Below are 144,179 nucleotides of genomic sequence, written 5' to 3'. Positions count from 1 at the left end.
GGTCGCCCACTCAGCCCGAGTGTTTCCTTGATTTTTTCTTCTTTGGATTTGCCTTTTCTCCCTTATGATGATATTAAGGAGAATATGAGTAATTTTTTATTCTCCCTACAGGACACGCTTTGTTTTCAAGCGTCTCCTGAGAATTTTAGTGTCAAGGTTTATGTGTTACTTATATTCCTTTTCAAAATGTTTCAATGGCTGCTAATCTTTCTTGCCAGCTTTCTTCCTATCTTTTAGGAAATTGGACGAGAGAATTTGATATTTTACAGTCGGAGTTGAGAATTGCCATTGTCCAGATTAATTCTACACGGGTGGATCCTGTTGTTGCTGAAACCCTGGCCACTTGGATTTGGAACATCACTTCCCATATTAAGGAATGGGTGGGAGTGGTTGTGCTGATTCTGCTCTTATGTGCAGGCTGTGCCTTATGCCTTTTTTGCCTGTGTCGTCTGAGACACCGCGCTCAGCGAGATTGTGTGACAATACATCAAGCCCTACTAGCCATGCAGTATGGTGACTCCCCCATGGTATGGTTGAGCATGCTTCAACAGGCTTAGTTAAGAGCATGGACATCATGGCTCCTGCACCTCAGGTCATTATGGCATTGCACTGAGTTCGAGCATGATGCATAATGCACCTGACTAGCCCTTGCACCTCGCAGGACTTATCCATTGCACGCGAGAGGGTAGTCAATCTTATAACTAACTTGTCGAGACATTGCTCTTTACAACCACCGCGGTTGTAGCCCATGACGGGTAAGATAGACCCAGACAATTATCGGTCTAAGACAGGGACTACGTCAAGCCACGCAGCCTCCCTATGACGGATCGTGCACCTTGAGTCTACAACCTAAGACAGGCCCATACCAGCTTATTTTTCTATTGTATAAGAAAGAGGGAGATGTTGCCAGCCATATCTGTATGTACTGGCTACATGCCGTACCCAAAATGGCGCCGGCCAGAAAAGCCACATCTTGGTGTTTGGTGCAGAGTCACTTAGCATTCACTGTACTGCGCAGGCGCCTAGCGCATGTGCAGTGAGCTGCGGCGCGGCAGGCACGTAAACACTGGGACTGACGAATCCAGTCGCCCAGAACCCTGCGTAATCATGACGCCGACCTATCATCGGCGGAGGCGGGGCCAGACAGCACATAAGAGCAGAAAGCCTGCCGGGGTTCGGCGCGTCCCTCCTCTTCATGTTGGTGTGCACAATAAATTTTACCGCAGGAGGCTTCACTCGCGTCTGCGTCTTATTGCTGGGCGGTAAGACACGTGGGCGCGACACACACACACACGGTCTTCTATCAGTTGGTTCACGCTCTAACCCACAGCAACTGCTGGGGCTGGACCAGGCTGAAGCCAGAAACCAAGAATTCCCTTCTGGGTCTCCCATGAGTGTGACAGAGGCCTGCGTGATTTGGTCAGCTTCTGCTCCCTGCCCAGGTGCCTTAGCAGTGTGATGGATTAGACAGGAAGGGAATAAGGCGCTAGCCTTTTGGTATAACAGATTAACCTGCTGTGATGCTAGCATCCCATATAGGTGTCAATTCAAGACCTGACTGCTACTCTTCTAATCTAGCCCCCTGTCCACGGCTTAGGAAAGCTGCAGAAGATGGCCCTAGTGCTTGGGCTCTTGCTGTCCCTATGGGAGATGCAGAAGAAGCTCCAGGCTCCTCCCTTTTGTCTGGCACAGCCTTAGCTGGTGCAGCCATTTGGGGAGCGAACCAGCAGATGAAAGATCTCACTTTCTCTTTCTCTCTTTCTCTCTCTCTCTCCATCTCTTTTTCTGTAACTATGCCTTTCAAATAAATAAAACAAATAGAGAAAAAGATGTGAACGTGGCAAGATTGAAACTGGTATGAGTGACATCTTAGCCCATCACATCAGCTCCTGAATCGTTCATGTTTAAATGGCATGAAAGCAAAATTTAAAAAGGAGACCAGGTTAGAAAATTCCTAAGAAAGCAAAACCAAATAGACCTTGGAAAGAACCTTCACTTTGTTTAATGTGCAAACATAAGCAAAGCCTAAACCTCAGATATAAGCACAACTTAACTTGAGCCAATCTATTGCAAACAAACAAGGGGTCTTTGAAAAATTCATAGGAAATGTAGACTATGAGGAAAAGCCATGCATGGATCTCAAGTCTTTTTGCCCAGTTAAATTTATTTTTTAACAGATCAATTTATTTTAATTGGAAAGTCATATATACAGAGAGGAGGAGAAACAGAGAGGAAGATCTTCTGTCCAATGATTCACTCCCCAAGTGACTGCAGTGGCCACAGTTACACTGATTCAAAGCCAGGAGCCAGGAACTTCCTCCAGGTCTCCCACGCAGGTGCAGGGTCCCAAAGCTTTGGGCCGTCCTCGACTGCTTTCCTGGGTCACAAGCAGGGAGCTGGATGGGAAGTGGAGCTCCTGGGATTAGAACCAGTGCCCATATGGGATCCCGGCATGTCGAAAGCGAGGACTTTAGCCGCTAGGCCACCACGCCAGGCCCTAAATTTATTCTTAATTCCATTTTTTCCCATAAATTCTTTGAAGTGTCCTTGTGTGATTATGTGACTGAGGAATTTCAAACAAGGCATCTGAATAAAGAAAAAAATTTTAATTGATGACAAAGCTAAACAAACCTACAGTCCTTCCTATTGGTTTGCTGCATGCTTTGTAACCAGTGTCCGTAACCGACTGCCCTGGCCCCGGTGCTCTGTCTTGTCACGTGCCGTGGCGGAGCGCTTGCTGTGTGCGGTGCTGGCCAGCTGTGATCTAGTGAGTTCCCGACACCCCCTGCGTGCGAGCACTGGTGTGGATGGCATGTGTACACCTCTCCTGCGCAGGCATAGGCCAGAACAAAACCTGAAAGGGAAGAACGAGGTTTTCTCCCGCCCTCTTGGAACAGGCAACAGAAATAAGAAGCAAGCCAAAAAGTTAAAAGTCTTTTCCAGTGTGTCTCAAGGGTGCATTTTCAAAGCATTGGCTGTTTGACCCTTGGTGAGTTCTTTAAAGCTTGACTTTTCACTAATTCCTAGGAATTTGGATTCGTACTTATTTGTTTCCTATCTGCTTGTTGACATGCATTTTCTCCCTTAGCAATACATTTGTTTGATTCTTACTTATCTTTCAGTTTCCCTAAACTTTCTCTCCTTTCTAATTTCCTAGATTTTACTTGAAAGGTCAAATGTAAATCTGATTTTATTTGGGTTCAGTCATTAAATCAAACTTTGCAATAAAATCTTCAATCTTACCATCCATCTCTGTGTGTGTGATTCTACATACGCTAGATAAATAATTATTAAAATTTCCTGCAAATTTCCTGGTTTTACCAAATGCAGCATGTACTTGGCTCTCTCTAGGAATCATGACCATGTTTCATTTGATTAGGGCTTTTTTTTTTTCTGATTTAAAAAAGGCATTGGGAGTGAGTGCCCAGCAGAGCAGTTCAGACAGCACTTAGGATGCCCACAGCCATATCAGGATGTCTGACTTGGGTACCGGATCCTCTGTTTTGTAAGATAGCAGTGATTGGATCTCTGCCGCTCATGGGAGACTCGGAGCCCTGGCTCCTGGCTGGGGCCGAGGCCAACCATGGCTGTCGTGGGCATCCGAGCAGTGAATCCGTGCACAAAAGATATGTGTGTGACTGTGTATTCCTCTCTCTGCCTTTAAAATAAAAGGAAAGTAGTTTTGTTAAAGCTGGAGGCTATGTTTTCCAGCTTCCACTGTGTATTTCTACTAGGGCTTAAGACAGAGAATTAGGGACTCATGTGACTGTGAGAAAGTGGGAGAACAAAGGAGGGTGAGACACACGCTGACAAAACGTCCTAGGAAATTGCCAGACTCTCTTACGATTCTGCAACATTTTGGGGATCCTTTGGGGCTGCCTCCAACTTCCGCTCAGCAGAGGTAGGGCGGGTAGCCCGGGCGGCGTGTCTCCTTATCACTAACACCTCTGCATAATGGTCTCCCCTCTCCTGCTTTCTAATCTCTTACGACGGTCTTCCTGTCAGTCACTCTCTGGGACACCAAGCCAGCTGATTGTGGACACCGCCGCCACTGGCTTTTGAACCATGGATGGAAGTGTTGGTGCCGCCTACTGACAAGACTCAGTTCCTTCCAAATGTGCTGTCTTTGTTCACCTTGGTTCTTTTTTTCGCACGCTTGGTCAATGTTTCAGTGATGCAAGCAGGGCTTTGTGTGGTTCCTTTCCAGGCTTTCCATCAGCCTCTTGTCCTGAAGATAATATGGGGCAGCAGGTTAGCGTGACAGGAATCCACGTAGGTGTCAATGGAAAGTAGATGGCAGAAGGTCACATACCCTTACCCCTTGGTGTCCACAGGTGGTTGGTTGGTTCCAAGGTACACAGTGGTGTGGTGTTTGTGTGTAAGCCATTCACACATCCTCCCGTGTGTTTTAAATTGTCTCTGAAGTACATAGCATGCCTAAAACAATGGAGATAGTTGTTATGCTCTAGAGTTTAAGGAAGTCTATCTGTTCAGTTGAAAATTATTCCTTTTCCTTGAAAAATGTTTAGAGGGCCCAGCGCGGTGGCACAGTGGTTAAGGTCCTCGCCTTGCACGCCCGGGATCCCATACGGGCACCAGTTCTAATCCCGGCAGCCCCACTTCCCTTCCAGCTCCCTGCCTGTGGCCCGGGAAAGCAGTCGAGGATGGCCCAAGGCTTGGGACCCTGCACCCGTGTGGGAGACCCGGAAGAGGCTCCTGGCTTCAGATCGGCATAGTATCGGCCGTTGTGCTCACTTGGGGAGTAAATCATCGGACGAAAGATCTTCCTCTCTGTCTCTCCTCTCTGTATATCTGACTTTCCAATAAAAAAATAATAAAAATAAATCTTTAAAAAAAAGAAAGAAAAATGTTTAGAAACTTTTTACTCCTTAATTTTACTAATTTTTTAAAAAAAGGTATTTGAAAGGCAGAAAGAGAGAGAGATATACCCATTGGTTCACTTCCCAGATGCCTGCAACAGGCTGGGTCAGGCTGAAGCCAGGAGCCCAAACGTGGATGCCAGGCACCCCAACTTCTTGAGTTTTTACCTTCTGGCTCCCAGGGCACACATTAGTAGGAAGCTGGAGTTGGAAATAGAGCTGGGATTCAAACCCAGCACTCCAGCATGGGAGCTCGTGGCCCCTAAGTGGTGTATTAAAAATGTTGAGACAAATACCAACCCCTCCCTTGAATATTTTGAATGTGTGGTTGGTTGAATCCATAGACGTGGAACCCATGGATACTGAGGGTTATCCCGGCGGTGAGGTGTGATATCTTTTATCTTCCCATTTCCTGTTAGTTCAACATGACCTAATTGTCTTCCTGGCTTCTCCAAGATAAATGTACTGAGGGTGTCAGCTGAGTACTTTTTTAGAGATGATTTTAATGCTTCATTTTGAGACAAACACCTCGATGCTCAGCTACCACTTTGTACGAGATGAGGCAAAGCTTCTGATCTTCTAATTAGCCCTTTTGTCGCTTTCCACCAAACCATGGACTGGTCCCCATTCAGTGAGATTCGTGAGGGCAAGCAGAAGCCCAAACTTGGGGCACTGTCTAGAAAGGGGAGTGGTGATTAACTCTGTGTCCACTTGCTTTAGGCATGAGATTATCAAATGTTAGGCTGAATGCTGCTTCTCCCCATATCTGTAAGGATATTTACAGAAGACATTAGCACTCAGATTGATGGCCTTGGTCAAGTGGATGCTCCCTCTTAGTGTGGGTCCAGCTAGAACAACAATGTGGGGGGAAGGTTGAGTTCTGTCTCTGTTGGAGGCTGGTGTTCTTCGGACATGCACTGGAGCCCACACCATCCCCTCCCCAGGTCTCAGCTCCTGGGTTTTGAATGGCACCATTGGCCCTCCAGGCCTCCCAGACCGTGTGCCTGTGAATGGCAGACCATGGAGCTCTGTTGCTTTCATCAGCAATTGTTGCCAATACTTTTGCTTAAGTCTGTTTTGTAGTTCTTTTTGGTTGTGTCTCTGAACTAATAATACAAGGCCCTAAAGTACATTTACAAATGGGTGGATTTCTTTATTCTTTAGGTCCTTCTCCTGTTCAACATACTTAGCTGAAGAGGGGGGAATGTGAATTTGGAGAAAGGCCAGTTGGTTCAAGGCTAAACTTATTATTAAACTTTTCTCAAGAAAGAATAAGAAAAACTCTTGCTTTTCTCTTTTATTGTCTTATCTGGGGAACATCTGGAAAACATCATTGTTGCTAACTCACTCCATTTGTACTGTTTCCCTAAGAAATAAGAGAAACAGATATTAAAAGTAAAAAAGGAAATCTCAAATAATAATATTTTCTTTTGCAGGACCAAATACCTCTTTTTACTATAGACACATTTAATTATAGACATTAATATAACTCTTAACATTTGGTAAAGCAGGCTTATGGTAATGTACGTGATTGCAGGTTGTTGAATTGAATTCTAACATTTTTAAGATTTATTTTATAGATTTAAAAGGCCAGTGGCTGAGAGAGACAGAGAGAAGAGAAAGACAGAGAACGAGAGAGAACGCGATCTTCAATCTGCTGGTTCAGTCCTTAAATGACCGCAATGTTGCGCAAGGTTGCTCCACCTTGAAGTCCAGAACCAAGAATTCCATTTGGATATTGCATGTGGAAGTCATGGGCCCAGATACTCAAGCCATCTTCCATTGCTTTCTCAGATGCATTATCAGGGAGCTACACTGGAAGTGACAGAACCAGGACTCAAAACTGACACTCTGATATAGAATGTCAGCCTCACAAGTGGCTGTTTAACCTGCAGTGCCCTGATGCCAGCCGCTAATTACAACCACTACTGAAAAGAAGTGATCATGGCCAGCACTGTGATGTTTGTGAGTGAAGCCTCTCGCTGTGATGCCCATATCCTGTATGGGTGCTGGAGAGAGACCTGGTTGCTCCTCTTCCAATCCAGCTCCCTGCTTACAACCTAGGAAATCAGCAGAGAATGCCCAAGGCTCCTGCACCCACAGGGATACCAGGAAGAAGCTATTGACTTCTCCCATTGCCCTGATTTAGCCCTGCCCATTGTGACTGTTGGACAGTGAACCAATGGATGGAAGATCTCTCTCTTACTGTAACTGTGCCTTTCAAAAAAAAAAATCTTTTTTCTAAACTGACAAATGTTCACTGAGTATCTCCTATACATTCCATGCATCTGAGGTCAAGGTCTCTCTTGGGGCTACAAAGTGCAAGTCAGGGCCAAGGTCTCATTTGAAAGCAGATGTAAAGTCCTGTGTGTGGTTCTTCACAGGCGCCAGGTCCTTAATGTGGGTGGGCTAACAGCTCATTGGCTCCTGGGTAACTGTGACCCTCGGGACCTTGTCTCAGGACCTCTCCCACCTGGAAGTGTGCCTCCTGAAATTTCTCAAGGGGGGGCAGGCATTTGAGCCAATAGTTAAGACATTGGTTAGGATGCCTGCATCCCGTATGGGAGTGCCTGGGACCTGAGCATCTCAGGATTATGCTGCGTGTAGGAGTCCTGGGACTCAATTCCCCTCCAGATGCAGAGGCACAAGTGTGCTCTACTTTTTGGAATAGATGCTCAAGGATGAAGTGTCATGAAAGCTGGTTCAGAAAAATGTGGGCATAGTCATACAGGAATAAACAAACTGCAATCTGATTTGGGAATGTAAGAACACCCTTATATAGACTTTCTTAGGCATTCTGAAAAGCATCTCATTGGTCAATCTGGACACAGTGCTCGCTCAGAAAATCTCTGAAATTTCCTACTGAATTGTACGCAAAGACATCAGGCTTTCCCCTGCTGACAGTGGCTTACATAGGCAGGATTTATTTTCTTACCTAACAGGAAATTGGGAGGCAGTAGTTGCTAGCTTAGTTCAGCGGCTGGCTGACATCTTTTGAACTGGTCTCCCCAGCTCTCTATCCCAGATGTGGTGGCTTTCAGATTTGAACTCCTGCCTCTCGGTTGTAGGTAGCTGCAGCGCCCTCTAGTGGAAGGAAGGAAGCAGGGTGGCACAGTCACTGGTTTCTCCATCAAGGAGTTTCCCTAGGAAATTTCATGCCTCTTTGGCCATAATGAAACATAGGATGAACGAAGCTTCAGGGACAGAACTCGGGAAAACAAGGTTTCATTATTTGAACCGCCTTCAGGTACACGACAGAAAGTAGGGTTCTGGAAGAGCTGGCACATTCCTTAACCTTTCTTTAAGAAAAGAGATTTATTTATTTGAAAGAATTGCAGAGACAGAGAGAGACCGATCTTCCATCCACTGGTTCACTCCCCAGAGGGTTGTAATGGCAGACACCTTTTTGGAGGGTTTCTCTGTAAAGATTAAAGTAAAACCAAAAGTTGAAAAATGTTAAAATCCATCAAATTTGGTATAGATGGAGCGTTACTTCTTGTGAAAATATTTCGCAGCCTCCAATGACCCAAAGAGCATTGAGCTAAGACTCAGGACACAAGGACAAACACAGGGTGGTCCACGTCCTTGGAAGGTTTATAGTACCATCGTAAAATCAGGTCTGTAAATAGTTAGAATGTGAGGAAGATTCTGGGGGAAAAAAAAGTACAAAATCCACTCAACAGGCAATGCCAACCTTGCCCAGGAATGTGTTGCAGAAACACTGCCCTTCCCAGTTGGGAGAGAAGGAAGCAGCTCCAGCAACAGCCTGGTGACAAAGGCAGCTGACTCCGCGGGAGATCCGAGGGCTTTCATGCAACTGCTGATAGGCGGGGTTTTGCTCACGTTCCTAGAAGAATTTCCATTTTTCAACTTTGCAGGAAATGTGCAAAGCTCAGAGTCAGAAATCTCCCGGCTCTGCTGCTGATTAAGTGTGTGAGAGCCGCAGTTGGAAATCTAACTCGGGGAGCCCCTTTCTTTATCACTGCCATCTTACAATGTTTCTAGTCAAATAAGAATGGCACGTGCTCTCTGCCCCATTCCTCCCTTGCCTGGCTGGCGGGGCAGCCGCATTGCAGCCATCCGCTAGCACATGCTCCAATTTTCTTTCTTTCTTTCTTTCTTTCTTTTAATCTTTGCTGAACAAGCCAGACAGAACTTACTACAGCAAATTTGTACCTGGAAATCGCCAAGATGTGATGGCAGACAAGCCCTGTTCCCTGAGGGAAGGAAAGTCAAGCCACGCTCTGTGTGTGTGGATTGCTGAGGACTGCACCAGCTTCCCAATAACCAGAGGCATCAAAACAAACAATCCACAGAAGGAAAATATTTTCCATCAGGAATCACTGAGAGCCACGTGTGTCTGCCAGGGGGAAGGGAGCTCGCATTGCGTCCTCAGCACCTTCCTCCATTGCTTTTTTTTTTTTTTTTTTGTGCAAGAGAAAGCTTTCACCTCTCCTTTTTTGGTCACTGAAACTTTTTTTTTTCCCCTGCTAGTGTCTTTAAAAATGTCTTTTATTCCATGACATTATAGGAAAGGCACTTTTGGAGCTGTAGCTTAGTTATAAATGACTCCCCCACAACTGTTTTTTATTTCCATTTTGTTTCACTGACTGAGAATGTAAATTGAACTTTAGGGCTATTGTGCTTTGTTCTGCCTCTCTTTGTGGAAATGTGTTCCGAATTAAAGTCCGCGAATCAACCAGTGCTGTCGCACACGCTGCCCCTCAGCCTTTGAACAGCCTGCGCCGAGAAAAGACAGAATGTGATTTTATGAGCCCCAGATGGTGCGGTGGGTGTCACGGATGTCTTTACGTGCGGAGGTCACGGGTTCAGGTTCCATCTGGAACCGGCTCAGAGCCACTTCGCCGCTGAGATGGGGCCACTGGGGTTGTGGGCCCAGCTACCTGCAGGGTGGAGGAAGCCAGCCGCCTTCCTAGCCCACAGCTCCCACCTCGACCAGTGCCTGTTGTCTCGGAGGTGGCCTCTGACTCAGAACAAAGGACCGTCCTGGAGGTGGGCATTTGGTGGTGTAGTGCGTCCAGACACCATGCACCCTGTCTGCCTCCCTGGGTTCAAGTCCCGCTCCCGCTCCTGACTCCAGCTTCCTGTTTGCGCACGCCCCGGGAGGCAGCGGCTGATGGCTCAAGTACTTGGTCCCTGCCAACCGCACTGAGTCCCCGACTTCACCTCCAGGCTGCCTTCATTTCTTCAGCTGTTATGGGCATCTGGGGAGTGAACCAGCAAAGGGCAATGCCCTACCTGCCTTTCTCTTTGCCTCTCAAATAAACAGGCAAAAATGAAAGAAAAAAAAAAGAAAAAAAAACAAGTCACACGGGGTCATGAGTTAGTCCCCCACCATCCTGACTCTACCAGCTCCTGTGTGAAGGTCCTTGAATTACCTCCTCTTGTTTATTATTGGTGAATGCAGGTCTTTCTCTCACCGAGTCACTGCTGAAACAAGCAGGGCACTTTATAGGAGTATTTTCTGTTCCTTCCCATGCTGTTGCTCACCAGGGAAGACAGAGTCTGGACCCACTGATGCTTTTTGGTCTGGCTTCTGAAGAGTGCTGACATCGCAAAGCTATGGTTGATCTGTGACCGTGCTATTGATTCATGTGCTGTTGCTCATAGTTAAAAAAGACTTTCAGTTTCAGTGGAATCCACATCATAGCAAATGTATGTTTTAAACAGGTATTCACATATTCATATTGGTGTGCGAGCGTCGCCAGCTTCTATCTACAGAGCACTCTGAAACTGTCACCATCGAGCGCTAACCCTCCCTACACTGCCGCACCCAGCTCCCAGGCGGCAGCGTGTAATACATGTATTTTTGCTAGATTTTCAGTGGGAAACGTTTTTGCCTCTTTTCTCTCATCATGGGGAGCTTGGCCCACGCAGGGGAGGAATCTTTCTTTTTTTCTTCTTCCCTTCGTTTGCACCCCTGCAAATTGGAGGGACGAAAGAGAGATGAACAAGAAAAAATGAACTGGAGTTTATCGGTGTGTACCCTGCGCACGCACAGAAGCGTGCAAAGATTAGCAACTCAAGGCAATGGCTAGAGTTTGGTCTTGCACTCAATACCAACCAAGAAAAATAACTTTTGCAGAGAGGTGCTAAGACGAAGGGAAAGCAGGCTGTGGGGAAGGAGACAGGGAGAAGGGGACAGGATGAAGGTCAAGGCCAGCTGGGAAGGTTCGCCAGATGAATTGCTTTGCGGCTGTCCCCAGAGCTTCTCACCTTTGCCCTCTCTGGTCCAGGGGACACGGGGCCACTTCACCTGCTGATGTCCAGCTTTGAAGCACTGAGAGTTCTTCTTGTTTCTCTCTCTTCTCAGTTGCCTTCAGCTCAAAATCACCCAGGTGGCATGTCTTGGGTGGTGCGTTCTGTACACCTTCAGCTACCAACAAGGCCTCTCTGCTCCTTTTCCCTTCCTGTAAGATTGTGTAGCGGAAGAGGAAGAATTTTGAATGGGTGTTTGAGGAGCAGATATTGGGGCATCTGGCTTATATATAACTCCTGCAAGGAGCAGGCTTCCCAAGACATGATGCTCTATTCTCTGGGACTGTGCCTGCTCGGCCTCTGGCCGCGTGGTGCTAGGGGAAGAAGCTGAGAAAACAACCAATGAGGAAACACTCTTCTCCTGTCGTCTTGACATGAATGAACTTGGCATTTTGATCTCTGATTTTCTTTTTTTAAGATTTATTTATTTATTGGAAAGTCAGATATACAGAGAGGAGGAGAGACAGAGAGGAAGATCTTCCCTCTGTTGATTCAATCCCCAAGTGACCGCAACAGCTGGAGCTGAGCCGATCTGAAGCAAGGACCCTCTTCCGGGTCTCCCACGCGGGTGCAGGGTCCCAAAGCCTTGGGCCGTCCTCGACTGCTTTCCCGGGCCACAGGCAGGGAGCTGGATGGGAAGTGGAGCTGCCGGGATTAAAGCTGGCAACCTTATGGCATCCTGGCACTTTGAAGGCAAAGACTTTAACCGCTACGCTATCGTGCCGGGCCCGACCTGAGCTTGTTAACATTGCTTTTATCATTGTTATTGCTACCTCTCATAAATAATGATGATCTCGTCTTTATTGTACTTTGTTAGTGCCACATGGTCACATCTACTCCTACATGAAGATTCTTGACACTTTTCACCGCCCCATCTCACACTGATATCTCTGTTATATGTTTGTTAACTTCATGTGGATGAAAGTCCATTATTTTCCTCCCTGTGGTGGACTGTATACACTGGCTCTCTGACCCAGTGCAATAGCCTAGCAGCTAAGGTTCTTACCATGCACGCACCAGGATCCCATATGAGTACCTATTCTAATCCCGGTGGCCTCACTTCCCATCCAGCTCCCTGCTTGTGGCCTGGGAAAGCAGTTGAGGATGGCCCAAAGCCTTGGGACCCTGCACCCGTGTGGGAGACCGGGAAGAAGCTCCTGGCTCCTGGCTTTGGATCAGCTCAGCTCTGGCCATTGTAGCCACTTGGGTAGTGACTGAGCAGACCGAAGATCTTCATCTCCGTCTGTCCTCCTCTTTGTATATTTGACTCTCCAATAAAAATAAAGTAAAATCTTGGGGCTTCTCCCTTTGTTTCTCCCCTGGCCCCAGATACAGGGGGAAAAATGATGATATTAGAGTGGAAAACAATGGTCTTACCCACTTTCCTGTAGCCCTTGACCCTTTGTACCTAATCAACTAAGTGAATTATTAAAAGAGAGAGAGGGAGAGAGTCAAACAAGCCACAGCCTTACGTGTTGCACCTCTGTGCTGACCCTCTGATTTTATTCCAAGGATTTTTCTACTAGTATATTGCTTACTTTGCTATTCTGATTGGCATCCATTCTTTCTTTTTTTTTTTAAGATTTATTTTTATTATTTTTTTATTGGAAAGGCGGATATACAGAGAGGAGAGACAGAGAGGAAGATCTTCCGTCCAATGATTCACTCCCCAAGTGAGCCCAACGGCCGGTGCTATGCTGATCTGAAGCCAGGAGCCTCTTCCGGGTCTCCCATGCGGGTGCAGGGTCCCAAAGCTTTGGGCCGTCCTCGACTGCTTTTCCCAGGTCACAGGCAGGGAGCTGGAAGGGAAGCGGGGCTGCCAGGATTAGAACCAGCGCCCATATGGGATCCTGGGCGTGCAAGGCGAGGACCTTAACCACTGCGCCATTGCGCCAGGCCCCATTATTTCTTTTTTTTTTTTTTTTTAAGATTTACTTATTTTTATTACAAAGTCAGATATACAGAGAGGAGAAGAGACAGAGAGGAAGACCTTCCGTCCAATGATTCACTCCCCAAGTGACTGCAACGGCCGGTGCTGCGCCGATCCGAAGCCGGGTACCAGGAACTTCTTTCCAGGTCTCCCACGCGGGTGCAGGGTCCCAAGGCTTTGGGCCGTCCTCGGCTGCTTTTCCAAGCCACAAGTAGGGAGCTGGATGGGAAGTAGAGCTGCCGGGATCAGGACCAGCGCCCCTATGGGATCCTGGCGCGTTCAAGGCGAGGACTTTAGCCACTAGACCACGCCGCCGGGCCCCATTATTTCTTTTTTAACAATAATAATAAATTTATTTTATTTTATTTTTATTTTTTAATTTTTTTATTGGAAAGGCGGCTATACAGAGAGGAGAGACAGAGAGGAAGATCTTCCATCCGATGATTCACTCCCCAAGTGAGCACAATAGCCTCTTCCGGGTCTCCCACGCGGGTGCAGGGTCCCAAAGCTTTGGGCTGTCCTCGACTGCTTTCCCGGGCCACAGGCAGGGAACTGGAAGGGAAGCAGGGCTGCCAGGATAGAACCGGTGCCCATATGGGATCCCGGGCGTGCAAGGCGAGGACCTTAACCACTTGCGCCACCGCGCCGGGCCCAAAATTTATTTTATTTTTGATGATGTCTACATAGTTGAGAGGGTTGCATGCCCAAATGGATCACCGATTAGAATGAGGAAGGTCGAGGAATGGGGAAGTGGACGAGACAACTGTTTCCAATCTGCTTTTTTCTTCTGGGAAGCGTGGAGAGAGAAGAGGAGAGGGCCACTCTAAGCAACCGAACCACATCAGTACCCAGGAATGGGGGAAGGCCACCTGATGTCATCCCAGGGTTCCAGTTGTGGAGCGTGTTCTGAGGATACTGGTTCTGAAATTCTGAAATGCTAAGGATTTCATTGCTTCAAGGTTGAGGAAATCCTTCCAGGGTCTGCCGGCTGACACAGTCCATCACAGAGTTACTATTTGCTCAAATACTTGTCCTTGAGAGTTGCCCAACTTGCTCTGCCCTCCGTGATACTAGATGTCTTCTGTAGGCATCGATTAACTGGTTGTACTGTCTCCCATGTGACTCTGGGCACACTGTCTGCTGCACCATCTTAAGCAGCTGAGGAGGCCTGGTTCTGACACATACACTCCACGGGAAGACCACAGATCCTGTGAGTTTCCCCATGGTTGGAGTTCTGAGTCCAGTGATCCAGTTGTGAGTGGTTCCCAGAGAAAGCTCACCAGGTGACCCCACTCTGATCTTGCATGTGCCAGCTAGGACAGGGTCTAGCTCAGCCTATACGCACACTGGTGTTTGTAGCCGCCTGGCCAGTTCTGTCCTCAAATCCATCTCATGCATACCAATGGATGCCGTGGCCCAGCCAATCAGTGCCTACCACACACTAGGCCTGCATGCACATAAAACAGGAACTGAAGCCTAGTCAGAGCAAACCCCAATCACCCCCACCAGCCCTGGTTCCTGTGCATTCCGGTATTTGCAGTAGGCTAGGCTAGTTTGTCCTGTATCCCATTTGGTTCTTGTATACATCAATGGGCGTTGGATTTTAGCTCAGTCGAACCAACCCACTATCCAGCCCACACTCATGCTGGCAGTGCCACTGCTTGTCTAACCAAGCCATCTTCCAACCTTGGTTCTCATGCTCATTAGTGGGAGTTGCAGCCCATTAAACAGGTGCCCACGGTTTCCATACTGGGTCCAGTCCTAGTCCTGGATCTTGCACTTTCCAGGTGGTTCTGTAGTCTAGCTTGACAGGGCTTGTCCTTAGTCCCAACTCTTGCCAACTGATGTTGCAGTAAAGCCCAACCAGCCTGCATGTATGCTGGCCCATGCATGCACCAGCGGATATTGTTGCTTAGTCCAATTCAGCTTTCCTCCCAAGCCAGCTCAATGAAGACCAACAGCTACAACACCCTCTCCAGTGTGCTCTGCCCCTAGTTCCAGCTATCATGCTCATCTGCTGCAGCTGTGGCCCAGCAGGAGAGTCCCCAAAACTCTCCTGCTGGGCTAGCCCCCCATCCTGGGTCTTAATGTGTGCTGGTGGGAGCTGCAGTCCAGACTGGCAGAGCTTGCCTCACCTCAGCATCCATCAGTGGGTGCTGCACCCTGGTTTGTCCCAGCCATACCCCCATTCTAGCTCATGCTGCTAGGTGCTACAGCCTAGCCTAGCCTAGCCCAGCCAGCCCCAGCCCTGGCCCTAATGTGAGCTGGTTGATGTTATGGCCAAACCCAACCTGTGCTACACCCCATCCTGGTCCTCACATCTGCCAGTGGATGTTACAAACTGGTCCAGCCTGGCCCACCCCCAGACCTGATGTGTTCTGGGAGGTACATATATGCTGGGAGGTACTGTAATCCTGCTTGGTCTGGGCTGCCTTGGTTCTTGTGCTCATTTGCAGGTACTGTGACCTGACAGAGAGGTTCCCTCGGCTCCTTTATCAGGTCTCTTCCCAATGGCAAATCTTGTGTTCACTGTTGGATCCTTGGCCCAGCCTGACTTAACTCACCTCCTGTCCTTGCCCTTCTGGTCCACATCCATTCTGGCTCTCACCATTGGGTGCTACAGCCTAGCCATGCCTGGCCCACCACCAGATACAGCTTTCACATGGTTCAGCAGGTGCAGGGCTACAACACATGTGGGCCTCCTGTGAGCTGGATCAGGGAAGGGTCAGGTTGGGCTGACTGTTCCGACTGGTGCAAGCAAAAATTAGAGTGGATGAGGCTTGGTTGCTTTGTCACAGCATAGGATGGCAGAGGCTGGCACTGGGGCCAATTCTGTTAAGTTAAATGCCAGAGCCACCTGGAGAGTGCATAATACAGGAGTGGGGATGGCATAGTAGGGAGATAGTAAGCACCTCCCTCATGGGTTACCACTTCCATTGGAGAGCATGAAAACCAGGCAGACCTGGCTAGACAGAAAGGCACCTGAAAGGATGTGTGTGGGCTGGATAGTAGGTTGGTTGGGTTGAACTAAGCTTCAATGCCCATTGACAAGTATGAGAACTAAATGAGATGTGGGACAGACTGAACAGGCCTGTAGTACATGCATGGAACCAGGGTAGGGAGCAGGCCTGGTGGGGGTTATGAGCAGTTGCCCCCACTAGGCTGCAGCTCCGACTGGTTTGCGTAGGACCGAGTATGAAGTGGGTAGGATCGAGCTGGACAACAACACCCATTGGTTCATGTGGAAGACAGGGCTGGAAACAGAACTGACCCAGTAAGTGCAACGATCAGCATGTGCATAAGCTGATTGGGGCGATAGACGGTGCCAGACCCTGTACTGGCAAACTCACAGAATCAGGTCTGGGATCACCTCAGATGAAGTTTCTTTGGAAATCCCTCCAACTGAACTGCTGATCTCAGAACCCCAACCATGAAGAGACTATGTCAGCCAGTGGATTCTGAAGAGATTTCATTGTGATTGGAATGGTGAGATTGGCAGCAATCCAGAACTGTTGAACTATGAAAACTGCTTGAACAGGACCCTTGGAGCGCACCTCACATCAGGGACCTGGGATGGGTGGGAGGCTGGGTGGGGTTTTTCCCTTTGTTTCTCTGCTGACCCCAGATACAGAAAAAAAAATGATAATATCAGTGTGAAACGATGGTATTACCCACTTTCCTGTTGCCCTTGACTCTTTGTGCCCTAACCAACTAAGTAAGACTATTAAAAAAAAAAATTGCTTATTCATTTTCATTTTTATCTGAAAGAGTGACAGAGAGGGGGACAAGGAAAAGAGACAAAGATAGACTGATAGATGGAGATAGAATCTTCTATTTCCTGTTTTACTTTCCACTGCTCACAACAGCCAGAGCTGGACCACCTAGGAGTCAAAACCCAAAGCCCCTTCTGTGTCTCCCACATGGGTGGTAGGGACTCAAGGACTTGAGTCACCATCTGCTGCCTCCCAGAGCACGAACAAGAAGCTGGAGGTGACGGGAACAGGTGCTACAGTCCAGGATCCAGGTGCCCCCACTCACGGTTTCCCCGTTGCCCGTTCACCACAGTGCCTGCCCACATCACCTCCCTCCTGGTGCACACAATCCTGTGCAAAGCAGTTCTAAGATCAGGTGCAGACACTGCTTCATGCTCTTCGCCACTCCAGTGGGCATCCCACAGAAAAGTCATTGGATTTTTTCCAATATCTTAATATTATCTTCTACGTCCCATTCATGTCATGGCTATAGTCAGTAGACATTAAAAATCTGGTTTGCCTGGTCTTTGAGTTAAGCAGGTGTTGACAAATCCTAGAGGCTCATTAAACATTAATCACTATTGTTCATACTATCGTTAGTACTCATACAAACAGTAGATTATTAAACAATAATATCCATTCAGAAAAAATGCCTTATGTATGGAATGGAAATAATGCCTGTCCCACAGAGTTAAACACACACACACTACAAACATGCACAAAAGATAAATTCTGGTCCCAATGGCGTAGCCTAGTGGCTATATCCTCATATTGCATGAGCTGGAATCCTATATGGTTTGTGCCCTGGCTGCTCCACTTCCCATCCAGCTCTCTGCTTGTGGCCTGGTAAAGCAGCAGAGGACAGCCCAAAGCCTTGGGACCCTGTACCTGCATGGGAGATCCACAAGAAACTCCTGGCTCCTGGTTCCTGGTTTTGGGTTAACTCAGCTCCGGCCATTGCGGCCACCTGTGGAGTGAACCAGTGGACAAAAGATCTTTCTTTCTGTATCTCCTTTTCTCTGTAAATCAGTCTTTACAATAAAATATAAATAAATCTCTTTAAAAAGATTGATTTCTACTAATATAATTTTTCTGAATATACAGAACAAGATATACATATAGGTACTTCAAAAAGTTTGTGAGAAATGACAATTAAATGATAATGTGGGGCCCGGAGCAGTAGCCTAGCGGTTAAGGTCCTCGCCTTGAAAGCGCCAGGATCCCATATGGGCACCGGTTCTAATCCCGGCGGCCCCGCTTCCCATCCAGCTCCCTGCCTGTGGCCTGGGAAAGCAGTTAAGGATGGCCCAAGACTTTGGGACCCTGCACCCATGTGGGTGACCCAGAGGAGTCTCCTGGCTTATGATTGGCTTAGCTCCAGCGGTTTGGCCGCTTGGGGAGTGAACCATTGGACGGAAGATCTTCCTCTCTGTCTCTCCTCTCTGTATATCTGCCTTTCCAATAAAAAAATAAATAAATCTTAAAAAAAAAGATAATGTGTATTTTCCATGAACTTTTTAGCAATCTCATAAAAATAAATCTCTAGGCTATAAAATAGGTAATAATTATTATTTGTTAAATATTAAGTGTTTCTTTTTCAAACATATTTTTCTTCAAAGTTCTCTTCAAATCCATTGAACTCATTTTAATCCTGATTAGGTTATTTTTTTCCAAGTCTTCAAAGTAATGTTTTAGGTGCCTCAGTGATGTAGGACTAAAGGTGATTTTTGTGGACATAATGTTCTCCTGAATTTTTTTTTAAAGATTTATTTTATTTTTATTGGAAAGGCGGATATACACAGAGAGGAGGAGAGACAGAGAGGAAGATCTTCCGTCCGATAATTCACTCCCCAAGTGAGCGCAACAGCCGATGCTATGCCGATCCAAAGCCAGGAGCCTCTTCCGGGTCTCCCACGCGGGTGCAGGGTCCCAAAGCTTTGGGCCGTCCTCGACTGCTTTCCTGGGCCACAGGCAGGGAGCTGGAAGGGAAGCGGGGCTGCCAGGATTAGAACCGGTGCCCATATGGGATCCCGGGCATGCAAGATGAGGACCTTAACCACTGCGCCATCGCACTGGGCCCTCTCCTGAATTTTTAAAGCTTTAATGCAGGAACATGCATTTCTACAGCAAAATGTTATTTTAGATATTTTGTAGTGTAACCTTCCAACCTTGCTCAAAACGGAGTAGAAATCTCCTTTTGGGGGGGATAGATGTGGGGGTGCTTCGGCTGCAAGGCGGCATTTCCCCTGGGGCACACAGCCTGGTTTGTTTACACATTAGAATGGCGCTAGGTAGATGATTTTGTTAGTTTGTAACACATACACAATTTTATTCATGGTTCGCCTTTTGAAAACAGGACCACGAGAAAATTGCCCGCAGTTAAAATGTCCCCCATGTAGTAGAGAATTTTAATTTACTTACGTTTTGGCTTTGAGAAGCAGGATTGCTTAAACAAACTCCCTGAAGACCTTGGAGTGTCGTTGGCCAAATACTGGATTAAATGAAACAAGTCGTGTTTCCTTACCCAAGTGTAACTGTAGACGAGCATTCGCTCTGCATTCAGATGGAATTTGTTCACCAGCTTTTGTTAAAACCTTGAATGGCACTTGAGCCTAAATCAGTTTAATTCAGAAAATTCCTCCTACAGAAGTAAGCCTCGAATGCCTTGCTGTTCCAGAAAGTGTTTGGTATAAATCCACCCACCAGGTCTCTGATGGAGATGAGGTGAGCTGAGCACCTGCTGCTTCCCCAAGTTTCTTCAGAGATTGGGAACAGCTTAGGCAAAGCCCTCTTCCAGCAGGCGGACCAGGGCTGGCACTGTCAAGATGCCTACTGAGGGCCTGAAGTCCACGTCCTCACGGACCCTGGGATCACGAAGGGCGCCTGGGAAGCCCACAAAGCACTTGTTTGCACTGATTTCCCACGTGAGGGAGATCCTCAGAGTGTGTCTTTGTTTAATGGGGACTGAGGATCCTGGCCTGGAAGAAGCGCACTCTCGTCCAGCTATGCTCAGAAGGTGCATTAGCAGGAAGTTGGATCAGAGGCAGAGATGCTGGGAACTGAATCAGTACCCCGGAAGGGCATGCTTGTGTTGCAGGTTGTGGCTTAGTCCACGGTGCTACACAGCTGGCTCCTAAAATTGCCTTATTTCAACCATCAGGCGTCCCCTCAGTCTGGCCTGTGGAGAGGACCTCACAGCCAACGGTGTCTGAATGTGTGAGACAGCACACACACAGTGAGATTCAGAGGGGGGCTCGCTCTCTTTGTGATAGCTGACTCGCAACAGAAACGAATTCAGGGCACAACAAAGGCATGAATCCCCTCTGAGGTGGATGCTTCTGAGCGACAGCGAAAGAGATCTTCCATCTGCTGGTTCACTTCCCAAATGGCTGCAACAGCCAGAGCTGGGCCTGGCCGAAGTGAAGAGCATTGAACTCCGCCTGGGCCTCCAGTGTGAATGGCTCAGGTACTTGGGCCACCATCTTCCGATTTTCTAGTGCACTGGCAGGAAGCTGGATTGGGAATTGAGCAGCTCGAACTCTGACCAGAGTTCTGATATGGGATGCTGGTGTCGCAGGCAGCAGCTTAACCATAATGGTGACCCTAACCTCCATAATTTAGGTCATTTCTACGGGGCCCGCCTCTTTCGGGTCTCCCATGCAGGTGCAGGGTCCCAAAGCTTTGGGCTGTCCTCCACTGCTTTCCCGGGCCACAGGCGGGGAGCTAGATGGGAAGTGGGGCTGCCGGGATTAGAACCGGCGCCCATATGGGATCCCGGGCGTGCAAGGTGAGGACCTTAACCACTTGCGCCATTGCACCGGGCCCGAGAATGGCAGTGTTTTAAAACATTAAAGAGCGATCTTGCGAGAGATGTTGAGCTTTTTGTTGGAAAGGGAAGGAAGCATTCAGTGACCAGCCTGCTGAGGCCACGTTTGTTCTGCATGTCACCATCAGGCGGGAAGCTTCTGGTTAAGTCTTTTCCTTGGTCATCTTGATAGAGCTGCATTAGCGTTCCAAGGATGCCTTTCTTGTAATCTGGGGACTAATGCATGTTTGTCACAAAACAGCCCACGGTATAAAACTAGGCAAGTGTGGAGTGTATTTACTCATGGGAAATTTCTTTCTTTTTCTCTTAAGACTTTCCTTATTTATTTCTGAGAGTTGCAGAGAGAGAAAGAGCGAGAGGGAGGGACAGAGGGATGGAGAGAGACAGAACGAGATCTTCCACCTGCTGATTCAGTTCCCAGATGGTCACATGGCTGAGGTCGGGCCAGGTTGATGCCAGGAGCCAAGAGCTTCTTCTGGGTCTCTCATGTGGATTCATGGGTCTAAATACTCAGGGCCATCTTCTGCTTTTCCCAAGCCTTTGGCAGGGAGCTGGAACTGGTACTCATGAGGAACACTGGCATTGCAGGCAGCTGCTTTGCGTGCTGTGCCACGACACCGGCCCTTCAGATCATATTTCTTTTTTAAAGGACTTTGCTCACAAACTTCAATGACTCACAATAATTCACCTTGCTTTAATTAGCTTACTCTCCTCAAAATAACAGTGCACATTCTCCTAAAGTTATAAACATAGGTCAGGCATATAACCTTTAATGAATATATATTTGTAACTAGAGTAACAAGATGTTAACAGATTTAACTTCAATAATTCGGAAACTCGCTTTGCTATGATATCTGAATTTGATAACGAAGTGCTTTGGTGTGAGTCTGAGAAAGCAGTCTGCACTAGTCCAACAGGCCAGTACATAGCTAGTGTTCTGGGACATTTTCAGTCTATGTTTTTTTTTTTTTAAAGATTGATTCATTTTTATTGCAAAGTCAGATATACAGAGAGGAGGAGAGACAGAGAGGAAGATCCTCTGTCCGATGATTCACTCCCCAAGTGAGCGCAACGGCCGGTACTGTGCCGATCTGAACCTGGGAACCAGGAACTTCTTCCGGGTCTCCCACATGGGTGCAGGGTCCCAAAGCCTTGAGCCGTCCTCGACTGCCTTCCCAGGCCACAAGCAGGGAGCTGGATGGGAAGTGGAGCTGCCAGGACTAGAACTGGTGTCCCTATGGGATCCCGGCGCGTTCAAAGCGAGGACTTCAGCCACTAGGCCACGCCGCTGGGCCCAGTCTATGGTTTTTAAAATGTGTTTTATAATTTGAAAATCAGAGAGGAAAAGACACTGAGTTGGATCTCTCATTGCCTGGTCCACTGCTGAAATGCTCACAGCAGGCAGGGCTGGGTCGGGCCAGAGCTAGGACTCACCTGGGACCGCTCATGGGCGTGGCACGGGCGCAGCTACTTCCTTGCTGCCTGTGACACTGCATGTCTTCCTTGCTGCCTGTGACACTGCATGTCAGCTGGGACCTAGGAGGGGAGCGGGCATCTGCTCCCAGGCAGTACCAAGTGGGAAGCAGGCCTCCCCTAGTGACGCCTCACCTGCTACTTCAGGTCGTCGCCCCCCATATGTTAATTTCTGAGTCTCGTTTGTCCTTTAATCATAGGTCCAGATCAAACTAATATTTCTGCTAGCCAAGCTTTTAGATAGTTTAAACGATTTCCTCTTAACATCTCCAATTCATCAGATCTTGCTCTGCCAGAATGTTTCTCTAATTTTCTCTACTTCTTTCTCATTCTTCTAATTTTCTCTACTTTCCATTCTTTTTGGAAAAGAGATATGTTTATTTTTATTTGAAAGGTAGAATGGTTGGGGGGTGGGGGTTAGAAACAAAGAGAGAGGGAGAAAGGGAGAGCGAGAGAGAAAGAGAGAGAGAGATCCTGTTGATTCCCTCCCCAAATGACCGCCACAGCTGGGTCTGGACTGGGCCACAGGAGTCAGGCATTCCAGATGAGTCTCCCACAGGGATGGCAGAGTAGCTCAAGAGCTTGGCCCGCCCTCTGCTGCCTACCCGAGTGCAACGATCATGAGAAGGATCATAAGAAGGGCAGCCAAAGCCTGCCCAGCCCCGTGATACGGGAAACTGGCAGTGCAGGAGGTGGTTTAATTCACGGGGTGCAATGCCCTCTGCTTTCCGTTTCCTTATCCCTCTTACTCTGATATTTCCTTGACTTTTCACCCCCTTTTAACTGAATCGTGTCTGTCTGTTCATTCATTTTGGTCTGCCCTCTCCCAGGGAGATTGTTCTTGCATAACTGCTCCTATTTAACACAAAGGCACAGGTTGCCTGTTGACTCTGAGGCTCTGGGGGAGGATCTTCAGGTCTGCTAGCTCTCCACCCGAATATTCTGGATTCTTTCAGTCCACAGGTCAGCACCTGAAGGAATACTGTCCAAAGAAGGGTTCCCCCAGGAGGGAGGCAGCGAGCAGGGGAGGAGCTGCGGGCCAGGGTTCTGGAGTGCAGGCAGGGCAGGCGTGCTGCACAGCCTCCTTTCAGGCAGACCCTGTTGCCCCCCAGGGGCTCAGCTCTCAGTTCCTTCGGGTTCTGCCTCAGCTGCAGGATGCCCTCCCACAGTGTTTGGCAGACTCAGTCCCTACTGAGCTCTCCTTTGCCAAAACTGTGACCGGGGTGTGGCAGATACTGTGGGTTGCCTCATTCTCTCAGAGCTCGTCTTCTAAGTCCATGACTCCCAACTGCAGGCCACTCTGCCAGGAAGAGCAGGTTCTAGGCCAGTGAGTAGGACCTGGAATGAAGGAAACTGGAGCAAGTCATGACAGAATGGGGGCAGCCACTGGGATAGTGACCAACTTATGCAGCAGCCAGCGCAGAGGCTCCAGCATGGCTGCCTCCCGGGAGGATTCTTACTGCCTTGGCTCGCTGCAGTGCCTGCAGAAACTCCTGGGACTGACTCCCGCTTAAACTGCCTGCCCTTCAATCCTGGTCTCATCAGCTGCTTCTCAGAGTGCTCAGGCTAAGACAGGAATCACAGCAGAGATGCAACTGAACGCCCGACTTGCACTGTCATGGGCAATACTGCCTCCAACCAGCCAGGACGCGCATCCTCAATTTCCCCACAGGGAAGCGGGCACTATCAGTTCATTTCCCAGAAAGCTGCCCAGGGTCACACAGCTGCAAAACTCTGAGGCTGTCATTGAAATTCTGATCTTCCTAACTCTAAAGCCCACATAGGGCTCAGAGTGCCGTGCCTGGAGAGCAACCAGATGAAAAGGGATTCAAAACACAGCTTCAGGGATAGCCACCAAGAGTGCTAACTCCCTGAGACTATGTATACGTTTGCTAATGAACAAGTTGGTTTTGCTTACTCTCTTGTTTGTAAGAATCCTTTCTGATGCATACATACATCCCAGAATTTGAAAAGAGCAGAGCTTACACTAAATTATAGAAGGGGCATAGAAAATCTTTTAGCTCGGTGCAACTAAGAAATGTCATTCTGGATTAAGTGTGCAGGCTGTGGGTTGCAGCTGTCATGGAGAGAGCTGTGATGGACAGGTGCTCCTCAGCACACCAGCTTCCTCCGAATCCATGCGGGGCTCTGATGACTTCAAAGAACGTGTATGTGATGTAAAACCACGTAAGGGCTGCTTTTTTCCATGAGGTCTTTTTGTTGTTGTTGTTTTTGTTTTGTTTTGTTTTTGTATCCACCTTGCTTACCCAGACACGAGATTGCTGAATTCTACACAATGGTCATTCTCCCTAGAGTGAGGTGCTATCTCATTATGTATTTAATTTGCAATGGAATGTTGTTCAGTGATAGCAAAGGGTAAACCCATCATTTAGGACCACATGGATGAACCTGGAGGATGCTGTGGTCCAAGAAATAAGCCAGGCAAGAAAGACAAACACTGCAGAATGCCACATTTCACTTTGCACGTGGAATCCAGAAAAGCTGACAGATGGTGGATCCCAGAGTCTGAGGAGGGATGGTGAAATGTAGGTTAATGGACATGAAGTCACAGTTAGACAGGAAGGATGAGTTCTGGAGGACTGGAACAGGAAGTGGTGGTTATGCAACACTGTAGTGTGTATTTCCAACAGCTCCAAGAGAGGGTTTTCAGGGTCTACTCAGAAGAAAATGATAAATGCTGAGGATGATGGACAAGCTCGGGATTATGAATTGCTCACTACACCACATGTCCGTGGATGAAGCACCACATGATAACCATAAATATGTTCAGTTATCGTATCTTAATGAAAAGTAGTTTCTAGAAAGGCAAGAGAATTTCCCATGTAGGGAAATTCGAACAGATGATTGTTCCTCCAAGTTTTTTATCTTTTCGAGCCCCTTTCAGCCCCAAAGTAGACCACTGTATCCTGGAGAAATCAACAGCAGACAGAACCAATAGGAATCCAGAGTTAGGACTGGGCTTTTGGCCTGGCTTTGGTGCCAGAGGTAAGTTAATTACTGTTTCCTCATCTATGAGAGGAGTTCAAATGAGACACAACTCACTAAAGAGCTTTGAGACCAAAAAAAAAAAAGGCAGATACAAATTTCTGCATTCTTGGATACCTCAACATTTTTTTTTTTTAAATTTATTTCAGAAGCAAGCAGATTAAAATCTGTTGACTGGTTCACTCCCCAAATGCTCCCGACAGCCAAGCTGAGACAGGCTGAAAAGTCACGAGCCCAGAGCCCAGTCTCAGCTTCCCGCATGAGTGGCAGGGATCCACTTTCTTGAGTCGCCACCTGCTACATTTACCGGAACCTAGAATTGGAAGCAGAGCTGAAACTCACACCTCGACACTCTAGTATGAGATGTTGAGTGTTCCAAACAACACCTTAACTACGGCATCAAAGGCCTGCCCTTTGAGTGCTGGGCAAGAGACTGGTGTGGTTGTGAAAATGAGAATCAGCGTTCTGAGAGCTAGAAAGCTGACACCAAGCCCTTCTCAGAATCTCACCCCAAAGACCTGTCACAAAGTCCTTTGCTGATAGGAAAGTTCATCAAAATATCTCATCTCTGAAAAACAAATACACTTGGAACTTTTTTTTTAAAGAAAAATGCTGTGCTATTATTCCTGAAACAATTCAAAAGAAGTACAGACAGCTTGTAATGTTTTAGTTATGAAAGTATTTTGTCTGGTTTTTTTTTCTTTCTTTCCTTTTTTTATTTGCTTATTTTTATTTGAAAGGCAGATTTAGAAAGAGAAGGAGAGACTGACAGAAAGATCTTCCACCCACTGATTCACTCCCCAAGTGGCCAAAATGACTGGAAATGAGCCGATCCAAAACCAGGAGCCAAGAGTTGCTTCCGGGTCTCCCACATGGGTGCAGGGTCCCAAGGCATTTGACCGGAATCGACTGCTTTCCCAGGCCACAAACCGGGAGCTGGATGGGAAGTGGAGCAACCAAGAGGTGAACCAGTGCCTGTATGGGATCCCGATGCATGCGTGGCAAGAATTCAGCCCCTGAACCACTGTGCTAGGCCCAGTTTTTTAAAAAAATAATAAATTTATTTTATTTTTGATGATGTTTATACAGTTAAGAAGGATGCATGCTCATATGGACCACCAATTAGGGCGTGGAAGTTTGAGAAAAGGGGAAAAGAGGATAAGACAACTGCTTCCAATCTCCCTTTTTCTTTCTGTATCTGGCGAAAATGAAAAAGAAAGGGAAAGGGCCGCTCCCATCGGCCCCACTCCATCAGTACCAGGGGAATGAGGGAAGGCCGTCCGAAGTCATCCCAGGGTCCCAGATGTGGAGCATGTTCTGAGGGCACTGCTCAAGGGGGGTTGATAGTTTTTAAATGCTGTGATTTCATGGCTCTAAGGTTGAGGAAATCCTTCCAAGGTCCATCGGCTGACATGGTTCACCTTAGAGTCTCTACTCAGCCAGATACTCGTAGTCAAAGCTTGGCCAGGAGAGCTGTCCAATTTATTCAGCCCTTTGTTGTATTTGTCATCTTCTGCAGACCTCAATGAACTGGTTGTCATGTCTCCGTCTGCAACTGGGCATGCCTTCTGCTGCACAGGCTTCAACAGCTAAGGAGACCCAGTTCTGACACATGTACTCCACAGTCACATCACAGTTCCTGTGTTTTTCCTGTGGTTGTAGCTCTGAGTCCAGTGGCCCAATGGGGGTGGGAGGCTCCAAAGAAACCTCACCAAAGGTGACCCCAGACACGACTCCTATGTGTGCCAGGCAATGAGGGGTCCTGCTCAGCATGTTATCTGCATCAGCCTACATACACATTGGCGGTAGCAACTGCCTGATCAATTCTATCCTCAGCCTCATCTCATATGCAAACCAGTGGATGCTGTGGTCCAGCCTAACCTTGCCGACCACATACTTGGCTCTCATGCACACGAATGGGAACTGCAGCCTAGTTAGAGAGACCCCCAATAATCCCTCCCAGGCTCACTTCCAGTCCTGGTTCCTACACATGCCAGTGTGTACACTCAATGCTTGTAGGTACTACTGCCTACCCAGCTAGGCCTGTTCCAGCTCTGGTCCCCATGTTCACCAGTTGGAGCTGCAGCCCACAGGTGGGGTACCCACAATGTCCCTACTAGACCCACTCCCAGGCCTGGATCTTGTATTTTCCAGGTGGTTCTGTAGTCTATGCTGCAACAAAGCCCAACCAGCCTGCACTTACTCTGGTTATGCATACAATGGTGGATATGGCCGCTTAGTCCAGCAGGGGAGTCTCATAGCCCCTCTACCTGCCTCATCACCTGCCTGCCACTACTGGGTCTTGCATGTGCTGGTGGGAGCTGCAGCCCAGACTGGCATAGCTCACCTCACCTCAACATTTACCTGGTTTGGCCAGTTCTACCTCCAATTTCAGCTCATGCTAGTGAGTGCTACAGCCTATTCCAGTCCCAGACAGCTCCAAGTCCTTGCCCTAGTGTGAACCGGTTGGTGCTGTGGCCAAACCCAGCCTGTGCTGTACCCATCCTGGTCCTAACATCTGCCATTGGATGCTATAAACCGGCCCAGCCTGGCCCACCCTCAGACCTGAGCCACATGTATATCAGCGGGTACTGTAACCTGGCTTGTTCTGAGCTGCTCCTAGCCTTGGTTCTTGTGCTCACCTGCAGGGACTGTGCCCTGACAGAGGAGTTCCCTGAACTCCTCTATTAGGTCTCCTTCCAGTGGCAAACCTCACACACACTAGTGGGTTCTTGGCCTAGCCTAACTTGATCCACCCCGTGTCCTGGTAGGTACCGTACTCAACCAGCCCACACCCATTCTGGCTCTTACCATTGGATGTTACAGCTTAGCCATGCCTGGTCCACACCCAGGTTCAGCGGATGTACAGACCTAGCCCAGCCAATATTACACCCACCTTAGCTCTAGTGAGTGCCAGTGGATGCTGGAGCCTAGTCTAGTCTGGCACACCCCAGACCTACCCAGTCCACATCCATGCCAAGGGACACAGCACTCATATCCAGCACAGTTCTCTGCCTCCATTCCAGCTCTCATGCTCACTGGTGGGCATGTCCTTGGCCTCCCAGCCAGTCCTGAGCCCAGTCACAGATCTTGCATTTGTCAGTGGTTGTTCTGACCAAGCTTGGCATAACCCATCACCTAGCATGGCCGTTGCCTTCAGATGCTGCAGCCTGGCCTGGCCTGCCCCCAGTCCCAACTCTCACTGGTGGGCACTGTAGCCTAGTCCTATACAGCCTGCTCTCATCCCTAGCTTTCATGAATATCGATAGTTATGATAGTCTAGCTTACCTAGGCCCACACCCCATTCTGGCTCTTGCAAAGTGTGCTGTGGTCTGGCCTAGCCCTACCCTGTTTGCCCTCCAGAACCAATCTACAGCCCTTCCCAGCCTGATTAACACTCAACTAACTCACATGCCCACCAGAGGGAGGAACAGGCCTCCAGGGGAGTTCCCCATGTTCACCCACCAGGCCCACTCCCAGACCCGGATCCCATGTGTGCCAGCAGGTGTTAAGTCCTTAACTGGCACAGTCTGTTCCCTCAGTCTCAGCCTTTGTGTGTGCTGGTGGATGCTGCAGTACAACCTACCCCACAACCTGTTCTTGGGTGTGCCTGCAGGGGCTACAACCTGGACCAGCTCAGCCTGTTTTCAAACCCAGTGCACATGAGTATTGTTGAGTTCCATGGCCTTGCCTGGCTTGCACTGTCACCATCCTCAGTCCTCAAGCAAACCGGCTAGTATGGCAGTCCCACGAGAGTGAGCCCACATATCCCCCACAGAATCTGCTCCCAGATCCAAGTCTCTCATGTTCAAGTTAGTGTCATGGCCCAGTCCAACATGGTCCACCACCTGTCCTGATACTGGTGGACACTGTGGTCAAGCCCTGCCAGGCAGGCTCCTTAGTCCTGGCTTTCATGTATGCCAGTAGGTGGTGGTCGATATCAACCAGCCCAGCTCAGGTCTCCCACATGAGCAGGTGTATTGGTTTAACCCCATAAGGTCCTCTGGTATTCTTGCCTCAAACCACTCGACCTCAGCCTTCTGAGTTACCTGCAAGTGCAGTAGCCTGGCTGATGGAAGTCCCTCTTCACCTGTGACATTCTCTCTCAGCAGTCCTTCCTTTCACATATCCCCATAGACCCCATGCCCACAAGTGCATAGATCCCAAGTCCTCCAGTGGTGTGTCGTGCCACCCTGGGGCCTTGCCCACCCTCCCAGGGCCCATGTACACTCATGCATAATACACTCATCCCTAGATCACATCTACCGATGTGGTGATCTCCGCCTCCCTTCCCCTCCCCCCAATATCTTTTTTTAAAAACCAAACAAAAAGAGGCAACTACACTGGCACACTGGCATAGTTAACACAAATTTGTGATTAACTAGGCCCAAGATGCCCACCAGCTACTGGCTGCTTTTCTCCCAGCAGTATAACCTTTGCCTAGGTACAATGTAACTGAAGCAGCTGCCTACAGCTGGGGTTTGTCCTTTTTTAAAATGCCAAACTCTGTTCCTGAAGGCAACATGTGCCTGAAAGCAGAGAGAGCATTTAGGGATGATTTTCAAATAGTTCTCGCAAAACTCTCCATGTGAAAAAAACTATCTATGGGCTTCAAATATTTTTTGCACCAAGATAAACTTATGTTCCCCCTCCATTTCCCATGAACTTTTAGAAGGGCCTTTGTCTTACGCGCTAAAAGCTGGGGTGGAATCTGATTTCACACCCTCTTGCTTGTTTGATTTAGGGGTGGGATGAGGAGGACAGTGTTGTTTGAACCTTTGGCCACTGGAAATGCAGAGGTGTGATGTCCCCAAGCTGGGAGCCATGGAGTCTCTTCTCAGTTCCCAGAGCTTGTGCGTGCTTGTTTTTCACAGCAAATTATTTGGTAGTGGTTGTCCTTTCAATTAATATTCAGTCATCTGTTTAATTTCTACTTCTGAGGAAAAAAATGAAATCATCACAGATGCTATATGTTGGATTTATATGTGTTGTGAAGGCCACGCCCACAGGGGCAAGCTACGAGGCTATTTTCTAAAGCCTTAAAATCGGGAGGCAGAGAGAACCAAGTCGAGCATTGCCCTCAAGTCTGCTGCCAGCTATTCAGAGCCCATGTCCCCCTCCAAGACCATCTCGAGATGCACGGGCTGCCTGCAGTAGCAGCTCCACGGAGGAGTGGATGCTGGCACTCCACAGCCCGATTTAAAGTAATCAAGTCCAGATGCTGTTGCCAAAAAGGCGGGTCTGCACCATTCACCGCTGTGACCTGGATCGTATTTCAAAAGTGTCAAATCAAAGCTGCCCCACCAAAGGCTGATTTCTTAATGAATTCCGTATGCATTTCATCTCTTGGCTGAAAAAGTGGGGTATCCGCTGGGGAGTAAAACTCAGACTTAAAAAAAACAAAACTTAGCAGCGTAAGCCTTCATGAAAGCCACCCCCGTGCAGTTGGTCTCTCTCTGTTATTTACTGCTCCATTAAGATGTTTTCATTGAAAAAGCCACGTCTGAGAGTCATCATAATATTTACAGAGGAAGGGGAGTGTGAGCCCAAGGAAATTCAATGGATGTCTCAACATTGAAGTTTTGAGAAAATCCTGAAGTTCCGTCCTATTAATCCAGGGCTATTAAGAGTGAAATTTAAGTGTTTTGTCAGTTCTATATTTCAAATACTGGCATTGCTTATGGGAGTAGATTCTGGAAAAAGGGGTGTTTTCCTGGCCCAACTCAAATCTCAGTATGGAGACCAAGTTGCAACTGTCTTTTCTGGGGGGAAGAGAAAAGAATAGGGCAGCTGTTGTGGTGCCGTGAGTTAAGCAACTGCTTGGAACACCTTCTATGTGGGAGTGCTAGTCCCCAAGCCCCAGCTACCCTGCTCATCTCCCCCAACTTCCTGCTAATGCAGTGGCAGTAATGGGTCACAGCTCAACTCCTGGAGTTTCTATCACCTCTCTGTTAAGACCTGGATTTCCTGCGTCCTGGCTTTGGCTGTTGCAGGCAAGTGGGGGAGTGAACAGAATGATGGACAATTGATCTCTCTCTCCCTTTTGAATAAATAAAACTTATCTAACGAAAGAAATAAAGACTGATTGATCCCCAAGGTGACTGGATTAAGAGTTCTCTGAATATGAGGGACAGGCCGATGGAGAGATGCATGGCGGTAGACAGTAGTATCATCAGCTTTTGGAAAATAATCTCTCATGCTTAGATCACCAGTTCAAGTGGTTTTTTTTTTCCAGAAATATTCATTCCTAAAGGCCTAAGGAATACTTGCCCAAGAATTCATGGACAAACTTTAGAGATGTTGAAATTGAAGCATGAAAACACGGTTGGTTCATTCAACAAATAATTCTAGAATGTCCGTGGTGCAACAAGGCACAGCAGCAATTCCTGCTGCTGTGGAATTTGAGTGATTTATTCCCATTTACACCTGCAAACGCTTATATGGCACTTTTAGTTCCAGAACAAGGAAACCTAGACTCACTTTTATCTCCTCCTTTCCTCTTACAGTAATTAAGTACCTGGCAGGAATTCAGCAGACAATGATAAAATGATTCTGAGTGCTTGAAAGAAGGTAACAACCTCAGGACTTCAGGAAAGACCACCTGGGAACTTCCTTGAATTTTGTTTTTTAAAAATCTCTCCTGTGACCCTCGGCTGAGAGGCTTCCAGTAGGCACAGATAAACAAATAAACAGAGAAGGGAAGCCTGGTCAAATAACCAGAAAGGGAAGTCCAACAGATATGGGCAGTTGTCACCCCTACTTCACAACCCCAGAGCAAGTACGTGGCCTGATCTGCTTTTAAAATCCTAGTGGGCTGAGTAACTTCTGAGTGATGGGCAGGCGCCAGCAAAGCCTAGCATTTCCCTGCTCTACATCCAGAGACACAAGATGACGTGGGCCCAGTGTCTCCACAGCTTCCCAATTCCCATCGCAGACAGCGAGCTGACCACACCAGGTGGCCGGGGAAGCAACTCTCGCTCCTCTGGCAGCAATTCAGGGACTGAGAGAAAGTCCCCAAAATGCTAGAATAATGACGCAGCAAAAACAGAATTGCAAGCGCTCTAAAAAACAAATGTCATTGAAAGCACAACCTGTACAAGCAGACCGGAACCTGCAGTGTACACGTCTGCCGACAGACTAAAGTGACATTAGGGGCCTCTTAGGATGATAACCCAAGGGGTCGTGATACAACAAAAGTGCAGTCAGCACAGCGGCGACCAGGAAAATCACACTTTTTAAAAAAAATTTAAAATATTTTTAAAAGGACTCATTTATTTTTATTGGAAATCCAGATATACAGAGCAGAGGAGGAAGAGACAAAAGATCTTCCATCTGCTGATTCACTCCCCAAGTGGCCACTATTGCCAGAGCTGAAACAATCTGAAGCCAGGAGCCAGGAGCTTCTTCTGGGTCTCCCAGGCAGGTGCAGGATCCCAAGGCTTTGGGCCATCCTCGACTGCTTCCCAGGCCACAAGCAGGGAGCTGGATGGGAACTGGGGCCACTGGGATATGAACCAGCAGCCATATGGGATACAGGGTATGCAAGGCAAGGACTTTAGCCACTAGGTTACTGTGCCAGGCTTGAAAATAATTTTTAATGAAAAAAAAAAAAGCTGATTCCGATACTGTGATTATTTGCCAAGGATTTTGAAATGATCTCAAAAAGAAGGCTCCAAGGTATCTAGATGTTTAGCATCCACGCTATCAGAATCCCACCAGGAAAACAGAACAAGGAGAAGGTGGCAGTGTGACATGCTCAAGAACAGTGACTGACAAGTCCCCTAATTTGGTAAGAGACAAAGATGTGCAGAAAGAAAAAACCGAGTGAAATCTAAATAATATAAACTAAAAGAACCCACACAGAGATACTTCATAATCAAACGCTCTGAACAACTGAAGACACAAAACCCCAAGTTTCTAAATGGAGCCTGAGGGGCTGGTGTGGTAGCGCAGCTGCCTCAATGCTGTCGTTCACATCAGCGCTGGTGCACGTCCGGCTGCTTTACTGCTGATCCAGCTCCCTGCCGATGCTCCCCATGAGACAGTGGAACACGGCTCACACTCATGTGGAAGACCTGGAGTGAATTCTAAGCTTCTGGCTTCAGCCTGGACTGGGTTACTACCAGAACCATGGTGAATGCACCAGAAGATGGAAGATCTTTCTCTGTCCCTAGCACTCAGCCTATCACTCCTTATCACACAGCAAAAAAATGAACTGTTACCTACAGAGGAAGAAAAAAAATTTTTTTAAACTAATTGCATTGCATTATGTGACACAGTGTTATGGGCACTGGGATTCCCCCCACCCCTCCCCGAACCCTCTCCCCATGGTGGATTTCTCCACCTTGCTGCGTTACCACCGTTCAAATTCAGTTGAGGTTCTTTCATTGGAAGTATTTACCAAGCATAAAGTCCAGCATCTTATTATCCTAGTGAGTTCAACAATTTCTTGGTGAGACCATCTCTGGTCTGAAGGTAAAGCCAGCAAAGTATCATCCCAATCAATTAAAAGCCCGACATAACATCAACAACAATTTACAACATTATGGCATTAATTGACATGGTATTGATTAACCAGTATGTTAATAGAAAAATGCAGGTTCTTAACCACAACCTATGACTTCTTCATAGACACTTCAATTTTGGGTTATATTCAACTGGGTTCTATACACCTTAAAATGGCTATAGATTACTTTCAGCTGTCTCGTGTCTATTTTCATTTTAGTATTTAGCTGTTTATAGTGTTGAAGCATTATTTTGCTGAACTTGGTTATTTTTCAGATGGTCTGAGCTGGCTTATAACTCTAGCAAGACATGTGTCATCAGTTTAGGTACAAAACATTTTTTTTTTAGGAGGGGTGTGCAGAGAAATCCTCAATACACCAGAGAGGCGTAACTAATCTTTGTGTCCCTCCTAGTGAGGTATGAGTGAATCCATGCTGACCATTTCCTGATTCTAAGCTTTCCTTGTTGTTGTCTGTCTATTCTAGGTTTTTTGTTTCTATGTATGTTTGTTTGTTTGTTTTGAGGGGTTTCTGGAGTGATCCTAATGGTCATTGCGAGAAAGGGTGGCGACCCAGAGCCGGAGCTAGGCAAGGACCAGAGAAAGCTCCTCTCCCTAGTCCCGAAGCAAGTTTATTATTCTTCTGTTTCTGCAGATCGCTCAGGGGTCCTGGTTGTCGTTCCAACGATGCTGGTTTCTGCACAGCAGAGTTTGGACTTCTTCCACCCCCTGTGGAAGCTCCAGATGGGGTTCTCAGAGTTCTCGGCCTCCAAAGGCACTCCTATTCCCTGTGGTCTCCTTGGCAGTTGGGATGTAGTCCTTGGTGTCCGTACTGATAGTCCTTGGTGAGGATCTGGGAGTCTTCAGGGTTGGGATACGAGCCTTCTTCTGTCCACCTGCTCCACTCTGGGGTCTCCCCCCTGCTCCATATGCTCGACCTCCTGTTAAGAGGCTGTCAGGATTGCTCCTGATTCCCCCCTTATGCCTATGTAGCCTTACTATTGTCTAGTGCCGACTAGAGTCTGTTGTCTATGAGTTACCAGATTTGATCCTGACAGAGGAAGAAAATTTTAAATATTCATTTTTCCTCTGAGACTATCAAGGTCAAAAGGAGAAAACCATGGAGAATGAGAAGCAAAGGAGAGAAAGACAAAAATAATAAAATGGCAAGCATAAAACCTAATACATCCATAATAATTTAAATATAAGTGGTCTTTAATGCATTTATATTTAATATACCCATTGGTATATTTAACATATTAAATATTCAGTATATCAGTTAAAAAGGCATTTCCAGCACAGAAAACACATGGTTTGATTGTATGCAACCTATGGGAAAGTGATTTTAAAAATAATGTAAGTAGTAGATGAAGGGATGGGAAGAAAAATATCATGTAAAAACAGATTAAAAAAAAAGTGCAGAATATCACCATCTGGTAACTCCAGAGAAAAGGAAATTGTTAGGAATAAAGCATCTATCTTCCAACATACAGGAGTCCTAATAAGGTTAGGACACAATAGACTTTCAAAAATATATGAAGCACAATTTTAAAATCCATATGGAATGACAAAAGGCCCAAAGTAATCCTGGGCAGGGGGGCTGGGGGGAGGAATCATACTGGAGGCATCACAATACATGACTTCAAAGCAAGCTACAAAGTTATAGTAATTAAAACAGCATGGCACTGGCATAAAAGCTGACACAGATCAATGGATCAGAAACAGAGAGCCCGGAAATTAATCCACATACACATAGCCAACTGATTTTTGACTAAAGTGCTAAGGCCATACACTGGAGTAAAGAGAATCCCTTCAACAAATGGTTCTAACAAAAGAGAATGTACATATGCAGAAGAATGAAATTATATGTATTCCTCTCACTGTATATAAAAATCATCTCAAGATGGATCAAAGACCAAATTCAAGACTTGAGACTATGGATTGGGGGACTGCACAGGTGGGGGTGAGTGATAACCTGTGGGTTCATGCCCAGGTGAGGAATTACTGCTGAGGGACTTCTATGGATAAGGCCACCATATGTGTAGGTAAGCGAGAGTTTAATGAGACCAAATGCTTTGGAGGGAAGAACAGGAGGGCTTTTATGGGTAGGGCTGAGTACCAGCACACATGGGAGACCTGAAGTGGGGTAGTTAGCATGATCATCATTGAGGACTACTCATTGGCACACACAAAAGCTGAGGCTGGGGCCTACCAGTGAGTCTGAACAGGGGATGGGTGAAGCTAGGATGGGTCTAGCTAGCATGTGAGAGAACTGGTCTGGTAGCAGAATCTGTGTGGGATATGTGAGCTCGCTGCTGTGGAACTACAATCTCCACTGGCATGCCTAAGAGCTGTGGATGGGAGCATGCCTGGCTGGGGAGCTAAGGGGACTCTCCAGATGGATTGGGGCTTCCACTGGTGAGGATGAAAGTCAGACTGGGGGCAGCAGGCTGGGCTTAACATGGCTATGCCATCCCTTGGCATGGGTATCAACTGGGTCTGGGAAGTGACAGATTGGACTAGATTCCAGCTCCCACTTGCAACTCACGAGAGCCAGGGTGGATGTAGAACGAGCCAGACTAGATCTTGACTCCCACTGAACCATGTGAAAGCTATGTCTGGGTGTAGAGCAGGTGTGGTTGAGATGCAACATCCAACAGTAAGAACCAGAATGCTTGTGGGTGGTTGAACAAGGCCCACTGTTCCTGCCAGGACAAGAGATGGACAAAGTCAACCTGGGCCAAAGATCCACCAGTGTGCGCGAGATCTGCCACAGAGAGGAGACCTGATAGAGGAGCTTGGGAAACTCCTTTATTGGGACATAGTCCCTGCAGGTGAGTGCAATAATCAAGGCAAGGAACAGCCCAGACCATATTAAGTTGCAGGACCTGCTGGCATACATGTGGGTCAGGTCTGGGGACAGACCAGACTGAGTCAGTTCATAACATCCACTGACAGATCTGAGAACAGGACAGGGTACAGGAGGGGCCAGGTCGGGCCACAACACTGCCCGTTCACATGGGGGCTGGGGTAGGGATTTGGCTGGGACTGTAGCACCCGCCTGCAGGAGCTAGAACTGCAGGCAGACTGGAGTGAGTCAGGCTGTGCAACATGATAGTAGATGCTGGCAGCAGTGTTAATCTGATCCGAGCACATGTCTCCCTAGGGAGACTCATTCAGCCTCCGGCAGTGCTGCAACAGGGCTACTTAATACATAATAGATACAAATTCCATTCAAAAAAAATAAAATAAAATAAAGACTTGCAAAAAAAAAAAAAAGATAGTAGATGCTGAAGTGAGGCAAGCCATGCCAGCCTGGAGTCAGTGGGTGCCAGGTTCGTGAGCCCTGGGAGCAGGGGATTTGGTGGGGCTTGGGTCCTTGTGCTCACCTGCAAGGTGGATGACATGCTTGTGAGCCCTGTGGGAGCAGGATCTGGCGGGGTTGGAGTCACCTGGTTCAGGGCTCTGGGCCAGCTCGTGAGGTGGATGCCAGGTTCGAGAGCCCCAGGAGTGGGAGATCTAGCAGGGCTTGGGTCACTTGGTCCAGGTCCTGGGATCTGCCTGGGAGGTGGGCATTAGGTTCATGAGACCAGGGGGTGGGGGAATCTGGTGGGGCTCAGGTCACTTGGCCCAGGTCCCTATGCCCACCTGTGAGGTAGGAGCTGGGTTTATGAGCTCTGGGGGCATAGGATCAGGAGGGGCTCAGGTTGCCTGGCATGGGTCCCTGTGCCCACTTGTGAGGTGAGTACCAGGTTTTGAGCTCAGCGGGGGGCGGGGGTGCGCAGAGGATCCAGTGGGGTTCAGGTTGCCTGGCTCGGGTCCTTGGGCCTGTCTGCAAGAATATGTCCTCCTCCATGAGAAAAGTGGAACAGTGGACATAAACCCTGATGTACATGGAGAATATGGTAACCCATTTTAGTACCATAGTAGAAGGAGAACAGAACAAATTGGACAACTACTACAAAAACCTGGATGAATGGAGACTTGAGGTTGACTGTGGCAGACAATAGACATTGGGAGGGTTGAATTGATAGCATTTCAGAAACCAGTTGGGAAGAACCCTCAGAACATGCACTACATCGGGACCCTGGGTTGATATTGATATTGGGTAGTGGTTCCGCATTCCTGGGTACTGAGACATTTGGATATGGGAGGCTGGATGTGGCATCCCCCTTTTTCCCTCCTGTTCTCCCAGAAATAAGAAACAGAAAAAAAAAAAAAACCACTTGAGTCTATGTAGTTGTTAAAACAAAATGTAGGAGAAAGACTCCAAGACATTGGTGCAATGGAAGACTTCTTGAACAAGAACTCTAAAGCACAGACAGCAAAAGCAAAACTAAACAAGTGGATTATATCAAACTCAGGACCTCCTGTACAGCAAAGGAAACAATCCACAGAGCAGAGGCATTCAACAGAATGGGGAAAAATATTTGTGAAATATCTATTTACCAAAGGACTAATATCCAAAATATATTAGCAACTTCAAAAACTCAACTACAAAAAAAAAAAATCAGTACATGTAAGAATGGGCACAGGATCTCAAAAGATAGTTCTCGAAAGAAGAAATACACATGACCAACAAGCATGAAAAAATGCGTATCTTACTAAGCATCAGGTAAATGCAAATCAAAACCACAATGAGACAGCACGTGCAGAGAGTAATAAACGCTGGTGAGCATGTGAAGAACAGGGACATTTTACACACTGTTCTTGGGAATGCAAAGTATTGCAGCTAACATGGAAAACATTTCGGGGTTTTTTTTAAAAACTAGAAATAGACTTGTCACGTGATCAAGCAAACTTACTTTTGGGTATATTTTCAAAGACGTGAACACATCATATCAACAAGATACTTGCAAGACACTGGCAGTGTTCACAGTAGCCAAAATAGGAAACCAACCGAGGTGGCCATACAATGAACTATTATTCAGCAATTCTACATTTGCAGCCAAAATGGATGTGACACATATTGAGTGAAATAAGCCAGACACATAAAGACAAACACTGCATGCTCCTCTTTAACTGCAGCAAAAATTTAAAAAAGAGAGAGATTAAAAAATACCAACAAAGAAACAATGGCTGTGTCTAGCAGTTTTGCTGCAAATATAGCCTTGTCAAATTTTGCTTTATATTTTCTCAAATTAATGGTTAGGAATGTTATGTAACTCTAGTGTTAATGATCTGTGATTCCTTTGAAATTTACTGTATATGAGTGAGTTATTTTTCCATTTGATTATTAATTATAGTCCTTGTTTACATTTCCACTAAACTAGTGTGTATGTTGATTTTTACTTGTTTATCTTACATCCTGGAATATTTAGCCCTTAACTGCAATATAAATTAAAGATACATTATGTCAAATGTGAAGGAGCAGAGTGGTAAAGCAAGAGGGAGGGGACATGGAAGGAAAAAAAGGGGAAGGAAGGAGAAACAGAATATCATTATGATCTATGAATCATATTGAATTTGTTAAAACTAAATGAAAAATATTAAACAAGAACTTGCAGAGATGGAAAGAGAACAATTTCACAAATATAGATGAAGATTTCAAAACTCAATTTGCAGCAAGAAATAGAACTACTAGAAACAAAACTAGCAAGAAATGAGCAGAGTATAGACAATAGTATCCGTAAGCCTGATCTCGCTGATTTTTACAAATGTTTTCATGAAATTTTAGTCATGAAGGCCATCTTCTAGGTCATACTAGAAACCTTAGACAATTTAAAACGATTGAAGTCATGTTGAACAGATGTTCCCATGAGGAAGATTTGGAAGAAGCTCCTGGTTTGGCCTGGCACAATCCTGGCTGCCGTGGCCATTGGGGGAGTGAAACAGTGGATGGAAGACCTCCCTTTCTTTCTCTCTCTGCTTCTCCTCATTCTATCTCTGCAACTCTAACTTAAATAAGTAAATAAATCTTAAAAACAGCAGCAACAGCAACACATAGTCTTACTGGGATAGAGACTTCATGAACACAGCCACACGTCTGCACCCATTGGATTCTATATAAAGGCACTAAGAGCATACACTGGAGAAAGGATATTTTCTTTAATAAATGGTCCTGGGAAAACTGGATACCCATAATGCAAAGGAGGGAATCTTGATTCATGCATCCATGCTTCTCATCGGACACAGAATCATCCCAACATGGATCAAAGACAGAAATATAAGACCTGAAACTGAGAAACTATTACAAGAAAGCATAAGGACAACATCAACCTTGGCAATGAATTTTTGAATAGGACCATAAAACACAAGCAGCAATAACAAATCTAGATTTTTGGCTGCTCTGCTTAGAATCCAGCTCCCTGCTGATGCATTCTCAGAAGGCAGTAGGGGATGACCCAAGCAGTTGGGTCCTTGCCATGTACATGGGAGACCTGAATGGAGTTCCAGGCTCTTGCTTTGAGCCCGGCCAGGCTCCAGCTACTGAAGGCGTTTGGGGGAGGGAACCAGTGAATAGAAGATCTCTCTCTGTCTCTTCTGTCACAATAACAGAATAGTACAACAATAGTAGTGATTATAAATTGCCTTGGGCTCCTCCCCACCCTGCATCGTGGATCTTATTCTAAATGCTTATTATAGAAGACGTTTAAGAGAAAATATTTGCCATAATGACTGTAAGTCCACTAATGCATTAATACCCATGTTTCCTGATCAAGGTACACACTTTCTGAGTCAATAGATTTTTAATGTATTCAGAGTTGAGTGGCCATCCACACAATCCGCTTTTTAATGCTGGTTTCCAGTCAATTCCATTATATGCCTAGCTACAGGCAGCCACTAAGCTACCTTTTGTTTTTTTTAGTGTGTGGATCGGCAGAGAGATCAATCTTCGATGTGCTTTTTCACTCCACCCTCAGCCCCAAATCCCTGAATGTGAGCCACTGAATGCTGGAACTGGAACCAGAGCTGGGATTTATCTTCTTGCCAGCCCAGCAAAGGATGTGCTACTTCTGGTGTTCTTTCTGTAGGAAGGTCTTGGTTTTACTAGTTTTCTCTATTTTCTCCTGATTTCATCTCTAGCTTTTAGTTCTTTCTTCCTGCCTGCCCAGGGACTAATTTGTTCTTTTGCTAGTGTGTTAATGTGGGATCTCAGATTACCGACTGGGAAGTTCCCTTCCCAACTGATGCGGGTAACCAAAGTCTGTATAAATGTCCTCAGAACCACTGTTTTTAGGTGTCTCACATAAGTCTTGGTGTGTGGTACTTAACCTCATTCATTTCATAACATTAAAAAAAAACTTCCTTTATAAACTTCTTTGATGTAGGCTGGTAATCATCAGCTATCTGAGGGTTTTCCAGGTTTCTGCTGTTGTTGTCTGTTGTGAATCTCTGATGTAATTGTGTTTTGGCCAGAGAACGTATTTTTCTTTTGATTTCAATTTTAAAATCCCACTGAGACTTGCTCTATGGTCCAGCTTGTTTTCTGTCTTGGATAGTGGTTTATGTGCACTTTAAAAAGCTATGTATCCTAAATTGCTGAGTGAATGTTTCATTTGTTTGAAAGAGAGAGAAATATGAATCTTCTATCTGCTTTTTCCCAAATGGCTGCAACAGCTGGGGTTGGACTGGCCCCAAGCCAGAAGCCGCCAACTCTTTCTGGGTCTCCCATTTGGGTGGCAGAGACCCAAGAACTCGAACTGGTATTTGCTGCCTCCCAAGCTGCGCATTATCAGGAAGCTGAATGGGAAGTAGAGGTGGGATTTGAACCCAGGTACTGTGGTATGGGATGTGGGCATCCTAAGTGGTTGTTTAACCTTTTGTGTCACAATGCTTGCTGTGTTCCATAAATGAAAGTTTGTTCCAGTTGACAGCGTTGTTCAAAGTCTTCTGTATCGTTACTTTCTGCACACTTCTATGAGTTGAGTGGGCCATTCAAATTTTCAACTGTTAAGTGTTAAATTATCTTTTTCCTTTCAGTTATGCCACCTTTGCTTTATATATTTTAGGAGTCTATTTCCAGGAGGAACATACACATATTTTTGTGTTGGTAGCAAGGTTCCTTGCCTTGTAATTTGTTTTCTAATTGTGTTAGATGATCACATTTTTCTTTGGTTTGCCATTTGCACAATCCTTATTCTTCACTTTCCTTTTTATTAGTGTCTTTCAATGTAAAGTATGAGAAGTCTTCAAAAAGTTCATGATAATGCTAATGATGGAAAATTGCACAGGTTCTAAAATGTTTAATCCCATTCCCCATGAACTTTGTGACGTACCCCCACGTGTCTCTTGTAGCTGTCATGGATCTTTTTTTTCCCCCTTAAATTCAGTTTGTTAACCTCAGTCTTTTTGAATGGAGTGTTTAGCTTATCTACATTACATCTTAATGACTGATATGGTTGGGTTTTGCTGTTTGTCTACTTAACATTTATTTCTGATTAAAAAAAAAAAAACAACTTCCCACACTGTTGAGCTATGTTCTGCTGCATAGGCGATACCTACCTATGTTGCTATAATTATTACTCTATTAAAATCCTCCATCACTGAAGAGTGAACAGAAGAAATGAGACATCCTACAGTTCTGAAAAGCTTCCCTGCATTTTCCATTTCTACAGTTCTTCAGGTCTCCTTGTAGCTCTGATTCACCGCCTTTCCTTCTAAGCCGAACAAATTCCTTCAGCGCAATAGCCCTGTGTAAAAAACCTGCTGTGAGCAGAAACCTGTTGGCTAACTCCAGAAGAAATCCTAAATCAATCTCTAAGCTCCTTAGTTGGCAATGATTCATTGGTGAGTGATGAGACTGTGAAACTGAGCATGGCTTTGTTTCAAGGCTTGCACTCAGTTCCCATTGATGAAAATTGGCATGTGATGAATGGTCCAATCATTACACACACCCATAAGCGCTTATGTGCAAGTTGCCTCCCCTCTTAACCATGGTTTCACTTTCTGTGGTTTCAGTTACTCATGGTCAATTACAATCCAAAAATGTTAAATGGAAAATTCCAGATATAAACAACTTGCTTTAAATTGCACGTGGTTCTAACAGTGTAGAGAAAGCGAGTTCCATCCTCACCATACATTGTCCCCCTTTGTCCACAGTATTCATTGGTCACTTAGTAGCCACCTCAGGGATCAGGGATCACTCATTGTGTTCAAGTAACCCTTATATTGTAGCCTCATGCTACATCACAATGCCTATTGTCATTTAGTTTCATCTCAAGCAGGCACTGTTATCATGCCATATCCTAAGAGTATTAATTATTCTATAATTACTGTTAATGTTTTACTGTACCTAATTTACAAATTTACACGTTACAGGTGTGTATATAGGAACACCATAGTATTCATAAAGTTTTGGATTATGTGTGCTTGGAAGTGCTGGAATATAATCTCAACGCGGAGGGAGGACTAAGTTTCTTCTAAGGCATGCATGCTTGCAATAAATTGTTTTCTTAGCAATGCTTATTTTCCATTTTCATTTTCGAAGGATTAGTTTGCTGGCTCTAGAATTATTGGTTGACAGAGTCTTTCTTTCAGCACTTCAGCTATCTTTGTCCATTGCATTTGGCTTCTGCTAAGTCTGATTTAAAAAGTCATTGTTAGTCACATGGTTCACATATACAGCCATTTTGCTGTTTCCACGATTTTTCTTTCAACATTTTAACCACAATATTAAAGATCAAATTTGGCAAGTTTTTAGCCAGTCTGTTCAAAGCTATGCTCTGGTGGTTCTTCCTCTGCTGTCACTGACGTGTCGTCATGCCTGACACTGTCCCTGCAGTGTGGATGAAATCTTCAGACTGGCTATTTGCTAGCGATCCGTCTCTAAGTTCCCCAATTCGATGCTGTATTACTCTGAGTGAATTTTTCTTATAAGTTACTTTTCAGCTTCTGAATTTTTGCATGACTTTCAAATAATTGCTATCTGGTTGAAATTATTTGCTGCTGTTATACTTTTAATGTCACTGAAAGTGTCCTACAGTTGCAGACACATTTATAATAGCTGTTTTGGAACTTTTGTCTGCTAAATTCAGTTATCTGGTGATGATGGAGATAGTCTCCATTAACTTGCTTTCTTTCCCCGTCCCCCCAAATAGGACTTGCAGTTGCTCATTTTTGAGTCTTGCAATCTAAAAAAACTCAGTTCATTTTTTTCTATCATACGATCACTACTTGTGAAATTCCAAGTTCTGCTCCACAGTATCTAGGTATATACTGATAACTACACATACATACACACACACCATAGGGCAAAATTCACTGCCTTGTAACCTTATTATTCATGTCATTTGCAGTCCTAAGTACTTCTTGCTCACTTAACCTTGCTCAGACTAAAAGTTCAAAGCTCCATCTGTGTTCTACCTTCCTCGGAGTGTGCTATGGTTGCTTTGGGAAGGTGCGCTGAGTGATCTTTAGAGCAGATTTCTAACCGTCCCTGTTTGCGTCCTTTAGCATGTGTTAACACCTACTGACTAGGATGGCACCTCGTGTGACGTTGGTCACTTTCTTCCTCCCATTGTAGTCATTCATTGAGCGTCTCTTGCACCTTATGTAGCGCAGTTTCGCTTCTGTGAACCACGCTTTTCATTACAACAGACATAAAGTGTGTGTATATTTACAAGTGAGATTAATATGTTTGATTTCAGCTCATGCTTCTTTGTTGCCTTTGGTTATTTCCTCTCTGGCTGTGGTCTTATTTTGCTTTTCATAGCTGGTTTGCATTTGTTATCTTTGCAACAAAACCTTGTTAGGTCCTTAGCCCTCCTGTTGTTAACTTCCAGTGTTCTGACTGACATCAGTATATTCCACCTACTGTCTGCTCGTAGTGGGCTTATTCTGCATCTCTTCTCCCACGCTGTCTCTGTCAGAAATAGATAAGAGTTCAACTTCTATTCCTGTATTTTAGTCTCATATCTAATTATTTTCCTGCCCCAACAGTCCCTTTGATGAAATTTTGTTACTTCTTGATTAGATTCTAAGTGGATTCCCAAGGAAAAGGGCTCGTGAATACAGACAGTATAGAGTTCTCAGTGTAATTTGCTTTTCTGCAATCTTCTGTTTGAAAGATAGCCTGGAGGATATAAATTCCTTTACTCATGTTTTCCTTTTGAATCCCTGAAAAGTACTGTTCTCTTGGTATGTTGCTCTACAGACAAATTGTTATGTTTTCTGTGTACCACCACCTGGATCACTCTCTGAAAGTATTCTCTGAGCAGTAATATAGATGTCAAGTATGGGTATTTTGATTTGGTGTCTTTTGGAAGGACACAGGGAAATACTCACATGTAGGTGGCCACCATTATTCCCAGACATCTTCATCTTCATGGTAAAGTTTTCTTACCAGGAAAGAAGATGGCATCAGGACCTTGCCGATTACTCCTGGTCTTACATCACAGGTCTTACGATGCACTTTTTGCACACACATTACTCTGATACTGCAGTACATCTGACCACTGACAGCACATTAGAGGTATCTTCTTTCAGTGGCAAATAAAATAGGGTACAATCAGAGCAAGCTCTGAGTTTGATAAAATGTGTTCCAACTTACACTAAAGCTCCCTTTTTGTAGAGCTGGAATCTCGCTCTACACAGTAAAAAGGGAGCAGCCATGAGGTTCCCTGCTCCCCAAGGGCAAAGGTGTTGAGTGGAAATGAGTTACACACTTCTCACTCCCAACTTGACCTTTTAGCCCATCATCGACAACGTTGAGTCCTGTTACTCTTTTCAAGACAGAAATGTGTATGTACATCTGATATGAAAAGCCCTCAGCATTCTGTCTCACTTGGATCTAAGCGCTATTTTCTAACAATTTTGGGGTGTCTGTCTGTATTATTACTGGACTGTGGACACCCCACATTTCTAATAGCACTTACCTAAAGTTAAATAAAGTGGGCTGCTTCCCAGAAACTTCTCATACTTTTAGAGGTAGCAATTAACATCCAGATACTATCTTAAGAAGTATTGAAAGAAAAACTTATCTGTTTACAAAAGCAAACAATGCTTATCAATAGCTTATCAATGCTTATCAATAGCAACCCAGGAAATTTCAGATAATATACAATTCTTCGGTTGAATATCAAGAAAGGGATTTAAAAAAGTAGATGAGTTTCTAAAACAAAACCAAAATAATACTGTCCTAGGTTTGCGAAACTGCTTAAACACTCTGCTGAACATATGACATGTGCAAACAGATGGATCATCAGGAATGTAGGTTTATTTCATTAAAAAAACACACACAGATTCACATCCCTAGAGTACTGGATCCTGTAAAGCAGCAGCAACCACAAGGCACATATGTATGAAAGAACTCAAGCAAAGTAGAAACAGAACATTAAAAAAAACCGTGTTACCTAAAGACGATGAAGACCTCTTGTGAATGTAAACCGATTATAAAAAAAGACTTTCCTTTTGCAATGTTATTCCTCTACCTTTGATAAGGGAAGGAATAATTAATATTTATGCAAAATTTTATAGTATATATAGTGAATCTTTACACCACTGACTTGATTTGCTAGAGAAAAGGAGCTAAAGTACAGCTTGAACATTTCATTCTTTTAGTGCCTTCACATCTTGTTTAGATATCTGGAATTCATAAGCTGAAAAGGAAAGCAAAAAAAACAAAAACAAAACAAAGCAAAAACCCTAAAACTTCTCACTTGTTTTAGCTTACAAAAAGCCTACAGTTGTGGCTCCTGAGGCAAATCCTCTAGGCAAACACCCACGATACTGTAAGATAGCAAGGATACAATTTTTATTCTGGGATCAACATGATAACCCTCTTTAAACAGATTAGAAGTCAATACGTAAGTGCAAAGCTCAATCATATTAAAATAAGATTTGATTTAAATTATTGCTTATGTAGAACTATAATGAATATTCTCTGGATAGGGACGCTTAGATTAGAAATGGTGTCACCTTAATATTTAGTGTATATAAAAATTCTAGGAATCAACTATAATAAAAAGTCTACAGTAATCCCACAACAAAGTGCTCCTTTACAGAGTTTTGGCTTCACATGATGAAGACTAGAAAGGTGGCTAGGTCAGATTTCAGTTGCACATTTTGTTGTGCAAATGAAGCATCTCCCAGCTTTACCGCTGTGCACTCTTCTATGCAGTATGTTGGAGTCCATACAAAATCATGACTAACAGAAGGAAGACAGATCGAAGCTCCAGTTTTTAAACAATGACAAAAAGAACATAAAGTACAAGGATAATAAAGCTTTTAAATAGTACTAAACAGCACAATTTAAATATTTGTTATAGGCTGTCATTAGCTGTCCTGTTTTTAAAAAAAAAAATCAGTTCCTGGGTTTTTAGATTTTTTAAAAAATAATCAGCGTCTCTCTCCTGGGCTCATGTTTGGTCCATGTGCGCAACGGCCGGTGGTAATCCTGTTAAGCCCTGAGCTCTCCTTAGGGCTGTCTCCGGGCGGCGGGAGGTCTCTGCAAGTCTGGAAGTTCCTCTGCATGTTGCATGGCAGGAGTCATTGGGGCTGGGCTCAGCTTAGAGCAACACAGCCTGGGCCGCCTCCTTGATGGTGGCTGCAGCTCTGTCCAGCTCTTCTTCCGTTTGTTCCACTGTGACCACGACCCTGATGCTGAGACAGTGAAAGGACACAGGCAGCCATGAGGGGAGAGCACAGCCAGGTTAGCTGGCTGGGGTGACAGGAGCTCGGCCTGAGCACTAGTTCCCTCCCGTCGGTAGCGAATCGCCCGCTGCTGCTGCAGAGGTGAGCAGCTCTGCTGTACACTCTGTGCACTCCAAGCCCAACACATCTGCTTCGTGGCCCTACAGAAGTTGCTGGAAGCTTGGCCTCTGCCACTACACATTTCTAGTCAGAGGCACCCTCCTGTACACCTCTATTCCTGAGGTCCTTCCAATAATGCATGGCTCCAAGTAGAATGGGACACATGGCAGGAATTACCCTTCTCCAATCACTGGGTACCTGGTTGTTGCATGTGTGATTTTATCTGCTACACAGATAGTCTCTAACCCTTGGGGGCAAGAGAGAAATTCTCAAGCTTTCAGGAAGTAGAACAAACAGTATCTTGACAGGCTGAGAAAGTTCCTTTACATCCTTTACAGCTGTGTCCTTTATCTTTGGCTGCTCACTTCTGAAGCCACACTGCACTGGGCATGGAGTTTTTCTCACAAGCCAATGCAGCATCACATCTGAACCAGCACATTAAAGAATGAGGCTAGCCTTTTCAAGGTATCTCCGAGCTCCTGCCTGAACCGTGTCTCCCAGGCCCAGGCTGTGCCTGCTCTCCTTGGGGTGCTCCCACACTGCTCAGGTTATACCGTCCCTCTGGAAGCCTGTGCTCTGGGTTTCCAGAGGCACATGGCAGTGTCCAGGCAACCATCAGCTCTGTACCAAGCAACTCTCAGTATCACCTCATCTGCCGGAAGGCATGCTGTCCCAACAAACGTATCCAGATGGACTCAATGATGGGTTACACCACTGACAAACTCGTGGGAAACTGAAAATATGGCAAGTTCAAAAGAGCAACAAACCCTTGACCTACTAAACATCCTCAGTCTCACCTACCCAAGATGAGCTCAGAACATTTCTGTCAGCAGTTGGGCAGAATCATCTCACACAAAGCCTATTACATCATACAACGTTGAACATCTCATGTAATTTACTAAATAGAAAAAAAAGAGAGAGTGCTTCTGTATCACCATTAAGCCAAAACATGAACGGAGGTGGCACGTGTCAGGAAGCGCCTGTACTCGTCTCTCCAGGCTGGGCTCAGGGGCTCCCTGCTCTGAGCAGCCTGAGCATGCTGCTGACGCCGCCTCTGCATGCCGAGCTGACTGTGTACAGGACAGAGCCCAGGTTTGCGGCCCATCTCTCACTGCGAGCGTGCACTGCTGCCCCTAGAGCCTTCCAATCTTGCCTTGCCTGACTGCTGGATGAGGCGGCATGTGCCCGTTGCTAGCAGAGGTGATGTGCCATCACATCTAGGCTGCCACCCCTTCCTTGTGGGCCTATTCCTGGGGCAGAGAGTGCTGGCATGGAGCACGCCTCCCTTGTGACGTGTTAGAGATAAGCTGACAAGATCCTCACTTGTTCCTGAGTTAACTGGAGGGCACACAGTAGGCCCTGTGCTGTACAGCTAATTTGTGAAAATATTTAAGAATGAAAACAGGTGATGTACAATTTCAGAGCACATTGTTCCTTACCCTGTGACAGCCTTCCAAAATTTTTTCAAACATTATTTTATAGTGTTTAAGGACAAAAACAGGCAAAGTCCTATTTTAACGTGAACCAACCTTGGAGGAGGGAGGTACTTCTCTTCCTTGTCCAAGTAGCGTGCCTGAGTTAACGCGATACTTCTGTTCATGCACTGTAGGAAGACAAAGGGATACACTGGCAGCATGAAGGTCATTAAACCTGGGAGGTACACTGAAATCCCTCAATGGTTTTCACTGACCTTCCAGTTTCATCTTCTAGAAGACAAAACACAGCTGCATAACGTCCAGCAGCAGCCACACTCCACACAGAACACCCTGGAGTGACAGGCATTCATTCCGAGAAAAGGCTGGCACGGCTCAGGCTGCATTTAACATGTACTTACTTGACTGAGGGGTAGAGGCATCTTTTCTACCTGTTCACCTCTCAAATGACCAAAACAGTTGGTGCTGGGCCAGGCCGAGCTCCTTGCACTCCCACCACTGCTTTCCAGGGTGTGTCAACAGCAGCAGGAGTCAGCCGGAGCTGGCCATGGTAACACTAACCTAGCTCCAACACCTGCTCCGAGGCCACACTTGTAAACAGCTGCTACTATTTCAGACAGAGCTGGGTGAGAACACGGAGGCAGCATGAACACAGGCCTCCTGCTCAGGCCTGGGCTGGACGTCAGACACACTGGCAGTGTCACTTTGGACAGAAACTGCTGCCTGTGCAAATGCACAGCAACAATGACCTGCATGCGTTACACCTGCTCCTAGGGTTTGATACTGAAGCATTTCTGCCTCTGTCTTATCCTTGACAGTCAGCCTTTATTTTATTTTAAATTAACATTTTCTAACAAAACACAATTTTTAAAAAAAGCACAAACACCAGACCAAGGTAATAGGTTCTGGAAATTTCTTTTCAGGGTGATGAAAACATCTTGCAATTCATGATGGCTGTATAACCTTGTGAACACACTAAAAAACCTTGAGCACTTCCCAAGAAGCTCATTTTATGGTATATGACTTGTATCTTAGAAAGCAAACTGAGCAAGAGGCAGGACAGAGAACAGTCACTCCAAGCAGCTGGCAGCAAGGCTTCTGCCTGTAGCAGGGCCACGCTGGCCCCGGCTGACCCTCCACTCAGGAAGCGTGAGTATTTCCTCAGAAAATTTGGCTGGGCTTCATGTTCGGCCCTGCCTGGCTAGGAGACAGCATAAACCACAGCTCAGTCTGCCGAAAGCGTCCTTTCCAGCAACTTAACATAAACTTGAAAAAACCTCTCCATTCTACAAAGCTTAAACAAGACCAAACAGTACCAAAATTATTTTTCCTCCTTTAAATATTGAGAAGGAAAACAGGGAAGTGAGATAAAATAACTTGGAGACTTTTAAGATGATTGTGTCAATCCTATGAGCCAAGGTGCCACCTGCAACACTGGCGTTCTCTGTCAGAATGCCAATTCAAATCGTGGCTGCTCTGTTTCCAATCCACCTCCCTGCTGATGCACCTGGGAAGGATGCAGCAGAAGGCCCAAGTGCCTGTGCCCTTGCCACACACGTGAGAGTCGAGTGGAACTCTGGGGCCCTAGCTTCGGCTTGGACTCGTCCATGGCTGTTGAAGTCATTCGGCAACTGAATCACTGGGTGGAAGCTTGTGCTCTCTCCCTTTCAAGTAAATCAAGCTTAAATTTTGTTAAGCTGGAATCTGTGACTACGCAAATTAATGGTGAGATCTGTTTTCTTTCTATAAACACCAAATGAATGTTTACAGAATGCTTTGTCCCTGCACTGACCCCACTCCCCACCCCTTCCTCCTGACCTTCCTGATGGCTCCTGATGGCCAGCACTCAACTGGAGCCCAAAGGGAGGGCTCTGGGATCTTAGTGCCTTTCAAGGATGTGTACGTGTGTGGGTGCTTATTGGTCTCTGCAACAAAGCAGTTTCCCTACTCTCTAACTTGAACACAACACAACTGGATTTCACACTGTGCCTGTGTGACATGAGGCACACACAGACCTGGCCTGAGGGGAATGAGGGGGCCTGAGGGAATCAAAGGGGGAATGGAGTCATCTTGAGGAATCCAGCACAGACCAGGTACTGCGGCCCATAGATGCCCACTGGGCCACACTGCAGCCTTGGTTATGCCATTAACTGATTCACTAGTCTATTCCGTTTCCCTTAGAACCCTCATCACAATGATGCTGTATTTACTTCTGCGACTATGTACACTTATGCAACATGAGAATAACAGCACTGAGGCGGTCCAGGGAGGAGCAGCAAGCTTGGTCCCTTTAAGGGAGGCCTGTTACCTTCCTGACTGCAGACCTGTGCTTGGAAACAGCAGTGATATCTCACTGCAAGTCTGACAGTTCCTATCTGACTCTCCCCTTACCGACAACTCTCAGGTGCTGGGTTTGTTTCTACTGTTGGTTTTTCGATACGACTGACTCTACAAGGCCACCAGCTGCACGCAGCTCTCCATTGAGCCACTGTTTCAGTGTAGGTGGCTCAGATCCTGCGGGACACAGGGAGGCTAAGCCAGGATGCACAGAGTTTGCCTTCACACCCAGTCTGTATTCTGAGCTGCCATGTGACAGGAAATGCTAAGGACAGAAACGGCCAAGTTTTTGACACTTTTTGTTAAAAATGAAGTCATAATTAGTAGGAAGATGGCTTCCCAAAGACAAAGGATTCTAAATCAATCTCTCAAATTAGGCACACTGCACAGAGATCTTTCTCCCTTTCCAATAAGGAGTGTCATGATTCCTGAACCATTTCTGAGAATGCTGGGAATCCCCCACTTTGGCCTGCAGTCCAGGAGAACAAGCGATTCCCATTGCTTTGCTGTCCCATCCCGTATGCTCCATAGCCTGGCCCTGGTTACAGAGAGGGAGTTTTCTGGAAGGCTAGTTATTTACAGTAGAAGCCAAGTGTATTTAGCTACACTTGGCTACAATGCAGCATTGGGTGCACCAACTTCATTGGGAGATGAAAAGTGACCCAAAGCCTGCCCTTTTAGGGCACTGTGAACTTGGCTGAGTAAAGCTAGGTACCTCAAGGGACCCTGAGTATCAGGGCACAGCTCAGTCACACCGCATCACACAGGTACTTGGCAGAATGGCTCAGACACCTGAGTGCCACACACTGGACTATCTGGTTTCAAGCCCTGGCTCTCACTCTGGATTCCAGCTTTCTGCTAATGCAGACCCTGTGGTGTAGTGATGACAGTGGATGTGTTTGAGTTCTTCCCACACACCTAGGAGGCCAGGATGGAGCCTCCTAGTGATTAACATTGGCCCAAGCTAACTGTGGCGGTTGTGGGCATATGGGGGAGTGAAGCAGCAGATGGGAGTTCTGGCTGACGGCATCCCAAACAAACATCTGAAAATCTGCTTGCAGTGAGGGTGGAAGTAGACAGTAACATTGGCCTGAGTCACCAATACTTACCTGAGTCACGATTTCCTGAAGCAGCTTGACATCCTTCTCTCGCGACCCAGTGCTCTCTTCCAGATGCAGGTGAAACGCTGGAGAGAAGGGCTCCCCCATGACTTTCAATCCGGAAATGCTGGGGAAGGAAGCACACACATGTCCATGAATTATTTTAGGCCCAAAAAGAAGTCACACTGAGCTCACTTTAAACCTACACTGTCAAGGCTCACTGAAATGATGAACCAGCACCCACATGGGTCCTGGCACTTGAAGGGAGAGGATTAGTCAACATTGCACCAGACCCCATCTTCTTTCTTTAAATGTAATACATGTTAGGATGTCTCTCAAAAGCAGGCTACAAGTCAGATCTGAATCACTGAATCCCAGCATCTGAAACATGGAGGAATCTTCTAGATTAGTTCTTTCACCGATGTAGAAACCATGCAACGTGATTTCAAAATCCAAATCCTATGTGAATTGTGAAGTGTTAAACCGCACACCAAGAAGTATTGTTTTCATTTAAGTCATGTATTCTCTGAGGAGAACTTAAAAAATTGCTTTTCAAATAGCATTTCACATGAATCCAATAGCCTAATTTTCCTACTACCTACAAGGCACCACAGCCACATCTGGCTTGGGCTTTGATCAAATAGGCTCATCTCAGATGCTGGATGGGGAGGCTGTCGGGAGAGCAAATAAAATGTCTTAGGTTTCGCTGCCTACATGTGGAATGTCAGAGGTGCTTAATATCAAATGGGTACAGAACTGTAGCTTGAATTCAGAAACTCAGAGGCTAAACTTCAGAGCTTATTACAGAAAAACTGCCAAAAACATCAATTTATCCTTATGGGTAAATAAATACTGAGCACTGCGTTAGGTCCCGGGGACAGAGAAGTCAACCACACAGCCAGGGCGGTGCTGTGTATTCACGGTTCCAGGGGACAGACAGGAACCACCAAGTACGCCTGCTGAAATCTGGGCCATTTTCAAGTCTCTGCTATCAAGTCTAATTGGCACAAGCTGTGGACTCCCTCTCCCGTATTTCAGAGACGAAAGAAGATCACTGATTATAGGAAATTCAGAAGACTTTCTTTTCTTACAAGTGCCTCTGCAAATGTTAATCTTTACTATATTTATTGCAAAATAAGGAATAAAATCATTAAAGAATGACTGTGAATACAATGAATGTAATACAATGCAATGAAGCAAGAGTACACAAAAATAAAGGAAAACAACAACAACAACAACAACCAGAAAACCTACAAAAACACATAAAACCAAAGTTGAAAGAAAAAGTAAAACGGAGAACTAATACATTCAGAAGAGAGATCATCACAGACTATCTCCTATCCAAAGGCCCCAAACCTAGGCAGCCTTAGCCAGGGCTGCCCAACTTCAGGAAACAGTCAAAGCAGAGAGACGAAAGGACCAAATCATTTGCTGAAGTTATGCTAACACTGATTCCCACACTATTGAGAAGTGGTAGAGGGACCAGCTCTGTGGTGCATGGTTTAAGCTACTGCTTGTGATACCAACATCTCACAGCCAAGTGCTGGTTACAGTCCTAGCTGCTCTGTTTCTGATCCAGCTCCCTGTTAATGTGGCTGGGAAAGCACCCAATGACGGTCCAATTACATGAGGGAGCAGATGGAGTTCTGGGCTCCTGGCTTTGGTCGGAATTAAACCCGGCCACTGCGGCCATTTAGAGAGAATCAGCACATGGAAGATCTCTTGTCTCTTCCTGCCAGTCTGCCTTTCAAACACATTAAAAATAAATAAATAAAACAAAACAAATACATTATAAAAAAGTTTTAAAAAGGGAACATTTATAAAGAAACATTTAAATCCATCAAAATGGAGTGGAGGGGTAATGCTGTGATTAATATGCCATTTGGGACACACCACATCCCCTGTTGATGCCTGGGTTTAAGTCCTGCCTCTGCACCCTTCGCAGCTTCCTACTATCGTGTACCCTGGGAAGCAAGAAGGATGGCTCCAGTCCTCGAGCTCCTTGTCCCCTCTGTGGGAGAGCTGGAATGAATCCCAGATCCCTGGCTTCAGCCCTGGATGCCATGGGCCTTTGGGAGTGAGCAGCAGATAGAAGACCTAGGTCCCTGACTTCCAAATAAATAAAAATAAAATGAAATAATTGAGGTAAAATTAAAATATCAGCTAAATAAATCTAAATTTAAAAAATGGAATCAAATAATCTAGAGACTAAAGACATTAGGCATTAGACAATCAATGTGATTCAGTCATGAGACAAACTACAAAATTTCTGTATAAATTTGGAAAAAACTTAAAGGTTCAAGACCTGTCTGATTTTAAATGCAAGGTCTCCAAAAAATATTCCTTATCGGGAATTATAAACAGAACAATATTTGCTACTACTGATCAATCCAGTACTACAGATACAGGCCAACGTAATAATAAAAAAGGAACTAAGATGTATATGAACTAGGAAGCAAAGGCAAAAAGCTATTATTTCAGATCACAGAATTTCTATGTACAATTTCACACCTGAACAAACCAAATGATGGAAATTAACAACTTAGAAAGTCTGCTCAATAGAATGCCAGTTTGGTGAAAATCAGTATTCTTATTAACAGCAATAATCCCGGGGCTGGTGCCATGGCATATTCTAAGCCTCTATCTGCCAAAACCCAGCATCTGATATGGGCATGATCCCTATCCTGGCTGCTTGTTCTGATCCAGTTCCTACTGGATGGGAAAGTAGTGGAGGATGGCTCATGTTGGGCCCCTGTACCAATGCAGGACACCCAGAAGCAGCACTGGTTCCTGGCTTCAGACAGGTGCAGTTCTGGTTGTTGTAGCCATTTGGGGAGCAAACCAGCAGATAGAAAATCTCTGTCTCTCCTTTTCTCTGCAACACAGCCTTTCAAATACAAATGAATATTTTTTCTTATAAAGACAGTAATAATCAAGAAGAAAAATTGAGGAAAGTTAATCCTCTTTAATAAGAGCAACAAAATCGAAAGGACATCTAGAAACTCCCTTATGGAACAAGGACATCGTGGAGATAAAACTTAAGCTCTGTAAGAATACAAAAAAGAAAATTCAAACAGCACAATCATGTTCACAGATGGCAATTCCCTCCACATCAATTGTAAACTTTAATGTAATTCCAATGCAAATTTTAGCGATAATTTTGGGGAACCTGTACTCTAAAGCTCATACAGCAGTAGAATCAGATACAGCAATAACAACACAGTCTGAAGACTGACCAAATACACTAACAAAAAGAAAATACTTAGCTCAACCAGATATAAATGTGAAACTGGTGCACGACAGACACTCCGACCAAACAGCAGCAGAAAGGAAGTGGAATTTGGATGTTATTTAAAGCAAACAAGGCATCATGCTCTTGACCCATTTCTTCCTCCAGTCACGATACTGTTTCTTGGTTCCTATTCCACAGCCAAACTCCAAATAGTTATCAAAGCTGTGTTTAATTCAGCTCTTCTGAGCTTCTCTTGAGCCTACTTCTATTTTTTTAAAAAAGATTTACTTATTTATTTTATTGGGAAGTGAGATTTATACAGAGAAGCAGAGACAGAGAGAGAGAGATCTTCCATCTGCTGCTTCACTCTCCAAGTGGCCACAGGAGCCAGAACTTAGCCAATCCAAAGCCAGAAGCCAGGAGCCTCCTCTGGGTCACCCACGTGGGTGCAGGGTCCCAAAGCTTTGGACCGTCCTCCATTGCTTTCCCAGGCCACAAGCAGGGAGCTGGATGGGAAGTGCGGCAGCCGGGATTAGATCTGGCGCTCATATGGGATCCTGGTGCATGCAAGGCAAGGATTTTAGCCACAAAGCTATTGCGCTAGTAGGCCCGTGTCTACTTCTATCAGGTTGTTTGCTCCTTGACGGGCTCAATAACTCACAGAAAGACCTACCTTACGAAACCCAACCCCTTGTCTGACTTAGAAGGCAGCCACATGGCACAAGCTGACCTTCTATGTAGACTTTCTTAGTGAACTCCAGGATCACAGACTCTTTGGTCAGTTTCTCCCTTATGGGTCATTTCTTCTCCTGAGCTGATCTTGATGTTTTCACACTGAAATGCTATAATCAGCAAAAGACTCAAAAAAATTATTTCTAGCTCAAAGCTTTCACTACATAGTCATTTTCCTGATATCTGACATATTGATACCTTACAAACATTTCAAGCTTAACATACACAACACCTAACTTTTCTAATGTGCGTGGCCTCTACAGGTGCACCCTCCCTCTTACTAGCATCCCTCTTACTATATCTAGTCCCTCAAAAGAGCTGGGCATATTAATATTTCACAAACTAACGTGCCTGGAACCAACCTCTATCATAAATCATGCAGAACTTGTCTATCAGACAGACACACCCAGAGCTTCAATTGTCGCCGGCTGTACTTCACTGTAACAGCTGTGATGTGCTCATTGACCGACTCCCCCTTTAGCCAGGTCTCTAGCTTCTGCATTTGGAAAGAGAGCTAGGACTTTCACAACTGAGAAGGCTTGTCTCACCTTAGGAAAGGCAAAAGGAAATACCTTGGGCCATATGAGAAAATCAGCTTGAAGATATCACCAACCTAACTCTTTTCTTCAACTCTAGAGGATGCTCAGAGAACTACCTCTCGGCATTCTTTTTTTTTTTTTTTTTTTTTAAGCAACACTCAGAAGGATCACTTCAGTTTTCCTTATTTCCTTTCCTTGTCATAATTTAAAATAAAATTCACTTAAGGCAATGATAATTTGCTACCATCTATTTAGTAATACATAACTACATCTTTTCTTCTGCATAAGTGTGAGGAGATGCTCAAAGTTTAACCTGGTAGGGTCCAGTGCGGTGGCCTAGTGGCTAAAGTCCTCGCCTTGAATGTGCTGGGATCCCATATGGGCGCCGGTTCTAATCCCGGCAGCTCCACCTCCCATCCCACTCCGTATTAGCCTGGGAAAGCAATGGAGGACGGCCCAAAGCCTTGGGACCCTGCATCCACCTGGGAGACCTGGAGGAAGTTCCTGGCTTCTGGTTTTGGACTGATGCAGCACCAGCCATTGTGGTCACTTGCAAAGTGAATCATCAGACGAAAGATCTTCCTCTCTTCCTCTCTGTATATCTGACTTTGCAATTAAAAAAAAAAATAAAAGTTTAACCTGGTTAATGTTGGCAATAAGATGCTGGGTTGCTGTAATCTTTGTATCTCCTATACTGCAATATGTTATGAAGAATTTGATTAATTTCTAGAATGATTCTTTAGAGGAAACAAAATGGCTGCTCTAGTTTTATATAAATAAATTAATGTGTGTGAAGTTTTTGGCTTCTTGGTTGCAAATTCAGTCAAAGTAAGCCAAGTCTATCTAAAGTTCCCATTAGTTGTCTGAGGGTGCTACAGATAAAACTTACATTGAGTAAAAGTTCCCGCTGATTTGACATACATAAAAACTTACCCTTGTAGAGCTTTATGAATTTTTTGGCACTTTTCCTTCAAAACTGCAAAAATACCTGGATGAAAAAAAAACATTTGACAGTGTATTTGGAACATCTGATAGCACTAATTTAAAAATATTGTTAAAGGTTCAGTTCAAATTCGTCAACATGAAATGCTGCCAATCCTTCCACAGCCTGACAGGGCAGCAGCTTCGTCCCCTCCAAGAGACATGCTCTCTGGCACCAGCTGAGCTCTGCTCTGGCTGCCACCTCACTGTCAGCGGCAGCTGGGATATGCCTTCTGAGCATGAAAGTGGCTTATATTCTTACTGTGATTCCACAGATAAAATGGCTAAAAATCGAACGGTACGAATCTATTATTCCTGGTCCTAAACAATTTGGTTAATAAAAGAAGAAAAAAAAAACACACTGAAAGAATTATTTGATCTTTTCTTGATATTTTCCTTTTACTCAAGGACAATTAAAAAATCTAAAATAATGGAGCAGGGGACAACTGCAGCAAGCAGGAACGCTAGGCCACACCGAGTGTGCAAGCATTCCCACCTGCTGCTTCTCTGAATGCTGGGTAAAGCCTGCCCCTCCCTGTGTTACGTCCTGTACTACGCTGGCAGTGCTGCAGCAGCCAAACACCATCTGTGTGACACTTTTAGCTGACCTTTTTCTTGAGCACTAAGCAAGTTATTTGCGAGTAGCGCTGTTTTGCCTTTAGTACTAAACGATGATTAGTTAGATGGGTAACAAGGCAGCACACTTCAGCTAACTTCTTAAACAACTGGCTTGTTGACAGATCCAGAGTCAGCCAGGAGCTCCTCCTCTGACGGGCCAGCTGTGCTTGGCCTGAGCTCTGACCCACGTCCCTGCGGCACAGACAGCTTCCTCACTCTCACTCTGTCTATGAATGCCAGACAACAGAGTTCAGAGTCAGAGTTTTGTGTGGCACTTTTCTCTAGGTCATTCCTCCAAAAGCAAACCTGGAGCACGGTCCATGTCCCTGGCAATTTCTCTGACTTTCTGGGCTTGTGAGGGTTTTACCTGGGTTCTCTTCCATGATGTTGAGGGCTTCGATGGCGGCAGCAGCCAGCAGGGGAGGTAATGAAGCAGAGAAGCAGTACCCCTGGCCAGAGAGTCGCTGAGAACCGAAAAACAAATCAGAAACATACACACATATTGGCAAATATTCTAAAATGATGGATTTCCTCTACACTAACTACTTAAACAGTATGTGCATGGGATGAGAAAGTAAAACCCAGCCACCAAACACACAGGAAAAAAACACAGGGTCAGCACTGTGGGTATAGTGGGTAAAGCCGCAGCCTGCAGCACCAGCATCCTATATGGGTACCAGCTCGTTTCCTGGCTGCCCTTCTTCTAATACAGCTCCTTATTACAGCTCCTGGAAAAGCAGTGGAAGATGGCTTAGGTACTTGGGCCTCAGGCACATGAGTGTCCCAGATGGAGCTCCTGGCTCCTGCCTTTGGCTGGCCCAGCCCTGGCCACGGTGGCCATTTGGGGATTGAACCAGTGGATGCTAGGTGTCTCTCCCTGCCTCTCCTTCTCTGTAAATACCTTCAAATAAAACAAATAAACCTTAAAAAAAAAAAAAAGAAAGAAAAAAAGACAAAAAACACTGTTAAAGAAGTATTCCCTAAATGTTTCTATTATAGACAAAAACAGTGTGATAAATTCAGAGCAGAATATTTTGAAGTTTCACCTGGTGCAGTTTTGTTTTTGTTTTAAAGGGCCTAACTGGCGGCTGAGGCTGTGGAGCCATACGATAAGCTTCTGCTTGTGATGCATGCATCACCTTTCAGAGCACCAGTTTGGGTCCCAGCTGCTCGGTTTCTGAACCAGATCCTTGCTAATGAGCTTGGAAGAACAGCAAACGACGGCCCAACTACTTGGACCCCGCCTCCCATGTGGGAAAGCCAGCTGGAGTTTCAGGTTCCCAGCTTTGGCCTGGCCCAGCTCTATCCATCGTAGTCATTTGGAGTGAATTATGAGACGGGAGAGCTCTCTTTCTTTCCCTTTCTCATGTGTCACTTTGCCTTTCAAATAAATAATAAATGTTACCAAAGGGAAAAAGAGCCCACCTGGTGGTCAATCACGAAGGACCTGCCACAGCAGAACCCTCCCACAGAAGCCAATGCGTTCTCCATATTGGCGCTGATCAGGTCAATATCATCAATCTGCCAGGAAAGCAAAGACAGTGAGTTACTCCACAATTAAAACGGGCAACAATGGCAATGTCAAACTTAGAGGAAATCTTCAACATTTACCATGTCTGTCGACATTTGGATTGAACGAGATAGCCCAGGTGAGGACACAGGACGTATCACAGAAGTCTATGGGGTAACAGGGCTGCAGCTTCATGCCATCTCTGAGAATGTGGCACCCTGCATACTTTATGCCATTTCATCATGCACTGACACTGTACTCACAGTGTAAAAGGTAATAAAAGATGACACCAAAAGCTGTTTGGTATTAAAATGTCGGAGTTCCACCAAAAAATTATTTCCTTCCTAAAATAACAGCATGCTTTCATGCTTAAAAGCACCTGAGATAAATAGAAATAAATTTATCTAAGTTGTAAGTACTGACTCCTGTATTCAATTTGCGTTTTGTTGTTTGAAAAATCCCATCATCTTTGCAGCACAATTTCCAACCAAACTGGAACAAACAGACCAGTCCAAGTGTTCCACTGCAATGCCTCTGTTAGGAAACAGGCTCTTGCCCCTAATTCCAGCTTCCCGCTGATGGGGTCAGTTCCTGGGTTCCTTACACTCACACAGGAGAGCTGGCCTTAGTTTCCACTCAGCTTCAGCCCCAGATGGTGGTCCCTGTGGTGACTGGGGGAGGGAGCATCCTTTGTCTGCATCTCTCAAATAAACAGAAACATCTTAAACCCTCAGAATCACCAAGGCGGGTAATAATCAGATATCTGAAAACAGATCTATCATCTGACTCAGCCACCGACTCCTGGGAATTTATCCTAATGAAATGAAATCAGTATTACCAGAGTTACCTGTAATCCCATGTTTATAGCAGTGCAATTCACAACGGCTAGGAAATGGAATCAACCCAGACGCCCAACAGGTGAGTGTAGAAAGAAAATGGGGTACATATACATTGTAGAATACTACTCAGCCACAAAAAATAACAAAGTCTTGCCTTTTGCAACTAAATGGATGTAACAGGAAAATAACATGCTTTGTTAAATTAGCCAGCTTTTATAAAAGGTAAAAATCATGTTTTCCCTAATGTCTAGTGATGACTAGTACGCTGAGTACAAACAATGTCACCTGTAGGTGTAAGAGTGACACCGTAAGAACTGACCATTGTGTGGAGCTTGTTTATACTTCTGAGGAACAGTTTTTTTTTTCTAATTTTAGTTTGCTTATTTTTCTTTTGTTCTTAGTTATTACTATTACTTTCTACTAGCCGTTTGTTGATATCATTAATGAAGTGCTAAGCATGTGCAAAAAATACATACATAAAAAAGATTATACTCACAAAAGACATAATAAAGACAATCAGTTAGTAAGTCCTTAATACCAAATATTCAGTATTCACACACCCTTGATTACCTCACAATGTTTAATAGCATCTGTTTGAATCAGCATCCAGGTAAGGCCCAAATATTCTGTGCTCTAAAGCTCTCATGTTATATTTCGGTGATAACTACCGAAAACATTTAGAAAACTAAGAAGCGTGAAGTCAGTATCTTTCCCATTTGCATTTTCATAATGGCTCTTTTGTACTGCTAAATCTGCTTGAATCATGTTTTCACTTACACTGCATCTCCGTGTATGGAGCTGCTCATACGGGCAGTGTGGGTCTGTCCTGGGGCAGTGTGCTCCCAACTGCCTTCATGTGATTCTCACTGTACTCTCTCTTCTCTAAGACGACGGGAGTAGTGGGCCACAGACAACTTAAGGCAACCTTTCACTGTACAGCTTCAATTTGTAAGCAGCTTTCAGAGCTTTTCTGGTTATGGTTTGGAGAATAAGTTCCCGTAGCTCTTCCTGCAGTGGTTAATAAAGACAGTTGTGAGGTTCTGAAAGTGCAAGCACCTAAGTGCTTTGGGCAGCCTGGGCCAGTTCCTTCAGCTACAGGAAACGGCACACGATTGCCGCTGCTGTTGGCGGTCTCCAGGGCCTGGCTGAGTCCATGTCAGTGGTGTTTCCAGCGTACTCTCTACACAAAAAAGTGACCTAACTGCATCTACCTTCTGCCCAGTGAATCACACGCAATTTTAAATGCCAGAAACTCCTTCACTGCCATCTTAAAGGTGCTTAAAAGGAACATTAAGGGGACTCTGGATGATCTAATAAATATGTGGAAGGCAAGGTTTGTCTCTAGACATTAAATCCAGGGTCAAGTGCCCCCACGTGAACTGACTCCTTTGATTTTACAGGTACACAGGGACAGTGGCTTCTGGTATGAATGCGATGGCAGCTGAGTGTGTGCCTAGCACACTGAACTTCCTACATCCTAGATGAGGGAAATGAACTTACATTGATTCCAAAGTGCTCAGTGACTCCTCGGCCATGCTCCCCAAGGACTCCAAATGAAAGGCTTTCCTCCAGAAAGATTCTTGCTTTGTATTTGTATTTCAATTTGACCTAGGTGTTAAATAAAACACAACTTTATCACGCTGATGATTGGCAGCACACAGAATGCTAATTTTATTTTATTAAAAGTAAAATAAACATACACAGTTAAATTTCACTGCAGATTCCATATAGGCGAATTCACCTATATGCTAAAATTTCTTTTCTCCAAGACCAAAACTTGGAGCACCTTTCAGTCATTTATAGATGCAGTTATTGAGAAATTAGAGATACCGTAGTCTTACCCACTCTCCCCTAATCCTTGACCCTTCCCCCCACATAATCAAAATAGGAAAAAAAAAAAGAGAGATTTGATGTATACTGCCTCAGGAGTGACTGAGTACCAGTTCTAAACAAGTATCTACCTATGCTGTGACAGTTCTTCTATTTTGAGGCTTTTTTGGGGAGTGATTTTACTGTTTAAAATGATCCCCAGTTGAAGTGCTGTCTAGTGTCCCTAAGCACAAGAAGGTCATGACGTGTATTAGGGAGAAAACACACATATTTGGGAAGCTTCCTTCAAGCACAAGATATAAGGCCATAGGCCAAGAGTCCAGTGTGAGTGAGCCAACTGTATGTATGAAATAAAGTGCCTTTAAACAGCAACACATTACAAACAAGCTAATGTAGTAAGCAGCTGATCAAACTGATGGAAAGGCTCATAGAAACCTAACCACAGATTTGGAATCCTGGGTTATTTCCCACTTCAGTTTGTGATAACTTCATGGAAAATGATCACCAAGAATAATGGAAACTGACTACAGAGGCTCTAAAATGACTTGACTTTATTCAATAAGCGATAGCACAATTCCCATTTTTAAAAAGGAAAAATTTAAACATTTAAGTGTACAGATATGTGATCTGTTAGAAATTGGTCTGCCTATATCTAAACACTCATGGGGAAAGGTGGATTCTATCACCTCAGTGGCTGTACTTTAATCTTCATTCATTGAATTTTTAAAATTCAGGATGTTTTCACTATTATGTATTAGTCTGTTTTTTCCCGTTTTTGAGTTTATAAAAAATTCCTTTCTCATCTAGGGATTTAAGTGTATATGTATCATTTTCTAATTACTTCACATCTTAAAAAAAAAAACACACACACAATCCATAATTAGAAAATGGATATACAGTATATGCCTACAGGTATATTTTTCCACATGTGTAACTGATTTATCCATGAATGGTACAGAATCAGTTTTATCACTGAATTAAAATATAGCAATTACCAACTATTAAATTTACATATATGTGACAGAACAAGTGGTAGGGCTCTCAAGGTTTTCTCTGATTTGTGCATCTTTTTCTGGTGCCAGAATCCTAATTTTAATTGCTACAGGCTTAATGACAAAGAGCTTCCATTAAAACTACAGAAACAGTGCACAAAGCATGTAATGATTTGCCATATCACAAATCTCTGACAGTGTCTTCAACCATTAAAATATTACTGACTACTCTTGCCAATTAGTGTCAGATTGCTGGGGGCCAGGGAGTGGTTTCTGCTGTGCGTTTGGTTGAATTTTTACCAAAACCAAACTGATTTCAGAAGAATTACACCTTCTCAACACCGATTCTTTTCCACCTGTTAATATCAATGAGACATTATCAGCTTCCAAAATTCATATTGTAGAAAATATTGAGCAACAGTACCGACGTAGTAACAGAAAGATCATTGAAACAAAATGGGGATCCCAGAGTCAATTAACCACCTCTCATGATAAAAAACAATAATCAGGAACAGGAAGGAAGTTCCTCAACTTGGCAAAGGCGTTCCTGAAAAGCCCAGAGGGAGCATCATATCAAACGGTGAAGCACTGAGCTTGTACCCCAAAATCAGACACAAGACAACAATGTCCCCCAGGTTAGCTAACAGCACAAAGTGCTAGCCAGATGAGAAAAAGAAAAAAAGGCATTTGAAATGGAAAGAAGTAAAGCCACATTAGAAGATATCTTCTATATACAAAACAAAAAACCCCGCTACATGCACTAATAGAATCAGTTACACAAGATCAACACAAGAAATCTATCACGTTCTGTAAACTAGGTAGTGAACAATCAAAAAGGAAATGAAGAAAATAATTTCAACACAAAATCTTTGAAAAAAAAAAATCAGACACTGATAAATTTAATCAAAGATATGCAGATGAAGCTCCTGGCTCTTGGCTTTAGACGGTCCAGAACTAGCCATTCTGGCCATCTAGGTAGTTAATCTATCTGACTTTCAAAAGGAAAGAAAAAAAAAATCTGAAATTCTGCATGGGAGACCTGGAAGAAGCTCCTGGTTCCTGGCTTTGGATAGGCTCAGCTCTGGCCATTGCGGCTACTTGGAGAGTGAACCAGTGGATGGAAGATCTTCCTCCCTGACTCTCCTTCTCTTTGTATATCTGTCTTTCCGGTAAGCATAAGCAAATCTTTAAAAAAAAAAATCTCAGCAAGATTAAATGTCATATCTCTCCTTCACTGTGTGTATTTGTGTTTGTGTCTACTTCTCAAATAATAAAAAGCTTATTTAAAAAAAGCACTAAGTAGAAGACAGACATAACAAGGTTGAACAATGCATGACAGTATTCACAGCAAATATTCAGATTATGTAAATCTGAGAGACAGACATTAGACTGGGGATTATCAGCAGCCAGCTGACAGGGTAAGGCACTGGGAGAATGGAAAATGACTTTTCAACAGGTAAGAAGTCTCTGTTTATTAAGAACTAGAGTTCAACTATATATATAAAGGTAAATTTTACATTAAATGTCTCCGATCATACTCTTAAAAATGGTCAATTTTACCTCCACAAAGAAAATTTCAATGATCATGGTTTCTAAAACTTATTAACTGCTTTCACTGTTAAAAAATGATTTCTACAAAATAAAGTATGAGTTTATTTATATGAAATTTTCCAAAAGGCATGACTAATGTATAATCTTTATTTGGGTACCATGCAAAGAGAATGAGGGGGCCTGCCGTGATAACCTAGCGGCTCTGCTTCCCATCCAGCTCCCTGCCTGTGGTGTGGGAAAATAGTCGAAGATGGCCCAAAGCCTTGGGACCCTGCACCTAATGTGGGAGACCTGAAAAAGCTCCTGGCTCCTGGCTTTGGATAGGATTAACTCCAGCTGTTGTGGCCACTTGGGGAGTGAATCAGCGGATGGAAGATCTTCCTCTCTGTCTTGCCTCTTCTTGTATATCTGCCTTTCTAATAAAAATAAATAAGTCTTTAAAAAGGAGCGTGAGGGGACTTTATAGAATGATGGAAGTATTCTGTGTCTTGACTATGGGAAGCAGTGACTGGTAGTACACATCTGTTGAACCTCATGGCATCGTACATCTGGTGCATTTTACATGTTAATTTACCACAATAAAGTTGATTTTTAAAAGCGAATTAAGTCTTAATTGCTCTTTAAAGGCATTTAATATTTTCCTTGTTAATGCATAAGATGCTTACAATAGATATTGTATAAAGCAGTGCAAATGTTATACATTAAAAGTAAGAATTTTCAACATAAACAAAAGGTACTTCTGCCAAATAGTCCAGACGCTGAAAAAGAAACGCAGTTCCTTACCAATTCTGGAAGAGGACAAATAGTCCCAGTGTTCATGTATAAACCTTCCACTACAATGAAACGTCGGGTTACACGAGCCTTGCGAGGATTCTTTAAAAGAAAAATAAAACAGATGTCTTAAATTTCAGTAGCTTCCAATATCAAATCTATTACACATTCGTCAATATTTTTACCATATTTATTGATTAAAAGATTATTTACATGAATTCAAAAGCCAATGTTTGACTGCCTTTGAGATAAACAAGTGACATGGTTTTCATTGTCACTATTCCAAGGCAAGTTCGAAAAACCTGCCTTTTATGACATACATTTTCCCTGAAATTTTTTGAATACCCTTTCAGGTACCTCCTCTTTTTCTCTTCTCTGTCTCTCTCACATGCACAAACTGCTGAGGAATTTCGAGAACACTAAAACACAAATAAACCTTCCAACTCTAGAATGACTGGGAAGGGAGCTAAGGGAACTCTCTGAGAATATGAAAATGTTCTTGAGACCAAGGTAATATTTTAGGTAAAACTGTGTAGCTAGTATTTATGCATTTAGATGCCTATATATTTATCTAAAAGATAAACAAGTATAATAAAGATCAGCATCATCACTGTCAGAATGGAGATGAGGCGGGAGGGGCAAGGGAGGAGGAGGCAAAAGACCTTCGTTAGATCATGGTTTCCTTGCATGTGCTGCCAATTTTCTATAACCAACAGTCACAATGCAGAAAAAAAAAAAAGACAAAAACAAAACAAAATAAAATCACCCCACTGTCCTCACCTTCTAAAACCATGAGACTCTTCCATTCCTACTGACGCATCACTGGGGCAAATATTACGGACACTCTGACCCTGTCCAGAGATGATCTAAGCAATATTTTAACTTGCTTTCAAGTAGAGATATGTTCAAGAAGAAAACATTCAGGAATTTCCAAACTTGCTATTTAGATGAACATGAGATTTAAAAAGAGCACTTCTAAAATCCAAAATGTAAAGCTTACTGTTGACAGGAGAATATATTACAAATTTTAAAAAAGGTAAAAACAGTAGAATATAGGTCAATTCCAAGATGATTTTACTTTTTGTTATTTATACATACACACACACAGCCCCAGTCCCAGGAATTACAAATCTCAATAAAAGACCCACAAAACTGGAATATAGTCTCCAAAGTTGTACTATACTAAGTTGGTAAAATAAACTACAACATATTGGTTCCCTGTCCTAATTTCCAAAGCTGTGTTCTTCAATCTGTGAGGCAGGATTCATTACTGAATCAGAGTAAGGAACATATTTTTATAATTTATAGAAAAAGATTTACCAGTGGAATGGTCTCAAATTTAAGATATTTTTCCCTGCATATTTTTAAAAGTTGCATAAATAAAAACTACTGGCCTACCACAGACCTAGCATAAAATGATGAATCCATGCATATTCATCATAGTTGTATATTCATGAAGTCCCATACTTAAGCTGTTATCTAAACAAAGACAACAAGATCCTAAATGAATAATGCAAATATTTGGGGAAATGGAAAACTAACGCGATGAGCACCTTTGTGGGTTATTTACATTGGCACAGCCTGTTGGTAGTAGTATCTGAGACAAAGCATAGGTGACCAGGCTCCCAGACCCTAGGACAGTTCATGCCAGTGTCCTTCAGCTGAGCCACAGAACACCACTATCTTTTCCATTAATAAATTCCAATTCCAATGGCAGTGCTTTGGCCACATCTCCCTCTGTAGCACTCTCTAATCAGAGTATCACGGAGCTGCTTCCAAGCTGCCGCAGCCACCACCTCTACCACCAGCAGCAGCAGGGGCCATGTGGGCTCCCAAGAGGAAGAACTGAAAACTAGGCTGTGGGTCAGGAGCTCTTGTAGGAGACTGGCAGGGGTTTTTCACAGGCAGCAGCTGTGCAGAGCTCCAAGAGGAAGGTGCGAGGGGAGGAAAGAGTATTCCTTTGTTCATAAATTAAGGTTAAAATGTGCTGCCACGATTTATACTGAAATAAAGAAGTCTACTTTAGATGAATAGGTGCATCTCATTAAATCCTAATGAGCTCTGGAGTTATGCAGATGTGAGACCATACATCCCCTTGCCTACCCAGTGTCCCAATGCATACTGTTGTTTCTCTCCCTACCCCTGCCCTTCTGTCTTAGAAAGCTGCCTGGATTACTCCCCTGCAAATTTGCTATATGTAATTAGGGCAATGACAAGGCAATTACAATCAGACTTGGTTCTCCAACACGAAGCACATTTAATAAGCAAGAACGTTCTTACTTAATATCCAAATGTGATCTGCAGGCAAGTTTTCAATGACAAATTACCATTTCATATATAATTTAGCTGGTTAGAAAGTATAAAAGAACTGTATAATTTTCTTCAAAAGACTCATACCTTTTGATCTTCAATCTCTTGTTCTTTCAGTAGTCGCTCCAGGTCAGCCATATCATTATGCTGAAATACCTTGATGTCACTACGTGATGCCTGTAATCCCTTCTGAATAGCAAAGCAGGCGGCTCTATCTCTGCAAGAGAGACCCACCAAACCAGGGTTTAAAGACCTTGTCAACATCCTCAGAAAAGGGCCTGCTTTTGTTCACATCTCCAACTGTTAATGTGAACACACTAAGTAATTAAACACACTTGAACATTTGGGTGTCCTGTTAGCACTTCACTTTACAAGTTCTTTCCAGAAAACTGCAACATTTAACCTATTCTAAGCTCACATTTTTGCCTCTCTGAAACAACCATGCCTCTTGGCTCAGCAGTTCTATTAATTACCTCACACACTTTCCTCTAAGAAATACATACGATCCTGGTGCATGTTTAGCATCAGCGGCATCTCTGATTTTACTGACATGTTACTCCGCCATTACTACACTATGAGAAGCAACTGGCAGCCTCACCAGGCAGAAATCGTGGGGTAATAACCACTTTTCTGTTGCCAAAACCACAGAAAAACATCATTGTCAGCCAAGGCTGAATGGGAAACTAGGACTTCAACCCTTGAAAAGCTACCCAACTTCCCTGACAGAGTGGGCCGGGTGGACTCTGAGTGTGGTATCATGAAGTTCACTGACAGACTGAGCTTCCTCTCTAACTAGTTTCAGTGGGGCTTCCTACTTGCTCCCACCTGAGTAGTACAGAGGAGGCTTAGCAGCAACCGGAAACAAGAAACTCTCATCTTGGGTACTAAGGGAGGAAGCCAAACAGAGACCTTGGATTAACCCCCTCTGCCCCAGTGCTGGCAATCATAACATAACCATTTCCTGACTTTTTCCCTGTTTCACAATGTCAGGAAAAGCCAATCAACAGATGATTTAAATAAGGGATAACATAATATGAAAATATCCAAGATACAATCAACTATCACATCAAGAATCAAAAGATATCAAATAGCATGAAAGAATATGATAAATGCCAATAAATGAGACTGCAGTTTCACCAAAGCAAAAGAATATCTGGGGAAGAATTCTATGATATCAGAACTGGAAAAACAAGAAAAAGTCAGCAGCAACATGGAGGGGACAGAGACAAGGATCAGTGAACTGAAACAGAACAAGGAGAATCGCTCACTTGTGTACGACAGACAGAAGACAGACTCAGCAACGAGTAGAGCCAGTAGAAATACAAGAGATTTGGATTACTGCAGCTCAGAGAAAAAGGAAAACAAGAGTGAGGCTAAAAAAGAATGCTCAAGTAACAACAACAAAAAGGGAGGATAAGCCCAACAAAGATGCTGAGTGAAATCTAAACAGGAAAACTCAAGCCAACAGAGGCCAAAATATGGAAATGCTTGAAGAGTCAGAAAACAAACCAAAAACCAAAAAAAAAAAAAAAAAAAAAAAACAAACCAGACTTGCTAAAGGGTATAGATTTCTTGATACTTTCTACAATAACAATGTAAACAGACTAATTTAAAAGGGTACAGAAAGTAAGATGGCAGACTGTAACACCTGACTGATGCCTGTACTGGAACACTGTACAGGTAAAGTATTGCCACTATTCAACAAGGAAGAAATAAGGGTGCACACACAGTGCCTGTGCCTAATGGGAGTTTTCAAAATCCAATTCCAAACACTGTATTTACCTTTAGCACTTATTTTTGCATTCAAACCAATCCTATCCATGAAAAACTGAGTTTCTAATGACTCAATGGAAACTAAAGTTTTAAGAGACTTGGTATAATACATGGAAGTAAATTTAGCTTAGGGTTTCCAGCAAAAATAAAAAGGCAAACACATTATTTATTATTTGACAAAGGAAGCATACATCTTCATCTGTAACAAACCTTTTTCAAGACAAAAATGGTTTTAAAATGGGGTGCTTGCATAAAGTAATACTGAATGACATGCAAGTTCTAACCGTGCTTTAATAAACCCTAGAAACACTATTTAAACGAGTGAGTCTCAAGCCTGTGGCAGGTCAGTTAGCTCAGCAGAACACTGCAAGGATCTGTGGCCGTGAAAGTATGGCAGTGCGGGAGCCAGACTACTGTCAGCTGGAGCCCTCTCTGATGCTAGCTTTCAGTCACTCACTGACTCATTAGATCACGAAGTATTACTAGGTGCTACTAAATGGTAAGACTACGAGAGGCCACAGTTTTTTAGCAAGAAAATGGAAGCAAAAAGTGATTCAGATACAAAGCTATAACTGCTCTAAATGCCACTGAAGAGCAAAGTGAGACAGAAGCAAGTAAACAGAACAAGGTGTAAATGTGTGTGTAAGAGAGGTCCGAGACAGCATGATCAGACAGTGAGTGTCCATGTGTGCATTCTGACTCGTCCTGTTCTCAGGGGCTGAAGAAGGCTTTCCTGCGGAGCTGATGCATGTATAAGATGAGCAAGTATTAAGCAGGAAGAACAGTAGACTAGGCAGCAGGGTCAGCAAGTGCAGAGGCCCTAAGGAGAAATGGGAAACAAGCCTATCTTATCACCTGAGGGAAAATGGTGCAAAGGAAGTCTGCCAAGGTACTCACAAGATTATATTAAGGCCTTAGGTCTTTATTTTAGGAAAGATGGAAACTCCTAAATACCTTAAATGGAGTGTGACTTAATCCGATCTGTATTTTTTAAAAGATTACTGTGGCTATGGTGTTAAAAAGGAAAACAGAACTGAGACTAGTGTTGTGGTGTGGCAAGTTAAGCCACTGCCTTGAGTGCTGATATCCCACATGGGCACTGGTTCTAGTTCTGGCTGCTCCACTTACAATCCAGTTCTCTACTACAACCAGTGCTTAGCTCTCTGCACCCACATGGGAGACATGGATGAGGCTACTGGCTTCTGCCTGGCCTAGCCCAGGCAGTTGCAGCCATTTGGGGAGTGAATCAGCAGATATAAGACCTCTGTTTTTCACTCCCCTTACTCTTTCTTTCAGTAACTCTTTCAGATAAATACATCTTAAAAACAAGTAAATCTTTTAAAAAAGTAAATCTGAGACTTAAAATGATAGCCCTTAACAGCTATCTCAAAAGATAACAGGTTTGGGCTGGAGGGGCAGATACTGTGGCTGGTGCAGTCAGCTGCCTGCACTGGGCCAGCCCTTGCTCAGCGGCTTGCTGCCCCTTCCCTTCACCATTCCACCATTCCCTGCACCAGTGTGCAGATCTATGGGAAGCCAAGAACATTCCTAACTCATGACTCCAGTGTTCCTAATAAGCCTTGAAGCAAGGTCTGCAGAGGTCAAGGAGTGAGAGAGATGGGCGACAAGGAGCCAAAGGACTCTGACAAGCAATGGGGGTACTTTCACAAGGCCATGAACATGAACTTATGAGGGGCAGATGGTACATCTCAATTGGACATCAATAAGTAAACTGAATGGTAGATAAGTGACCACTGACATTGTTAAACACCCTTTGAGTAGAAGATTCACATCGCTTAGCTGGGGTAATCATGTGGAGTGGGCTGGGCTGCAACGTTCACCAGCTCATACAAGGCAAAAAGGAAGGCCAGACTACGCCAGGCAAAGGCCTAAAACCCATTGGCATGTATAAGAACTGGGACAGGGACTGGGTCAAGTGGAGGAACTTGGGAAACTCCCCTGGCGGATCATAACTTCTGCTGGTGAACACATGGTCCAGACCTGGGGTCGGACAAGCTGGGCAAAGTAGCTCCAATGGCTGGCCAATATGTGGGTTGTTAATAGAATGGGGTGGACCGAGAAGGACTGAGCAAACCTTAGCTCACAAGCAAAATTAGAAATCAGGATGGAACGCAGGTCATGCCAAGCTAAGCTCTTGCACCTACTGGTCTGCACGAGCCAGGGCCGCTAAGCCACAGCATGTAAGGCAGGGGCCAGGACAGGTGAGGGGCTGAGCCAAGATGAGTCAGAGCAACCACTGCCACGTGTGTGATCTGCGGCTGGGAAAAGAATCGGTTGGGGAGCTAAGGGGACACCCTAGCTGGGCTGAGGTTCCCACCAAGGAGCGTTGTGGGTTGGAATGGGGCCTGTGTTATGATCAGGATACGGTTGTAGTCTCCCTTGGCACAAGTGTGGACTGGGACTGGACGTACCAAGCCGGGCTAGACTCCAACACCATCTTGTGCTCTGGAGGACCAGGGTAGATATGGGACGGGCTAGGCCAGCTCTCAGCCCCTTCTGAGCCATGTGTGAGCCATATGTGGGTATGGACAAGCCATGGCTGGGCTGAAACATCCACAGCAAGGATCAGTTTGGGTTGAAGGCCAGTCAGGAAAGGCCACTGTTCCTATTAGGACAGGAGGTGAACTGAAGAGGGCTGGCTCATGGACCCACTGGTATGCACAAATTCTGGCACTGGGAGAGGTTCTGATGGAGGAACCTGGGTAACTCCTCTGGCAGGACACAGTCCAGGCAGGTAAGTGCAGGAAGCATGACAGGAAACAGCCCAGAAGAGGCCATGGAAAGTATTCCACAGGCATACAATTGGCATGGGTCAGGGGCAGACCAGGCTGAACCGCTTCACAACAGCTGCTGGTGAATCCGAGCACCAGAACAGAGTGTGGATCGAGCCAGGTTCAGTCATGTTAAAAACCAGTGCACATTACGGAATGCCAAGGTAAAGTGACCTGTACCGGATGTGGCCGCAGCACCCAACCAGCACGTGTGAGAACCAGGAGGGAGGGGGAAGAGCCGGCAGGGGCTATATGGGGGGGTCCCCTGTTGGACGACTACTCCCACTGGAGAGCATGAGCTGGGATGGGGGTAGACCAGACTAAGCAGGGCTACAACACCTGTGGGCCTCATGTGCACTAGATCAGGGAAAAGCCAGGCCAGGTTGGGCTGACTGTTCCTCCTAGTGCAAGCATAAAATAGAGTGGGTGAAAGTTGTTCGGGCTTTGCTGCAGCATCAGATGGCACAAGCTGGCACTGGGGGCTAATTCTGTCAAGTTAAACTGCAGAACCACCTGGAGAGTGCATAATCGGGAGTGGGAGTAGCCTAGAAGGGAAATAATGGGCTCCTCCCTCTTGGGTTACCACTTCCACTGGAGGGCACAAAAACCAGGACAGGGGCAGGAATGGCTAGACAGAAGGGCACCCAACAGCACATGTGTCCGGGCTGGATAGTCAGGCTGGTTAGGTTGAACTAGGCTTCAATGCCCATGGATATGTATGAGAGCTGAATGGGATGTGGGACAGACTGGACTAGTCTGCTGCATATACTGGCAAGCACAGGAACCAGGATAGGGCCTGGTGGGGATTATGGGGTGTCACTCCGACTAGGCTGCAGCTCCCACTGGTTTATGTGAGGGCCGAGTGTATGCTGGGCAGAATCAGGCTGGACTGCAACACCCATTGTTTTCAGTGGAAGACAGTGCTGGAAACACAACTCACACAGCAATTGCAACCACCAGCTGATTGGGGCGATGGACTGTGCCGGGTCTTGTACTTGCAAGTACACACAAGAACCTGGTCTGGGTTCACCTCAGACAAACTTTCTTTGGGGATCTCCCCAATCGTACTGCCAGACTCAGATCCCTAACCATGAAAAGACAGAGGACAGAACAAATCAATCAACTATCCTAGCCATATGTTGGCAGTGAAAAACAGGCCAAACAGACTCTAAGATGGACTATGTCAATCAGTGGATTCTGCAGTGATTTCTTCGTGCTTGGAATGGCAAGACCTGCAGCAATTCATAACTGCTGAACTATCAAAACCACTTGAGCAAGACCCTCAGAGCAAGTTCCACATCTGGGGAACTGGGTGGGAGACCTGGTGGGGCTTCTCCCTTTACCTCCTCCTTTACCCCAGATATAGAAAAAAAATGTGCATGGAAATGATAGTTTTACTCATTCTCCTGTGGCCCTTGAACTTTTGTGCCCTAATTAACTGTGTAGATTGTCAAAAATATAACAAAAAAATGGAAAAAAAAGAAAATAAATTAAAACGATTATGATCTTGATAGACAGCTTCTAATGAAGCACCTCTCTAATACAGTCGGTATTTCCAAAGTGTGAAGAATACTCACACAAACACAATATCTCCTCTCTTGGAGTAAGCGGGAATAGCACTGGCTATGGTGGCAAACCCATAGGAGTATATGATGGCCTCTTCTGTCTTCATAAATTTTGCCAAGCGGTCTTCCAAATCCAAATGAACATCTATTTCAACAAGAAAGTTAAACAGTTAAATCACCTTATATCTTTTGCCTCTACTAAAGAATAAAAAAAAAAAATAAGCAGTTTAACTATTAATTAAAGCCCAAAGTAAAACTGTTTTTAAGTAATAAATTATACACAATATCTATTAAAGTAATTTTAGGGCAAAACTATTTCTAAAATAGATGAACTAAGTCAGTTGCTCATCTTTTTGGAAAAAGGTGTTCCTGGGATAGTTTTAAGATCAACTGGCTCTACCCCTTTAAATTTCCCTCATTCAAGAACACTAAGGCTGTGCAATGGCTAATGTTAACTGACTAATGTATCCTTGCATTTAAGCAAAAAAAAAAAAAAAAAGTCCTGCATCAGGACGAGACACCTCTTAGAATTTCAACAATCTCTAGCGGTCTGTCAGAAATCAGTGTGACACCTGCCAGGACATACTTTCAGCTTAACTCCCTAAAAGTGTAGCAGGGAATTCAGATTTATGTAACAAAAGAAATGTGAGGTATTTGGAAAAGCCAGTAAGACATCCTGGGGTGCCAGGGCTCCATTTTTGTGTGCCTGAGTTGAAGCCCTGGCACCAGTTCCAATTCCAACTTTCTGGTAATGTGTACCCTGTGGAGCAGAAGATGATGGTCTGTGCCACTCTCGTGGGAGGCCTGACTTGAGTCGCAGACTCTGGCTTTGCCCTAGCCTCTACGTGGCCATGGTGAGGATCTGGAGAATGAAGGGGTAGATGGAAGATCTGTCATGTGAATCACTAAACATTTACAAGCAGTCCTTTAACAGCAGCAGCTTAAGAGGAGTACTAATGGGGGTTGGTGCAGTGGCATAGTAAGTCAAGCTGCTGACTGTGGCAGGCAGCAGAAACCAGCCCACACACCTACATGGGATATCCAGAGGAGCCTTTTGGTCCCTGGCTTCGGATCAGCTCAGCTCTGGCCATTGCAACCAGTTGGGGAGTGAACCAGTAGACAGATCTCAGTGTCTCTCCTCTAACTTTGCCTTTCAAATAAAATTAAAACAAAACAAAATAAAACACTTTTTTTTTAAAAGAAAAAAAAATGTGTCAATTAATAATGGGGATTACAGAATTGTTTTTATTTCCTCTTAAAATCAGGGTTCTTGATAGCTTTTCTCCTTCCAGGCTGAGCCAAGAGGTCACAACTAGAAGGAAGGGAAGAGTGGGGCTCAGAGAAAACAGGCCACTGACCGGCTCAGAATCTTAAAACTTCAAAATGGTCTTAAACTAGAGGTTACTGAGGTAAGAAACTGATCTTCAGCAATCCCTGGAGCTCAGCCAGGAGGACGTACGTGCAGGGCAATAGATCAGAGTTTTAGGAAGCGGCCTCTGCATGAGTACTCACGCTGCGACAGCAACCTGGTGGGGGCAGGGAGGAGAGGACCCGAGGCCACAGGGGCAGATTTCGGTTGGTAGAGGAGGGAACTACGGCGTGAGCACTGAGGGGACTCACGTTCACAAAAGGCAGGAGACCTGGAAAGTTCTAAGCAAATGTTGGGTATAGGCTGTTGATGACAACCAGCAGAATCTGGTTTATTACAAACTTCCTACGGGATCACCACATTGTTAAAACTGACTATCTCGTTCCAACCAAGTAGTGATAAAATATTAGGCATGCCTCTTCCCATTTGTAAGTTGAAAAGTATACAAACACAGTCTATTGTAAAAAAAAAAAATTATGAAGTATTGCTTGATTTCTACTACCAGTTCTAGTACTTTAATAGCTAGGATACTTTTCATTATGTCAATTTTAAATAAATGAGGGATTTTTAATCCCACATTCAGACAAATGTATCCCTGCAGACCTGTAAGTACTCTGTGACATTAAATCACACAATGTCCAACATCTTCACCTCCTGCCTTCACGGAGAGGTTACCAGTGAAATGTTTCAGGCAAAATCCAGCAAGAAAGAGGAAAGTAATCAAGGACTTAAGGATGCCAGTCCATCCCCAGGTAGCTAAGGAGGCGTTCCACTTAGACATATCTCCCTTCCATCCTCTGTGGTGTTCTCTGAGCACCACCTGTTGCCTCTCATTTCCCTAGCAAGCAGGCAGAACTTTACAGTGTAAGTCTGCCTCCAGTGGTTTTGAAAACATAACAATAACATACATTCAGCAGACGGATGACTAAGCTGGGCGAGCTGCTTTCATCTGACATTTCCATTTCATAAAGAGCAAAACACTATGGACACAGGCAAAGTGGTTCTGTTAATTACAGAGGGATTTTAAATCACAGATTTCCTAGTTTCAAATGACTTTTCACCGGTCAGTGTTGAGACTGTGGAACTGAATATAGTTTTGGGGTAGGTTGAAATATTTAGCCAATGAAAATCTACAAGTGCTCCCATCACCATACTCACAGCTGTTTACACACAGTTGTCCTGAAGCGTCAAGCACCTCTCAATACTAACACAACAATGACTCACTGCTTCTTGCCTCATCTCAGAGTTTCAAGAAGATGGGCCTTAGCTCCTATCAAAAAGATGCTGGGTTTCAGCTGATGTCAGCCTTACAAAGCAGGTTTTGTGACAGGTAAGTACGATGCCTGTAGAACTTGTTTCTCTTCATGCTACTCTGTGCAACGAAGAAACTCAACCTCAGGGAGGTGAGGCAGCAGGGAGCAAAGCCACCAGGCACAGCTCCTCCACTTCTGACGCTCACGTCTCTTATGGGTGGGATCCATTTCACCAACTACATAAAACAAAACTCAAGCACTACAGTCTCCAGCTCCCAGTGGCAGTGGAGCACTCAGAAAGCCAGCACTAGGCTAGCAGCACTTGCTGTGGTTTCCTAACCAGAACATGAGAGGCAGCAGGCCTGGACTGTATGATCAATCATAAGCTCCGACTAGAGCTTGGCTGTGGGGGTTCACACCTGGGCTTCCCCTCATCACCAGGTATGTACTTGGACAAGCCTGAAAATGCTGTTCCTCCTAGTACCTTCCTTTGCCAAATGGGATTAAATGCAGAACCATCCAGAAGGGACTGGTAGAAAAGCAATGCAGGTTACTGCAGATGAAACATTACTGTGCCCAGTACTGAGCAAGCAACACCCTCTCTGCAGGGGCACATTTTTTTTTTTCTGCCAAGAACCAGTTGCAATTACAACATCATTTGTGGCCCATACAAAATAAGTTAAAATTTAGCCTACTGCAGACTTGTTGAATTTTAGGAATTTTAGGAATGCAGGGCAAGACAGACCAAATGATTTGCAGGCTCTACACAGCCTAGGAATTGGATGGTCTACCTTTGCTCTACAGTAAATTGAATTAAAACAATAGATGGGACTGGTACTATAGGTTAAACTGCATCCTGCAGCGCCAGCATCCTGTATGGATGCTAGTTTGAGACTCAGAGGCTCCACTTCCAATCCAGTTCCCCATTCACATGGCTCAAGTGCTTGGGCCCCAGCACTCACATGGGATACTTTAAAAAGCTCCTAGTTTCTGGCTTTAGTCTGGCTTGTCTGTGGCCACCGTAGCTTTTGGGGAATGAACCACCAGATGGAGAAGCTCTCTGCCTATCTGTAACTCTGCTTTTCAAATGAACAAAATCAAAGAAACAAAACAAAACAAAAAAAACCCCCACAATGTGTGTAGTGTAAAAGAACTATACTTGAAGCTCTCCTCTGATTAAGTTCTGATCACCGACTGAAGAATTCTTTCTATTCAGATGTGTTTAGCCTCTTTCTGACAAGGTGGGGAACCATAAAAGCCAATCTCAGAACAGTTTAGAAACAACTGACCAACCTCATTTTCTCTTAAGAGTTTCAGACTTTCACACAGGTATTTTTCTTTAAAAAAAAAAAAAAAACTATGTAATTTTTAAAAGTACAAATAACAGTACTTATAAATGCATTAAAACATATAGTCCTGAATGTCTTCCAATAGGTGTTCACATGCAGAATCTCACAAGCACCTTAGCATGTGTTATAGCTCTGTAAGCAATGACTGTTGTATCCTACACCTGACAGCACTGGGATTCAGTCTGGCAGGAAGCAGCAGCAGATAGAGGAATGTTACAACTAGACATTCTTCCTACTAAAATATGCAGACATGGTACAGTTGACTAAACAAAAGATGAAAAATACTTTCCTTAAAAAAAAAAAAGAAAGAAAGAAAAGGAAAACAACTACTCAAGTGAACATATTTGCTACTGACTCTACACAGAATTAAATGCCACCACTGCTGTCCGTGAAACCCCACCTAACAATGGCCTTCTGATGTAGTTTTAAAACCAAGAAGGTAGGTAGGCATTAAATACACGTAACAAATCCTAGGGCATCAGGAACTTGGGAGAACACAGAAAAGCTTTGAATAGATTAAGGACAAGAAATACAGAGGCAAGCACAAAAACCTGCGACAGTGTCTCTCATGCCTTTGAGGAGCCTGTTGAAAAGATCACTCAGATCTGCAGGAGAGTAAGACCCAGAACAGAGGAGGCAAGCTGTCACGCGTGGGGAAGGCCGTGGAGCCAGCGCCTGCAGTGGTTATTCTCCCGTTGTAAATTCTGGGACGTTCCAGAGTGACTTCGTGCTGTAGCTGCACTCAACTGCTTTTGGGGAAGCTTGCTTTTCGCACATAATTGTTTTATATCCCAGCATTGAATGACAGCAAATCCCATTCATTGACCTTCCCAAGAGAAACTACTATGGTAAGCATGCAGTTTGAAGTCTGATGTTTTATATAACATAGGACAAGTGTACTTTTAAGTGTACATTTGATTTTGTGCTTTACATTAATAATTTTGAAAAGAATCCAACTAAGTGATAATGTTCATACAGGGACTGTTTTTGATCTCCCCCATTGTGCCTGAATCATTTCAATGAGTGGATCCCTTGGTATGCAGAAAGCCAGAACTTTGGAGAGGTATACAGCTGTTACCAGACCTGTGAAACTTCTTTACAGAAAGGACCAGTATGATTTCGCAGCTTTTCTTAGAATGGTACAGATACTCTTCTGCATTAAGCAAAACTCTTCTGCATTAATTACAGAATGCAGTTCTGGCCAGTTTATTACTAAATCTCTATTTGTCTTAATGATGCTTCCCATACAGTACTGACATGTTAATTAATTTCCTTCAGTAATCAATGCAGTTATTTAGCAGAATTTTCATTGTGTAATACACCTACTGCACTCAAGGTCCTTTGTTCAGCATTTTGAGCAGTGTGTTATCTGGCAGAAGGCAGATCTTTCCTCATTTTGGTTTCAGAAAGACATACAGTGTGTTTACTGTAACTCCTGTCATATTTACCACTTTTAAAACCAGTACTCTTTCATCATAAATGCTGGCAGTGTTTGTCCTGATTACTCTGCTGCAGCTTTGGTAATGTGGACGAACATCTATTTCTATGGCTGCAGTAAATGGCAGTGGATGCTCACATCAGCTTGTTTCTGTGCTTTAACAGAAGAGACAAAATTACTAAAAGACAACAGGAGAAAGCCGTTTTGCTTCTAGATGCTCCTGTATGTGACAAAACACTGTTGCAACAAAAATTCCAATAAATTATAACAAGTAATCAATAATTTATCAAAACCAACTTCTACATATATAACTGTTTTCCACAGTATCCAGGTTTACATATATATATATATGTAAAGGACAAGTGGGCACTGTGGTACAGCAGGCCACTGCATAAGCCCAAGTCCCCTACCAGAGGGTGAGGTTGAAGCTGCAGCTGCTCTGCCTCTAGACCAGCAGGAGCTGACGCCTTGAGGACTCGGGTTCCTGTCACTCACAAGAGATCTAAATGGACCTGGGAGTTTCTGGCTGCCCTGGTAGTGGCTGTTATGGGCACTCAGGGAGGGAACCAGTAATGGAAGCATTCCTGAAATGGCTTTTCTAGTTTCTGATACCTAAATTTTAGAAAATAATTTCCTATCAATAAAAACCAAGCAGATAATTCATGTTTGTGTTAGGCCATAGCAAAGTGGGAGACTTGGTCTGAGGTCTGAGCTCTATTCTTTGATCTTGCCACCAAGACTGAGGTCAGGACATGGGTTTTCCTGAAATGAGTGAGCTGTGACAATGAGGGGGCAGTATCCTCTTTGGACATGTGTCTTCTGAACAGCTGGGATGATGGGTCTACAAAGCTCCTGAGGTCTTTGCCAGCTGTAGGAGTCTTAGACCCTAACTCTCCTCACCTGGTTTCAACACCATTCATGTAACCATCGCACTATCTAAGGAGTAAAGACAGATGTCCTTTACATGACAGCATCTTGTTAAAACAAAACTACACCAGAAAGATCCAGACAGGGATATGAGAAGACAGAAGGTATTTTCTTTGCTCTACTTTTGCCACACTGTGACACTAGGTAAACCAAAATGTTATTTTTGGAATATATCCCTTAGAATAACAATTTAATGCCATGTATAGAAGCAAAGAATAATGTAGACTTAATAAAAACAACCACAAAAGAACAGTTCATTTGATGACTATGAGTCAAAGAGTTCAGGGTTTTTAGAATTTTCCACTTCTCTGAATGTTTAGTTAGCCTGCCCCCAGGGTACCCACAGACAAGGAAATGAATGATCCTTCATCTTTAGATCCTTTCCTCATTTCCAAAAAGAAAAAGAGCTACAAGTTTATCTCTACTCCTCACCCCCAAAAAATTACCTCCCTTCTCTTTGGTACAGTGCTGCCGGGTTGGTGGTTAGCGTGGCCTGGGGTTGGCTCTCACCTGTGGATCTGGGCATTAGTAATGTGCAAGGGTCTCCTTTAATGGAAGAAGAACACTTATTCTCCTTCACTGTGACCTAACAACTGCCAGGTGTGCAAATGCCCTTTCCCTTACAACAGTAAGCTGGGGAAGGCGCAGGTCCTTGCACGGCTATGAAAGGGACAGTCACTGTACTTGGACCTTCACCTTCGCGGACATGCACAACACAATTTCTCTTCTCACACCACAGTTCCCCAGTGGTGAGCCATGAGCACCGCCTGCTCTCCTGAAGCAAAACCAGAACCTAGGGACCTGCAGCTTTTCTCAGGTCACCTCAGCCCCAGAACCAGGTGTCCCCACCAATGCTCCCAAACAGGAAGTCTTAGAAAGCTAGTAAGAAATCATGCTCAATAGCTTAACACTGCAACTAAGTATGTATGTATTCTGAGGTGTTCCGAAATAAAACTGAATTTGAACACTTCAAAGTAATTATCTGAATAAGAACATGACAACAACTTACCAAACGTGCCATAAAATCCTCTCGGGCCACAGGTCCCCACACCATACTTCTTTAGAGAGGCTAAGGCTGCAGCCTTTATTGAAGTAAAAATTATTTTTAATCATTTAAGAGTGCAAAACTGACCCTTCAGACCCTTCAGCCTACACAGCTCATTCCCCACAACTTCTTTGTTTCTTAGTCTGATGACAATTCTAACAGGACATAAAAGAAGTAGTGATGGAAAAACTTAGGTATGTAACTTAAACCATGGAAAAGTCCCAAAAGCTTGATTCTCAATGCCTGATTAACTCAATGACTTCACAGTTTCATATTTATTGGCCTTGTTCTATCCTGAAAAATCTTTGCTAGCCCACAATCTCAATGTGAGATGGAAAGATTTACCAGACACTTTTCTGGCTACACTCAGTTCCCAGACTGTCACTCAACATGAAGCCCCATCACAACCAGCATCGGATGACACTCACCTTCACCCGAGGATTATCCAGCAATCCAAGAAAATTAAACGAGGCAAAGTTTACACATTCTTTTCCATTCACCACAATGTTGTGGCTCGGAGGGCTAAGGAAGAGAGACAGAGTGGAACTCTTCAGCATTCTCTTAGCAAACAGGGTCACTTCACTCTGGTGACAGGTACTGACAACAGTTCTGGATTCTGCCCTACTTGCATACCACTCTTCTAATTTTTGTTTATAGTAAATAAAATCAGAGAATGGTACATTAAAACTCACATACCTTTCTATTGATATTTCTTTAGTTAGATACCCTTCTTGTACTACTTTGATAAAAACAGCTGGAAGTTTGCTACAGTTTGAATTTCAGTTCCTGAGCTCAGCGGTTTGGAATGCAAACTGTTACGATAACAGCAGGAAGAGTGAAGAAATGTAATCTGGCTATGGAGTTTAGAGGTGATGCCCCCAATGAACAGATTCACACACACGTGACGTCCTGTGCCACCCACAATACCAGTGCCAGCGGCTAAACCAGGGGAACACACCCAATCTTGGACAGGGAACCTCCAAACCACAAGCCAAAATAAACCTCTGTTCTTTATAAAATCAGGCTGCCTGCAGGATTATATCATAACAACAAAAAAGTTGATTTATACATATTCCAAGGTGGATGAACGGAAATCTTTTTTTTTGGCTTCAAAACTTACTTAAGAAAGTAAATATGATCTCAGATAGCATCTGGAATGAGATGAACAGGAAATGTCAAAGGTAAGAATAAAAAAGCAGATTATGATTTTACAAAATGTTATGCACAGGACAATAAAAGACTATGTGAAATAAGCTTCCTACTTCTAAAGTTGGTGTTGGCTCGCTACTTAAAGGGAGTCTCCTTGTTCTTAACAGAAAACAAAAAACAACAACAAAAACCCAAAAACCAAAACCCACAGTGGCCAGCTACACAAGAGCTGATTTCAGCACAGTAGTGGCAGGCGAATGGGCATGTGTGGAGACAAACCATAAACACTCTGCCAATACATTCCTAAGCTCTAAGGCAGGCATCAAAACCCAGTTTCAAACCATGGTTCCTGAACCACTGCTGGGCTACAAGAACAAATAGTCACAGAAGCTTATCTTAAATGGAGGAATTGGAAGATGCAATTCAATAGCATAAGAGTCACTGCACAGTGAGGGAAAGGGTGTTATCAGGGAAGTCGGGTTTTGATGATGTATCTGAATTATTCTGCACACTATCAGTTGCTCTAGAAAATTCACTGCAGCCAGGAGAGACTGAAAATCCTGTTCTCATCCCTACCTGGCAATTTGTACAAAAAGTAACACAATGCTGGGAAACAAGGGAAGGAAAAGAGTGACAGCGTTAAGTGAATTCACTCATGCATACCGCTCACTAAGTATGTGAGAAGCTCATGTGTTGTACAGTAGCCAACACCCCGATGCATCCTTACTACTACAGGTTTTGGAGGCTCCAGGACATCACCTGCCTGTAAGCCTCTGCAAAATAAGGAAGAATCTAGCTTGGAGAGTAACTGTCATTATAAAGTGCCTCGCCCGAAGAATAGCTCTGTAAACATTTTCCTCCTTTTCCCCCAGTGTCTTCAGCGGCTTCTCTTTCAAACCAAGTATCACTCATTTCTTTAACCACTGCAATTCAAACCCGTCAAACCCATTATGATATTTAGTTTCCAACTATCTAGAGCTTTGTTTCCTAAGTCCTCCTTGATGATGGAGAGGCTGGAAGTCACATATTAATGAAAACACAAATTTCACAGGGAAATAAGCCTGTCCTGAAAGCTACTGTGTGAGAGTTGAAGCCATTCTATAAACACTGTAACACAAATAGAGGACAATCAGAGTAGGTACACCCATAGTCCCTAAATTGTCAGGTGAGAGCAGGTTGAGACGTAGGGGTACTCTCTCTGTCCAGCATCTGAACTATATGCAAGCATACACAGGCAAAACAGAAGCAACAGCATCTAGGAACTGGAGACAACACTGTTAAGACAATGTAAAGAAGAGAAAGGGAGATTCATCTAATAACCACATATAATTGCTAGAAACAGGACTATCAGTCAAATTAGACACCTAAAACATTAAATTAGACACAACAGGAAAGTTAAAGAGTTGAGAAAGTTACAGAGATAGAGATAGAAACGGGTACATAAAGGGAATGGGGGAGTCAAATCACATAAAAAGAAACTCCAGAAAGAAAGAATGGTTGAAAAAGGCAATAGGTAACTATTTTCTAGATCCCTTATAAGACAGGAACCCACAGACCAAAGAGGAAAATGAATATAAGTAAGAAATATGAAACATACACGATAATGGTACTGCAGAACTGTGTAAAGGTAACTGTGAGAGCCATCAGAAAATACAATATACAGACGGATATAATCCTACCAGAGTCTGGGACAGAATATGCATCAGGAAAAAAGGAGTTTAAGTCCAAAAAACTGGCTGGATAAAGTAATAAACACCTAAAAGTCAGCAAATAGACTAGTAATAAGGTAAGTAAGTGATGACTCTCCAATAATAACCCTGGGGAATATAAAAAGGAAGAACTCAAATACCTTAACCAGGCCATTAGGGAGAGGAAATACTTAAGTTGAACATGATGGCAAAGGAAGGATGAAGAAAATACAATCAAGGAAACTTGACCAAGTAGAAAAAAGGCAAGGGGGAAAAAAAGAAATGAAGGAAATAAGAAAACACATGATACTTCGCAAAGATGACAGAGACAGTGTCTACAAACAAACATCTTGTCCTAGTTACTGACCCTGCAGCATCAGGGAGTAGCCATGTAGGTGAGTTTTCGGTCTCTCCCATGCAGGGCACTCCTGCAATTACACTATGCTGCTTGTGCAAGGCATGCAGCAGAGACTGATGGCTGCCAACCCAACATGTAGCCTCTTGTTCCCAAAGTGCCACCTGGAACCAAAGACCACATTTTCCAGTTGCTGTTACAAATAGGCGTGGCCAGCGCTGCCCTAACCAAGCTGACAAAGCAAGAAGGTGCCTCTTCTCTGCTCACGTGCCTGTCACCCTATCTTATGGTGCCTTAGGAATGGGGCCATAGGCCTCAGTGTGGGGCAACAGGAGAAGCAACCTGGGTCCCTGATCTTTCGCAGAGCTTCTCTCTACATTTATGGGTGAAGGAAAACAAACATCTATTTTTCTCAAGCTATGGACATTTGGACTTCCTATTACATGCAGCTGTACAAACTCAGCAAGAAATGATTTTGATCAACACTAACCTTAGATATTTTGACAAAGTTGGGATTATTTTTTCCCTTAGAGAAAAGTAGAATAATTCGATACAGATACACAACATGGTCCAACTAACAGCATGTATTCTTCAGAGTGGGACTTGCTATAAAATGCAAAGCACTATAAAGAGAAAATACCCTTTTGGAGATCACACAAAAACCATAAGATCAGGAGTGGAACTGCAGCACAGTAAGCTGAACAACCACCTGCAATCCCTGCATCCCATCTGAGTAGCAGGTTGATCCACCTGTGATCCAGCTCCCTGTTGGTGTGCCTGGAACAGCAGCAGATAGCATCAGAGCTTGAGTGCTGCCTCCCACTTGGGGGACCAGGATGGGCTTTCTGGCTCTTGGCTTCAATCTGGCCCAGTCCTGGCTGTTGCAGTCACTTAGGAAATGAACCAGTGGATGGCAAAATCCCTCCATGTAACTTTAGCTTTTAAATAAATGTGCAAATAAATCTCAAATGAGATTACTTTTGGCTATTCCATGCACATCCTTTTAAGTTAGCATATTAAATGGAAGAAAATTTGTTGTAAATTTCACCTGGTAAATTACTCATCATCTCATATTTCAGCAGGATATGAGCTTTTACTATATAAACAAGTTAATCGCAATACACGTGATCAGATTAAACTCAGTTAAGATTATGTGCAATTATGTACAAAAGAAACAACTGCACAACAGCACAATAATCATGCTAATCACTGTGAAACTGGGGTAGCTATGCTGCCATGACGCAGACAAACTTCAAGGTGAAAAGATGAGGAATGTTACTATATAACAACACAAGAACACTAAAAAGACCGTGAAAATGTTGAGCTCATGCACAAAAATGTGCCACCAAATTGAACAATTTAAAACACAAACAAAGAAGAGAAGGAATTCACATGGCGAGTAGCAGTGATCTCTATCACTCATTTACAGAGGGCTGGCTGAGTGACTTGAATAATTAAAATGCTTAATGCAATGGACATGAGATACCCTGAAATAAAACAGGCATGGAGCATAAACTCACGGAACTCTGCAAACACTTACTATGGAGTCTTTTTACAAATCAAGTCTCATCCAGAGGACTAATATCATTAAAGCAATGTTTTCAGTTCACTAGGCAGAAAACAAAGTTCCACGAAATTATTATGCTTTAAAGAAGAAAAGCAAATAAAAATTAGAAAGCATTCAGATTTGAATAACACATATCAAAGAGTATTCTATAGCTGAAGCAGCACTTACAAGGAATTCATAGCCTTGGACCAGACACAGAAGTTCTTTGTGCCTTACAATTTTCAGAGTTTGTAACAAATTCATTTGGTAGCAAAACCTGCCCTAAACCGATGATAAATTAGAGCATTTCCATTGAATGGACACACTCAGATGAGATACTGCACTTGATGAGAGGAATATGTACTTAAACATCTTTTAAACTCCCAAATCCTGAATTTTACTCAGTTTTGGAAAAGATTATGAATCTTACTACAACAGTTAAAAAAACTGTTTAAAATGTTTGATAAATTTGAAAAAGAAATGAGCCAACCTAAAATATATAGAAGGAAGTTAAACAAGAGCAAGCATGATTTCATTTCAGATTGAAAACAATAAGGAAATCCATATGGGAAAATAGATGGGAGGGTCTGGGAATGGGGGAGCAATAAGAGCGACTGCTAATGATCATGGAACTTCTGTAGGTGATGGAAACATTTTGGAATTAAACATTTGTATGGTTGTGTAACAGTGAATATACTACAAGAACAATTTAATTGTGTGCCTTAAAGTATGTTTTTTAGAGCTGGTAATGGTGGCACAACTTAAACCCGTGCCTACAGCGCCAGCATCCGCATGGGTGCCAGTTTGTGTCTCAGGTGCTGCACTTCCAATCCAGCGCCTGGAATGCAAAGCAATGGTGGATGGCTCAACACCTTGGGACCCAGCAACTACGTGGGAAGCAGAAGGCCATGGCTCCTACTTTCAGATTGGCCAGCTCTGGCCACTGCAGTCATTTGGGGAGTGAACCAGCATACCCAAGATTCCTCTCTCTATTTCTCCTCTCCGTAAAATCTGCCTTTCAAATAAAAATAAAATAAAAAATGAATTTTACAGGAAATGGATAATCTCAATAACGCTATTATTTTAAAAAAAAGGCTAAGTTAAATTCACTTACTTGTGTGTCAGCTCAATAATGAATATAAATAATATTACGTTAACTGTAGAAAAGCCACCCGTGGGCCCGGCGGCGTGGCCTAGTGGCTAAAGTTCTCACCTTGAATGTGCCGGGATCCCATATGGTCACTGGTTCTAATTCCGGCAGCCCTGCTTCCCATCCAGCTCCCTGCTTGTGCTCTGAAAAGGCAGTCGAGGACGGCCCAAAGCTTTGGGACCCTGCACCCGCGTGGGAGACCCGGAAAGATGTTCCTGGCTTCGGATCGGCGCAGCACTGGCTATTGCGCTCACTTGGGGAGTGAATCATCGCATGGAAGATCTTCCTCTCTGTCTCTCCTCCTCTCTGAATATCTGACTTTGTAATAAAAATAAATAAATCTTAAAAAAAAAAAAAAAAGAAAAACCACCCATATGTAAATACCAGTAAAATATCCTACAATTTTTTCTTAAAGTCTGCAAAATAATGGTCTTGAAAATTTAACATTCAATAAATACTGCAATAAAAATATTCTGTATACTGAGAAAAAGTGAATACATGCTAAAGACCACTAGATATCATTATCAGGTACAGAACAAGAAACAAAGATAATAAAGAACTAAAAATTAAAGTTGAGCAGATAGTGGAAACAGGAAGAATCGGCAAAAATGAACCAATTTCTTAACTCATAATGTCAGGGCTCAACAGGGATTGTGCGTAGCTGATGAATCAAGAAACAGCAATGGAAGTACAAGCGTTAATTTTTAGAGTAATGAACCTCAAATCTAAAACATACAAGATGGGGAAAATACAGGACTCTGCTGCTTTTCATTTAAAGTGCATCTGACCATCTGAAATATTACTATACGCATCATTAATTTGAAAATTTTCTTTTTTTTTTTTTGGAAAAATTTCTCAAACTTGGGACTTAAGTAAATTTTTATATGGGCAACTACAGCACTTATTTATTTCAGTTGAAAAATGAATACTATGTAAAGCAGAATACATGTGAGCAAATTACCTGCAGAAAAGCAGATACAAGCCCTTTGAGGAGCAAAACTGACTTACCCTGAAACTATGTTGTAATTGAGAGCAGGATGGTCTTTTGAGACAGGAGGAACGAGAGGTTCTGGTTGCCACTCTTCAATCAATTCTTCCTTTTCCTACAAGAGAAGAGAACATGAAATCCGGCACGGTGCTGGCCACTCAAGGAACATGCAATGTGCAGTCTTACACACACACTGCAGGAGATGCCACGTGCAGCAGGACCTGGAGTGAAGCCGTGCTTTTGCTGAGTGGCTCCTGTAACCATCTCTAGCCACTCCAAGTCTAGCAGCTCTGTGTTTCCTTAAAACCACGTACCTGCCAGACAGCACTGTAGCAGAGTACTTTGCTGGGCACTGACTTTAGCCCCAGCTTTCCCTGTATTCTGCCCGTCCTCACAATATTTTATTAATCTTGATTTCCTCACATTACAGAAAACAAGTATTTATTTATTTTTATTTGAAAGGCACAGTCACATCTACTGGCTCGTTCTCCAAACGGCCACAACGGTTGGAGCTGAGCCGATCCAAAGCAAGGAGCTTCCTCTGGCTCTCCCATAGGGACACAGGGGCCCGAGGACCTGCACCATCCTCCACTGCCTTCCCAGACCACCAACAAGGAGCAAGCCAGACTTGAACCAGTGCCCCTATGGGATCCCAGCTCCCCAGGTAGAGGCTTAGCCTACTACAACACGGTGCAGACCTCTTTAGAAAACACTTTAACAATACAGTGAGCCCTCAGAAACTCTTTTGGGAAAGATAAACCAGCTACCATCTTATGCCAAAAAACGAGATTAAATTTCTTACCTTGAGTGTAAGATCAGATCGTTCTTGTAATTTATAAGTTTTAGAGAAAAGAAGTCTGATTATCCAGAGTATCAGGATTCCTTCCAAAATAAGATGGTAAGCAGGAGCCTAAGAGTGAAACACACAATAGAAAGCAAATGCACATAAATCCAGGGCGTTCATCTATTACTTATTACAACTGACTTTAAAAGGCTGCATTTGCATCCCTCACTTCTCCTATTTCTAACACTAGGTGATTTCTTTTTCACATGAAAAAAACCTCTAGTACTTTAGCTTTTAAAAATCTCTTTAGTAATACATTTCAAAAATAAAATCTGACAGCAGAGAGTGCTACCATCAGATCCCTTAGGTAACTATCAACAACAACAGCAAAAATCCTTACTCTCCCCACCCAAATGGAAAGACAGAGAGGAACAGGAGGGAAGCACTTCCATCTGCTGGTTCGTTTCCCAAACGCGTGCAGGTCTCCCAGGTGAGGCAGCACTGCTGCCGCCCAGGGCCAGCACAGCCGGAACATGGAGTCAGAAGCCAGAGTTGGAGATTCAACCTAGGCAATTCTATTTGGGACACAGGCAGTAATTCAAGTGCTGGTAGGAAATGGCGTACAACAAAGATCCCACAGCTTAACGAGTTTTCTACCTTTTCCACGTATCAAGAGAGTTACGGGGAAACCAGTTTCCACAATTAAGAGTGGCAGCTAGCACTTCTTGATAACCCTCTTTCAGTCCTTTCTGGACTCTGAGCGAGGGGAAGAGACTGTAAGTGGAGGGCCTCATACCTGTCAGTTCTCAAAAAGCATGCGGTGTTTTCTACATCATGACCTGTGAAGGCACCTCGTTGAAATCATTCACATCATCATCTTTTCAACTTTATTTTCATGATAAATATCAGGCTTTCATTGGAAAAAGCACTTAAAAACTTAAACACAAATTACTTCCAAATATCAGAAGTCATAAGGGCGTGTCACTATGTAAGAAACAGAACCAGCACTTGAGACTAGAACACTGTTGACAAAGTCACATGTGAGCTTTATGTCAACGCACAGGCAACTTGACACACACAGGCTGTCTGCTCACACGTGATTAGGGTGATTTTTAAAGTAAGCTGGACAAGACTCATTGAAGTCTAGGTGCCAAATGCATAAAACTTGCAACAAGAACACTGTTGTAAATATTTTTAAAATTTTCTGATCTCACTCATTCAAGAAGTAATTCAAAAGACTCAATTTTCTGACATAGCCCACCCCACAAAGAAATCATCCGCAAAGAAGCTGAGAAACTTATCTAGCAAATTAAGAAAAATCACAGCGCCACTTCTCTGCTGATAGGAAATCAGGGGTACAGGAGTCTTCTTAATCCTCCCTGCAGACCAACTTCAGGCAAAAGGAGCTACACGTCGAGTCTTGAAAAAAAGAGAAGGATCACCTATTTCTTTAAAAGACTTTCGACTTCTCTTATCCAGACACTACACTTAATCCCATGTTGAGCATCCGTTAAGTTAAATAATACACGAGACTAGGAGAGAGCCACAAGCTCTTTCAACTATTTTTCAAAGGAGAAAAAAAAATTTTTTAAAAATCCCAGACATCGTGCCATGGGAACCACCACCGCTGTGGGTGCCAGCAACATGAAGTTGCAGAAATTGAACACAAAGAGAAGTTCAGTCCATCCTAAGGGAATGTCAGCTCTGTAAGCACGAGGGTACGGCTCGTGTGTGCACAGCACCTCCTCCAGTAACAGCTACTCCAGGAGTCAAGGCTGGCTACTCGACTTCCAGCTCAACGAAAAATTCAGCTCATCAGTGCCTGAGAGCCACCATGTGGCTAAGAAACTACCGCATTTAATGGGTTTGGGATAGAAGACTCACAAACGGGGGGAGAGAGAGACAGACACAGATGCACGAAACTCAGCTACTTCATGAACGAAAGATGAAGGGAGCAGCCTCTAAGACACGCATTTTGACTTCCTATCGCCTTACACATTCGGAATAGCTAGCTCACCTCGTCTCCTGTTAAGTGTATACACACATACATGGACTTAGGCGGAAGACTGATAACCGCGCATTGGTCAATCCCAAGTCCTCCTCTCCCCGCCTGCACCAACACCGGCATTTCTGACAGTGAGCCCCGGGACCTTCCCCTCCACACGGCTCCTCTCACACCCAGTCCCCGCGCAGAGTGTGTGGCCGCGACCACCGGAGCTGAGGCCCGCGGAGACCCCGAGTCCTGGACCCCAGAGCCGCATTCTCGGTCCACATCTCGCCGCCCTCCGTCCGACCCTGCCCAGGGCCGCTCGGGCAGCAGAACCCACCTCGTAGAGCGCCTGCACCATCTCCACCAGCACCCACTGCTCCGCGGCGTTCGCCATGGTCAGCTGCTGGGCTTCCTTCCGGAAGGCCAGAAGGTACGTCAAACAGCGCGCGACGCGGCACAGTGACGTCCCACGCCCTCGGGGCAGGGGCTGGGCCCTCCTCGCGCATGCGCGGTGCGCTGGAAGAAGCCGGCTGGGGTGGGGCGACAGGGGACAAGGGTGGAGGAGACAAACCGGATTCCTTCAGCAGGTGGTCGTCCTGTGCAGGTTAGGGACGCTTTTTCTGTAATATTTTTTTCCTAGTATATTTTCCAAGCAGTCTACGACACGTTGTTGTAGCAGCTTAAACTACACCAAGATGAGTGATTTGTTGGGGTTTGTTTTCCACTACGGTGATCAAAAGCACATCACAAAATTGATCATCTTTATCACTCTTAAGTGTAAATTATAGCACTGTTATCCAGATATACATTTTACACCATTCATGGTTTTCAGATTCCACACACACAGATTATGCAACGCTTCTGTCTCTGTGCTTGGTTTATTGCACTTAATGTGAATACCACCGGTTGATTCCATGCTGTTGAAATTGACGGTATTTCACTTGATTTTTTTTTTTTTTAAGTATTTATTTGAAGGATCACACACACACAGTGCCAGACTCTGGTTCACTTCCCAGATGGCCACAATGGCAGGTCTGGGCTAGGCTGGAGCCAAGAGACAGGAATCAGAATCCTGGTCTCCATCATGAATAACAAGGGCTTAGGTAGCTGGGCTAGCTTCCCCTTCCTTCCCAGGGGCATTTGCAGGGCAGGGCGCTGGATCATAATTGGAGCAGCCAGAACTTGAAGCAGTGTTCTGATGTGCAATGGCAGCTTCACCCCGGCTCCACAACAATGACCCAGAGTTGATGAGTTTCTACGGCTGAGCAGTGTTCCATTGTATTCATCAGTTGATAGACACTGAGGCGGTTCCCATGTCTTGCCTGTTGTGAAGACTGCTGAAATCATCATGGAAGAGCTGTTGTCTTTTCAACAGAATGACTTCATTTTCCTTGGATATATACTCAGCAGTAGTTGATGGTACTATGCTAGCTGTTTCCAGTGTTTTGAGGAAACACCATGCTGGTTCCCACAGTGGCTGTACTAATTTTCATTCCCGCCAACAACACATGCACCAGTTGGTTGCTTTCTCAAGTATTCTTTGAACAAAATATGTTTTTTTTTTCCAAAATAGCGACACAGAGAGAAAGAGAGACACAAAGATCTTGGTTGACTTCCCAACACTGGCCCCAACACTGGTTGAATGCACTCCTGTTTCTCTTACATAGGTGGCAGTGGCCCAAGCACTTGGCCTGTCATCTGCTGCCTTGCAAGGCACATCACAAGGAAAACAGGGTAGCTGGGACTCAATGGGCACTCTGATGTGGGATGCCAGTGTCAGCCACAGCAATGGCACCCTTGCAACTTGTTGAGTGCATCATCTGTTTTTAATCTCTCTTGAGTATACCTAGGAGTGAAATTGTTGGGTTCCAACTAACTATAGATGTGACATTTTTGAAAAAATACACGACCTTTTTCAGAGCTACTGAACTCTTGTGCATTCCACTCACAGAGTAGGATGTGGACACATATTGAAGATGCCATGCGTTTCATAAAACATACATCTGTAAATACCTTAGTGTTATATCCATTCAATTGAACTAATGCTCTTTACAACCAAGCTTCTAGTTCACATGGTAAGAAATATGTTGATATTTGTATGTTTTTGCATTTCATTAAACAGTTTACTGTTGGTTAAACAAAGCCACTGAGTTAACATTTAGAGTGATATTTAAACCATGTGTCTCCAACATAGATAGCCATGTGTCCTTACCTACATCCACCCCTGTATTTTATATTCTTTGTTTTCAAAGATCTATTTGTTTTTATAGGAAAGGCAGATTTACAGAGAGAAGGAAAGACAAACAGAAATATCTTCCATCCACTGGTTTATTCCCCATATGACCACAATAGCCAGAGCTGAGACAATCCAAAGCCAGGAGCATCTTCTGGGTCTCCCACACGGGTGCAGGTTCCCCAAGCTTTGTGCCATCTTCTGTTGCTTTCCCAGGCCACAAGCAGGAATCTGGATGGGAAGTGGAACAGCCAGGACATGAACTGGTGCCTAAATGGGATCCTGATGCTTGCAAGGCGAGGATGTAGCCACTGAGGCATCGTGCTGGGCTCTCCAATTTTCTTAATATTAGTTTTTAATTTTCTATTTTAAGGGCAGAGTTACAGAGAAAAGGAAAGGTTGGGAGGGAGAGAGAGAGAGAAATTTTCCATTTGCTGGCTCATTCCCCAAATGGCCCAAACGGCCAGACTGAGCTGATCCAAAGCAAGGAGCCTTTTCCTTGTCTGCCATGTGGTTGCAGGTGTCCAACACTTGAACCCTTCTTAATGCTTTTCAATGCGGTAAACAGGGAAATAGATCAAAAGTGGATCAGCTAGGACAAACAGACACCTATACAGGATGCTGCTGCTGCAGGTGACATGGCTCCAGCCCCACTAACATTTGGTATTGTCTATCTTACTGGATGTCACCATTGAGTGCATGGTAAGTGGCTACTAAGAGTGTTTCTGATTTGTATGCCTCTGATGACCAAAGATCTTTTTGTGTTTTTATTGACCATTTCTGTATTTTTTTAAAAATGTCTATTCAAATCCTTTGGCTGGTTTCAAATTATTGTTACTGTTTTTGTTACTGTGATATATCTGCTTTGTATCTCCAATATGAGCAGTTATAAAACTTTCTTGGTTGTTATCATTATTATCTTTACTCTTAATATCTTTGCTTCAGTTATACTTTAATTTTGTTGTTTTGAAACTACTGTATTAGATACCAGGTCTTATAGACGAATCTTATATATTTCTTCAGTTTGTTTTTCTCCCCTTACTTCCTTTCTCTTTATTCTTTTGCTTCTTAACCTTAATTTCCAGATTGATCTTTCAGCTCAGTAGTTCATTTTAAGTCAAAGTATTATATTTCTAGATTCTCTATTCTTTTTTCTTTTTAATTGAGGCTTGGAAGGGAGGCTAGGTACTGGGTGGATCCTTTCAAGTCAAACAATGGTACCTTTAGTTCTAGAAAGATTTCACGTGTTTCTTAGACTATCTTTTCTATTGCAAAATCAATGTAGAAATTGCCAAAGTCTGAATGGAATTATTTGTATCAACTCGAATTAAAGGAATAAATAAATAATGCTGGAAGGTTATAAGGAAAGGATTCCTGTTCTTACGTGATTGCCCAATAGCCATTCTCACAAAAAAACTCTTGAACAATCAGAGGCTATTATAGAGGTTGTCAATCACCTTACACCAAAGAAACTTTTACAAGGACACCTGCTCAACCACCATTTGTTCAACCTCAGATTAATGTCACCCTTGTAGCAATCATTGTGGCCAAATGTTTTTGTTGCAGAAATGCATGATGTCACCTCCTTTAAAGATTTCTCCTTGCCTCAATCTCTTTGGTTGGAGGTACATGGATAGTTCATGCTTGCGATGTAGATCCATAGTTTCCTGTGCATTTGTATTCCCATTGTGATATTCTGTCATTCCCAAACCAATATTGACATTCTCTGGGCACTCTATCTACCTGGCTATTATTTGTGTTTGTTTTACTTGACAAAACAAATGAAGTCTTTTCTCTGAATTTTCAGTTGTTGCCCATCTGTAATTTTGGCTAAACTTCTGATGACAATAATCTAGTACATTGGTGTTTTTATCTTTAGTTGTGCCCGTTCACTCTGCCACACCACTGACTTAGGATTTCAGTTTAATTTAAATTCAGCTTTGGCGTCACTTCATGCTATCCATTTTATTAGTCAAATTGGATCACTCGTGCACTTTCTGAGTGGTCACTGGAAAAGTGGGAGCCATGTGTTAGCGAACCAATTAAAAGCAGTCTCATGGGTCTCTGGTCTGTCCCATCTTCACCAGACTAAGGGGTCTCCATCACTACTTGACACAAGTGGAAAGATGGTGAATTATATGTACCACTTTGTCTGCCATAACATCAGACAAGGCCCAATCCTTAGCTGTTGCTTGGTTCTGTGCTCCAGCCCCACAAACCTTTCCTTGCTTCGCGCATCTTCTCATGGGCATTCTTCACGCCCAGGAGACACACCAGCTGGCATTCTCGCCTCTCAGCTTTCTGCTCAAAACTGGCTTTCCAGAAAGTATTGTGCACTCATTAGGACCTACATTTTCTGGTTTCTTGTAATAAAACCCAAGTATGTAATTGTGCTATGGGTGGATTAACATTTGCCTTCTCCACAGAACAAGCGTGGGAACTGTAACAGTATTTCTGTCTCTGTGTTCTCAAATAATTAGTAGACAATAAGTAACCATCCAATAAGCTAATGTCTGTCTTGTTGCGGATCAATGTCACCCACACTTCACTAGCTGATGTATATACACAGAAATTCTTGTTAAATGTTGTTCTGAATCCTAAATATTAAAAAATTAACGAGAGTGTCAGAATGTCCCTACAATAAATTCTATTTTGTTTTAATGAACACTCATTTTATGCTTGGAAAAATTTAAAAGCTTTCATTTAATTATCTTAATGTTATCTTATGTTTTATAATACATAATCTTATTTGTTTTTGAATATGGAATGACTGTGTCACATGTGAAGGCAAACAAGTCCAGATTCACATAATTAAGAGAGCCCTCCTTAAAAATGGACCAAATTGATTGCTTAAAAACTAATGTATCTTATTGACCTGCCCAGCTCACAGTACACATGGGTAACCCTATGATGAAATTGGTTGGGAAGTTAAATCTTCATATTAGAGGTGTTTGGGCTTGGCATGGAAGTTCAATGGCTAAACCCTTACCTTATATACACAGGGATCACATAAAGGCACTTGTTCATGTCCTGAATGCTTCACTTCCCGTCCAGCTCCCTGCTTGTGGCCTGAGAAAGCAGTAGAGGATGGCACAAAACCTTGGGACACTGCACCCACTTGGGGGACCCAGAAGAAGCTCCTGGCTCCTGGTTTCACATCAGCTCAGTTTAAGCTGTTGCAGCCACTTGGGGAGTGAATCAGTGGATGGGAGATCTTTCTATGCTCTCTCTTCTTCTCTTTGTAAATTTGCATTTCCAGCATAAAAAAATAAATCTTTTAAAATATTATAGATGGTATTGAGAGGTATAATCTTAGATAATGGACAAACTCCTGGCTATTATTCTGTTAGGAAAGGTTAAAAGTAATGTTTTTGTATTTGGTTATTAAAAAGTAGAAACACTGTCCTATGTTATAGTTAGTTATTCATTCCTCCTATACTTGGAACCTCTGTGAACTTGGGCAAGTTGTTTAACTTGTCTGTGCCCAGTTTATCCAAGGTCAAATAGGGATAGGATTGTTGTGAGCACTGGGGAAGTTAGTACGAAGTGAGAACAGTGGCAAGCCCCTGGTCTGTGCTGTCTCCATACTGTCTAGCCCAGCAGAATTTACAGCGCACAATTTTTAGAAATACCAGTGTTCAAAGTTTGAACCTGGACCCTGTCATTTAATTAGCTCTAAAACATTTGGTCAATCAGTAGAACTTCTTGGGGGGTATCAGTGCTCACCTGATGAAATGATTGTTAAATGCAATTCAAGGTGTGGCTGGAAGCACCTGACATACTGCATTGCTCTCCCACACATCTTCTGCATTATCTCAACCACCAAGAAGCCATTGTCCACCCACACTAACCAGGCTCCTGGGACTGTTGAGCAGGAAGAGCATTTGGAATCCATTGAATTCTAGTTTCATCATTTTTTCAAAGGAAGCAAGCTAGGCCTTGAGGAAGAGGGGATGAAGTGAATTATTCAAAGACACCTAGTTAGTTAGACAGCAAAACCCATGTTGTGAATGAAAAACAATTATATGTCTCTATGATTTATGATAACATCTGCACAGTTGGCTGTCCAATCCAAAATAAGAAGGAGAAAAAGTCCATCTGTACTGAACATGTATAAGCTCTTTTTTTTCTCAGAGCTTCTCCACAAAGCAGTACAACCATTTGCCTCACATCTGCATTGTATTATATATTGCAAGTAATCTAGAGATGATTTAAAGTATAGAGGAGGATATGCCTAGGTTTTATGCAAATGTTATACATTTATAAAATAAAGTACAGCATGAATACATGTGTGAGAAAACCCCTGTTGACTCTGTTCTCTGTACTCTGTTGGTGGTGTGTTATTGCATAAAGACTGGAGACAGGCAGTGAGCTATTTTTGGAATGGCTAGTCTTTTGAGAGTACTTGAAATTTAGTGGAGCATAGAATTAAAAGATAAGTTTATTTTAGTACAAAAAAATTGACGTCAATGAATTTTTTTGGTGCTGTGCACTTTCCATGAACTTTTAAAAGGCCCCTGTTTTTAGGCATAGATTTCAAAAGTAATGTTGGCACTAACATGCATTTATCTTCCTATTCCGTTTTCCACGGACTTTTTTTTTTTTCACATACAGCTGCATCTTGTTTACAACTCTGTGGCCACACCAGATGCCGGAGTGAACTTAAAAAGGATCAGTCCTTGGGTCTAGGTGAAAAGGGAAGTCATCTTGAAAGTGAGCTCAATGGGGAGCAAGGGTGAGGGGTGCAGGAGTGTTACAAGGGTGGATTTAATCCTGCATCCCTTATTCATCACTGAATTTGGAAACTTTTCAGAACTCATGCACCTCCTGTCCTCCTTCCAACAGATATTGGGAAAGCTCAGCCCCCATAACAACTACCATGAATAAATGACATGGTCCTTGCAAGGCACTTAGGACCTTGCTGGGCATATGGCCATGCCATGTTTACTACACCAGGGGGAAAATCTGAATGCTAAAAGATTAAACATTTCTACAGAAAAATCTCCAATTTTTTATGTTCCTTACTTTATAAGATTTCCAACAGTTAAAATCATTTTCATTTTCCGAGTCCCTGTCAAGTTTTAGGTGTAGAACTTTTACAGAACTTCTCTCAGTAACTTTTGTAACATCTTTAAAAACAGCACTAAAGAAAGTAAGTTTGGTTAGATTTAGACAAGTAGAGTTGTGAAAAAATGAAATTAAAAGATAAGGTTATTAAAAAATATTTAAATCTGTGCATCTGAGGGATCATCCAAAACCTTATGGGAAATGCATCTTTAAAAAACAAGAGCTATGTGTGGGTTTAAAATTTCTTTGTGTCAAAATAAGCTTACTTAAAAAAAAAGATTTATTTGCTTTTACTGGAAAGGTAGATTTACAAAGTGAAGGAGAAGCAGACAGTAAGATCTCCCATCTACTGGTTCACCCCCTAGGTGGCCACAATGGGCTGGAGCTGAGCTGATCTGCAGCCAGGAGCCAGGAGCTTCTTCCAGGTCTCCCTGGTGGGTGTAGGGTCCCAAGACTTTGGGCTGTCCCTGACTGCTTTCCCAGGCCACAAGCAGGGAGCTGGATGGGAAGTGGAACTGCCGGGACATGAACTGAGGCTCATATGAGATCCTGGTGCGTGCAAGATGAGTTTTTAGCCACTGAGGTACCATGCCAGGCCCATAAATTTATGTTTTTAAAGACTTTTATTTTATTTACTGGAAAATACCCATACATGTAAAGATGGGGTGGGAAGGGGGTGAGAAAGAGAGAGAGACAGAGAAAGAACATGTTAGATTTTTTTTTGTCAAATAGATTATTTGACAGAATGTTCACAACCGCCAGGGCTGGGCCAGGCTAAAGTCATTGTCCTAGAACTCAATCTGGGCTTTCCTCATGGTATCCACAGTCTGGGACCATCATTTCCTGCCTCCTAGATACACTAACAGGAACCTGGATCAGAGGCGGAGGCAGAACTCGGTCTCAGGCACTTCAGTACAGGATGTGAATAGCCCAACTAATGATTTAATCCACTACATCACGATATTTGTCCCTAAACTTACATTTCATTTGTGACAAATTTTCTGAAATATCCTTTTTGTGTGTGTGATTGTGTATATATGCGCACACATACATGCAAAATATCTGTGCTTGTTTGGTTTTCTTATCTGTGTTGTGAGGATGGAAGATCATGGAGATGAAACAATTTCACAAACAGAAAGCCCAAGTGCCTGGTGGCGGCTGCTGTTGTCATTACAGGAGCTTCAGGTTATTGTGGACAGAAGGCCTGGGATCCCTAACCAGGCTGCCCAAGGATGAGTGCAGACTGGTTCAGGGAGCAGCTCCCAGTGATCCAACAAGACGTCAAGCTGGGATGGGACCAGGCATGCCTAGAATGGCTTCGTCTGTGTTACCTAGACAGGGAAGCATTCACACCCAGTCAGAACAACAAAAAAAGTCAGTCCTCTAGTGATAAGACAAAAGCAATGCAGGATCTGCTTTTAATTTCACTTTTTTTCTTGCTCCTTCAGTGTCAGCCAAAGTGTAAATGAAGGAGTTTTATAACTGGGCATGACCTACTTTAACACAAAGAATGAATGTGTTCATGGCTGAACCCGTGGGCCCCCCGACCCCTGTGTGCCTGATGCTCACTCCGTCAGTGTTGGCAAGTGAGTCAGTCTTCTTGCCAGTACACACGGGAGGACTGACAGAGCGCTTGCTAAGTTTCCCCACTCCTCACCCAGCTTCATGGCCCTCCCAGTGGCCTTGGTGTCTGTGGGCGTGGTTCAGGAGTGGTGGAAATGAACTGAATCTACCTGAGGACGAGGTGGAGTCAGTCAAATGAGTAGTAGATAGAGGGCAATTTAAGAGTGCTGTGTTATTTGAGCTCACAGATGGCTCAAAGAAGAGGTTGTGGGACCATGGTTTTGTGAAGCAGAGCCCAAGGAAGGTTCTAAGCATTTCACTGTCTTTGTCAACCTCTTTTTCCACTCTTTACCGGCACTTGCACTAGAACAATACACACCTGGTCCAGTCTCTCCTAGATAGAATCCCGAAGTCCCACTTTGATCCAGAGTCTGGATGAGTTGGAATTAGATAGGATTTTTAACATAAAATTTTGTTATGCTTTGTGTTTGGAACTTCACACAAAATATTGTATTTCATGCCAGATACTGGAGGGAAAGAATGCGAACTTCTTCCTTACACGCATGAGAATGCTCCATTGTGTGGCAATTTTGCTAGTCCAGAACCCAACAGTGTGTCATTTAGGTGGGAAAAAGGGAAGGAATTCAGGGAAGAATGTGTGCTCTGCTGTGCCATACTATCTCAAATATCTTGAGTAGATGCAAATGAAGAGCTTCTGCAGGAAAAGCCTCTGGGATCCACAAGGAGAACGAGTTTGACACCATCACCATCTTCTCTGCTGATTCCCTTGAGCTGGATTTCCTAATAGCAGGTTTGCACAAGACCAGCTAGCAGGTCACACGTATCCTCATTATAACTCTGTGTTCCCCTGTCTTTCACGTAGTCAGATATCCGTCTAAACTCTGATGCTTAATCTATGGACAGTAAGTGGCTCTCCCCAACGCAGACCATGGCTATGACATGTAAACTCTTCAGTCTCGTCTCCCAGAATTCTCCAGGAAGTGAGCAAGTGATTAGAAATGCTGACTAAAGAAAGCACCTGACTACTTTCTCACTCAGTATCAGGAAAATCAGCAGGATCATTAACATAAAAACAGTCACAAGGAAGATGGCTCATGTCTTGGCCTCCTGTCATTATTATTTTATTTTATAGCTTTATTGCATGCCTATGTGTTATAAAAGAACTCAAGGGATAATTAAGGCCACAGAGGTAGACACAAAAGTCCTTTTGTAGTCACACATCATTCTCACTTTCCCTCTTAGCAGAGGTAAACATTTGTGATTTGGTGGGTGTATTCTTGGGTCAAAGTGCTTAATTCGTTTTCTGAATATTCAGTCTTTTACAAAAGCTTTAATTTTGTCTTACCACATCTTGTATTTTTTATTCATTCATTCATTTAAAAAAATGTAATGTACAGCGCTGAGAAAGACCAGACATAGTCTTCCCATAGTCAACTTGAGCAGGAGATGGACATGGATCACAATCCCACAGGTTCAGTCAGGTCCTTAACCGTGGGGCTGCTGCTCAAGAGCACAGAGGAGTGCTCCAACAGGGCAGCAGAGCGGCCACAGTCAGAGGAAATGAAAGGAGACAAGCGGGAGAGGGGCAGAGGGTACGACCCAAGGAGAAGTATTGCGTGGCTTCCTTTCTAAAGAGCAAAATGTCTTGGAGACGTTTCCTTGTTAGCATTGGCATGAAAGAGCATCTGGATTACTTCCTGTCTGAGACAGAAGCTTTACATGGAGATTTTGCAAGAAATGAGTCACACTGAGAAACAGATGTTACAAGCATTGAAGCAGACAGACAGGCAGACACACACACACACACACACACACAGAGGCAGCAGGTCATGCAGGGTGATGCTGGATAGAGGGAGGGGTGCTTTCCCTCATTCAGGACATAAAGTAATTTTTTCAATGATTTATTTTATTTTTTGTTGGAAGGGCAGATACACAGAGAGAGGAGAAAGAGAGGAAGATCTTCCCTCCCCAAGCAGCCGCAATGGCTGGAGCTAAGCCAATCCTAAGCCAGAAGCCAGGAGCTTCTTCCAGGTCTCCCATACTGGTGCAGGTTCCCAGAGCTTTGGGCCGTCTTTGACTGTTTTCCCAGGCCACAAGCAGGGAGCTGAATGGGAAGCGGGGCGGCCGGGATTATAACCGGTGCCCATATGGGATCCCAGCGCGTTCAAGGCGAGGACCTTAGCCACTACACTATTGCGCCAGACCCAGGACATAGACTAAGTACCTATGTGCTTGACTGCTTGACTTTAAGTCCTGAGCATATGCACGAGATCGGGCGCATTCAGGGTGGTATGGCCATAGACAAGTCCTGAGCATACGGAAGTGAAGGAAGCAGCCAAGCTCTGTGTCCCATGGTTGTGATATTTGAAAGTAGAGGACAGTCAGCCAAGGGATCAGGATGTGTTGCCAGTCTGGAATGAATAAAGTGGTGTTGGGGTTGGTTGCTATTCCTGTAGACTTTCTAGGTGTTTTTCTTTTGGTAACCCAAATCTGGGCTACAAAAAGAGGCAACTGGATATACTATAGGGAGTGGGAGAAAGCAAAATCAGAGCAAGAACTTATGGATGAACTCATTGTTTTGGGTTGTGTTGTGTCCCTCAAATTCCAGTGTTGAAGTCCTAACTCCAGTTACCTAGAAATGTAACAGCAATTGGAGACAGGGTCTTGAAGAGTTGGTTAAATTAAAATGAGCGTTAAATTAAAACTGTTAGGGTGAGGCACTCACCGATCTCTTCAGTGCCATGACCAGAAGAGGAAATTTGCAGGTGGGGTCTGTCTTCACAATGATGTATCATATTTGTGAAAGACAAGGAGGGAGGAGCTGGCAGGCTGTCAACACAGGAAAAGTCAGGAGATGACAGGCTGTTTGTCTGGTTTCATTGGCTTACACTGATGTTGATGCGTTGGCATATTGCTCCATATCCCATGGGATACATCATTATTGCATGTTAATCAAAATTCTAATGAAAAAGAAAGACAACAATAACAAAAAAGACATCTAGACACACAGAGGGATGGACACAGGGAGAGGGGCTGCCAAGAAAACAGCAGTGCCACCATTTCCATCTTGGGCTCTCTGCTTCCGGAGCTGTGAAGAAACACATTCCTGTTGTGGAAGCCACTCTGTCTGGGGTTATCTGCTGGCACAGTCTGAGCAAAGTGACATGGCCAGGAAAGCCATTTCCTTAAACCACACTGCAGTGAGGTGGGACCCTCAGGATGGGGTCAAACTCCTTAGCAGAAGAGACAGTGAAGTGGGCATTTAGTGTGGCAGTGAAGACACCTGCATCCCACGTCAGTGTGCCTGAGTTTAACACCTGCTTCGGGCTTCCAACTCCAGATCTCCACTGATGAAGACTGTAGCCTGTGGGCTGCGGTTGGGGAAGTGGTGCTGTGCCGATGCTGAGCTAGGGTTTATCCTTGCTCTGTGCTTCTGCAGCAGATAACCTTGTTCTCAAATATTTAGGGAAGGAGGGGGCACAGTGTGTGAAATTCATTTTCAAATTGTGTGGAAAAAATGTACACATTGACCTGTCCAGATTGCCATCGGTTCCTTTACCCATAAGTGATGGCAGGTGCCATGGTCTCTCCTAGCTTAGCCCATCGCCACCCCAGCTCTCGAGCTAACCTGTGGGACTTTTATTTCCACAGGGTTGGGCCCACATTTCCTCCACAGAGTTTACCACCACACCAAGCTCTCTTGTTTGCTGCTTAGTGTTTTGACCCTGCCAAATGTGACCAGTTCACTATTTCACCACCCAGTTAAGTAATGGTACCTAGCCCTGCCAGACAGGTCCCCATCCATAGTTTTGGTGTGGACTGATGTGTAGCAGTCAGTGATATTCTATGCTAACAGCCCATCTCGGGATTCCTAATTTGGCTGGTGAATCAGTCTGGCCCAAATAGATCTTATGGACACTCCCCTCCAAACCATCAGATCTTAGTCCCCACGCTTGCCGGATAGCTTCATGACCCTGTTACTGGGAGTCACCCAGAATTCATCTCTCACCTACACTCACACTGGCCTTATTCATGGGTGTCCCTAAGCATATTCTAAAAACTCCAGAGCTCACCACCAGGTGGCTAGTAGGCAGAGCCTGGCACCACTTGGTGCACTGGCTGCCCAAAGCCAAGGACTTGGTCACTGCCTTTTGGCAGCAGCTTTGGCCTGAGTCCCCAGCCTTGGATCCGGCCCGGGAGGGGCACCCCCTCCCCACCACAGCTGCCATACTGCAGGGAGCTGCAAGCCACCCCAAACCCCAAGGCCCGGACAGGGGCCCAGACTCATCATGCCACAAGGTGTTGGCGGCAGGGCTGCGCTAGGACTTTAATCCAGTTCCCAGGTTTCCCTCGTGGTGTACTCACCCTGGGGGAAGATTTCTCTTGGGCTTGGAAATGCAGCACATATACTGTTTTGTCTAAAAGTCCATTCATGAAACTTTTATTCCACTTATGAACTTAATACATGTGTTCTTAACAATTATGGCTGGATTGTTCATGAACATTTCATAAAAGATTAAGCAAAGCTAGCCATCATCTCAAGTTGTTTTCCTGTTAACTTTTTTTTTTTTTTACAGCACATACATATTGGGCAAGTATCCAAAAAATTACAAAAGCAAGAAAAAAAATCTAAAATGAAATACATGGGTTTTTTTTTGTTTTACTGCTGTTCTTGATACACATAAAATAATATAGATTGAGTGATTCATTTTTATTGCAATTTTGTATTTGTTTTTTGGTTGCCAATAACATTTAACTTCAAATAGAATATAGAAAAAAAAATAATAATGAAAAGCAAACAGCAGGTAACTTTACCAATAATGGACTGTGAACAGTTTCTGCCTGGATCCAGAGTAACTGGGATACCAACCTTGTCTAAGGGAACACCCCTGTAGCTGTAGTCCAAGATGTGCCTATTGCCACTGAGCATCTTGCACATCCACCTGGCTCAACATGCAACGCCCCTGAGGCACCTGCTCTACCACAGGAAGGTAAGTGTTCCAAAGCTTCAAGTAGTCATGAGAACCACCTAGGACTGAGGCATTATCCATTTTGTTCCTCACTAGGACAAACCCGTATGTAGACACTTTTCTTTGGTTAGACATGGAAGCAGTTTCAACACTGATCTTGTGAAGCTACAATGTACCAAAAATACTATGCCAAACCTTTATAACCTGTATACAAATTTCACATCTCCATATTGGCCACCTCAATCTGAAAACAGATAACTCCCTAAATGTTAACTGGCTCTACTCCCCTAAATTAAACTTTTTTTTAAAGATTTATTTTTATTATTTTTCCATTGGAAAGGCGGATATACAGAGAGGAGAGACAGAGAGGAAGATCTTCCGTCCGATGATTCACTCCCCAAGTGAGCGCAATGGGCCGATACTATGCCGATCCGAAGCCAGGAGCCTCTTCCGGGTCTCCCACGTGGGTGCAGGGTCCCAAAGCTTTGGGCCGTCCTCGACTGCTTTCCCAGGCCACAGGCAGGGAGCTGGAAGGGAAGCGGGGCTGCCGGGATTAGAACCGGCGCCCATATGGGATCCCGGGCGTGCAAGGCGAGGACCTTTAACTACTTGCGCCACCGCGCTGGGCCCCTAAAATTAAACTTAAAAGCCAATGGGAAATACAGAAATTCAAATGGAAATAGCATAAACTTGTCATAAATTGCAAAAAGTTATTTTTGGGCAGCATGGATGGCAAATGGTCCACTGTATAAATTTTAGCCAGAAGGCAATTTCCCCCTCTTTCTTCTGCTTCAAATTCATCTCCTTGGGTGTTGGATGTCCACAACATCAAGTTGCCTCTCTCTAATTGCATCATTAGCTTGCTCATATTCAACAATGGCTTCGTCTTATGCTGTTTTTGCCAGAGAGCAGACGTTTTCTAGGGAATTTAGAATCACGTAATAGAACACAGAGAAGTTAAGGGCCACACCCAATGTGATGGGATGCATTGGCTGCAGTTCTTTTTTTGCTGATTTCAAAAGCTTTTTGGTATTCCCTTTGTGACTGATCCACAATCTCCTTCTTGTCATCACCAGCAGCGACCTTGGCCAGGTAACGGAGTAGTCTCATCTTCAAATGGAATCCCTTACTCTCTGCTTGTAAAGCATTGGGATCAAGAACTTGTCCAAAATAGACTACGTCATTTCAGGTAGCTGGTATTGATTTTCTTTCTGTATTCTCGAGCCATCTGCTGCTTTTTCGCAGCATCTTTGGTCTTTTGCTCAATACTTGAGGTGCTCCTCCAAGATAACCTAGAGCTCCTGTGACATTTTATAGGCAACTGAGAGGCTTTTCTTCTCATTAGGTAACTTGGCTCCTTACTTGGTTAGAGATTTCTTCCAGGCTGCCATATCATCATAGTGCTCCGCATGCTTGGTCGGTTTGGCTTTCTGCAACAGCTCATATTTATCCACGTTTTGGTGGCCTGCCTTCAGCCAGGCCCTCCCCTTTGCCAGGACCCACCCTCTCCAGGCTACCACCGCCGGCACAACAGTGTGGTCATCTCTTTATTCTTAATCTGTATGTTTTTCTGTTTCAGGTGAGTCATTTGTAGGCTACACATAGTTCAGTCCTTAAAATTTGCTTCAATTAATTTATTGTTTATTTTAGTGCACACACAATAGTTCTACATGTTTGTGGAATACAATGTGACATTTTGATATCTTCATATATGCATAATAATCAAAGCAGGGTGATTAGTGTATCCAGCATCTCAAGCGTCTATCTTTTTGTTGTTGTTGTTGCAAGAACACCCAAAATGTTTGCTTCAAATTTTGAAAAAATGTACATGTTATTATCCTAGGAAGTCACAAAAACACTAATGTAACATATGCCTCCAAGATTCTTTCTCTCGTTTTTTCGTCTGAGAAAGTCTTTGTGTCTTCTTCACTTTTGAAAGATTATTTTATAGGTTACAGAATTCTATACTCATGTGATGGCTTAAGTATTTCATCCCATTCTCTCTCCCTGAGTTTTCTTGCATGGTATCTAGGGAAACATCAGTTTTAATGCTGATCTCTGCCTTTAATAGGTAAAGTATTAGTTTTCTTTTCAGATCATTGCAGGATTTTTGGCTTTCTTTTCTGTGGTTTAAAAAGTTTATGTGCCAAGCTATAGGATACTGATTGTGGTTTACATTTATCCTATTTGGCATCCTATAAACTTCCTGCATTTGTGACTTCATATCTGACATTAATGGGCATGAAATTCTCTGTTATTAATGGGCATGTTAATTCTCTGTTCCTTTCTTTCTAACTTTTTTCCCCTAATATTCCTATTACGTGCATGCTAAACCTTTTAATCTCTGGGATATCCAGATTTTTTTTTCCTTTGCTTTTCAGTTTTGGGGATGGGGATAGAGAAATCCTGAAGCTCAGGAACTCTTTCCTCTGCCCTCTTAGTGTTCTCGAAGCCCTTCAAAGATTTTGTTTCTGCTACAAGGTTTTTGACATTTAGTGTCTTCTGTTGTTTCGTAAAGCAAAGCGTACGTATGATCAACATCCTCCTTTTAAGGACATGTGCATTCATTATACACTACTTCTCCTGTTATTTTGAATTAATTGTATTGAAATAAATTGTGAGAAATGTGCTGCTACTTTTCTATAGAACTGAAAGTATGTGTTTAATTATATGCTACTTGATTTTAGTGTAATTATTTTTCTCACTTGAGGCATCACCATGTCTGTAATTTTGGAAAAATAGGGAACTTGCCTTTATTTTTTGCAGCCTTAATTTAGGTTATAGATTCATCTCATCTCCCAGTTCACACAATGGACACGGGAGTACTCCAGTAGACACCACTTTCCTCCTAAGGCACTCGGCTTAGTCATAAGCTTTGTGAGCTCTTCAAAAAATGAGAATTGTTTTTGCTTTGTTCTTGCCCTGATATTTAGTGAAACATGTTTCAGAGCTGCATTTTAAGAAATTCAATTCGGATTAGAAAAATTACACACCAAAAAGTCCTAAGTTTGAAATACACCATTAGCAGGGGTGAAATGTTCAGTGAAATTTTCGGTATAATTCTTCCTTCTTATTAGATTTAATTATTTCTATCAAGCCGTATTAAGAATACATTGATAGTGTTTCACTAGTTAATTTAAATATATTGCCCAAGTACACATTACAACAATCCAGTTTTAAACACCACAAAAAAGATACCCTGTACTTTTGTGCAGTCACTTTTTCTGCTTGCCTACAGTCCCTGCCAATGGCTGATGTACTTTCTATTGTCGCTATGTATCTGCCCCTTTGGAGCCTTTCTTCCAAATGGAAGCACCCAGTATGTGGTGCTTGGTCTGTTTCTGGCCTCCTTTAGCACAATGTCTTCAAGGTTCATCTGTGCAGCATGGATCAACACTTCATAATGTGACAACAGCTAATACTTGTGATCTCTTGAGAAGTCTACTTTGTTTTTATCTGAATTTTGTGAAACACTTTTTTCTTTGTGGTGGAATGAGTATATGATTCTCTCCTTCTTTATTCTATTTAAACTCACATTGCATCTCTTAGCTCCTGTATGTAGACAGAAGCTTGGATTCCTGGAAGAAATCCCACACGATCCTGGGTTGTAATTCCTTTCCCATGCTGCTGGGTTGGGGTTGCTGCAGTTTACTAATGATTTTACTTTTACCTTCATGCAGAATATTGGTCTATATTTTCTTTCCCCGTGTTATATTTGTATGGTTTTGTAATCATGGTAATAATACAAGTTGTTGCTCAGAACAAGTTGGAAAATACTGTTTCCCATTTTCTAGGAGAGTTTATGAAGGATTTATTTAATTATTGCTTAAACTGTTGACAAAATTTGCTAGTGAAACCATCTGGCCCTTGGTTGCCCTTTTTGGGAAGTTTTTTGATTAACAGTCCAATTTCCTTGTTCCACTTAGACTTTCCATATCTTTTTTGAGTCACTTTTGGCACTTGGGTCTTTCTGGGAATGTTTCCATTTTGTTCATTTGTGTTTTATTAATATAAAATATCTTTGTTGGCATATGCTTCATTTGTTCATGCTATTCCCTTATTTTTTTTTTTTTGGTTTCGAAATAGCTTTTATCTTCTCAAAGTTAATAAGTGCATTATAAGAAACCGAAAAACACAAAAAGCAAAAACCCAAGCTTTCCACAATCACAAGCAGTGGAGTTCAACATGTCCTTGTAAGTTCTCAGAAACCAACAGTGACATTTGCTCTTTGATTTCTGAGTTTTCAGTAGTTTGAGCCTTTTCTTTTCTTTTTGGTCATTTTAGCTAGTGACTTGTCAAATTTGCTGATATTTATCAAGAACCAACTTTTTATTTTCTTGATTTTCTCTACTGTTTTTTATTCCCATTCCAGTTCGTCAATTTTTTCCCTTTATCTTCTTAAACCTGCTCTGAGCTCAGTCTGCTCATTTTCTAGTTTCTGAAAATCTAAGGTACTGATTTGAAGAACTTTCTTTTCTGTTAATATCAATAAGCACTCCTATAAACTGCCGTCTAAGCACTGTCTTTCCTGCACCCCACATTTTGTGTTTTGTTGTTGTTTCCACTCACTTCAAAGTGTTTTCTGATTTCCATTTGATCCATGGATTGTTTAGGAGTGTGTTGCTTAATTTCCACATGTGATGAATGCTCTAGATTGCTTTCTGTTATGATTTTTTATTTTATTCCATTGTGGTCAAGGACATAATTTTTGTAATTTCACTTTTTAAAAATTTACTAAAATTTGTTTTTGTTTGGGCTAAAATTGTTGTTGTGGTCCGTGTGCACTTGACAATGCCATCTGCAGCTCTAGCGGGATTGTTCTGTGGAGATGTTGGTGGATTATAGTGTAGTTCAAGTCAATTAACTTGCTTAACTTACTGAACTTCTACCTAGTTGTTCTTTCTGTTATCGAAAGTCAGATGCTGAAATCCTCTGCTATTATTATTGATTTATTTATCTCTTCAGTTCTTCAAGAATCTTGGGGCTGTATTGTGGATATGCACCATATGTTTTTTATGATATACTCTTGATGGATTGATCCCCTTTGACTTTATTGCAAAGGCAGTGAGAGAGACACTGAGAGATCTTCAGTCTACCGGTTGAATTCGCAGTTGCAGAAGCCAGGACCTTGTAAATCCACCCACTGCTCTCCAGGTGCACATCAGCAGGAAACTGGAATCAAAAGTGGAGCCACACATTGAGCCCAAGCCATTCAATATGGGACAAGGGCTTCCAAAATGCTGTAAAACTCCTCACCCTGGATTAGCTGTTTCATCAATATAAAATATCTTTATCTCTAGTAGCATCTGTCTCTTTTATCTAATATTGGTATTCATTTCAGTTCTTTTGTACTATTTACACATTATATTCTTTCCTATCTCTTAACTTTCATCATATTTATGTCTTTGGATCTAATGTATATATTCATAGCATAAACTGGGATAATTTTTTCCATTTGTTCTCTGCTTTTGAAATGAAGAGCTTAACGCATTTTCATGTAAAATAAATCTAGATAATTCAAAATTTACCTGTTATTTTGTTGTATCATTCTTCTATACTACCATTATAAGAGACTTATGTTTTTGTTTATTGTGTGTCCAATAGCACAGATTTTAATGATTATAACTTGTCTTATTTTTTAGAAAGGATTCAGCAGAAGCCTAGCACTCCACCCATGGGTGGGGAGGCCTCCTGTGTGAGTGGCAGGGATCCAAGTACTTGAAACACCTTCCACTGCTTTCCCAGGCATGTTAACTGGGAGCTGGCACAAAGGTATAGCAGCTATAGAATGCTGGCACTGCGGGTGGTGACCACAACACCAGCCAGAAAGATGACTTTAGAAGGATTGTTTTGACAATAGTAGATTTTTAAAATAATGAGACAGTGCATGTGTGTGTGTGTGATGGAAAATTAGGGTGTCCTAGAGCCAAGAAGTACTTTTTGTGATCAATAGTCTGTTCCTTGGATGCGTGCATCTCATACTTGGTGGTAGCTGTGGAAATTTTAAAAAATAAGAGTAAGAAATAGTACTAAGGTGATCTAATGGGGGTGCATAGTGAGTGACAGAGAAAGGAAGATAGAGGAGCAACCGATGATCCTGATTGTTTAAAAATTAATTGAAAAAAAAATTTTATTTGGAAGGTAGTGCTACAGAGAGATAAGAAATAGATAGGACATCTTAGATCTGTTGATTCACTACCCGGATGATCACAGCGGCTGTAGTTGCGCAGATCTGAAGCCAGGAGCCATGATGGAGCAAGAGAGACTACATTTAACCTTGGCCATAAACAATAGCACTGGATGTTAAGGCGCAAAGGACAGTGATTCCTGGAAATCAAGAAGCGGTGAGCCCTCCATTTGCCCGGAGTGGCTGGATGAAAAAGTTTCCAGAGCAAAAAATAGGAAGTGCAATTCCAGGCAGAGCTGGGTAAACGCCCTAAGTTGAAAGATGATGCTGAGAGTCTGATGAGAACATGGTAGCAAGAGTTTGTGTGAGATCACCATAGATCAGGAGACAACACCAGCACCCCGTGAGAGAGGCGTTCCTGAGGATGACAGACACTCTCAAAGATCCAGCATGCGAGTGACCAGCGTGTGCGTGTGAGAACACCTCCAGGGACCGGAGAGCAAACCACCCGAGTAGCTTGGAGGAAATGGTGTCTGCTCCAGCCAGCCAAACGGGAAACCTCAGGGCTCTGTGGCATCAGAAAGGCCCTGCCTTAATATTGGGAAACAATGAGCACGTGCATGAGGGCTTCTGGTTCCACATAACACATTTTAAGTGCAAGATCTGACAGGATCAACCCTTCCTAAGTTTCTGCATAATTATATAATTATTCAGCACCCAACAAGAAAACATCTCCAGTCACAGGCATTCAGTTAGAAAAAAAATTTGCAAGTAGCCCCCCCAAAAAACAAAACAAATGAACGACAACAACAACAAACCAGGAAAAAGTGACTAATGAGAAAAATCAATCAAAAGCTTATACAGAATCAGCTAACAAAATGGAACAGTTATTATAATGATTCCATGTTTTCAAAAAGTGAAATACGAAGATCCAAGTCAAATTTCTAGAGATAAAATTTTAACACCTAACAGGAAAGGTGCTCTGGCTGTGGTGTGTGGCAGGTAAGACACTGCAGGAGAAAACATTCAGCAGTGAAAATTATCCCAAATGAAGCAAAGGGAGAACCTAGATTGAAAAAAAAAATCAACAGAATGTTAGTGAGCGATGGTAAAACTTGAGTGTCCAATAACTCCTGTGACTTAAGTACTGGAAAGGACTGGAGAGAGGAGGGACAGAAAAAGGTTTGAGTGAAACTATGGATTAAATGTTTCCAAATTCAATACAAGCTATACATTTGGGTGCTAAGAAACTGAGCAAAGCTCAGGCACATGGAATGTGAAGAAACTACCCAGTGGTGCCTAGGCCGTCATGCTGGGTATCAGAAATACAAGCACATGAAAGGGGAGCACACCTTTTGCAGGGATGGACAAATGTAATAGGGGAAAACACTTAAACTACCAAGAGAAAATTTATGAACTTTGAATTTTAAACTCAGGAAAATGACCTTTCAAAGAACGAAGGCCAAATAAAGACATTTCCGAACAATGTAATTGAAAGGATTTGTCTGCAATAAATTCATTATACAAGACACACAAGTATGACAGCAACTCCTTCAAACAGAAGGAAAGCGATATCAGATGATGTGCTAAGGGCTAAATAGCATTGCCATGGCAACTGGGCATATATTGCAGATCTTTAGAGCCATTTATTCCCATTAAAAAAAATCTCTAAAATATTGTTGACTTGGGGTTACCTTTGTGGCACAACATATTAGGCCACTGTTCGGGACACCCACATCCCGTACTGGAGGGCAGTGCAGGATGGCCCACGACCTCGAGCCTCTGCACCCATGCAAGAAGCTCTTGGCTCCTGGCTCTGATTTGGGCTACCGCTCGCTGGCTGTTGTGGCCGTTTGGAAACAGAAGATATGTTCCTCCCTTCTTCTCTGTAACTTTGCCTTCCAAATAATTAAATAAGTCTTATATTAGGAAAGTGTGAATTCTGTGAGAATTAAAAATAGAGTGTGGAAGTAGCATGAGCAACTTCACCTAATTTTATAGCTGAGATGAAATGAGCATCACAGGGAACACTCGTGGTTTCCATAGCTCGCTTGAAAAGAAACAGCTGGTCGGGTAACTAGGAATCTTGTAAAATAATGAAATTTTAGCAAAATCCCACCTCCTACAGAGAAGTGCAGACTGAAGATTTGCTGAGATTTTTCTTTCACATACGTGAGGAAGGCATCCAGTAAGTCTGCTAGCAAATGGAACTGTAGGAACCTGTTGCCAACTTACAGAATAAGATCAGTCTCAACTTGAAACCAAAGCCAGACGTAAAGAAAACATAAAGCAATATTCTTTGTGAACTTAGGCACAAAAGTTTGTCATAAAGTGTTAGATTGAGTCCATGTAGGTCAAAGTATATTGCATCATGAGAAAGTGTGATGTAACTTAAAAATCTTTAACTATACTACCACCTATAATTAAACATACCAGCAACAGCGAATTTCATTTTATTAGCATGTGAGAAGAGAAAATCACATACATTTGACAGAATTGTGTGTGTTTATTCTTATGACTATAAGTGAAACTCCTGCAGCTACCAAGCACTGCAGACACTCAGTGCTTTCTGGTTTATGTTGTCAGGCATAATCCAAGGTTGTTTGCTCTCACCACCCTTGCTCAACAAAGTAATGAAAATTCTAGCTGGCAAGGGAATAGATATGAAATATACTTGGAAAGAAGAAAAACTATTTATAGTTTTCTACATAGGAATACCTATGTAGAAAATTCAATGTAATATACAAAAGATGCTATTACAATTAATACATCAGCTTAGCATAGTTGCAGGATCAATATACACAAAAATAACTGTATTGCTTTATACCTCCAGTAGATAATTGCAAACTGGGAATGAAAAGACAGCACCGGGCCCGGCATAGTGGCCTAGCAGCTAAAGTCCTCACCTTGAATGCGTGCTGGGATCCCATATGGGCGCCAGTTCTAATCCCGGCAGCTCCACTTCCCATCTAGCTCCCTGCTTGTGGCCTGGGAAAGCAGTGGAGGACAGCCCAATGCTTTGGAACCCTGCATCCGCATGGGAGACCTGGAAGCGGTTCCTGGCTCCTGGCTTAGGATCGGCACAGCACCGGCCGTGGCACTCACTTGGGGAGTGAATCATCGGACGGAAGATCTTCCTCTCTGTCTCTCCTCCTCTCTGTATATCTGACTTTGTAATAAAAATGAATAAATCTTTATATAAAAAAAAAGAAAAAAGAAAAGGTAGCACCTAGAATCTTCTGATCCGTAGTCAGATGCATTATCCATAGTGCCACTGGCCAGCTCAGTGCGGTAGCTCAGCGGCTAAATTCCTCGCCTTAACACGCTCCAAGATCCCATATGCGCACTGGTTCTAATCCAGGTTCAGCCCCACTTCCATCCAGCTCCCTGCTTGTGGTCTGGAAAAGCAGTTCAGGACGGCCCAAAGCCTTGGGACCCTGCATCTGTGGGGGAAACTCAAAAGAGTCTCCTGGCTCCTTGCTTTGGATTGGCGCAGCTCTGGCCATTGTGGCCACTTGGGGAGTGAACCATCGGATGGAAGATCTTCCTCTCTGTCTTTCTTCCTATCTGTATATCTGACTTTGTGATAAAAATAAATTTTAAAAAGGTAGCACCATTTACGTTAGCATCAACACGTGCTAAGGGGAGGATATTTGATGCAACAGTTGTGATGCTGCTTGGGAGATCTGCATCCCGTATCACAGTGTCAGGTGTAGGCATGCTCTGCTTCTGAGCCAGCTCCTGGTCAGGGGACTTTAGTATACACAATATTTTCAGCAGGTTGCTAGAGCTATCAATGAGCAGTGCTGTGAAATAACATACTCATAGGCACAAATTCACTTGTGAGCTTTATTTTTGGCCATCTATAAAATCGACTAAAAAAATCATAGGAATAAACAGGAATCTCATTCAATAAACTGCGTAGAAGTGAACACAGGATACGATGGCCCTGTTCATGAGGTTGGGAAAGAATTACTAGGTGCAACACTCAAGTATAACCCATGAAAGAAAAAATAAAATAATAAAAATAAATAGCATTAATTGACAGCATATTTCTTTGAATGGATTGCTAGAAGTAGGCAAAAACCATAGACCCCAAAATATCTGAAAAGCAAATATTTGACGAAGAACTTTACATCTACAGTGTACAAAGAATACTGAAAACTGAAAAAGGAGGGGAACAATCCATATTTCAAGAAATGGGCAAGATATTTTTAAGAGATGCTTTTCTAAAGAAGATGAGTACATTCATATAGACACATGAAAAGATGCTCAACTGTTCTGATATTAGGGGAAGTTAAATACTATGATCTTAAGCACCACTATACACTCATTAGTAAGAAAAACATTGACTTGGGGCTGGTGCAATGGCTCAATAGGCTAATCCTCCGCCTATGGCACCGGCATCCCATAGGTATGTGTCCAATGGCTCCACTTCTGACCCAGCTCTCTGTTACAGCCTGGGAAAGCAGCAAAGGATGGTTCAAGTCCTTGGGACCCTGCAACTTTGTGGGAGATCTAGAAAAAAAACTCCTGTTTCCTGGCTTTGGACAAACCTAACTCTGACCATTGTGGCCATTTGGGAAGTGAAACAGCAGATGGAAAATCTTTCCGTCTCTCCTTCTCTCTGTAAATCTTCCTGTCCAATAGAAATAAATAAATCCTAAAAAAAAAAAAATACCTGGCCATTTCTGGTGTTCAGAGGGAGTGGCACCCTAGAATTCAGCTGACAGACTGTTAATCACACACACACTTTGGAGGGTGGTTTGGCAGTTTCTCAAAAACGTAAACACATAGCTTTCACGGGATTCCTAACCTAATAGGGATCCCTAATCCCTAATTGCAGTTCTAAGAATTTTTCCAAGATACGTCATGGCTTGTGTCCACACGTGACAGTTTATCTGAGTTAGCTTCAGCGGCTGGATTTTGCTCTAGGGACTCAGACCAGTTGAAGGTTGCCCAGGTTCGGTGTCAGATGGAGTAGCTGTATTCAATGTGCAGCTCCAGCGCTTCACTCCAGCCTTTGGTTCTTACTAATGTTGACCCTAGGAGGCAGCAGAGATGACTCAAGCAATTTGGTTTCTAACCCCCTTGGGGGACATGCATCTTCAGTTTACAGCTCTCAATTTTAGCCCTGGTTAGGGACCACTGAGAGCGTTTGAGGAATCATTCAGTGGATAGAATATTTCTCTCTCTATCTCTTTCTTTATCTTCCTCCTCCTCTTGAACGGAAAAATAATAGCATAGCTCAATCTTGGACCAAGTCAAATGCCTATTGCTGAATCATCAGATAAATTATGGGCTATTCATGTACAGGGATATTACTGGCAGCATATGTAAAACAGTGACACTTGCAACAATATGATTGAATCTCAAGGTAGTTAAGCTAAGAAAAAGAGGTCAAGAAGAATACCTGTGAGTACGGTGTTTCTAGGAAATGCTAGAAAGTGCAAACTCAGCTGAAGGGACATGAGGCAGATCAGTGGTTACTTGGGTGCTGTGTGTCTGGTGCGAGGGAGGAGGGCTTACAGTACAGCCCCGGGAAACTTTTGGGGGCCGTGCACTTGTTTCCTCAAGAAGTTATCTATTAATGGCTTCCAGGTATATAACGCCCTAGAATTGCACACTTTTTAAAAGATTTATTTTTATTGGAAAGGCAGATATACAAAGAGGATAAGAAACAGAGGAAGATCTTCTGTCCAATGATTCACTCCCTAAGCAGTTGCAACGGCTGGAGCTGAGCCAATCCTAAGCCAGGAACCAGGAGCTTCTTCTGGGTCTCCCACACAGGTGCAGGATCTCAAAGCCTTGGGCAGTCCTCTACTGCTTTCCCAGGCCACAAGCAGGGAGCTGGATGGGAAGCAGGGCTGCCAGTATTAGAACCGGCACCCATATGGGATCCTGGCTCATTCAAGGCGAGGACTTTAGCAGTTATGCTATTGTACCAGGCCCAAACTGTACATTTTTAATAAATGTGGTCTGTTATGCACATATATTGAGTACACCTTGGTAATTTTTTTTTTAAAGTTTCAAACCAGTAGATTGAGAGTTTAGGAGCATTGCCTGTGGGGCTAGGTAGGCGTTCCCCTCTCAGAGCCCCCTGAACTCTTGTGGTTCCACTCACTCTCAGGCCTCTGCTTTTCCTGCAGGGATGGCGCAGTTTGGGTCATTGCCACTGCGTTATCCTCTCACTGCATCCCTGCCAATGGAAGGGAAATGGCCGGTACCTTCCAAGCAAGCAGACATGCTGCCTCCTGTCCCTGACAATGCTTTGGTCCTCCTTTCGTGCCTGGCCTGCCTGAGCGATGGAAGCTTCCTCTCTCTCTCTGCCTATTCCTTACTCCCCTCTCTTCCTTCAGAAGGACCTCAGAGCATGTTGCCCTGTGTCATAGTCTTACTTCTTACGGGTAACTGTAGACTACCTACTCACTCTAAACAAGGTGGCAAGACACCTGTGTGCTCCGTAGCTGAACACAGAGGGAGCCCACAGAGCAGGGGTGGAGGGATGGGCGACAAAATAAAGTACAGGGACAAGGAAAGGGGGTCAGTTCCTACGCTTTAGGGACTTGATATACCAATCAGCAACACGTATCTTCCATACTGTGGTTGCTTGATGTCACCAGCTTACTCCTGGCCACTTTTTGTTCTTTTTTCAAGTCACAATTCAAGAGGGTCCAAGGCCACTGCATGGAAGAAGAGAAGCAACCTGTGGTTTTGTAATGTCTTTGTAAAAGATTTTTTTTTTTTAAAGAAAGCCCATTGTTTAGAATTCATACAGAAAAAGAAACCCGAAAATGAAGTAAGGTGACAGAAGACAAATGACTGCCATCCCTTCAGCTGGCCCTCGTGGTTACATCCAGCCAAACAAGGACCAGGCAGTATTTCTGGTCCCTCAGGCAATGTCACTCCTCCCAGCCACCAAGAGACCCTCCCGAGGCCTGGCCGTTGGAAGCGTCCTGCCAAGTGAGAATTCTTTATACTATTTAGCAGTTTATAGTGTTGAAGCATAATTTTGCTGAACTTGGCAGATTTTAGGATAGTCTAAACTGGTTTATAACTCTAACAAGGCATATGTCAACAGCTGAGGTGCAGGACAGGTTTAGGAGAGGTGTGCAGAGAAATCTTCAATACTTTAGTGAGAAGTAACTAATCTTTGTGTCCTACGTAGAAAGGTGTATGTGAGTCCACGCTGACTGTTTCTGCCTGGTTCTAAGCTTTCCTAAAATGAAAATAGACATGAGACAGCTGAATAGGACCCTATAGCCATTTTAAGGTGTATAGAAGCCGGTTGTATATAAGCTAAAATTGAAATGTCAATGAAGTAGTCACAGGATGTGGTTAAGAACTTGCAATTTTTTAAAACATATTGGTCACTCAATACCATGTCAAATAATCCCATAATGTTCTAAATTGTTGTTGATGTTATGTTGTGGCTTTTAATTGATCGGAATGATATTCTGCCAGTTCTGCCTTCAGACCAGAGATGGTCTCCCCAAGAAACCGTTGCATTTATCTGGACAAGAAGATGCAGGACTCTATGCTTGGTATATGCTTGCAATGAAAGAATCTTGACTGAATTTGAACTGTTATACTGCAACAAGGTGGAGGAATCCACCATGGAGGAAGGGTACGGGGAGGGCTTGGGGGAATCCCAGAGCCTATGAAACTGCGTCACATAATGCAATGTAATTAATAAAAAAAGGAATTCTTTATACTATCACTGCTCTTCATATACAAATTATATTAGAGAGCTGCTAGCCCAAGTATGCATTTTTTTCTTATTCAAATCCCATTTCCCACTGATTAGTTAAGATGTGAGGAAACAGGCTTCTTGCAGGCAAGAAGTGTGGTATTTCTGAACATGCCTTAGTTAACAGAAGCGCCCACTGGTTGCCTGCTATTACTGTCTTACCAGGATCGCAATGGTAAGGTGCATTACTGCTTCGGAGGGGACAGCAGGTGTAAAGTTGAATCTCAAGACTGATGAAATGTTAGAGACGCTGGTTGGGTGGTCTGGATGCTGCCCTCCTGTGCCTCAGTCGCTTACCTGTGACCTGGGAACATGGTGAGTATTCACGAGGGTTAAACGAATCAGCATTGGGAAATTCTCAGGCCAGCTTGTGACACTCAGTTCTGAGTCCTGAGTCAGCAGCATTCAGTCAGTGGGCCTGTTCTGCTGAAGGACAATGCTCTGTTCAGTCACAGAACTCCGTTGTTCTCATGAGGATGAAAACAGAAGGAACTCTTGACATTTTACAGGCTTGCCAGCTTTGGCTGGACTGAGTTCTAATGCCCATACTGCTAAGTCGACAAGCCAGGAAGAGGGTAATCCCGTTAGAAATGTCATTTTGAGCCTGGCACGATAGCCTAGCAGCTGAAGTCCTGGCCTCGAATGCGCAAGATCTCATATGGGCTCTGGTTCTAATCCTGGTACAGCCCCACTTCCCATCCAGCTCCCTGCTTGTGGCCTGGGAAAGCTGTTGAGGACAGCCTAGGGCCTTGGGATCCTGCACCCATGTGGGAGACCCAGAAGAGGCTCCTGGTTCCTGGCTTTGGATCAGCTCAGCATCAGCGGTTGCAGTCTTAGGGAGTAAATCAACGGATGGAAGGTTTTCCTCTCTGTCTCTCTTCCTTTCTCTATGTATCTGACTTAATGCCAAAGGTTAGACAGTCTGGCATCCAAGCTGCTACCCCTGATCAGAACGACACAGGCGTTGCAGTCACAGGCATGGGCTTACGGCTCTGACCCTGCCACCACAGTCCCCACCTAGGCTTCTAGAAATCTTATGTTTGTTTACATCTCAACTGACAGCAGAATCTGAGCTGAACAGAGTAGTGATGCTTTCAATCCTCCCACTCCTTTAGCAGGTCTGCTCACGCACAAACGTGTTTCATTGGGTGATGGTTTCCCAGGCCACGCATAATACGCTGGTTAAAATTTACAGTGCAGTGTATTATTTTCTCCCATCTGGAAAAGTCTGTGTTATAGAACACACCCAAGAGCATTACGCCAAGGGTGTGGCCCTGATAGCAACTGGGAACGCTCCATCTTGAGCACAGGACCTGTCTTTGTATTCTGCATGCCCAGTAATCAGTATTCTGAGTAAATGAATGAATCAATGAAGGAATCATGATTGATAGGAAAAATCGGTAGATTTTAACTTTTTTGGGGCACTGAAACTTTCTTTTAACTTCCTTTGCCCCTGAACTTTATAGGGCACCCCCAGACTTGAATTGCTAAAAGGTCATTTGTATGAGGGTCACCTAGCTGCTTCCTGATTGTGCAGTTCGGGGCACATTGCTAAGCTTCTGTGAGCAATACTGTGCTCATGTGTCACACACAGCCGATTTCTGTTGTTCACAGCTGTAAGCGTCTCAGAGGAGATGATGTGTGTAAAAGGTTCTGCTCTAAATCCCAGCCCTTCCCTCGAGGAATGTCATATGCACGCCCAGCTCCTGTGTCACCTGCACCTGTGCACTGTAAACCGCTCAGGCCGAGATCACTGACAAATCAGATCACTAAATCTGCTCATTCGTGAGAGAAATAGTTATGAACAGCAAATGTGAAATGCTTATGAGCAGCAAACTTGTAGGCATTTCTGGAATCATCTACTTTGTTCAAGTATTTGTGCATAATACTTTGCAATCACGTTTTTACTAAGAAAAGTCATGTTGTATGATGCCTTTTCAATCTTAAAGAAAAATAATAGTGTGAGTTACTTGGTATATTTATAAGCTCTTTGTTTAATTTGGCTTTTAATTTATTAATTAGTTTGATTTTTCATCACGGAGAGAGTAGTTTGGTAGCTTTCTGTGTTTTTAAATAACAGCTTGATGCTTTTGTGTCAATGACAAATGTAGATCACAAAAGGACTGCTCTGGGAAACGATGGATTATTTTGTACACATTCCCATAAATGGTAAGCAGAACGTTTCCTGCAGACTTTGATAATCCTACTGGATTTATTCTCTTTCTTTCTATCAGTGGAACTTCCCAGAACTGGTTTCATGTATTATCAAGTTCAGTGATGGCTTCCCTATTTTCCATGCATGTGTCATTCCCCTGGGATCTAAATATCTTCATGAGGGCACTAATAGTTCTGCCGTAAGTACCGAGACTGCCATCTGCACAGTCGATGCATCGCAAAAAATGCAACTCTGCTTCCTACGCCACTCCCCCCCCTGCCCCCACTCACACTATTGGTGTTGGCACTCCCACTATTGGTGTTCCCCCATTGAGTACAGCAAAATTCTTTGCTTCTGGTTGTATTTTGCTTTCACAGCTGTTATAGTGGTAGATGGGAAAAGAGGGACCCATGCTGGAGCAAGTGTTTGATGTAGCCACTTGAGACCCCCACATGTCATACAGGGGCGCCTTGGTTCAAATTCCAGCTCTGTTTCTGTTTCAGCTTCTTGACAGCATGCACTGTGGGAAACAGTAGGTTGTGGATCTGGTCGTTGGGTCCCTGCTACCTTGTGGGGGTTGGGAGGACTTGGATGGAGTTGCAGATCATAACTTCAGCTAATCCTAAATGGTACTTGTTGCAGGCACTTAGAGGGTGTCCTTTCAAGTAAATTAAATAAATAACTAAATGTGTTTAAAAGGGGAGGAGCTATCCTAATACAGCTGCCCTTTGGATGGTTGACATGTTCCGTTCTGATGTTAGGTCAGACAGAGTAGAACCCTGTATGAAGGATGTTGCTGGGCCATCTATGGTGTGTGAGTGCACCAGTCAGCTGTTTGTCACTTTGACTAAAATACCCAAGAATGCTCATGAAATAAGCAAGTTCATTTCAGTCTGTGGTTTTGAAGTTTCACAGTCCAAGGCCAGGCAGCCTTATTTGTGTGGTATCTTAGAGCAGGCAGCAGTGATGGCTCAGGTGACTGTGTACCTGCTATGTATGTGGGAGACCTGGGTTGAGTTTCTGGCTCCCAGTTTTGGGAACTGGGTGCCATGGGAGCCAGGAAGCAGAAGGGCACAGGGAGCACACTATCCCTTTACATCCATCTACCTCTGAGCCACACTGTTCCTTGAAGATGTTGGGGTTTCAACATCTGCATGAGTTTGGGAGCCCAGTCCTGACAGTGGGTGACTCAGTTCCAGTGAAGGGTAGAGATAAAGTCCAGCCAGGGCACTTCTGTTGGTCGCTTCCATGCCTCAGACACAGGAGTGCCTGGGACACCGCAGACAGACAGCAAGTCCTCGTGCAATAAAGGAATCCATCAGGTGCAGAGGAAAGGATATACGGCTTCTCGAAGAAGGTCACAGGCTGTGACTTGGGAGACACTGACGGGGCATCTGCCTCATGGCACAGAAGTTCAAAATCATGTTTTGTGCTTTGTGATGAAATTTCTATCTGCAGTTATTAAGACTATTTTACATTGCTGGAACAGCTGTCTTTATATTTATGATTTTGATCATATATTCTTTTCTCTCTAGTCTTCCCTGTCTTTTAAATAATTTATTTATTTGACAGGTATATAGAGAGAAAGTGGGAGGGAAATAGAAGGAGAGAGAGAGAAAGAGATAATGTCGTTTCCTGGATCACTCTCCAAATGCCAGTAGCAGCAGCCGGCTAGGGTTGAGAGGAACTCAATCCAGGTCTCCCTTGTACTTGAGGCATCACTGAACAGGTCTCAAGTGCTTGAGGTGTCACTGTTGGCAGGAAGTTGGAGTGAGGAAGCACAGGTGCGTATCAAACTCAGCTACTCTGATACAGAACATAAGCATCTCAGCTGCGAGGCCAATGAGAAGGCATTTTCAAGAACTTGGCTATAGGAGAAGGAGAAGAGATGGGATGTGAGCGCAGGAAGAGGAAAGTTGAGAAATGTGGCTGTTGTTTTAAAGGGGAGGCATACTCTACATTGAGCAGTTGAGAATAAGGAGTTTGTTCATTAATTTTGCTCTCTGCATACTCTTATATTTTTCTTCTTCTTCTTTTTCTTTTTTTTTATTGTGAGGGGGTGTGGAGAGAAAGAATCTTTTATTTGATGGCTCTAATGGCCACAACAGTGAGGGTTGATCCAGGTCAATGCCAGAAACTCCAACCTGGTCTCCCATGTGGGTGACTGGGGCACAAATACTCTAAGCACCAGCACTGCCCACCCCACAGGGCATGCTTTAAGAAGCTGGACTGGAAGTGGAGTAGACACTTGAGGCCAGGGGCTCTGATAATGAGATGTGGGCATGTTTATCACTGTGCCAAATCACACGTTTATCCATGTCACTCATCAGCTTCTCCAGTCTTACCTCCTTGTCTCCTGGTGGGAAGTCCGAGATTCTTGAAATGCTGTGAGATTACTCCCTAAAACTGCTGTTAGTTGAAGATGCTAGAAAAACCTTTTTGCTTGACTTTTACCAGCTATGTCAACGTTACTCTGTCATTTGATTTATGTGCTTCGCTTATTTGTATTTATTTAGCCCATATTTGTATTTATTTAGACCATGCATGTTTCCAAGAAAATGGCGTAGAAGTAGTTGCCATATGATAATAAGAACATTGCATTGAGAGCTACTAAGGTTTCTAGCCTGTTGTGTTTTTCCAAAAAGTAAATATGGGATTAGCCTGTAAAATTCATAACGAATAGTATATGATTCTATTTATGCAGCATTTTTGAAATGACTAATGTCAGAAATAGAGGGTAGATGAGTGTCAGGGCAGAAGAAGGAGATACAATCCTCATGATGTTGAATCCATTCATGATCTTGGTTGTGGTCATGGGGACATGAACTTAACAAAGGCGAGAAAATTATGCAGAAATTAATGCAGGCACACAAACCAAAAGTAAAACTGGGAAAAATCTGTCAAATATAGTAGGTTGAATGACTCTTCAAATGTTCCCTTTTAAAAAGATTTATTTATATATTAGAAAGACAAATTTACACAGAGGAGAGCCAAAGATCTTCCACCTGCTGGTTCACTCCCCAAATGACCACAATGGCCAGAGCTGAGCCAGTCCAAAACTGGGGAACCAGGCATTTTTCTGGGTTTCCCATGTGGGTGCAGGATCTGAAGGCTTTGGGCCATCCTCGACTGCTTTCCCAGGCCACAAGAGGGAGCTGGATGGGAAGTGGATCAGCCAGGACAAGAACTGGCATCTGTGTGGGATGCTTGCATTTGGAAGTGGAGGATAAGCCAGATGAATTATTGAGCTGTGCCTTGATTCTTGAAAAGTTTTATAGCAGAGGAAACTGGGTGGAATGCACGAGGAAACTATTATTTTTGTAATTATCTCAATACAAATTTCACTTAAAGCATTAACAAAGAGATGAGGATTTAATGTAGCAGTTAAGAAGCTACTTTTTTTAAAAAAAGACTTGTTTATTTGTTTGAAATCCAGAGTTACAGAGAGAGAGAGGTTGAGAGAGAGGCAGAGTGATTTATCTGCTGGTTCACCTCCCAGATGGCTCTAGTGGCCGCTCCTAAGTCATGCCAATATCAGAAGCTTCATCTGGTCTGTCGCATAAGTGCAGAGGCCCAAGTACTTGAACCACTCTCTTGCTGTTTTCCCAGGTGCACTAGCAGAGAGCTGGATTGGAAGTAAAGCTGCAGAGACTCAAGCCAATACCCGTCACTTCAGCTTCCTGTTCCTGCCTCCCATGTGGGTGATCTGGATTGAATTCCTGGCTCCTGGCTGTTGCCCTGGACAAGCTCTGGTCATGTCAAACATCCAGGAAGTGAACTTGAAGATAGCAGTTTGTACCCTCTCTCTCTCTCTTAAATCAAAAACAAATGAGGGCCCGGCGCGGTGGCGCAAGTGGTTAAGTCCTCGCCTTGCACGCCCGGGATCCCATATGGGCGCCGGTTATAATCCCGGCAGCCCCACTTCCCATCCAGCTCCCTGCCTGTGGCCTGGGAAAGCAGTCGAGGACGGCCCAAGGCTTTGAGACCCTGCACCCGCGTGGGAGACCCGGAAGAGGCTCCTGGCTTCAGATCGGCATAGTATCGGCCGTTGCGCTCACTTGGGGAGTGAATCATCGGACGGAAGATCTTCCTCTCTGTCTCTCCTCTCTGTATATCCGCCTTTCCAATGAAAAAATAATAAAAATAAATCTTTAAAAAAAAAATGAAAAAATTAACCACGATGCTCACATCACTGTTGTGTCCTCCCGTCCCAAGGCTGGAGTGCCCCATATTTCAGGGTGTACACTGAAAACAGAGTGAGTATCTTTGATGTTTAAAATCTACCTTTCAAGAAGATAATTCAATATTAAGGTAATGTGACTAATGAATTAACGATTGAATATTAGAAATGGGAACATTCCGTTGTGCATTTACTGGAAGGAAATAAATTTGAAGGCTTGAGTAAGTGAAGAAAGGAAAATCCCAATGCTGTGGGCCAGCCGAGGACAAGCAAGCCCCACAGTCAGCTTTGGGAAGAGCTGAGGCCTCACACAGGGGGCTGGAAGGATACAGGAATCTCTCTTCTTGTGTGGTTCCCAAGGCCAGTAATTTTATTACTAGTACTAGTGCTACATACAATATTTAGCTACATTACACAAAGCATGATTTATAAATATATGTTCTGTTCATTTATGTCACACATGGTGACAATTATGCCCCACATTCAGTTTAAAGTTCTCTTATTTATCATGAATATTCAATTAGTGGTATAATTTAGCCATCTGTGAAGGAAACCCTTACAGACCAAAAAAATTGATATCAACAAAGCCATATTTTATGTTCTTAATTGGGGTTTCACATATTCACAATAAAATTTTTTGCATCTTTCCAAAAATGATTACTTTCACCTCCTTGAAAGGCAGAACAGTTCAGATGGGTGGGGTTTTACAACTGCTGGCACTGCTGAAATGATTGCAGTAGTCAGGGCTGCGCCTGACCAAATTCAGAAGCCAGGAACTCCGTCTGGGTCTCCCACGTGAGTGAGAGCCTTTCAAGTCCTTGACCCTCATCTGCCTCCCAAGTGCATCAGCAGGAAGCTGGATCAGAAGAAGAGTAGCTGGGAGTGTATGGACTCTCCAATATACTGTGTATATTACATGCATGCATTACAAATATAACATATGGAATTCAGTAGATCAAAATGCTCACCCTCAAAAATTTTCTATCATTTAAAAATTTATTTGAAAGATAGAGAGAAAGGCACAGAAAGAGACAGAAAGAGAGAGAGAGAGCAAAAGCATGCTTCCATCCACTGGCTTACTCTCAAGTTTCCCCCAACAGTTGCGTCTAGTCCAAGTGGAAGCAAGGAGTTTGGAATTCAGTTCCCTAAATGAGTGCAGGGGCCCAAGGACTTGAGCCATCCACCCCTGCTTTCCCAGACAATAAGGACAGAGCTGGATTAGAGAGCTAGATCAGAAGTGGAGCAACCAGGACACTATCCAATGTCTGCATGGGATGCCAGCATCAATGGGGTGAAGGGTAAGCCTGCTACATCATTGTAGCAGCACGTATGAGCTTTTTGATATACACTATACATGGCATGAGTCATCAGAAATGAGTTCATACAGAATACTCACAACCTATGTGAGATGGTTCCTGCTTTCAGCATTTCAGAAGTGGGAAAAGATTTTGTGAAGATTATTCCATTACATACAATGTTAATATAAACTTTTCAGGCATTCCGAGTGTGAACTGGCAGCAACTAGTGTCTGCTGGAAAGTAATTCACAAAAATGAGTCTTTCAGGATCAACTTTTGGTTACATTTAGATTTTTAGGATTTAATGTAAAAATTAAATGCTGTTCTACTTCAGTTGGTCATTCTGTTTTTAAAAATATTTATTTTTATGGATAAGGCAGAATTGCAGAGAGAACGAGATACAGAGAGAAAGATCTTTCAAAGCTTATCCACACAGATGAATCTTTTAAAAAATGTTTATTTTAAACTCAGAGAGAGAGGCAGAGAGAGAGAGAGAGAGAGAGAGAGAGAACTTCTACCAGTGGTCCACTCTCCAAATGGCTACAATAGCTAAGGTTGGGCAAGAACAAAGACAAGAGCCAGAAGTTTCATCAGAGCCTCCCACCTGAGTGGCCACTTTCCGCTGCTTTTCCCTTGTATAGGAAGTGGGCAAACACGAAACAGTGATCATGTAAGTTGCCGCTGTTACAGGTGGAGGCTTTCCACGCTATGCCACAATGCTAGCCTTGGCAACCACACAAGAAGAGAGATTCCTGTATCCTTCTAGTCCCCTGTGTGAGGCCTCAGCTCTTCCCAAAGCTGCCTGTGGGGCTTGCTTGTCCTTGGCTGGACCACAGCATTGGGCATTAGCACCATCTTGTGGCCACTGGTGCCACTGCTGACGCAGGCATGTCTGGCTCCTCTAAAATGAGAAATTTTTTAAAAAAGATTTATTTATTTTTATTACAAAGTCAGATATACAGAGAGGAGGAGAGACAGAGAGGAAGATCTTGCTTTCAATGATTCACTCCCCAAGTGAGTGCCACGGCCGGTGCTGTGCCGATCTGAAGCCAGGAGCCAGGAACCTCTTCCGGGTCTCCCACGCAGGATGCAGGGTCCCAAAGCATTGGGCTGTCCTCCACTGCTTTCCCAGGCCACAAGCAGGGAGCTGGATGGGAAGCAGGGCAGCCGGGATTAGAACTGGCACCTAGATGGGATCCCAGTACATTCAAGGCAGGTACTTTAGCTGCTAGGCCACTATGCCAGGCTCTGAGAAATGTTTTGATCAGTCATAATTGATGAATAATAGTCAAGACTTGGAGAACCCATTTGTCTTTTGGTGTGTGTTTCATAGACTGATTATTAAAAAGAGAAGATTTTGGATCTATATGTTAATGCTCTTAAGTTTAAAAGATTAATTATGACAACGAGCTTATTATGTTAAGTGGGACATCTAGAAAAGTATTGTGTTGTGAAAGCATAGGTGATGCAAATTGACAGCAAGAAGTGGCCCCGTCCACCTAGTCCCCTGCAGACACAGGAGAAGAAACAGTGGAAATGTGTGTCCCATCCACCTTTTCCCATTCCTGATCCTCTAACGCCAATCAGAGGTCCACAAGGACGCGTATCCCTTCCAATTAGGTAAACAATGTTAAAAAATAAAATAAAAATGGAAAAGACAAGATGTTTGCATTATTTATGTGCATTGCTGGTTATTTAGGGAACAGTTTTAGTCATAAGACTAGTAATAGAACCTGATTATTTAAAAATACTCTCATTTCTTGGAATATTAATGTAAAAGATTTAATTTCTTTTTGTTTTTTGTGTTTATTTTTCTAAAAGATTCGTATTAGGTAGATATTTTTTAGCCTTTTTAAAAAATTTTAGTATATGTGCTGCCGAAGCGAGCACAGCCTTTTTTAAAAATTTACTATGAAAATATTTTGTGGTAAATTTCTGGTGCAGTTTTGTTTGAATGAAATGCATTCATTGTATCTGAGTCTTGACCAACACACACACAGCCTATGTGTCAGTGCCAGGTGCAGAACAGAGCATTTCCGGTGCCTCCAAAGTTCCTTCCTATGCCTTTTTCCCCTACTGGTCGCAGGCAACCACTAATTTTTTTTTCCTTCCTTCCCTCCCTATCTCCTTCCTTCCTTCTTTCCTACTTTGTGTATCAAAGACACACACAAATAGAGAGAAAGAGAGAGAGAGAATGAATCATCCATTCATTGGCTCATTCCTCATATGGCCATAATGGCAGGAATTGGGTGGATCCAAACTTTGGTTCCAGGATCCAGGAGCTTCTTCCAGATCTCCCATGGGGGTGCAGCAGCCCAGGCACTTGGGTCATCTTCTGCTGCTTCCTCAGGTACTTTAGCAGGGAGCTGGGTCAGAAATCGAACAGCCCACACTCAAACCAGTGACCAAGTGGGATGCTTGAGCTACGAGTGTCCGTTGTGCCATTAGGCCACAATGCTGGCCTCTGGTCTTTACTGCTTATTCTCTTTTACGAGTACACAACACTTAGTTTTCTGTTTACCTCTTCACACATTTTGGAGTTGCTTTCAGTTTCTAGTTGTAAGCATTAGGCGGGTAGCAAGCGATGGGAGGAGGTTGATCAGCGAGACCAAGCTCTAGTCTGAAAAGAGAAATAGATTCTGGTGTTGGGTGTGATCCTGGGGGAACTGTGAATAACGACACAGTTGTGTTTTGTTCAAAGGAGCAGGGAGAAATCATTCCAAGTGTTGTCACCACCAAAGAATGGCAAGTATTTCAGGGGCTAGATGGGCTCCTAGTGATTGGAACTGCACACAGCATGTCCATATGCATCAAGACATGGTATTATGCACAATGTTTATGTGTCAGTTAAAACATGAAAATTACTAAGAAAAAGGAAAAAGGGATGAACACTCACACTGCAAGTATTTAGTAGACATGTGTTTCCATTTGTCTCGGGCAATTACTTATGAATAGAATTGCAGGTCATATGTTAAATATATGTTTATTTAATTATACAAGAAACTTCCAAATGACTACCAATTTACATTCCCATCAGGAATGTGTGATAGTGTCAATTAAAGACACATGCTTGCCAGTGTGTGGTATTTCCTGTGGGCTTGTTGTGGGGGGTGTGTGGTGTCAGCTATTTTAATGGGTATGCAGTGGCATCTCAGAGCGCTTTTATCTTACATTTACAGAGAACTAGCTCTGTGGAGACTCTTCCAAGTGTTTTGGCTTTCTTCTTTTGTGAACTACCTGCTCAAGTCTTCTGCTTGATTTTCAAAGTGTCACTGAGAATTACAGATTGATTTGTGCTGTTATTGTTACTACAATCTTCTTTATTGTTATTATTTGAAAGGGAGAAAGAGAGAGACGCGCAAGAGAGAGAATTTTCCTACCTACTGGTTAACTCCCCAAATGTCTGCACAGCTATGTCTGAGCCAGCTCAAAGTCAGAAGCCTGGAACTCAACCTGTGTATTGCACGTTGCATGTGGCGTGTGGCTGCCATGTGGCAGCAGGAACCCAAATACTTGAGCCATCCCTGCACCTAGGGTGTGCATTTGCAGAAGTGGTGCAGGCCCTGGGCGCCGGGCACTGTAGTCTGGGCTATAGGCATTTCAAGCTGTGTCTTGACTTTTGCATCAAATGTTCACCCTAATATTCAGTTTTAAGGAGCAGTGCAGAAAGATCTCTTCAACTCTTGGTTCATCTCCTCATCTCCCACCATGGCAGTGTTGTGCAAAACTGCAGCAAACTATCCTAACACCCGAGTAGCAGACGCTTCCTTAGCCTGCGGTTTGGAGGAGGTGAGGTCACCTCAACCAGGCAAGGAGGCTGCATGGTGGCTGCATGGACCTGCTGTGGCAGGAAGCGGCAGTGGCCACTCACTGCTAGCTGCCTGCTGTGACCCACCGCTGCCTCTATGCTACAGCTCAGTGTAGCCTGTCCTAAAAGCGGCAAGCTGCCACCGTGGAAGTAGGTTTGCAAAGGACTTCTGGCATCCAACTATGGCAGCAGTAATAGGAATGGGAATTACTGTAGAATTGTTTTTGAAGCTTAAGCAGTGATGTGTGTGGGTGTGTGTGTGTGTGTGTGTGTGTGTGTGTGTGTGTGTACCTGAGCTGACAGACCTTGGGTGGCTCACCTGTGATCCTTCCTGGTCAGTGCTCAGGATGCTCAAACTGAAACTCTGAAGGGCTTCTGGGCTGCACTGCCGTGTGTTCTTCCTACTTTCAACAGCTAAAAGAGAGGACCAAGAGACCCAGGACTTGTCCTTTGTCAGACTTACTCCGGGAAATGGGTCCTGTGACTGCCAGAGCCCGCTTCATTTTGCAGGGAGCCCTAGCCAGGTGTTGTGTGAACCCATTTTGTGGGTGTTGCTCCAGTTGCTCCTGGAACTTAGAGTTGATACAATCCTCTGGAGGCTGAAAGCTGACCTGTGGTCCTGGAGGCCCTACTAGAGTGCCCTGGGCAAATATTTGGTGTAATTTTTTGATCAGTTGAGGTAAAGCTTTGCTAGTTTGTCATTGCTTCTTCAAAAGCTAATGCTCCAGCTCTTAAGAAAATACATTGCACCTCTTTAAGGATAAGATGGCTCACAGGCATGAATGCAAGAAAGATGAATACCTGGGTGACATTTGAAGAGGTGCTGAGAGAGGCAACTGTGTCTGGATTTCTTAGAGGTCTCTGGGGAGCTCAGGGCACTCCCTGAGGTCTCCCCATGCCTGCCCTTGCTGTACATCTTACAGGACAGAGCAGATGTAGCAGAGGGTATGGGAACATACTGCTTTCGGCTCCGTGAAGGTCCATCGTTGTCACTATGTTTGCCTGAGCGAGCCCTGGGATCCTCACCCAGATCCATCACACCCCAGAGCCTCAGGATTCCAACACCACGCACCTTACTCCTGGAGAACAGGCTGGCTCTGCCCTCATATCTCAATTCCTTCCTGGTCCAAGCTCTGTGCTTTCTGCTGAGCCCAGTCTGGAGGCTGCCTCTCAGTCATGGGGCCCAGGCAGGACCTGGTGCAGGAGAGTCCTATGGGTCTGTGCCCAGTCCCTCTCTCCCAGTGGCCAGTGTACCCACAGCTCTGGGGACCTTTGCATTCTCACCTCTGCCCCAAGAGAAGTCCTTGTGCTGCAGGTGTGTATTAGATGTCCCCAGAATATCAATCCCATAAGAATTCCCTAACCCTGGTTTTCCCTCTGTTGTCAACTCATCCTTCTAAAGAATTCAGGAGGAGATTTTGAGCAAACTTATGAAATAGGCTGTTAGGAAATCCACCTTCCCTATGTGAAGGCTTCATGTCTTCTTGATTCCGGCCCTTGGCGTTAACTTAAAGGGGCTTCTCAAAGCCTGTGCCACATCTGTACGCGTGTTAGATGCACACACACACACACACACACACACACACATCTACTTCTGGGAGGCAGAGCCAAGTGGTCCCAGGGATGTGACTCTGGAGTTGAGCTACTTTGCCCTGAGGTCTGGCCGCTCCAGGTCTGACACTGACTTTGGGTGACAAAGGACTCCTGTGCATGGTGCCCTCATGTCTCTGCCTCCTTCCCTGAATGTTATTGTCTCCATTCCTCTCTCACATCTCCCAGCCCCAGCTGACCTTGAGATAATTACTGCACAGGAAGTCGTGCCTAGAGGTGAAGGCAGGTGACCATGGGTTGGGACACCTGGTTCCAGCAGCCTGACCACAAAGAGAAGTTGCAGGTTCTGTTCTTGTCACTGCTGTGGCAAGTTGTGGAGGGTGGGGCAGAGTAGGCTGGGTGACACTGCCATGCCATCCAGGCTGAGCCCAGAGGGGCTGGAAAGACCCATTTTTCTCACATCTTCACCAGAACTAGAAGGGGCCCCCAAATCAGTCATTGTCTATCCCCTGGCAAGAGATATCTGCCACCTCTGAACTCAAGCTCAACACACAACACCCCCTAAGTTACCTATGCCCACTCCATGATACAAGAAGCCTTTTAACCCCATGATGGCTCTGAAAACACTCTTTACAGGTGCACAAGGTTCAAGCCTGGGAAAGGCAGGAGAAAGATGAGATGAGTCATTCTCTGGGGCGGAGTCCTCAGGCTGCTCCTCTTGGTAAGAGTTGCAGGCCTTCCTTTGGTGCATAATGATGGGACTGTGAAAACTGAAGGGGCAGTGTGGGAAGATGCAAGCCGGCGTGAGAATGAGTCTGTACCGCTACCATCAGCCCCTCTCTTTGCCCTATCCCTTCTAGAGGCTGCACTCGGGTAACAGCAGTTGACCACTTCCCTGTGACCCTGCAAGCCCAGCACAGACAGAAGCCACACCTGTGATGAGAAGACATGTGTATTGAGAAGGAGTACATGTCTTTGTAGGAAGGAGCTTGTCATGTAAAGAATGTGCTGACACGAGACTGAGTGGGTTTCCTCTGCAGAAATGGACCTTTCTCTGGGGAAAAGCTTTTCCCACTGGGAAAGGCATGGGAAAAATGATGTGTCTGAGCAGAGGAGACACCTTTCTGAACAGGACCGTTCCTTGGACAATGGATAGGCCAGCCTGGGGCAGCTGTCTCTTTCGGCCAGTATTGGATTGGACTTGAGTGGTACACAAATTCCCTGGGCTGGGAGACCCAATTGTTACCTTTGTCTCTGCTCCACTTGTTCTTGAGAGAATAGCCTACACCCTGGGGGTTGGCTTGGTGACCAAAGGCTCTGCCTGTCCCTGTTTTCCTTTGTTCTGGGTAGGAGGGACTCCTGTGGTGACAGAAATGCTCACGAGATGGAGCCTTCTGTTCCCTTTTATACCAGTTTATCTCTGAGCTACCGTGTCCATAATATCGGAGCCCCAGCTGGTCTGCCATGATCTTCCCCACAACTTTTATGAGTGTCTGGGCCTCAGTGTCTCTCCTCTCCCTGAACATCTTGTTCACGTGGGATCCCTCATTCCAGGGGGTGGCTGACACAGGCCTACCCTCTGGCAGGGAGTCTTTCCTCCCTGTGCCTTTCTTGATGGGGTAAGGACCCTGCACAAAGGGCCTTATGTTTCTTCTGTTGTGGCTTTCTAGGGATGCTTGTCCCTTCTTTGATGGGATTGGTGAGGACTTGTTCCCCAGGGTGTCTCTTGTGGTCCTCTCCCAGGCAGGGTGAATCATCTTATGGGCAGAGGAGGCCATTTGTCCTTTAGCTCTTTCTTCTTGATCCACTAATTTGGGCCTCCTACACTCCTCTCTCTTGTCAGAAGGACTGATTTTATTCTCACCCTTTTCAGCCTCTCTCTTGATTTGGGAGATTCTGGGCTGCTGCTCCTGTCTCTGCTTGCTCTTTGCATTAGATATAGGGGCCTGAAGCACCTGGGAAGCTGTCATGCTGCTACTGGGCAGGCTCTTGGAAGTGGCCCTGGAGGCCAGAGAAGGCACCACATGTGTGGTGGAGAGCAACTCAGGGATGTAGTGTCGAGATTTGACGGCACTTCCCTGGCCTTGAGGCTGCTTCTCAGCATCTAGCTGCATTTTAACCTCCACTTCATTGACTGTCTGTATTTCTTGGCCTTTTTGCCCTGCATGGTGGACAGTGGAATTTCTCACGGGTTGGGGGCATTTACCTGTCCCCTGAGATTTAAAGCTGAGACTCACATCAATGACTTGGGAGAATGTCTTCACACTGGCTCCCATGGTCACTTCCCAAGCCGATTGCTTCTGGTCCCCTGATGCCTCCCTGGTTTCTTTAGTTCTTGTAGACTGGACTCCTTTGTTGATTTCTATTTTGCAGGGATCTGGTAAGGTCGGGAGCCTGCTCTCATGCTGGGGCTCCTTCGTGGATATTGCTGAACTTGGCCTTCTCTCTGAATCACCTTTCTCAGTTATTTGAGCAGTTTTTCTCTCTTGGAATCTGCCAAGCTGGCCAGAAGTATGAGGTTCTGTAGGTAGCTTGGCCTCCTGCCTTGTCCTAGAAATCTCTGAGAACCCACTAATGCTCCCAGATGGAGTGGCACCCAGAGCCCTCTGGATGTCCTTGTATACAGGTGAGGGAGCAAACAATGGCTTCTGCAGGAGAGGAACCATCTTCTCTCCTTTTTGGGCGTCTCCCAGGGACCTAGCCATGTTGGTTGTCACATCGGCCTCTGACTTATTGGGAAGCAAGTAGGGAAAGGTACACTGCGGATGGTGTAAAGTTTGAGCTGCATCTGAGTTGATATGAAGGCCCTGGCTGTAGTCAAGGTCCCACCCATGTTTCTCCCTACATTTTTTAATATGTGCTTCCAGCATGCGTCGAGTAAGGGAATCAAGAAAGTAAAGCTCCTGGGAAGTGTTCACGCCAGGATGCTGATGTTTCAAGGATAAGTGCTTTCTGGATTTTGAGTGGGTGTCAGACTTGGGAAATGCATGGCTTACTGTGATCCAGGACTGACTGACTCTCACAGGAATCCTGTTCTCCTTGATTTGCCACAATTTCTTGACCAAATGGGCTCTCAGGATTTGCTTCATCTGTTTCTGGTCCGGGCTCTTAGGTTTATAGTCTTCATAGTCCCTCCTCCTGGGTCTGTTCAAGTCACTTTCTGACCCCATAATAACTTCTGGAATGCTCACATGGCGGGACAAATGGTCTTGCTCATGTCTGTCTTGCTCTAGATCCTTTCTTGGTTTACTTAGATGGGATCTCTTTGCATTCTTCCTAAAGTGTCTTGTAGGGAGCACGAATCTCTTCTGGAAATCCTTGTCGCTTTCATCTGCAGTATCAAAGGGCTGGGAGGATTTTGAGGACTCAAGTATATTTTTGGCATTGGACTGGCAGATTCGGGAAGCCCAGCTTCCCTGGGGAAGGTTGGGACTGTGTTGGCCAGCAACGTCCTGGTTTTTTTGAAGAGAAGTACGGGCAGCCCACAGCCGGTGAAGAGGCATCTGCAGAGGCCAATCCATTTCTTCGTTGTGAGTTGGGACGATAGAGCGAGCCTTTTCCTGAGATGTGGGACAGGATGTTCTACAGGTTCTATTCTTGACCAAAGAGGAACTTTGTTGGTTTGGGAAAGAGCAAAGGGGCTGGGGCTGGGTATGGACCTGACTTAAATAAAAAGGAGAGTTTGTAATCAAAGATTGGGATTGTGTCGGTTGGAAGGGGGGCAAAGGCTGGGCTTGGGAAACCTGTGGAGTATCTGCAGACTGAGTGTGAGTAGAACTAACATTGGTATTGAACCTAACTGTGGGAGTTCGTGAAACAGGTTTCTTGTTAGAGACCCAGGCTGTAGCTACTAGTGACTCACTGTGCAGGGACGGGAGGCCCCAGAAGAGTTGGCTGTATTTCTGCTCTAGGTCATCCTCAAAGACCTCAGAATAAGAGAGATGCTGAGGATCTGGCAGCTGTGTTGGTTTGTTTCCCAGGTTCCAGAAAGGTTGTGGCATGGTGGTGGCCTGCTTGTTACTCAGGGACCTCAAGAAAGTTCCCAAAGACCTCAGGATGTAGCTTGAGCACCTTTGGTTCAAGAGTGACCCAGTCTTTTCTTCTGCTTTCAGCATCAGTTCTACTCTCTTGGAGATGGACATTTCTAGCAGCTCCTGTACATCAGGGTTGATGAAAGAGGGGCCACTAGCCTCTACCTGCCTGTGTGTGGCATCTCCCCAGAGAGAGGCCTCTGGTGGGTGGTAGGAAAGATGCCCTTGCTGGCACCTGCCATGTGGTGAGGTGAGGAGCAACAAGGCCTTGGCAGTTGGCCACCACCAGAAGAAGAGTGAAATAGAGCTGCTTAAGCGGTCAAATCCTGGGATGGCCGTGCCGAGAGATGCCAAGTAGGAGTTCCGTGGAGGAGAGTTCTCTGGGACAGGCCCTGCGGGGATTCTCTTCATGTCAGACTGGACTTCCTGAGGTTCTTCTGGCAGGAGGGGGGCCAGGGATGGAGGAGGAGGAGGCTGGGATGGAGGAGCCAGGGAAGCCAATGTGGACAAGGTGTCAGGAGAAACACCTTCCTCAGGCTCCCGGTGAGGCTGCTTGTTTCCAGCAGGTGCTGGTTTGTGCTCATCTCCCAGGAGATCCCAGTGTGACAGGTGAGAAATGCTGTCATCAGAGAGCTTCCCCACGTAGCTGTAGGAGACAAGAGGCACAGGCAGCAGACAAGGCCATGAAATCTTACCAGCTATGGAAGGGTAGGCAGTTGTGGCCCCTGGGTGATGGTGGGTACCCGTGAGTTTTCTCTTCTGCTCTCCTGTGTCCTGATTCGCAGAGCTCTCCACCCTTACTCTAGGACTTTACTCGTATATGGTCCCCATCCTGTGGCTTTTCCCTCCTAGGGCAGGCAATCCCTGGGTGGGTTTTGGTGGAATGTCATGGGTTCTGGTAGGATGAAGGAGATTGACTAAGGTATGATTCCTCACCTTTTCAGAAGGGAAATGATACTTTGAGCCTCCTTCAGGTTCTCCAGGCAATTTCTGTAGACTAGAAATCAGGAGGCTGGGTTATGATGGAGAAGAGAGGTATCTGCCTTCCTTCCAGAAGGCTGAGTCAAATGTTCTTTAAAGGAGCCCTGAGAAATTAGACTCTGGAGCCCAAGCATCAGTGGCCAAACCAAGTGACCTGACAGTGCCAGGAAGACACACGGACAGTACTCAAGCATTACAAAGTGCTTCTGCACCCATCACCCCTGCCATCCTCACCATTGTACTGTGGAGCAAAGAGAAGGGACTCACTTCAAAGAGAAACTGGCCTTATGGGCATGAAGCCCTTTTGTCAATGGCTGAACTCTAGATACAGGCGATGTGAGTCCACTGCAGGCTGTAGTGGGCTGGGCAAATGCCAATTCCCTGGTTGGTTCTAGCTTCCTTAGTAGCAGGAACCTGAGGAGTCCTGTGTACTGTTCTGATTTTCTTCCCATGGAACTTACCCTTCTGCTTCTGCCACAGACCCTCAAAATGAGGCTCTGGTCCTGCATGGGACTACAGTGACTGTGCCACCTGTGAGGGTTTCTGATGGATAAGCAGAGCCTTACCTTTCAGAGTTTTTGTCTTTGTCTTGCTTCTCGTCCTCCTCCTCATCTTCACTTGACACTAAAAGACAAGAAGAAAGAGGTGGTGGGACCCACCCTGTCTCCTCTTTCTAGACACTCTGCAGACAGATAGTGTTAATGAATAACATGATTTCCTCTGTTTAGCTAAGGATTCTCTGTGTTCTTTACTTGGCCTGTACTGGTTCTAAAGCATGTTTGTTTGAAAGGCAGAAGTCAGAGAAAGAGGCAACCGGGCAGAGTGTCCTTCTGTTAGTTCACCTTCCCAAGGGACTGAAATTGTCCACATCTGGACAAAGCTAGGAGCTGGGAACTCAATCCAAATCAATTCCCTGAGGGTAAGAACACAGCATATCATGTATGCCAAACCTACTGCCTTCATTAATAGGTATCTATAATTAAGAGTAGATCCAGGACTCAAATCTAGGCACTCTGACATGGGGTGTAGGCATCCCAACTGGCCACTAAACCGTATACCCCACCAGCTATTCATTTTTAAAGTAAGTAAAATATTTTTATCTTGTAAAGCACACAGAGGGATGAATGTTCCACATGGGAGCCACCGTGAATCCCTTCATTCACTGTTCCTGCGCTGAGGAAATAGACTATAAATTCTACAGTGCATCTGAGCTGCCAGGGAGCATCCTGCTGCCTGAGGTGGGGGGCGACTCCAGGCTCTGAGTGGAGACTCTCAGCTCTCAGCACAACTCAGGCGGTTGGCCCAGCCTAGGCTGAAAAGCTGAGGAAAAGCAGGCTCTTGAAGCACTAAGGCCCAGGAGGCCACAGATGAACCAGGATTTAGAACCTGCTGCTTTCCCTAGGAAATCTCAATTTTGTGAGTCGTGGGGACATCAGTTCCTGAGTCAAAGTCTGGTTGTGTCCTCATACTTTCCAGTACCTGCTCCCACCCCTAGCTCAATATTTTCGATGGATCAACTAGTTTAGTCCTCTGCCTTCTAATACTCGCATGCCATATGGGTGTCACTTTGTGCCCACTTCTACTTCTGATTCAGATCCCTGCTTATGGCCTGAGAAAAGTAGTAGAAGATGGCCCAAGGCCTTGGGACCCTGCACCTATGTGGGGAATCCAGAGCAGGCTCCTGGCTCTTGGCTTAGCTCTGGCTAAGCTCTGGCTGTTGCAGCAGTTTGGGGGAGTGAACCAGAGGATGGAAAATCTGTGTCTCTCTATCTCCCCCTTCTCTGTAAATCTGCCTTTTCAATAAAAATAAACACATATTTAAAATTTTTTTTTAAAAAGAAAACCTGCCCTAACTCCTGCCATGAAGGATGCTGTTCTTTCATAAGATTTCCCATCTGAGAAGTCCCTCTGGCTGATTACAAACATAAAAATAAGAGTGGAAGAAAGGGAAAAGCATGGTCTGGCCGAGGGCTCCATACCTTCCTGATGACCCTCCTTGTTTTACAAGGTGGTGAGGATGGAGTTCTCTGGATGAGTAGCAGCAGGAGGAGCCCCAGTCCACATAGGAAGATGAGGATGATACCTGTTCCCCAGCAGGTGCGGCTGGGGCTCTGCCATATCGCAAGTAGGCTTTTCTGAGGAACGAGTTGATTTTCCATCTTCTGAATCATTCATTCAAGGCAACTGAGCCCTGGGCATTCCCTTTAGAAGGAAGTAGGCCCAGCCCGCATCACAGAGCTGTAGCCTCCTCATCACAAAGGGCCCCTGTGGCCAAGGTAGAGACAAGGAGAGGAAGAGATTGGCCACAGCCCCTCCCCCAACTCCCACCCAGTGAATCCCTCCACATTCATGAGTCTTCTAGATTCCACCTGCTCAGTCTGTTAGAGATAAACCATTGTAGATTTTCCTAGTCTTTTCCATTCAGAGTCCTCCTTCTTTTATCGTCAAACATTTTCACTTGAATACACCAGTTTCATAATCTTTGAATTTTGGTAGCCTTACAGACTTTATTTTTTTGTTTGTTCTCTGTCCTTTAAATCTCTTTATTTTTATTTCTATCAAAAATAGCTTATATTTTACTCATTTTATTTTAAATTATTTAATTATTATTTGCATTAGCTACTGTTAAAATCACTCATAACAATCAAGCACAAAAAGGAAACTAGTCATTTGTGACTTAAAATTCCCCAACGTTAAATAGATGGTGAAAACAAAAGATTAAAAATGAAAATAGCCAAGAGTCCAGTATTGGTTTGGATCTGGGAGAGGCCCTGACTGTGTTTCATTACCTGGAGTCCACACTCAGCACTGGAGCGCATGCTCACTGTGCCCTTCGGCACTCAGTCTCCTTTACACTCTGCTCAATGCAAGCCTCCAGTGTAGCTAGCCAAGGAGAACTGGATTTCTCTGCAACTTCAGCTGACTTCTGGAATTCACAAGTAGGTATCATTTATCTGTCTGAATAGACATTTTTGTTTGTCACAAGCTTAGCATTCTGCTTTTGTTTATATAAAAAGAAAAATGTATCTGGTCTGGTTACGAATTCCCCACTGTCAATCTTTCGTGCCTTAGCTATGGAAGAGGGGTGTTGACTCTATTCTGACTCGTCCTAGCTGACTACTCCCAGCTGATGTAGAGGCCATCTAAGAGGTTCCTGCCTTTGCGAGGACTCCAGCTGAGTTTCTAATGTTTTGCAATATGTTTACGTAGGATGGGAATGCAAGAGATTACTAATCAGTGCAGGGCATAAGCCTCCATTATCACCACGGGAGTGGGGATGAAGAATACTGGATAAGGACCTCAATCTGTTAGGAATCTAAGAGAAACAAACCAACAAAAGAAGCAATTACTTGAGTTTGTGTTCATATTATTTAGTAATGGGGTGTCGTGTTGCCCTAAAGAAGCACAAGCTTTCTATGTGTCCAAATACTATCAAGGTAGTAATGGAGACCCAGCACCTTTCATCCAGGAGTGACTTCCAGGCCCTCTCCTCGATACTTTTCACTTACAGGGTAGATCATGGTCATTTGGACGAACATTGGTAGTTTGTCTTCTTCAGGTGATGAGATCATGGCATAGTAATGAGGTTCCAAAGTTGGTTTCCTTTTGCAACATCAATGTCCAGTTTTTGGTGACTACAGCAATGCATTATTGACTTCATTGCCTTCAGGAGGAGTCAGGAACCCAGCGGCATACTCAACACCTTTATTCCCTATTGTCAGGAATATTAGAATATTGCTGACTATTCTATTCAGAAGACAGCCGAAGTCTGTAATGTTTACTTTCTTTGGAATAGCTTGAGAACTCTTCTCAGAGCAATCAATTTTGTCATTGGGGCTGAAGCCCTGGATGGCAATGTCATCACTTCCAGAACCTGCCATTCTCTGACTACTGCACACCTGGTCCTTCATTGTCTGTTATTTAAAAATCTGCTCCCAGCGTCTAGCAAGGGATGGGTTGACAGCCCCACTGTGTGTGTGTGTGTGTTAGAAAACAGCCTCTATGGCTTCCAATCACGACAAAGGAGCTAATTTTCCTGGATAGGTATTTGAGTGGCTAAATTAAGGTTCTTATTTTCACTTTTGGGTTATCAAGTTGGGTATCCTGATATTTACTCAGTCATCTTGCTGTTGACAAATACTCCCTCTATTTTTTTAAATTTTCTTTTTTAATTTGAAGGACAGAGTGACAAGTACGCATACACATACATAGACAGAAAGCGGGCCTAACTGAGACAGTGAATGAAGCCATCATCTACTGCTTCATTCTCCAAGTGGCTTCGCTGGCTAGAGCCAGTCAAGTCCAGAGCCAAGAGCATGTACCTTCATGCAGTTCTCCTGTGTGGATGGAAAGGGTCCAGCCACTTGGATTGTCTTCTGCTGTGTTTCCAGGCACATAACCAGGGAGTTAGCTCAGAAGTGGAGCAAGCCGGGAGCAGAATCAGAGCTCTGATGTGATATGGAAAAGCTCTGCTTACTCAGGAAAGGCTGAGAACCCCTGCAGTCAGGTACCCTATATATACATTTTAGATGTGTGAATATTCCAAGTGTATCTGGTTATGGCCAGAACATACTGATATTACATTCACACAAACAACGACATAGCCATAAAACAACTTTGTAAATGTTTTTGAATTTTGGTTAGATTCAGTAAGAGATAAAAGGTAGATGCTCTTATCTCTGTTTACAAAAAACCACACCAAACTACTGTGTTTGGAAAGGCATTTAAACATAGAACTAATAAAAACTTAAAGACACAGAAACAGATGCACGCAATCAGTTTATTGAAGCTCATATAATCATTTCTTGTCTGATTTCCAACATTGGTTTCATGTATCCATCAGTTTCCTTACTAGAATTCTTGAAAAATTTAGGTAACCTATTGATCTTTTGTAGAAACCTGAACTCATAAATATTTCTTACATTCTTCTATGATTGTGTTTTCAGAGAAGATCCAGAACTTTGGATTACAAAGTACTTAAAATCATCATGATTAAAATTAGGATAATGTTATATAACTTTAAAAATACTTATATCAATAACATATCTAAAAATATAATTGAGAATTTATGATTTTACAGCTTGATAGCACTTTTTCGTTTTCTTTTTTTTAAAGGTTTGTTTTTATTTAAATGCAAATTTCCAGACAATAAGAGAAAGAGAGAGGGTTCTTTCAACTGCTGGTTCATTTCCCAAATAGTTGCAACAGCTTGAACTGAACCATCTGAAGCGGGAGCCAGAAGATTCTTCTGGGTCTCCCATATGAGTAGAAGGAACCAAGGATTTGAGCCTCTACTGCTTTCGTACACCACAATCGGGAAGCTAGATTGCAAGTGCGGCAGCCGGGAAAACAACCCAGCACCCATAAGGGATGCTGGCATTTCAGGCAGAGGATGAGCATATTGTATTGTGCCATCACACTGGCCCCCTCTTAACAGTATTTTCTATCTACACATTGAATGAGCATAAGTAGTTACTATGAGGCTTTTTTCTTTAAAAAAAAAAAGATTTTTACTTATTTGTTTGAAAGAGTAACAGAGAAGAGAGACAGAGAACAAAAAGAGATCTTCCTTCCTCTGATTCACTCCCCAATGACTGCAATAACCAGGGCTGAAGTTTCTTCCATGGGTGGCAGAAGTCAGACACTTGGACCATTCTCACTGTTTTTCTCAAGCCATTAGTAGGGAACTGAATTGGGAATAGAGCATATGGGACACGAATCAGAACCCAAAAATGAAAGCTGCTCTTGCAGGCTGTGGCTTTATGCCACAACCCCAGCCATGACAGCTACAACTCTTGTGAACTTTCAGGGGCCCCGGTGAAAGCTGGTGGTTAGAGGATTTAATTTGAAACTCTGATTCTGAGAAAGCTAGCCAATAGTGTCAAATACTTTAAAAACCTTTGTCTCATTTTAATTTATCTGTTTTATTCTTACTAAGACTACTTACAAAACAGATTAGAGAAGGATGGTCATCATTTCACCATAAACCAAGGCCCCCAACAGCACAAACATCACTGCAGTAAGGGCAGCAAAACTGTAAGCTCCAGAAACCCGGAAGGGATGCAAATCCTCAACCAAAAACAAACAGACAAACAAACAAAGAAGGTTCAAATGAACTAAGACCAGTTCCCAGGCCAACACAGGGAAGAGCTCAAAAGTGGCAGAAACCCAGATGTGGGCACCAGAATAGATGGAAACAGACTCACCAGCTCCCAGCCAAGAAAGGGCCAGAAGATTACCCGTAATCCTTCCCCACCAGTGTGGGATTGAGAGTCTTGGGGCTTATACCCAGGGAATTTACTCTGACACCCTGGTCACTGCTGTCTTTTCCAATAGCAGATATAGGGACCATGCCCCTGTAGAGAGAGAGAGAGAAGAGGGAGCTCCTGTGGAGTGAAAGGTGGTTCTGGCAGCTGCTGAGACTGTATCAGTTTCTCCCCAGAGATGGACTCTCTGCAGACAGGGGCTGCAACACCATTTGAAGCAACCCCTTACCACCACCACTACCGGCCCCCTGGTGACAGCTTAAGCAGTAAACTCTGGCATGTTACTGTAATCATTCTGTCTGCCGGAAGCCAGAGTCAGGATGCACATTTCTGAGGCTATGAAGTTTGTCAAGTCAACTGGCCCTCCCCAGCAGCAGGGCTGTAGGTCTGAGTGAACTGTAACAGAATGCAAAGAGGAACACATAGCTAAGGGTACAGTGAGCATGGGCTCTAGGCTGAGTGGGCTTTCAGCCTGGCTAGTGAAACACTGGAGTCTCTATACTCAACAGTTTGTCTCTTTCAGATCTCGGCCAAATAATGTTTTGTGGCTGCTTAGTTTTGCAGAAATCCTGCTATTTTCACCTACTGGTAAATCAAACCATCAAATTTCGCAGAGAAATTGACATCCAAGACACACTGTTAACACACCTGCAATCTGCTTCAGTGCCTGACCCAGCAGCTCGACCCCCTCAATGGCTTCCTTAGAAAGCCCAGACCACCCTCCCCAGCAGGGACAGTTGTCCTCAGGATTGGTTATCAGCTGTTGCCCTCATCTCTGGAAGGTTACACTTTCTCCTTCCTTTACAACCCTGTCCTTATCTGGTTCAGCACTAAGGACAGGGGCCACGCTTTGGGTAACAGACCTAGTCTCTCCTACCTCTGGGTTTTCTATATGTATTCTC

General features: G+C 44.1%; 1 protein-coding gene and 1 pseudogene across 1 annotated transcript; both read right to left on the bottom strand.

Moving 5' to 3' along the window:
• Positions 1-45,788: 45,788 nt before the first annotated feature.
• SPTLC1 (serine palmitoyltransferase long chain base subunit 1) lies at positions 45,789-91,724 on the bottom strand. Its single transcript, XM_040963907.1, has 15 exons — positions 91,615-91,724; positions 89,306-89,413; positions 88,524-88,618; positions 82,056-82,149; positions 81,592-81,664; positions 74,259-74,391; positions 68,204-68,333; positions 65,819-65,908; positions 62,163-62,270; positions 59,739-59,834; positions 58,681-58,777; positions 57,648-57,702; positions 52,221-52,338; positions 48,871-48,944; positions 45,789-47,191 (listed from the first exon to the last, which is right to left on the bottom strand). Exons 1-15 carry the CDS (start codon positions 91,669-91,671, stop codon positions 47,098-47,100), a joined length of 1,422 nt encoding a protein of 473 aa, XP_040819841.1. The 5' UTR covers positions 91,672-91,724; the 3' UTR covers positions 45,789-47,097.
• An 11,389-nt stretch (positions 91,725-103,113) lies between these two features.
• LOC121144984 lies at positions 103,114-106,537 on the bottom strand (annotated as a pseudogene).
• Between the last annotated feature and the right edge of the window lie 37,642 nt (positions 106,538-144,179).

This window comes from Ochotona curzoniae, unplaced genomic scaffold (assembly GCF_017591425.1).
Source record: "Ochotona curzoniae isolate NIBS_2020 unplaced genomic scaffold, NIBS_Ocur_1.0 scaffold_3208, whole genome shotgun sequence".
NCBI lineage: Eukaryota > Metazoa > Chordata > Mammalia > Lagomorpha > Ochotonidae > Ochotona > Ochotona curzoniae.
The sequence above is the reverse complement of the archived record's forward strand: the minus strand, read 5'-3'. Positions and strand labels throughout refer to the sequence as shown.

What these genes read in the sequence shown, in the direction of transcription:
- SPTLC1 (XM_040963907.1), bottom strand. Translation starts at nt 91,671, where the DNA reads ATGGCGAACGCCGCGGAGCAGTGGGTGCTGGTGGAGATGGTGCAGGCG. An exon ending in CCTTCGTGATTGACCACCAG is followed by an intron (nt 58,778 to 59,738) that starts GTGGGCTCTTTT and finishes TTCGGTTCTCAG; the next exon opens with CGACTCTCTGGCCAGGGGTA. An exon ending in CATCATGGAAGAGAACCCAG is followed by an intron (nt 57,703 to 58,680) that starts GTAAAACCCTCA and finishes TTTTTCATCCAG; the next exon opens with GTATTTTTGCAGTTTTGAAG.